A 144179-nucleotide genomic window follows, 5' to 3' on the forward strand; every position below is an offset into this window, starting at 1 on the left:
AAGAATTCAAGCATCAAACAACAAATCTGTTCTCTGTCGTTAGCTGGAGTTGAGCACAGTAACCAACTGCACTCCAAATGAGAGGTGTGCAGTTTTGATGACCAGATATGGTATGTGTTGCAAAGCAATAAACCTCCAATTTGTGAGAGAAGTTGTTAAGTGAGGGGAAGAGATGGAAAACGGTCGATATGGTTCGGCTCTGTGTCCCCACCCAAATCTCATCTTGAATTGTATTCCCCACGTGTCAAGGGAGGGAGGTGATTGAATTATGGGAACAGTTTCTCCAACATATTCTCATGACAGTGAGTGAGTTCTCACAAGATCTGATGGTTTTATAGGCATCTGGCATTTCCCCTGCTTGCACTTCTCTCTCTCACCACCATGTGAGAAAGGTCCTGGCTTCCTCTTTGCTTTCCACCATGATTGTAAGTTTCCTGAGGCCTCCTCAGCTATGTGGAACTATGAGTCAATTAAACCTCTTTTCTTTATAAATTACCCAGTCTCAGGCAGTTCTTTATAGCAGTATGAGAACATACTAACACAACAGTATTCAACCTTTAGTGGCTTTCTTAAGTCTAAGGGGAATGACCTCTGTGCGAATTTAGTGAGAAGTCTTGAGCCCTGGCCCAGGAGCTGGTGCAGCTCTTGCAGCGACTAAGGGACTAATTTCATATTCATTCTATGTTGATCTCTGCAGTGGTTGAAGACTGACAACTCTGGCAAGACCGAGCATCCATCTTTTGGTATCTGAAAATGGAGCAAAGAAAGAGAATCCTGAGCAGAAGGTGGAAACAGATAAAGTCTTAAAATATGCATGACTTGATCTGGTTACTCGTGGGAGGCACAGTGAGAAGGAGAGGAAGTGAAATGACATTTACCGAGAGGCAACTAGAATGTAAGGTCATGGAAGGAAGGCATTCTGCCTGTCTTGTTCACCAATGTGTTCCCAGCTCCTAGCATAGATCCTGACATGCAGTAGACACTCAATAAATATTTACAAAAGGAAGAAAGGACTGGCTGGGCACAGTGGCTCATGCCTGTAATCCCAGCATTTTGGAAGGCCGAGGTGAGTGGATCACCTGAGGTCAGGAGTTCGAGACTAGACTGGCCAAAACGGTGAAACCCTGTCTCTAATAAAAATACAAAAATTAGCCAGGCGTGGTGGCAGGTGTCTGCAATCCCAGCTACTTGGGAGGCTGAGGCAGGAGAATTGCTTGAGCCTGGGAGGCAGAGGTTGCAGTGAGTCAACACTGTTCCGCTGCACTCCAGCCTGGGCAACAGAATGAGACTTCATATTTAAAAAAAGGAAGGAAGGAAGGAAGGGAGAGAGGGAGGGAAGGAGGGAGGGAGGGAGGGACATGCCACAGGTCTCATTCCATAGTGGATAGTCAGTAAGTTTTTTTTTTTTTTGAGACAGACAGGGTCTCATTCTGTTGCCCAAACTCAAATACAGTGGCACAATCATGGCTCACTGCAGTCTTGACCTCTCATGCTCCAGTGATTCTCCCACCTCAGCCTCGCAAGTTGCTGGGACTACTGGCATGTGCCACCACATTCAGCTAATTTTTAAATATTTTGTAGAGACAGGTCTCCCTATGTTGCCCAGGCTGGTCTGGAACTCTTGGCCTCAAGCAATCCTCCCACTTTGGCCTCCCAAAGTGCTTGGATTACAGGTGTGAACCACCATGGCTGGGCTCAGTAAATATTTTTGAAAGACTCATTTAATTAATGAGAACCCACAGTATGCCAGGCATTGTTCATTGCTCATTCCATTTACAAATATTTTACTGAGTGAACTCCTATCATTTGCTAGATAATCTCTTGGACACTATATTCAAAAAAGAAATGAAACAGTTCCTGTCCTCAAGGAGCTCATAGTCTTGGGGAGAAACACACCAGCAATGGCAATGAACTATCTAATGACCACAGGCTGCATCAATGTGCAGGGAAACATAGAAGAGCATCCGAGTCTTTCTGGGAGAGCTGAAGCAGTCTACCAAGCGAGGCAGCCTTCAAACAACGGAGACTTAGGATGAGCAAGGGCCTTCTGGGCTTTCCAGGCAATGAGAATGGTGAGAGAGAACTGCAAAGAGGTCATATTTGCAGAAGCAGAGATTTCTGTGGGGCAAAGAAGGTGGGAGAAAGGAAAGAAACGAGGCTTAGGCCATCATAAAAAGCTTAGTCTTTCATTTGAAGCTGCTTGAACTCACCCTATAGAAAATAGGAAATAGGACGAGCTTTGTGGGCATGTGGCCTGTGCACGTAAGGCCCCTGCACTCGGAAGCGCCCCAGGCTTGGTTTAATGCTCCGCTGTCCACAGTCTTGAAATTCTTCGTAATTTTATCTTGGAACTTGCATTTCATTCACTTGTCATGGAGCATGAGCAGAGGAGATGTGTGCAATATGCATGTTCACTTTTTCTTGCCAATTCATTTAAATATGTTCATGAAGCCCCGTGGGCACAGAATTCCACTGTACCTACTATGTGTGGGAGTTTGGCAAGACTCAAAGCAAGTCCAAGGTATCAAGAAGTGAAATAGTGTAAAACAGTTGGATTAGTTTGCACAGCATTTCTGCCGTTGTGGTGGGAATGAAATACAATGGGCTAAAAATACAAATTGCATAACTTCAATGATTCCACATATGTGTTAAATGCTCTTATATTTTCACATAAAACTGGCATTGCCAGTAAAGGTTATATTAATAATTTATAATTCAAATTGTTCTTTACTTAGAACACTAAGTAATAAATAAAAAGAACTATGACAAGTTGAGACAGAAACTATGAAAAAACAATAATGTTTCTATTTCAGTCCAGCTAATGACACTTTTCCCTTGCTTTCTGAACATTTTGCTCTGGGCCCCACAAACTATGTAGCTGGCCTTGATGAGGCACCATTAAAAAATCCTGAGCAGGGAAGAGACAGGACATGACTATCATTTTGGGAAAATGACTGTCACCAGAGTGTGGACATTACAGCCGGGGGAGAACGAGATGACAAGGAGCAAGAGGACCAGTCCTTGTGGGCTGCACAAGCTGATGAGGTCTGTGCTGGAGCAGGGCAGAGTGGGTGGAGAATGGGACAGATGTGTGAGGAGTTAGCGTGCAGAGTCCTAGGGCTTGAGGATTTATGACAAGTGGGAGATAAGCAAGAGGAAGGAATACAGCTTGGCTCCCAGATTTCTGGCTTGAGTCACTGGTGATGCTCTTCACTGAGATACGGAGTAGGAGGAAAAGAGTTGGGGTATGTGAGGGAGGAAGGATGGGTTGACTGGGTCTGGGACATGGGGTAGACATATGTAGACATGGGGTAGAGAGGTAGACATGTGTCATGTTTGGGTGTGTGCAGTACCTCTCCCCATCCCCATTCTTCTGGTAACAGACCCCGCCTCCTCTGGCCTCAGGGGTGTGGCACTGACACCTAGGCTGGGCCCAGCATCGTACCTGGTGGTATGCACACACACACACACACACACACACACACACACACACACACCGTCACAGCTAGGGGTACAAGAAGTTGGCAGGTAGGTGTCTGAAGTCAGGATAATCAGAGTTCTTCCCTAGGATTTTTGAAGCCAAAGCCAGGAGATGTCCCTTTCCTCTCTTGGACCAGAAGTGAGCCTGCAGCTGCCAGCTGATATAGTTCTAGCAACCCTGAGACTCGGGTTTCAGAGAATAAAGACAGCATGGAGAGATGTGTTTGCATGAGTGGTGAAGAGAGAGACTGAGGGCTTTGACATCCTAGTTCCAGGAAGTTTCTGCCCTCACCTCTGCCCTTCCTGGTTACACAGTTCAAAGTATCCAGCCCCACTACCACCACCACTACCACCAGTAGCAGCACCCGCTCTTCTAGTTTTTTATGTTTTCCTTAAGCTAGTTGGAGTTAGGATCTGTCATTTGCAACTGAAAAAAATCCTGACTAATACAGAAACATAGATAGGTGCCTATGGAAGCAGGACATAGTAGATGTTATCATGCTCATGTCATAGAGAAGTGAACTGAGGTTCAGAAAGCTTAAGTACATTTAGGAAGTAACTTGCGCAAAGTCTCATGGCTAGCAAACTGCAATGCCAGGGCTTGAACGCAGGGCTAACTCCAAAGCTGATGATCCTCTATGATGCTACGCTTTCCCCTTAATCTGTTAATTATTCTTAGCACTCTTTTCTATAAACTCAGGGTTTCAAATTTAGGAATATTCATGCCGCTACTCCTTCGAGTTTCTTGCTTAATGACCAAAAGTGATGAGGGCCAGACCACGATTCCTCTGGAGTGTTTCCCAGGCTCTGACTACTCCCACTTTGAAAGTCATGGATAGCAAAGGGCCAAGTTACTAATGTTGCAGAATTTTAAAGTCAGCGACCTTGTGGCTCGGACATTATTTCCCTAAGCTTTATCTTGTTCTATGAGTTTAAATGGAAAGTCAAGGCTTAATCCCTACCAAGAGTCACAGAAGTGGTAACAAATTGAGCTGAAATCTCTGGAACTTGAGAACATCTCACTGTGTCCTTTTCTTGGACTTTTTCTCTGTATATCATTGTGTTCTCTTTTTTTTTCTATTTCATTTTTTCCTTTCTATTCCATTAACTCAAGCCTATTCTAAAGAGAATCTTTTCTAACTCATTCTAGGGAACTGCAACAGAGATCATTGTTCCCAAAACGGCATTTCCTCCTTTTTTATTCTCAACAATAGAACCCATTTTTTAAAATTTTATTTTGAGACAGCATGTCGCTCTGTTGCCCAGGTACAATTATGGCTCACTGCAGCCTTGACCTCCTGGGCTCAAGTGATCCTCCCACCTCAGGTTCCCAAATAGCTAGAACTACAGGCATGCATCACCACAGCTGGATAATTTTAAAAAAAAATTTTATTTTGAGACAGAGTTTCACTCTTGTTGCCCAGGCTGGAGAATAGTGGTGCAATCTCGGCTCACTGCAACCTCCATCTCCCAGGTTCAAGCGACTCTCCTGCCTCAGCCTCCTGAGTAGCTGGAATTATAGGCGCATGCCACCATGACCATCTAGTTTTTGTATTTCTAGTAGAGAAGGGGTTTCACCATGTTGGTCAGACTGGTCTCGAACTCCTGACTTTGTGATCCACCTGCCTCAGGCTCCCAAACTACTGGGATTACAGGTGTGAGCCACCATGCCTGGCCGCAATTAAAAAAAAAATTTTTTGTAGAAATGAGGTCTCACAATGTTGCCCAGACTGGTCTTGACACTGTGAGCTCAAGTGATCCTCCTGCCTCCACCTACCAAAGTGCTGGAATTGCAGAAGAAAGCCACAGTGCCCAGCCTACAACCCATTTTTACAACTTTATTTATTATTTTTGCATTGAGATATAACATAAAATTGGCCATTTTAAAGTGCATGATTTAATGGTTTTTAGCAGATTCATATGGTTATGTGATGATCACCACTAATTCCAGAAAATTTTATCACCCCAAAAAGAAACCCTATACCTGTTAGTAGTCACTCCCCATTCCCTCCTCACTCCAGCTCCTGGCAATGACTATCCTACTTTCTATCTATATGGGTTTGTCCATCCTGAACATTTCATATAGTAGTTGGAGTCGTATAATAGATGGCCTTTTGTGTCTGGCTTCTTTCAATTAGCATATTTTTTTCAAGGCTCATCCACATTGTGGCATGCATAAGTGCTTCATTCCTTTTTATCGTCAAACAATATTCCACTGCATGTGGATACTATAAACCACCTTTGATTTATCTATCAGTTGACGGACATCTGGGTTGTTTCCCACTTTTTGGCTACTACAATGCTGCTATGAACATTCATGTACAAGTTTTCATGCGGACAGATATTTTCAATTCTCTTGGGTATATACTAGGAAAGATCTGGTGAGTCCCAGATAACTTTACATTTAACGTTTTGGGGCACTGCCAAACTATTCTCCTCAGTGGCCACACCATTTTACATTCCCGCCAGCAACGTAGGCTAAGAACCCTTGATTCTTAGTTGGGCATACTGAGCCTGGAAGAAGGCTAACTTTACAGCTTCCCTTGTAGTTGTGTGTGGTCATAAGACTAAGCTCTGGCTTATGGAATGGGATGTTGCAGCAGAACTGCTGTATGCAATTTCTGGTGGAAATGTGTCCCTCTTTGTTGCTTTCTCCAACCTGCTGCTTGGAATGGTGACTTAATGACTGGAAAGCCAATAACCACCTTGGGCCATGGAGTGACTTTTGGAAGGGAAGCCAGAGCACAGGACAGAAGGCATCTGTGTCTGACGCTATGAAGGGGCACACTAGCCCAGGACTGATCACCTCTGGACTTCTTGAATACAGGAGAGAAATAAAATGTTATCATGTTTTGGACATTTTTTTTCTTACTAGATACAACCAAATCTAATCCTAATTGAAACAGTTACTGAATTCCTTCACTGACTGAGTAAATTTTTACTGAAAGTCAATGAAAAGCCAGGTTCTAGGCAACCTACAGAATGGGAGAAAATTTTTGCAATCTATCCATCTGACAAAGGGCTAATATCCAGAATCTACAAGGAACTTAAACAAATTTACAAGGAAAAAACACAACCCCATCAAAAAGTGGACCAAGGATATGAATAGACACTTTTCAAAAGAAGACATTTATGCAGCCAACAAACATATGAAAAAAAGCTCATCATCACTGGTCATTAGAGAAATGCAAATCAAAACCACAATGAGATACCATCTCATGCCAGTTAGAATGGCAATTATTAAAAAGTCAGGAAACAACAGATGCTGGTGAGGCTGTGGAGAAATAGGGACACTTTTACACTGTTGGTGGGAGTGAAAATTAGTTCAATCATTGTGGAAGACAGTGTGGTGATTCCTCAAGGATCTAGAACTAGAAATACCATTTGACCCAGCAATCCCATTACTGGGTGTATACCCAAAGGATTATAAATCATTCTATTATAAAGACACATGCACATGTATGTTTATTGCAGCACTATTTACAATAGCAAAGACTTGGAACTAACCCAAATGCCCATCAATGATAGACTGGATAAAGAAAATGTGGCACATATAGACCATGGAATACTATGCAGCCATAAAAAAGAATGAGTTCATGTTCTTTGCAGGAACATAGATGAAGCTGGAAACGATCATTCTCAGCAAACTAACACAGGAACAGAAAACCAAACATTGCATGTTCTCACTCATAAGTGGCGGTCGAACAATGAGAACACATGGACACACGGAAGGGAACATCACATATCGGGCTTATTGGGGGGTGGGGGACAAGGGAAGAGAGAGCATCAGGACAAATACTTAATGTATGTGTGGCTTAAAACCTAGATGACGGATTGATAGGTGCAGCAAACCACCATGGCACACATATAGCTATGTAACAAACCTGCACATTGCATCCCAGAACTTAAGGTAAAATAAAAATAAAAGTCAGTTTCTGAAATTGGTGCTAAAGCAATAAAGACACATGAGATAAGGGCCTTATAATTTAAGGGCTCACTGTTCAGTCCAGAGAGATAGTCACATTAAATAAATAAGACAATGGCATAAGTGCTAATAAGAGCATGTGCCAAGTCCCATATGTGGATGGAGGAAAGACGGATGAAATCAATTTTAAGGAATTTGGAGAAGGTCTTAGTTTAGCTACATGCCCCCACTAGGGGTTTCCAAATTCCCAACAGATATCATTCTTTGGGATTTGGGAACAAGAAATCAGATTTTCTGGAAAATCTCTGGAATTCTTAAATCATAAGCTATTCTTAACACACTTCTAACATCATTTACTATTTACTTATTACTATGACTATATACAAACTAATAAATAAGAACCAATAAATTTAGTAGTATTTATAAGGAACTGTTGCCTGTACTGAACATTCAAACACTGGGAATGATAGTGAACATTACTGGGTGGCATTTGGAATACATTTCTCCTAGCATGAGAGAAGCACTACACAGATTCTTTTTTTTTTTTTTTTTTTTTTTTTGAGACAGAGTCTCAGTCTGTGGCCAGGCTGGAGTGCAGTAGCATCATCTCAGCTCACTGCGACCTCCACTTCCCAAGTTCAAATGATTCTACTGCCTCAGCCTCCTGAACAGATGGGATTACAGATGCCCACCACCATGCCCAGCTAATTTTTGTATTTTTAGTAGAGACAGGGTTTCACCATGTTGGCCAGGCTGGTCTCAAATTCTTGATCTCATGTGATCCGCCCTCCTCGACCTCCCAAAGTGCTGGGATGACAGGTGTGAGCCACCGCACCCAGCCAAGGATGCATTTTTCTTCAAGAAACTTGTTATTTCTTGGAACACTGCTCAAAATATTTACATAAGGTATAACATATATATAAACCCACTAATATGTATTTTATTTGCTCTTGCAATGCCTTACCATAAGCAGTAGACAGGGCCACAAACACACAAACATGGCAACAGCTACAGGCAAGATTGACTGATTAGATAGTGGTTACCTCTTTCTACACACTCCCATCCTGTGCATCCCCTATCAGGACACTCATCCTAGAATGTTGACCTTAGCCTATGACTCCTTTACCATGTGCTCCCTGTATCCTGTACGTTGTCTCCTACCGGAACACTCCTGTCTTTAATCATCTGTCACTATTAGATGGGAATCTCCCCTGAAGGGCAGGAAGCCCATGTTTCTTTTACATTATTGAACCTGCAGTGCCTACCTTGGTGCTTGGAACAAAGTGCATCCTTCATTAATATGCATGGAATTGAATTTCATTGACCACAGAAGTGATATTTAAGCACAGCTTTAGAAGATAAATTTGTTGAAAGGCTCATGGTGGAAGGGCATTTGGGGCTGATGAAAACAATCTCTGCAAAGACACAGGCATGGGAAATAGTATATTTTCAAGGACTACAGGGAATTTTGTATGGCACATGTACAAAAGGTCATGGCAGAAGATGATGGCAGCACAGTCATCAAGCAGGGGCTTGTGTACCCTGCTAAGGAATGCAGCCATTATACTGTAGGCAGTGGGGAGCACCGAAGGAAGCGCTGGAAGAGGCTGGAGTAAGAACACATATTCCACAGGTTTGAATCCCACCTCTGAAATTAGCTAACGGTGGGTAAGTTCTTTAAGCTTTCTAGGCCTCAGTTTCCTCATCTTTAAACTGGGGATTATAATAGCAAATAACCAATGAGGTTTGGAATAAGATTTTAGGAGCTAATGCAGGTAAAATCCTTAGTATAGTACCTGGCACATAGTAATAGCTCAATAAGTATCTGTTTGCAATTATTGTTGTTCTCACCAAAGAGTTTAGAATAGAAGAGTGGCAGGATCAAATCTGTATCCTGAGTGAAAGTCAAAGGGCAGTCCCCACCATGAGATGAATACTTGACAAGTGACAAGCTTTCTTCTCCCCTTCACTGTTTTCCATGGTGATCGCTCAGACTTGAAGGACTCCAAACTTCCTCTCTGTTTCCATGGACTGGCTACAGGAGGGTAAAGCAAGTGAGAGGACAGTCGGTGATACAGAACCTGAGTCACGAGAGTTTTGGGTGGACAGAACAGGATTGAATGCTGCCATTCAACAAGCATTTGAAAAGCATTTGTTATGAGTCAGACACTACGTAGGCACCCAGGAGGTAAAAAGACAGGAGTCCTAGGGTCAGGTAGTCTGAAGCTTCCTACTGGGCAGGCTTCTTTCTTCTCTTTGGGGTGCAGTGGGCAGAGCCCTGGCATTTAGAATTCAGGCCCTGTTGCATCATTTGTTTGAGCCTCAGTTGTAACATTTATAGAATGGGTATGCTAATACTTATGCCTCACCTTCCTGTGCCCCAAGATGACTATTTTATGTCATCTCTCCTCTCTCCTCAAACCTTCCATACCATCTGACCATTACTGCTTTGAGCTGATGGCCTTGCTTCTTATCTCATTGAGGAAAATAAAAGCAACCAGACTAGAACGACTTCATTCCTCCCATTTAATCTATCAACCTACTGTCCCTGTATCACTTTGAACGTACTGTCCCTGCTTCTATCTAAGACCATCCCTATCTCTTGTGATTTTTTTTCTTTTTTTTTTTAAGAGTCTCGCTCTGTCACCCAGGCTGGAGTACAGTGGTGCCATCTCGGCTCACTGCAACTGCCATCTCCCAGGTTCAAGTGAGTCTCATGCCTCAGCCTCCTGAGTAGCTGGGACTACAGATGTTCGCCAGCATGCTAGGCTAATTTTTGTATTTTCAGGAGAAACGGGGTTTTACCATGGTGGTCTTGAACTCCTGGTCTCAAGTGATTGACTTGCCTCAGCCTCCCAAACCTATCACTTGTAATTTGGATTCCACTCCTTTCTGTGGAATCCAAATTACACATTAAGGGAGGCTTAAAAGCCTCCCTTTTTTTAGTCATCCCCTGCAGTTACTTCCCTTTCAACCATCCCTCTTTATTGAAAAACTTCTTGAAAGAATTGTCTTTGTTTGTATTCCCTCCGTTGCTCTTGAACAGACACCATCTCGCTTTCAAATAAAATTGCTCCTATCAAAGTCTCTTACCAAATTCACCAAATGACCTTCCTATTGGCAAATTTAAAGATCAATTTCTGGTCTTCATTCTTTCTTGATCTCTTAGCTGCATTTGACATTGTGGATCAATTCATTCTGGAAAGCCTTAGACCCTTGGCTTTTAGGATGGTAGTGCCTCTGAGTTTTCCATTCATAGGGCTTCTAGAGTGGTCTATCAGTCTTCTTATATTCCTCCTACTCTATTAGCTGCTGGATCTTGCTTGGGGCTCAGTCCACCAAGCTTTCCTCTTTCCTCTCTGTATTAAATTCCTAAGGAATCTCATCTACTCTTTTGGTTTAAATAACATTCTCATGTTGGTGAGCTCCTGGATTTATACTTTCAGCCCCAGTCTTCCCATAAACTCCAGAGTGGTATAAACAAGTATCCACATGACACCTCCAGTTGATTGTCTAATGGGCGTCTCAATCACATCAGCCTGAACTGCACTATTGATGCTGCCGCCACCACCAACCTGCTTCTCCCCAGGGTTTTCTATCTCAGTGAATTATAGGACCATTTACCCAATTGCTTTCTCCCTTTCTCTGACATCCTATATCCAGCATATCTTATTAGTTCTACTTTCAAAATATGTTCAGACTTCAACTACCCCCTACCGTTTCCATACCTTAGACTTTGACCTATACCTCTAAATCTCCTGCTTGAAGGATTGCAAGAGCCTCTTCAGAACCCAGAGATATTCTTTAAAAATGTGCATCAGATCCTGTCATTCAGCTGCTCATATTGACAGTGGCTTCCTGCCATATCAAGAACAACACTCAAAGTCCCTCCCATGGACTCAGCGTCCTCTATGAGCCAGTGCTCGGCATCTCTCCAGTCTCATCTCCTCCCATTCTTCCCTGCCTCACTGTACTTAAGCCACATTGGCCTTTCTGCTCCTCCACAAAGTGTGAGCACACCTCAGGGCCCTCACACTTGTTCTTTCCTTCGGGCTAGGCTTCCCTGATTCAATTCTCAGCTCAACCATTGCCCACCTCAAAGAATCCTTTCCGCTTCCCATGATCCTCTATTCCTTTACTAAATCTTATCATATGCTTACCAACTTGTATATTTGCTTCTTCTTATTTCCTCTATTAGAATATACACTCCATTAGGGCAAGGACTTCTGTTTGCTTCAGGCTATATCCTCAGCTTCTAGAGAAGAATCTGACACATAGTCGGTGCTACTTAGAAAATGATTAATGGAAAAGCAGCATTGTGCTATCAAATGAAATGAGATTCATGAAAACACTTTTTAAACTCTGGAGTATCAATCATGTGTAAGTTATAATAACATATTTTAATAAGTATTTATCAAGAAACTGCTTTTGTGCTAGGTAATGTACTATGCACTCCAATTACAGAAATAAATAAGACAAAGTTCCTGCCCATTCTAGCTGGAAGGTTGGAGGTGGAAACAAATAGAGGTTAAGTGTTATTCTGGAATTATCTTGGCAAGTGCTACTGAAGCACATTGAAGGAAAGGAAAATGTATTTTGCTTGGGGGGACAGGAGTAAATGAAGGGTTCATCAAAAAAGTCACATTAAACTGGGATTTGATGGTTGTGTTTGGGTTTGTCAGACAAGAGGCAGGAGAAAGGGCTTGACTGGCAGAGGAGAGAATCTCAATGCGTGTGCCCTACCATGCAGTTTGCTAAGCATCATCCCAAAACAGCTGCCTTATTCACGCCTGCCTTTCTCTCTTACTCCTGGAGCCCCAGGTATTCTCTGACCTAGCCGTCCTGGGTCCGTTTATGTGTCTCACTGTGTCCTTTTCCCCACTGGCTTTCAATGGGTCACAGGTTACAGCTCCATAGAATTCATCCTCTCTCCAGAGGTCACAACATCTCCAGACTGTCCATCTTTGTACTTCCTGTCACCAACTTCACAGCTGTCTAGGGATTTCAGAGACAGTGGGTGGATTTCTAAAATTCACCTTCATAATAGTTTAATAGGAACAGATACTCTTTAATGAAACACTTAAAAATGTTCATGTTGACATAAAAATTCCTCTTATGTAGTTTCTCACAGATTATCAGAGAAGAGGATATTTGCCTTCAGAATTCAAATGAGAATCAAACAAGTGAGAGAGAGTGCTTCACATCGAGCAGTCTATATTTACTACGTGAATGAATGATTGGATGAATTAACACGAGATAAACTAAAACCATTTACATATGTGTCGTATTTCCAGATCTAGTTTTGTTAACTTAGTTGTTTAGAATTTGGGATACATTTTCCCATAGAAACAATGCTGTAAATAGTTCTTAAGTGCCAAGAAATCCCACTAAGGCTGTTTAACCCATAATGTAGCAATAAAATGCAGAAAAGTAATGGCATAGCTTCAACAATTTTTGAATACTAGTATTTGAAGAAAACTAACTTTAATTAGATAAGGTAGTACACGAAAAATGCTGTGATTCCCAAGGGGGTGTCTGAGCCCTTTGAAGGGTTCTGGAGAGCACTCACTTCTTTTAATGTATATTTTCAAATTAAAATGTGCACTTTCTTTCCCTTGGTATAATACTATCCTTGTACTGTTCTTGCAATCAGGATGAAGGAAGAGCATGAATCTGGCCTTGAGGAAGAATATTTTAGTGAGAAGAGAGTCTGGGACACTGGATGAGGTAAAAATGAACTGAATGGCACTTGGTATAAAATAGAGGAAAAGGAAGAAAGATGGTTTGAGCCTGATTCTACCTATAGGGAAGACAGAGTATGGTGGAGGCAAGTAAGGATGGGGAAGAAAGAATATTGTGGAGGAAAAGATGGTAGATGGAGGCCATAAGATGGTTCAGGTCAGGTTGGCACTGGCCAGACCAAGGGAATAATGGTGTTGCAGTTTTCAAGTGATTAGGCAGCATGCTACTAGACTTTCAGTAATGCAGATTGGGTCTTGATATACCTAAGAGTCTTTGTGGAATGTAGAATTTGTATATTACCATATCCCCTCTGTTGATTTTGGTGATATACGTACTACTGCACGAGTCTTACTGATTTCTAATGAAGGAACGTCAGAAACCCTTGCCTTCCGTATAAAAAGATGTCAAGTTCCACTTGCCAGTCTTCCCCCAACCCACTACCTTCCTTCTCTTCTTCCTCTAGCGTTTACTGACCCACCCTGGACAGATCACTTATTTCTCTGGGTCTCATTTTCTTATCTCTAAACGACAACACTGAAAACTAGATAATCTATGTCTTCCAATTATGCCCAAATCAGATAGCTGTGGTTTCCAAAGTGGTTATTTCTGATTATCACAGATGAGTCAGTTTCCAGCTTTTCTCTTCTTTTCTTTGTTCCGTAGGATAGGCGACCTCTTTGCTCTCAGAGCTGTTTCAGGGGTGCTGAAATTTGTCTAGAGAAAGTAGTGTGGAAGTGTAGGTTTTTCCTTCCATTAAAAGAAAAAAATCGGCCAGGGGCGGTGGCTAACGCCTGTAATCCTAGCACTTTCGGAGGCCAAGGCAGGTGGATCACTTGAGGTTGGGAGTTAGAGATCAGCCTAGCCAACATGGTGAAACCCCGACTCTACTAAAAAATACAAAAATTAGCAGAGCGTGGTGGTGGGCGCCTGTAATCTCTGCTATTCAGGAGGCTGAGGCAGGAGAATTGCTGGAACCCGGGAGGCGGAGGTTGCAGTAAGCCGAGATCGTGCCATTGCACTCCAGCCCCGGCCGACAACAGCGAGACTCCGTCTCAAAAAAAAAAAAAAAGAAAGAAAAGAAAAGAAAAAAAAATCTGTTCGCTCCTTCAACTCAAAAGACTTTCTGGGTAGCCACAGGCAGATAAAACCTTATCTTTCCACCCTCTAGTTCCTCTTTTGGACTTCATATGCACTGACTGGACGGGCCTTCAGCGCAGAAAACAAACACCGGGAAAGTTCGCTCAGCTGCGGGACTAGAACCCGGAGTCAGCAGCTCCCCTCGAGGCTGCAAACACAGGCGGAAGCGTGAGTGCCACATTTCCGGTGTCCGGACCAGGGCGCACCACATTTCCGGTTTCACTGCCTTGCCCTCGCCACACTTCCTGTTGATCCGGCTCGGCCGGGGGGCTGGGCCGGGAGGAGGGCCCAGAGGAGGGCCGGCGGGCGGGCGGCGGCGGCCACTGGCCAGGCGTGGATGCGCGCTGGGCCGCCGCGGGCACGAAGTGTCCACCGCGTCGCCTGAGCCCGGAGCCTGGGAGCGTTCTCGGCTGCTGCATCTCCCGCCCTCTGTCCTTCCAGCCCGGCCCTCGCCTCAGACACACCGCACCATGCCCGCCGTGGATAAGCTCCTGCTAGAGGAGGCGTTGCAGGACAGCCCCCAGGTACCTCCCGCCGCTCCGGTGCCCCTCGCCCGCAGGGGTGAGACCGAGGAGGCCCCTCCAGCCCCAAGGTAGAGGCCGCATCCCCGGCCCGGCAGCCGCGGGAGTGCGCCCGGCCCCCCTTACGGCGCCTCCCCACGGGTTCCCTCGGGCTGATGAGGGGCGGGCCGGGCCCTGAGTCCTGAGCCGGTGCAGAGTTGGGGAACCCGGGAGAGCTCGCTGCGGCCCGAGTCCTGGTGTAGTGACCCGCCTCCAAACTCAGCTGCAACTGAGGCTGCGAGATCCAAACTTTTGACTCCATGAGTTCGTAGCTGAGTGCCTCAGGAGGTGGTTTACCCTATTGTGCCTTAGTTTTGTTATCTGTAAAATAGGAATAATAATTGTACCTGCCTTAGGTTGTTAGGAGAAGTCAATGAGAAATACCTGTAAAGTTGTCAGCAGGCAATGAATGAGTCAGTCTTATTACTGCTACTCCTAATGATGTGATGAGACCTGTGCCAGAATGAGAGGCAGAGAGCCTGGATCTCTTTCCCGGCGGTACCAGGCTGCCTCTTGTGGCACCGTTTTCCTATTAGTGAAGAGAAAAATACAATACCTGCCCCATTTGTCGCACAGGGGAACTTCATTAGCACACTCGAGATGAGAGTCAAGTCCTTTGAGCTCTGCAGATGAAAACTGGTGTGTAAATATAGCAAATGAGTGCAGAACGACATTGGTTCATAATTCGTGCACACCTTTCTCCAGGGGTCTTTTGTTCTCCTTTATTTAACATTTCCCCAGCTTCATACCTACTCTTCTGGTTCAGCATCCCGTGGTTATTTAAATAAGTGCCTTTATTTCCTAGTGTCTCAACTCTTGAACAAAACTTAGAATAGGATTAACCTGCTTTTCTTTCACACTTTCCCCTCTCTTTTGGAGTTACTTCTCTTTTTCTTCTGAGTCAGTAATACCTCCCAGAATGATCCTTGTATGGACTTACCTACATCAACAGTTCAGAATAAGTCCAAGGGGCTTGTATGCATAGTTGTCTTTTGTTCATTTCTTGTGATCCTCCTAGTGTAGGTAAGTAAGGAACTGTAAGCAAGCTGTGATTTTTTTTTAATTTTTAATTTTTGGTAAGTTTGAATCTATTGGACTGACTTTTTCAAGGCCCCTTTTATATAGCTATAGACTCCTGGCTTTTTTTTTTTTTTTTTGAAGTGGTGTCTCACCCTGCCACCCAGGCTGGAGTGCAATGGCACGATCTTGGTTCACTGCAACCCCCGCCTCCCCGGTTCCAAGAATTCTCCTGCCTCAGCCTCGTGAGTAGCTGGGATTACAGGCACCTGCCACCACGCCCAGCTCATTTTTTTTTTTTAGTAGAGATGGGATTTCACCATGTTGGCCAGGCTGGTCTCAAAGTCCTGACCTCCCAAAGTGCTGGGATTACAGTTGTGAGCCCCTGCACCCAGCCCCAACTCCTGACATTTTAATCAGACTAAAGCCCTTGGTAGAAGGCTTTTTGTCCATGCTCTTACCTATTTGGTATCTGAAGATAGCAATGTGAGATTTTAAATGATCACTTTGAACAAGGATCTGTTTACCTTGCCGTTGTGAGAACTGAAGTGCACAGAGATGTCCTGCTTTTCCAGCCTCACCAACTGATTATTTATGTTGTCCTCACCAACAGATCACATTCTAAATTTCCAGCTCTCACATAAAGAAATATACACTGTTTCTGAGTGGCTTAAAGGATTTGCCCAGCTGTGAGGAAGTAGGACTGGAGAACAAGTCAGGAGACCTGGGTTCTAATTCTGGCTCTCACGCTCACTTAGGATGTGATGTGAGCGAGTCTCTTCATCTCCACCCTGTGGCTGGCTCAGTTTTCTAATGCAGAACATCTACAGAATGAGAGACAGGGAGGGAGCAGGTGATCTTCAAGGTGCTGTCTTCATGGTTTATACCTTTGAACTTGTATGTGGCAGAGGAGGTTTAGAGGCATTATCATTCTTATTTAATATGTTCCTTTTAATATAGGAAGTTTATTTGTCATTGCTTTTGAGACTTGGCTGTCACCCTCAAGAGGGCTTTTGATGATGCTATTGTACAGAATGGAAACTGACTTTAAGAAGGCCTTTAATGATCATCAGAGCATATTTATGCAGTACTGTCTTATATGTGACCTGTGCCTCGTGTAGCTTTACTCCCAAGGTGACTCATAGACTTGGAACTGGAAGGGATCTAATCTATCCCCTTCATGGAATGTTTTATGCTTCATGGAAAGCATAAAAACAATGGCAAATGCCTGTCTCGTGGATTTTATGTGCCAGGGACTCTTCTAAATGATTTACATACATTAACTCACTTAATCCTCCCAATAGTCTTAAAGTACGTTCTCTATTTAAATAACTAAGGAGCAGAGAAGTAACTTGCTCACAATTATACACCATAAAGTGACAGAGCCAGGACTGGAACCCAGGCAGCTTGCCTGTAGTAGGGATACTGTTCAAGTTAGCCCAGCTCTCTGGGACTGGGCTTTTCTGTCATCAGTGATCTAAAATGTTTGACTAAACGGAAAAGATCCAAAGAAACCATCTATTGTGTGTTTTCTCTAGTTTCATGAACAGTAGTTTTCAGAGTTGCTTCAGTAATGTGATTGCACAGGATTAATTAAATGAACACCAAAGCTTTTGTAATTGAACTGGGTGACCCAGGAAGAGCTGAATCGCGGTTAACTGACCTTAGACACATCTATTCATGGACTCCTTTTTAGTTTGCAGTGCTGCACGATGTATTGTAAAACTAGTCTGTATGCATACACATGCATTATTTCTGCTTACCTCTGATATATGAGAAGCAGGACATTTTAGGGATTAAGACATTTGCCTCCATCGCTGTTTAGAAGCCTCTGCTCTTTTCCTGGCACAACTGGCCGTTGGGAATGTGATGATAAATACGTGTGCCTACTCTCGACTGGTTCACAGTTGTTCCAGAGACAGATAATGAGGCAACACTTCCAGTACAGTGTGAATACTGCTGTGATAGGAACACAAATGTAGCTTTGAGCTCCTGCAGCTTGCACTTCTTCAGGGGCTTATTCTCTTGGCCTGTAAGTATTACACTTTTGAGATAAGGTGAAGACAAAGCGCTGTTGCTTGCTTGCTTTGTGTTTTGTTTGTTTCTTTTGCAATTGGCGTAATTGAAACAAAGACATGAAAGATGGAGTTCTGAGGTTATGCAGTTGTGTGGTCCAGCTGGGAACAGCCCTCTCCAGCCAAATCAGGCCTTTCTTTCCTCAAACAAACTCTCTCAAAACATAACCTGGTGGTTTTGTATATCTTCATTGTGGAGGTGTTTTGTGCTGTTCCTCTTTTTGTTTATAACCTGTTTTTCCTTTCAATAGACTTGGTTTTTTTGTTTGTTTTTTGTTTTTTTGAGACAGGGTCTCACTTTGTTGCCCATACTGGGGTGCAGTGACATGATCGTGGCTCACTGCAGCCTCCACCTTCTGGGCTCAAGCAATCCTTCCACCTTAGCCCCCTGAGTAGCTAGGACTACAGGCACGCATCACCACACATGGCTAATTTTTAAATTTTTTATAGAGACAGATCCTTGCTATGTTGCCCAGAGTGGTCTTGAATTCCTGAGCTCAAGCGATCTTCCTGTCTTGGCTTCCCAAAATCCTGGTTCTTTTCACTAGGACATTTCTCTCCCTCCACCAAATTATGGAGATAAGAACTTTGTTTATAACCTGAAAATTTTCTTAATAGTACTGTTAAAATTGGGTCATTACACAATTACACACTATTTCTGAGAATGTCTAGGAGTGTTTTATTAGGTAAGACCCAGTTACTTTAAGGTAAAGGAGTGATAGGGAGCCAAGGCTGTATCCATAGGGTGCTTGGTTTTGTTTCTCTGGCCAAGCATACCCTTAAGAGTGTTGTGCAGTAGGAAATGGATGGAATTCAACTCCTGAATCTGTTACTGTTACCTTTGGCAAGTATGTCTCTGAGCTTGTGGTTGGAGGTATGTAAAATAAAAATAAAAGTAGCTATTGACTTGTTAGCAAGAGTAAATAACATATGTAAAGTGTCTCCATGGCGGCATCCCATAGTAACCCCATACATGATTGCTCTTGTTATCTTTATAAGGGAGCTATACCCGTGTCTTTTTGACCTTTCTGTGGGATTTTGAGCTACTGCTTTATCCTTGGTCTCATTCCTTCTTTATGTCTCAGAATATTTCTGTCGTTCCAAACCTGAGTGTGAGCAGACACAGTGTAGTGAATGTGGATAGCCAAACAGTGTCCAAGGTAGCTGGTTATCTTTTTTCCAGAGGTGATCACTGCCAAGTTAAATTAGAAAGGGAAGACCAGAGTTTTCCTGTCAGTTCTAATGGGCATCACAGTCACATGTCCAGTGAATAAAGAAAAAGGATGCTTGTGATGTAGTTCTCCGGCAGGTATTGTGGGTAGGAGCATGGTAATAGCATCCAGCCCCAGTCTGCCCCTGTCCTGCCTGCAGTCAGAGCTGTAGGCTGTGGACCAGAGGGCACATACTCGCTGCCGAGAGCCACCCTACTGGTGACTCAGTGCTGTGACCTGACCTGGGTTTACATCCCAGCCCTGCCACATTCCTACAGTGGGAGGTCGAACACATTTCTTAACCTTGATGAGCCTCAGTTTCATTATCTATAAAATGAAGTTAATGGAACCATGGTATCTACCTCACAGAGTTGCTACAAGAATTATATGAAGTCACAGATGTTTAGTGCCCAGCACAGCATCTGGCACATAGGTGGTACAGAGTAAGTGGGAGTTTTAGTTTCCTTTCTACCCTCTTTGTGGAGGATATTTATATAAGCCCTCTCTTTCCGTTTTTACCTCTTTTCTTCCAGTCTGTTTTTATTCCGAAGAGTATTAAAAGCAATAAACAGGATTTGGCTAAATGGACATCAGTACTATTTTTGAAAAAACTAGCTATAATCCAGTTATATCCCTTCTCATTCTCTTGATTTTTTTTAACCTACTGGCTGACATCCATTAGTAGATTATGAAATCCAGTGGGTCACAGCTACAATTTTTATTTACAAATGGAATAGACTAAAATAGGAAAAAGTCACAATGCATATGCATATTATTGATAAATGTTGTTTGGGAAACATTTGTTCAGGTCTTGATATATTTCATACTGTGGTTATGAATTTTTTTTTTTTTTTTTTTTTGAGATGGAGTCTTGCTCTGCTGCCCAGGCTGGAGTGTAGTAGCACCATCTTGGCTCACTGCAACCTCTACCTCCCAGGTTCAAGCGATTCTCCTGATTCAGCCTCCCAAGTAGCTGGGACTACAGGCACATGCCACCACATCAGCTAATTCTTTTTTTTATTTTTAGTAGAGACGAGGTTTCACCATGTTAGCCAGGATGGTCTCAATCTCCTGACCTCGTAATCCGCCTGCCTCGGCCTCCCAAAGTGGTGGGATTACAGGTGTGAGCTACCACTGCCAGCTGGTTATGAATTTTTATAAGTTCAAAGCGCTCTTGTAACACAAATCATACACTGTATGAGTTCTATGTTGTTTTTCTTTCACTGAGAGCCTTTTTAAACGTTATGTTACAGTTTCCTTATTCATCATTGCACTATGGTTCTTCTGTAGCTAAGCACTGGTACTGAAGACAGTATATCAGTCTTGGTGTTTTTAGCCCAGAAGACCTGGGCAAAGCAGGATAAGCATGCATTGCTATGAAGCACATCAGAGTTTGTGGAGCAGAGTCAGGAGTAGAGCATTGTGGGTGACACCGCCCATGGGCACTGAGGAAGGAGAACTGTCCAGACCCCAGACACAATTAGTGCCTGAAGAATATCTTAGTTTATAGTGTTATTACTCAGCTATTTCCTTTATATAATCCTTTACATATAGTCATATATTAGTATATAGAATTAGTGCCTGAAGTATAACTTACTGCTTACATATATCTAGCTTATATAATCATGCTTAATATTTATATCTAACATACTTAGTTCTATATAATCTTTATATAATCATATAGGTATTGTAGTCTGAGCTGTACTGACACATTTAGTGCTGATTTATATAATCCTTCCTTATAACCACATAGTAGTTTGTAGTAGGAGGAATGCCTAGAGCAGTCACAGAACAGAAGCAGTACATGGGAAAACAGCCAGACCAGGACAAGAACCAAAGACCCAGGCGGCGGCATCCCTGCCTTGAAAGGGCATACGCTGTATGGCAAGCTTGGAGCAAGAGCCTCTCCTCCTGATAAAGGAGTTGTAGTACCTTGCATCCAGTTTCTGTGGAAAGTAGGCGTCAGGCCTGAGATCCTGGAAGTAACCGAGGGAGAAGAACCCCTCTGGTGTGACCAGTCACGGCAGCTGTACACCCTGTCAGTCTTTTCTCACTTCTGTGCTAGCGCAAATCATCCTCCCATAAATATCGTAAGAGAAGAGCACAAGTCTCTCAGCTCCCACTGCATTGGCTTACAGTATCCTTCTATTAGAAATCCTTTGAAGTCTCCAACCCCAGATAAGAAGTGTTGTGCACAATACCTGTTGCACACAGCCCACCTCCTTGCCTTGGTGACCTAATGGGGTGGACTCCTTTTCTGTACACCACCCTCTACTACTGTGCATGGCACGATCCCCTACTGTGCACGGCCCACCTCTCTGCCCAGGTGGCATAATGGGGTGGCCCCCTCACTTGTGACTCACGCGATTGATTATGTATGCCCTATCACTAAGCCAATAGATGATGACCTCACTCACGACCCTGCCCCCTGCTTGTACCTAATAAATACAGATGCTTCTGGGCATTTGGGGCCCTCGCTGATCTCCGCTCACAGATTGCGTGGCCTCCCGAGTCCAGCTGCTCTTCACCAGTTCTTCAGTGTCCTGTCTCTTTACTTCTTGGATCCTGCACCTCAGCACAGCATAAGGGACACCCCATGACCCTGTGGGGCCCAACAGCCCTACAGAGCATGATGGTGGGAGGTAATCATCCCAATGCGTAGGTTCCCATTCTAGTTTTTTGAGGGTGCTTTGGGGTCAGTTACTGTTCTCTTCCCTGAAATATGTTAGAAAAAGAAAATAATGAGCCTTAGTGAGTTGTTTTTGGTGAAGTGCTTTGATATCACCTCAAAGGCATTCCTGAAATTTATTCTCCATCCTATGCCTAATGGGTTATATTTTGAAGTCGAGATCCAATTATTGCTAACATAGTATTTTAAATTCCCACTGTGCTGGACGCATTAACAAAAATCCCTAGAGTAGATCTGTCTCTGTGCACCTTGATTCTTGTTCGTACACCATCCAGTATGTGAATATTTCTTTAGTGCTTTCTGTATTCTAAGTGCTGTGTATGAAAAGGATAGGAAATACCTTTCAGCTCAGGACTTTGCTCGGCTGCTCTCAGAGCACTGAGGAGTTTGTCTTCCTGAAAACAGTAAACTAGCATTCTTGTTAAGTTGCTATTTGAGTTTTATGCCCAGAGCTGCTGCTGGTGGGCCCAAGGAATGTGAAGTTTTCTGGCTGTGAGTTTGAAAATTGGTTGAATGAAATATAGTTAAAAACAAGCAGGCCAGGCACGGTGGCTCATCCCTGTAATCCCAGCACTTTGAGAGGCTGAGGTGGGTGGATCACTTGAGGTCAGGAGTTTGAGACCAGCCTGGCCAATACAGTGAAAACCCATCTCTACTAAAAATACAAAAAATTAGCCAAGTGTGATGGCAGGTGCCTGTAATCCTAGCTACTGAGGAGGCTGAGGCAGGTGAATCTCTTGAACCCGGGAGGCAGAGGTTGCAGTGAGCCGAGATTGCGCTGTTGTACTCCAGCCTGGGCACCAAGAGCAAAATGCCATCTCAAAAAAAAAAAAAAGAGAGAGAAAGAAAAAAACAAGGAAATTGTACTACCATAAGAGGAAAGAATGACACACACTTGCGCTCCTGCAAGACATCCAAGATTACAGAAAACCAGACTGCTAGTTCCTGCTGGGATGATCACACTACAGCAGTGCTGGGTGACCACACCCCAGGTACACAGATAAGCCTGACCTGTGTTTATCTTATGAACCTGAAAGGAGAGGCTGCCCTTATAAACACTTTGTTTATTGGATGGATTTTACTGGTGCTTACGTAGGGGCTAAAGTCAGAACAGATTATAGCCCTTCAATCATAATCTTTTAGAAATTGCCTTTTCATTTCTGGCTTCAGTGCCCTGGCACTGTAGTCTAAAGGATTAGAAAGCGAGTTCTAAACCAAATTGTACAGGTATTATCAATAAAAGCACTCAAGAGAACCAACAGGTACCTTTCTTTTCCCCCCATTTTGGTTTCTACATGTGCTTCTGTGTGGATCTTCCTCTTCCTTTGTAACTTCTCCACTTAGAAATAAAATTGACCTTTTTTCTCCTTTTCTTCCAGACTCGCTCTTTACTGAGCGTGTTTGAAGAAGATGCTGGCACCCTCACAGATTATACCAACCAGCTGCTCCAGGCGATGCAGCGTGTCTATGGAGCCCAGGTATGCCACCACCCCTCACCTGGATCCCAAGAGTAGGCATTCTCTCCCTTCATCCTGAACTTCGCTCAGAGGTTGAGAAATTCGAGTCTGAAAAACATTACTGAAAATTTTGAAACAAAATCAGAATTGTTTTCTCACTACTTTTCACCTCAAAAAACTAAGGGCGTTCTGTTCTCATTGCTTAAGAGTGATTTTTCTGTAATTAGAATCGTTAGAGACTGACCACATAATTGCTTCTATTTTTTTTTTTTTTTTTTTGAAATTCAACCCAATGGGAAATATTTGAGTCTCTTCTTCCTACTTGTGAATGAGTGGGTCCAGTATTTTGAGGCATACTCTTTGTCTTTTTCATAAATAGGCAGTCTTAGATGTCAGTGTGGGAGGGTAGAGATGTTTTTTCAAACTGCTTCCTCTGAAAAGACTTGAGTCACAGTTCTGAAACTGTCGGGTGGCTTCTTTGTTTTGTGGAACAAATATCTCCGGCTTGCAAAATCATGGAAAATATATTGCTGACTTGCAAAAATGAATCTTTTTAATGTCAATAAGTGCCCTTGTATGTTGCTTTCTAAGAGAAGATTTATGAGTTACTTAAAAATAAAATGCTTTATGTTATAAAGCATTGAACACATCATAATATTATGGTAACTGATCATTTTCATTGTTGATTCCTTGCTAACTTAAATCTTACGTGTTAATGTTTTTCTCATTAATGATCCCTTAAAAAATATAGATTGGGGATCCCCAATTTTAAAATCCAAAATCCAAAATTCTCCAAAATCTGTAACTTTTTGAGTGCTGAGATGACACACAGAGGAAATGCTCATTGGAGCATTTTGGAGTTTTGGATTCAGGATGCTTGACTGATACAGCAAATATTTTAGAATCTGAAAAAAATCCTAAATCTTTCTGGTCCCAAGCATTGCAGATGGAGGATACTTAACCTATACTACATTCAGTGATATATAGCTCTTACTAATCATATATAGTCATTTCTTATAATAGCTCCACTACTCATATCACTGCTCATTGCTTTATTAGTCATCTCCCATTATATGGGAATAAGACTCAGTCCTTGCCATTGGGTAGCTTACAGTGGGTTGGGAGGCAGACAAAGCAATCACCAGAGAGGGGCTCGGAGAGGAGGGCCACCTAACCTAGTGGGGTTGTGCTGGGCACCCAAAAGAAAGGTGATTGTGAGGGGCGAGATTTATTGAATACTTAACAGTATCCAGGAAGTTTCAGGGGCTTTTATGTTGATTGTTTTATTTCAGTTCCCCTAACAACTCTGAGGTGGGTATTGGTATTATTATTATGCCCATTGTACTGGTCGGGAGACTTAAGGATTCTGAGGGTGAGTAACTTGTCCAGGTGCACCCATTTAATTCATGGCAGAGCCAATCAGCTGGAGCCAAGCTCAGACTCTTCACTCCTAAGCATGGGGGAGGTGGCAGTAGAAATGGAAAGAAGCAGCTGTACTTAGAGGTATTTAGGAGGTGGATTAGTGATTGATGGGGTGTGAAGGGGTCAGGTGGTAAAGAATGAATCAAGAATGATGTTCAGGTATTCAGCTGGAACAGCAGGGTGGATAGGTGGGAGAACACAGGAAGAGGAGCAGGGTGTATGTGAGTGGAGTGTGTGTGCATGCCTGTGAGTGCCTATCTGTTATGGGGATGCCCAACTGTAATTCTCTGTGGAAACACTGATTTGGAGGAGGCCGTAGGACATCGTAGTGGGTAAAGAGATCTTGTTGAAAGTTCAGATCCAGAGTATAGGGCTGGAGATATAGATAGGCAAACTACACAGTAACGTATAAGTGTAACTTATTAATTAGAACTAGCTTTGGGCCAGCCTGTAATCCCAGCACTTGAGAGGCCAAGACAGGAGGACTGTTTGAGGCCAGGAGTTTGAGACCAGCCTAGTTAGTATAGTGAGGCCCTGTCTCTACAAAAAAATTTTGTAAATACTAAAAAAGAACTAGTTTCTTTTTTTTTTTTTTTTTAAATTTTCAGAGATAGGGTCTACTCTGTCACCCAGGATGGAGTACAGTGGCATGATCATAGCTCACTGTAGCCCCCGACTCCTGGACTCAAGTAATGCTCCTGCCTCAGCCTCCTAAGTAGGAATACAGGTGCATACCACCACACCAAGCTAATTTTTTTCTTTTTAATTTTTGATAGAGATAGGGTCTCACTATGTTGCCCAGGCTTGTCTCAAACTCCTGGCCTCAAGTGATCTGCCTTAGCATTCTGAGTAGCTAGAACTAGTCTTAATGACCAAAAGAATTATGTGCTCATTTGTGATTTTATGTGTTTCGTTAAGACATTCAGAATTTAGAGACATGAGAACTAGGTCAGTTTTTTGTTTGAAGTCGTTTATTGATATTGTATGTTTTTTATTTTTCCCTAAATATTCTAAATTTAAGAAAACAGGAACGTTCTTACTGGGCTTATACCTGAAATTGCTTGCTATTCAGCAATTTGTATTTCGTCACTAAATGATTTGTCTCTTTTTTAAGGCTTAAAAACCCCAAGACGTAAGAGACTGTGTCTCTGCCACAGCGAGGTGTCTCTGTTCCGCCTTTGTGTCTGTCAGAATCATTTACTTGGGGATTTCCAAACACTGTCTCATGCATTTTTTTCTTTTGAGGCAGAAAATGACATTTTGCCAAAATTAAGTGGGTCTCTCATTCCTAGAGGCTGTAACCCAGCTTTTAATTCGCAGCACATGATCATCACGTGGGTTCTCCTACTGGCCAGAAACCCTTCCTCCTGCCTCAGCATTTCCTGCAGCAGAGGCTGGTGAAAATGTCCAGTTAGTGCTGCCAGATTCAAAGACAGTCAAGCAGTGATCGGCTGTGTTCAGATTGGCTGGGTCAGGGACACTTGGTTTTTCAGGTTTATTTGAAAGCTTAGGTGTTTTGTTTTTAATTGAAGAAAGAAATCTTTTCTGGTTCCCTTTTTGATCTGTTTTCTTATATGCATTTTAAAATGGTAGTACTTCTCTGTTTCCATTCAAGTTTTTTCCTCCTAAAGTTATGTTTTCTCAGTTTCATTGCACACTATTCCATAAATATTTTACACCTAGGCATGTTGAATTTGATTGATAAAGTTTTATAATTTCCTTTTTATAAACAGACTCTTAGCAAAATAGAGGTTTTCATTATCATATTTTCGCAACCAGACTTACGCTGCTGATAAATGATAAGTATTCATAAAAGATATTTTAATCAGACTACATGGTAAATTTCTGGATGCTGATATTGCAGTTGCCCTTCAGAGACCTTAGTTTTAGAAAGAGGAAGAAAAAGAAAAACCAGAGGAAAACTTCTATGAGCAGTTTTGCTGATTGTGGCTAGTTTGGGGAAATTTTAAATTTTATTTGGCTTAACCTCTAGAATGAACTATAGGCTCTAAGCTGTTTTCAGCATCTTACAGTCGTCCCTGGAGTCACATCTGGTCTCTTAGTTGTCAGATGTGCCTTTGCACATACTGGAAACTGAATAGTCCACTGTGGGTCCTTTGAAAGAAGCAGTATACATTTCCAATGCATTAACAGAAGAGCCCGGTTACTTAGAACACTCTGTTTTTCAAACTATTGGCTAAATAAGTTAAAAACTTCTGTTATGTCTAAATAGGTGCATATACATACATACTCAGTTAATTCTGCTCAAATTTTGAATTCAATACATTTGATATTTATTTTCATTCTGTATTTCAGCCATAATATTTTTTCTTTCCTAAAGGGGTTTAAAATTTTCTGATCTTTTAAAATGGATTTGTTAGGGGCTTACAGGAAATGTATTTAGGTCATCTTGCTTCTCCTCTCAGCTGTTGTACCGAGAACATGGGGGCGGGGGTAATAATGTTCCTGCCGGCAGGACAGGAAGGCTGGCCCCTGCAGTATTCATGAAACCTGGCAACCCTTGTAACCTGGCATTCTCTTTCACCAGATGACGAACCTTTGTAGTTGCTGCCTTCAGTCTGTGTGGGACTTTTTTGTTTTGTTTTAGCTTTTTTTTTTTTAAGTAAATTTTGGATAGTATTTTTTTGAAGTGAGAACCATGATTAAGACTCTCAATTTCCTTCAGCAAAACAGGTTTAATTTAATACAGTTACATGTCTGCAGTCATTGTTAACCAAAGATTTTGGAATCTGGAACTACTGACCCGGAAAACTGATCCTAAAACTCCTGATCCTAAAATCCTGAATTGGAGGTGGGAATAGTATTTTCTCAAATTGGAATAAAGACAGTAGGAGGGAATAGGAGAAAAGTATGCAGAATTTGTTATAAAGAAGAAATACTTTTCTTTAAAATGATGATATAGATAGCAAGCTAAACAAGTTAATGTACCAATTAGGAAACCAGGTGAGAGTACTGAGCGTCCGGGAGTGTGAGCTTGTCATGGGGGAGGGAGTCGGGGTCAGAGCTGCGTGTTTTAATGGTGAAAACAGTGGCCTTTATTTATTATACACATAAAAATGCCACACATTAGGCTGAACGTTCAGCTTTCACAAGAGGCAAGGTATTTGTATAGTATGTATTTACAGATGAGGAAGCCAAGACTCAAAGAGGTTAAGTAGCTTGTTTAAGGTTGCACAGCTGATGAATGGCAGAACCAGAATTTTAAACTCAGATTCAACTGCAAAGCCTGCACTCTCCCTTAACTATGTTTGCTTGCTCTTAGGACACGCTAGCCCCCATCAATGGCAGCAGAGGCCAAAGAAGTGTGAGCTTTTAGAGGCTCCTCTTGTCATTATAGAAGAACCACCCCTATATATCAGCCCACAGCTTTGTAATATGTTAGAGTCAGGACTCAGTTCCTTTTTGTATCCCAGAGTAACTTTCTTGGTTTCATGAGTTTTCTAATCTGTGTGTTTTAGCAGCCCTGAAAACCAGTCCATTGAGACTTACCTGACAGGGACTCAGTGGAGATGCAGGCGTAGCTTCAGGTTGGAGGGAACAGAGGGCTTGAGTGGCTCTTGGAAACGACTTCATGGAGCTAGGCCCTGTTTTTGGTCTGCACGTGGGGTCTGCACTTTTCCACATGCTGGCTTTCAGACGGCATGAAAGACTATTCTGGGCTAGGCTCATTCACTCAGGTACAGTAGTTACGTGTGCGACCTTGGACTTCACAAATCTGAGTTCCAGCCTTGGCTCAGCCGCTTGCTGTGTAACCTTGGCAGGTCAAGCCATCAGTTGATTGCCTGAGTTTCCTTATCAGCTAAACAGAAGCCATAGGAATACCCACCTCAGAGGGTTCTTATGAGTTAATTGTGTTTATACCTGTAAAATGCTAAGGTCAGTCCCTGATGACGGAGTGCTCTTGATATTAACAGAAGTGTCTTCTGTGTTACAATAATAATAGTTACGATGGCACTGTGCACCGGCACTGTTATTTGGGTCAGATAGATGTTTAATCCTCTCCTCCTTTCTTGAAGGAACAGCTGTATTTGCCGTCTTTGCCTCCTCGCCAGACATTTGATATTTGTTCTTCAAGCCACCTCAGTCTGGTCTTGGCCTCCGCCTTGCATGGGGCGCTGCTTAGTGCCTGGTTCACAGCCTCACCACTCTGCCCATGGGCAGCATCTGATTTTGTTAACGACAACCCCCTTGAGGCTGTCTCCCATGGTTCCTCTGACAAGCTCTCTTTTGGTCCGCTCCTGGTCTCTGCCCCTTGTTCTTGGTGGTTCTCTCCTGGTACCCTTTTGCTACGTATCCCTGAAGCCTTGGTGTCCTCCAGGATTCCTTTGGAATCCTTCTCTGGTGAGTCTCTGTTCTCTCCCTGGGCGAGATCACTTTAGCAACTGCCTGGCCATTTCTGAATCCTTTTCTAGCCCTTGCCACTTTCTGAACTCCGGGTCTTTATTCCAAACAACATTTGCCTATTGTTATGTGCAGTTAGCTTTAGCTCTTCCCTGGGCTATTGCAGTTCCTGTCTTCAGGAAGATGTCTTCCCCCTTTCATTCTTCCTCCACATCGCAGCTGGATTACTCACTTTAAACCTTCCCATCACCTCATCTTCACATGCCTTCATGGCTCTCTGTAACCACAAGGAAAAGGCCTAGAGGCCTCAGCAAGGCACACTGAGTCCTTCGTGAACTGCGTCTCAGCCTGCTCCTCTTGTCTTGTTGCTGGCTGTTGTAGGACATGCCAGACCCTTTGCACACTTTCCACTCTGCTATGCCACTCCTGCTGCCTGTTTCCTTATCAAACCCTTGCCCTGGCAGATGTCCTTCCTGGCCTCTGAGACTGACCGCAAGCCTGACAAAGTTCCTCTGACACCTTCTCTTCCCTCCTTCTCTCCTGGCCAAAGTGCCCTTGCCCTTCATCAGTGTGCCCAGATGCCTTGTGCACTTGCTGGTCAGAGTGCTTAAGATGTAGTGATGGGGTTTCCTTCTCCCTTTGTGGACTCTGAGCTCCCAGAGAGCAGATTGTCTTTGTTGCCAGTGCCCTACGCATGTCTGGCCCCATTCAGTGTTGGGTGGGTAGCAGTCTGGCCCTGTAGGTGTTGCATGAAGGACTGAATTTGGGACAGCTCCACCTAAAAGCAAGGACCTCTTAACTGCGTACTTTTTTGTCATTCCCAAATCCAATATCCCTTCCTCAGTTTCTTGGCTGCAGGCACCGTTCTCCATCTGGCCTTCCACATGGGCAGCACAGTTCTCTGCCTCCCCCGCCTTCCTCACTCACCGCACCCTGCTGTTTCTGCCTCGGGAACACCTCCGTGCCCTGCTCTGCACAGTCTGCCTCAGGCTCAGAACCTTGTTTATATAAACTTCTCCAAGTGGCCTCCTGGTCAGTCCCCCTCACCTGTCTTCTGTCTCCCTTCAGGGTTTCCTTCCCACCACCGCCACTCCTGGTTTTCTTCCACCCATGCCTGAGGTTGTCATGCTCCCATCGAGTTCCTGGGTGCTTCCCCATTGCCCCTGGAATAAAGTCCAGGTCCAGCAGGCATCCCCCCATGGCTGCCGTGCCATGCTTGAGACACTCCAGCCACATTCTTCGCACACCCCTGACTCCTCCCTGAGTGCATCCTGCCTCGAGAGCCTCCTGAACTAGTGCAGCCTGACTGCCAGCTTTGTCGTAAACTCTGAGTGCTGAATGTGACTTTCAACCTCTTGGCTCTAGGCCACATCTCCAGCCAAATAGTTGGTGTAGATCGATGTGGATTTCCTCTGCCCCACTCCCCAGCCTCTCCATTCATATTCACCATGGATGCTGCTGTGCACAGAGGCCCTTGGGTGGTCTCAGGTGACACTTGCAGTTAGTTTGCTCTCTGTGCCACAGAAAGATAAACATTCCTTTGCCAGAAGCCCAGTTTTCCTTTCGGGCTTGCTAGCCACTTGACTTTCTGCCTTGGTGACAACCCTGAAAGGTTCTGTTGAACGTGGGTGATGCTGTCTGTAAACCGTCCTCAGGGCATCCTTCCAGGGCTTCTCATGAAGCAGTGCATAGTGTTGATGGCAGCCAGAGTGCCCTCAGTGCCCTAAACAATGCTGGAGCTCCATTGAGAATTCCCATTTTAGGCCACCTCTTTTGCTCTTTTACCGCTGAAAAAGTATGGGGCTTAGGTTCATATCTGTGGACCCTACAAGTCCTGCCCACCTGAGTATTGAGTAGGTACAATTTTGGACTTTAGATTGGAATAGCATAATATTCAGAACATGGGCTTTCAATTTTGAGTCCAGCAGACCTCCGTTGAGTTGTTACCTGCCAGTCACTAGTCACGTGGCTTTACAAAGTTATTTATCCTTTCTGAAGCTTAGTCTCCTCATTTACGAAATGGAGATAATAATAGTATCTACTTGATGAGTACACTGTGAGGATTAAATGTGATAATATACAAAAAACATTTAACAGCAACATCAGGTACTTAGAACAGACTCAGCCAGTGTTAGCAGCTGTCTTTATTGATGTTATTACTAATATTTACTCTTCACTCGGGCTCCAGTTTTGCAAGTCCTGTTGCAGAGATATTTGTGCAGGCCTACCTCACGGGGCACAGGGTGTGGATTAATTAGCTGATGTTGGTAAAGCATTTCATACAACCTTTGTGTACAGTAGATTAAGTATGAGTAAGATTAAAGTTGATCTTGTTTAAAAGTCTTTGCACACAATGTGCTCTGTTCAGGCCAGGTGACAGGCCGTGTTTTAAGTATGTTACTTCCCAAATGTAGTTGGCCTTGCAGCCTGAAATACTACACATAGGAAAACATGCAGCCTTGCCTCTTCTCTTCTCTCTCCTCTCTTCTCTCTTCTCTTTTCGGAGTTTTGCTCTTGTTGCCCAGGCTGGTGCAATCTCGGGCTCACGGCAACCTCCACTTTCCGATTTCAAGCAATTCTCCTGCCTAAGCCTCCCGAGTAGCTGGAATTACAGGCGCCCACCATCACGCCCAGCTAATTTTTGTATTTTTAGTAGAGACAGGGTTTTACCATGTTGACCAGGCTAGTCTTGAACTCCTGACCTTGTGATCTGCCCACCTTGGCCTCCCAAAGTGGTAGGATTACAGACGTGAGCCACAGCACCTGGCCAATACAGAACGTTTTCAAATGGTATTTCTAGGAGAGACCAGGAAAGTCCGGTTGTTTGAAGTCGTTTTGGAAGGCAGCTGTTGTGTGTTGCACGCTGTGCCCCTTCTTCCCTGAGCTGAGGTGGAGCTGTATGGCTGTGTGGGTGGCACATGAGTATCCTTCCCTTGAGCTTTGGGTACAGCGTAATGCTGGCAGTTCCCCACAGGTCTCTCCATTACATTCAAAGCCCTTGCCAGTAGCTTTAAGGAAGAATTCGAATGGCCTGTGGCTCTGGCTTGTTTGGAAGGCCTGGAGGGTGGGTGTACGTGTTGACCAGTCTCTGAAGGAGGCATATATGGGGAAGTAACATGTTAGAGCTGACTAAAAGAAAAGGATGAATTAGAAGAGTAGAAGCTCCTGGGATCTGAAATAGTGTAGCTTACGAGAGCCTCGTGAGGAGGGTGTGGCAAAAGAACGGGTCTTCTGAGACGTCTGATGACAAAGCGGGATCAGCAATCCATGGCTCTTGGGCCCGCATCTTATTTTTGTAAATAAAGTTGTATCAGAATGAAGCCACATTTACTTGTTTACATGTTATTTCTGGTTTCTTCTGTGCTACAAAGCAGAGTTGAATAGTTGTGGCAAAGACCATATGGCCCACAAGCCAAAAATATTTACTCTCTGGCTCCTTACAGAAACAGTTTGCCCACCCTAGTGTAAAGCAGAGGCCTTCTCATCTCCTGCCTTGTAGTAGAACTTGGGATCTTAGTAGCGTGTAGGAGTGTGGATTTTAGAATCGGGCAGCTCCAGGTTCACATCCTAGCCGTGCCATTCAGCAGCTGTGTAGCCTTGCACAGGTGGCTTAAACTCCCAGTGCTTCAGCTTCTTCATCTATAAAATTGAGTTATTAATTAGAACCCGATTTACAGGGACATCAGATTAATTGAGGTAGCGCACAAAATGCATATAGCATAGGGTCCAGCATGAATTAAGCACTCTGTAAATGTTAGCTGCTGTTACTGTAATGATTCTGTGGGTCTCCAAATCATGTTCCACATGGTGCTGCCCTCAGGCGGATGCCAAGGTAACTTCAATGAATCCATCTGCTGCTAACTTGGAGAGGAGGAGCAAGAGATTTTTGGTTAGAGCTGAGTATCAGCCCAGTGAGTGCGGTAAGACCTTTGTTCCCGTGCACTGCTAAAGATGGTTGACAGGTCGTAGTCCCTGGCCAGTTGCTTCGTGTTTTATTTCATTTGTGATATTTCCTTATATGGTTAGGAAGGATTTTTCCCCTCACACCATGATTTCAGGTATTGTTTTAAACTTGGAATTTAGATGAATCTTCTAACCTTGTTCATTCATTCATTCATTCATCAAACGTTTGTTGAGTGCTTGCTGTGTGCTAAGAACTGTTGGACGTTCCTGTCTAAATGAAGGACATAGTGCTTGTGGATTTGTCTACTTGCTGCCTTCTTGACTATGTGGCTAGAAGACACATTTCTGGTTGGTTTGAAAGCGGTCAAATACCAGTAGGATGCCAAAGCCAGGCACTTTGGTTCTATTTGTCTGACTTTCTTCTGAGGAGAAAGCCACATTTCCTGGTCTATTAATGCCTGTTTCTTAGGGCAGAGCAGGAAGTCAGGGTTGGCCAGTTGTCTGCAAAGAGGTCCAAAAAAATTTGAATCTGCTGTATTCTGCCAAATAGGACTGGGAAAAATAAAATAAGCTCCTGCAGAGCTCAGGACTTAACCTTAAAGGAACAGCAACCCCAGGAGAATTAGCCAGTGGAGGCCAAGGCCAAGAAGATAGGCCAGTGTCCTCCCATCATCTGTGCCACGGTGGCTCTGCTCCTTAGGAATAAACCCTGACTCTTTTTTTTTTCTTTTTTATTGTATTTTAGGTTTTGGGGTACATGTGAAGAACATGCAAGATTGTTGCATAGGTACACACATGGCAGTGTGATTTGCTGCCTTCCTCCCCATCACCTATATCTGGCATTTCTCCCCATGCTTTCTCTCCCCAACTCACCACCCCCGCCTGTCCCTCCCCTGTTTCCCCCCGACAGACCCCAGTGTGTGATGCTCCCCTCCCTGTGTCCATGTGTTCTCATTGTTCAACACCTGCCTATGAGTGAAAACATGTGGTGTTTGATTTTCTGTTCTTGTGACAGTTTGCTGAGAATGATGGTTTCCAGGTTCATCCATGTCCCTACAAAGGACACGAACTCATCGTTTTTGGTGGCTGCTTAGTATTCCGCGGTGTATATGTGCCACATTTTCCCTGTCCAGTCTATCATCGATGGGCATTTGGGTTGGTTCCAGGTCTTTGAAACCCTTGACTCTTAAGCTTTAACTGAGCTTTAGAAATGTAAGGCAAAGTTTCTGGGCTGGCCACATCAGTGGTAGGAGCATAGTGATAGAAAACTGCTGTGTAGCCAGGGATTAGAGGAATAAATAAGAAGAGAAGAAAATGAGCAGTACTGGCTGGTGAAAATGGCACAAAACGGGCCTCCCAGAGCATCACAGCTCTTGAAGAGCAGGGCTTCCTCGGGTTTTCTGGGACATTTGGGTTTAGCTGTGCTTCTGTTACCATCCATCATTGCCAGCGAGTGTTCTAAGCCTGGTGGAATCTGACCTTGTCATACGCTACTTCAGTCCCCGCCGCCGTGCTTCCGGTATGTCTGAGCCTGGGCCCTGGAGACCTACACACCTTCCCACTGCCTCATTGCTAGCTTGGTCTTGCCTCCAAGCACACAGCCCCTGCTCCAGCCACTCTCCACTTCAGAGCTGTTCATATAGGCAGTGTACTTCTTCCCCTTTTTGGCCCCTCCTGGAAAGATGGTCTCCATGGCTGACTCCTAGTCTTTCTTCAGGAGCCTGCTTAAAACATCTGTTCCCTAGAGACTGTCTGTCAAAGTCTCCCAACACATCCAGTATTTTTCTTTTGCAGTTCTCATCATACTTGTAACTATTTTTTTGATGCCTGCTTCCCCAAAAAGCCCCATGAGGACAGGGACTGTGCCCTTGTTGAATGTCTGGCACGTTATAATTGCTCACTGTATTTATTTATGGACTGAATGACCAGAAGGAGCAGTCATTTGTAAAGGGTTAAAAAATAAACTAGCAAGTTTTAACCTGTGATTTGTTTTGGTCTTGTTTTCCAAATGTCTGAACAAAACATTTTATTATTTGACAGGTGTACACATATTCTTTTTTCTTTTTTTTTTTTTTTTTTTTTTTTTAGCTACATCTGCTGGAAAGGGATTTTTTTTCTTTTATAATTTTTTTTTAGAGACATGGTCTCACTCTGTCACCCAGGCTAGAATGCAGTGGCACAGTGATGGCTCACTGCAGCCTCAACCTCCTGGGCTCAAGGGATCCTCCTGCCTTAGCTTCCTAAGTAGCTGGGGCTACAAGTGCATGCCATCCTGCTTGGATAATTAAATTTTTTTTTTTTTTTTGCAGAGATGGAGTGTTGCTATGTTGCCCAGTGTGGTTTCAAACTCCTGGTCTCAAGTGATCTTCCTGCCTCAATCTCCCAAAGTACTAGGAATTTAGGCGTGCACCACTGGGCCCAGCCAATATTACTTTTTAAGGGATTCGCTGAGATGGAATTTTTCAGTGACTGTGTATGCATTGACTACTCTTACTTGCTTTTTCTCTTTTCTCCACAGAATGAGATGTGCCTGGCCACCCAACAGCTTTCTAAGCAACTGCTGGGATATGAAAAACAGGTAACTTGAAGTTTATGTGGCCTATGATGCCATGTTCAGGACTTTCTTAAGTGGAATTCTTTTAAAGAATTATCCAAAGGCATCCTTTAGAGACTTAAATTATTTTTTTTTCTTCATATTTTTGTCTTTTCTTTTCCCTCCCACTGATATATTGAAACCAGTGATTATCCCTCCGTCATTATGAGGTATTCTAATTAGTCTATAGAAGTAATTAACTGCCATTGAGGGTTCTGAGTCTCCAAGTGAATCACTATTAGCAATTCCAGGAAATAAACACTCAAATAAAAGTATCATTATGTTTGACAGAAAGGAATAGCCAGGGAGGGTCAGATGAGTGCACCCCATGGGCACAACAAAAGGGATAGCTCTGACTCCCTCTTCAGGTAACTTCTGACAGAATGGGCTCTTGGAGAAGAAAGGACACAGGTGTAGAGGGTCATGTTTTGCAGGTGATGCTTCATGCTGAATTCCCTGGCATTCACTTAACACCTGGTTCTTTTATTCTTTGCTCTTAGAACTTTGCCCTTGGCAAGGGTGATGAAGAAGTAATTTCAACACTCCACTATTTTTCCAAAGTGGTGGATGAGGTAAGATAGCAACATAGAAAATCTGTATTTGAGTCTTTCTTGAACTTTCTTTTGTTGTTATTTTGGCCCACTTTCCATTTTTAAATATCCACTTAAATATCTGAGAAGGTATCTCAACTTGTTGATCTTCCAAGGTTCCTTTCATAGGAGAGGTTGTATATTATGTTGTTTCTGGTTTAAGGGGAAAAGCTTCAATATATATGAAGAATAGACCAAAAAAAAAAAGATTTCTAAGAATTCAGTTTCCAAAGGAGAGTATATTAGTTTCTCGGGATTGCCATAATAAATTCCCATGAATAGGTAGCTTCAAGCAACAGAACTTTATCCCCCGCCAGTCAGTTTTCTGGAGGCTGGAAGGCTGAAGTCAGGGTGCTGGCAGGGCCACCCTCCCTCCATTGGCTCCAGGGAGAATCCTTTTGCATCTTTCGGTGGCTCCAGGTGTTCCTTGGCTGTGGCAGCATCACTCCAGCCTGGCCTTACATCCCCACTACCCTCCCAAGTTTTTCCTCTCCCGTGTCTTCTCTTCTTCTTCTTTTTTTTTTTTTAAAGACAGAGTTTCGCTCTGTCGCCAGGCGCCGGGCTGGAGTGCAGTGGCGTAATCTCGGCTCACTGCAACCTCCGCCTCCTGGGTTCAAGCAATTCTTCTGCCTCAGCCTCCCGGGTAGCTGGGACTACAGGCATGCACCACCACACCCAGCAATTTTTTTGTATTTTTAGTAGAGACGGGGTTTCACCATGTTGGCCAGGATGGTCTCGATCTCTTGACCTCGTAATCCACCCACCTCGCCTCCCAAAGTGCTGGGATTACAGGCTTGAGCCACTGCGCCCAGCCTGCAAAGACTCTTTTTTTCAAATATTGCCATGTTCTGGGTGGATATATCTTTTAGGGGAGGGGCACAGCTCAACCCACTACAAAGGGTTTGTTTTTTTTGTTATTTTTTTATTTTTTAATTTTTTTTAATTTTAATTTTAATTTTTTTTAAAGCCTACAGCACCCGGTATTCCCAGGTGGTCTCCCATCCAAGTACTAACCAGGCCCAACCCTGCTTAGCTTCCGAGATTTTGTTTTTTTTTTAAATTTTGTAGAGATGGTGTCTTGCTTTGTTGCCCAGGCTGGCCTCAGGGGATCCTCCCACCTAATCCTCCCAAAGTGCTGGGGTTACAGACATGAGCCACCGCCTACAAAGGGTTTAATACAACTGTTCTTATAGCTATATTGTATAGTACATTTGGAATATTCATAAGAAACAAAACAAAAACAACCAGGTGTTATAGAAAAATAAATTCTAATTGTAAAAAACATAAGAGCTCAGATGCTACTAGTGTTGGACAGAACTCTGCAAAATTAGGTAGATATAAGTAGTTGCATCTTTTAAGGAGTTTCTAATACTCAGAAAACCATAAAGAATAAACATAAAGGAATGTGCAGACGCCGTTTAACTCACCAGTTACTGATCTGCAGTGGATCCTGTCTTCGGTTTACAAAATGAGAAACTAACATTCATATAAAACTATACTGACTGCATTTTCATTTATTCAGCAAACCAGTTCAAGACATTATTTATTCAACAAACATTTATTGATGACCTCCTATTTAGCAAATGCTTTTCTAGGCACTGGGGATATAAAACGGATATAAAAGTGAACACGTCATATAGTTCTTACTGAGCTTTGTCCTCTACCCTACTAAAGAGTGAAAAAAAGACAAACTCTGTCTTTCTGTACTTTCAACACTCAGCATACTTCTGGTCACCAAAAAGCGTGGGTTTTCCCTACATCAAGCAATTCTGTGACACTAGCTGGCCGTCCTACAGTTTAACTTAATTCCGACGTATGTATCTGGAGATAGCCTCAGATCTCACCAGTTAAGGGCATGATCTCACCAGCCTGCCCCCTCCCCCACACTTCAGATGCCAGTTGCAAGTCTAGGCTTCTGGTACTTCTGACAAACCAGCTAAAATTGAGGGTTCCCACAACATCCCCCTGGGCTTTGATCATTTGCTAGAATGGCTCACAAATCAGGGAAACACTTAAATTTACCAGTTTATTATAAAGGATATTACAGAGGACACAGATGAACAGCCAGATGAAGCGATGTATAGGGCAAGGTACAGGGGAGGTGGCATGGAGCTTCCGTGCCCTCTGTGGGCACGTCACCCTCCTGGGCACTGCCAGGTGTTTAGTGACCTGGAAGCCGTCCAAACCCTGCAATTCAGGTATTTTTGTTGGCAGCTTCATCACACAGATGTGGTCAACCTCCAGCTCTCTCCCCTTCCTGGAAGATGGGGGTGGGGCTGAAAGCTCCAAGCTGGTAACCATGGCTTGGTGTTTCTGGTGACCAGCCCCTATCCAGGAGGCCACCAGGAGTTGCCTCATCAGAACAAAAGACACTCCCATCACCCAGGAAATTCCAAAGGATTAGGAGCTCTGTGTCAGAAACTGGGGTCAGAGACCAAATACTATAACAAAACATGCTCCTAGCACCCCTATTGCTCAGGAAATCACAAGGGTTTTAGGAGCTCTATGCCAAGAACTGGGGGCAAAGACCAAATATATATTTTTTATTATCTCATGATATCACATGCACTGCTGTGGCTCTCTCTCAGATGTGTTGAAATGGATAGAAGATGTAATTATAGAGGAGCAAAAGTTGATTTTTTGGAAGGTAAGGGGAAGAATTTTTTCTTAACAGTGGAAAGATAACCCAGGGCGAGAAGCAATAGACTGCACCCTGAGTCACGTGTTTCCTTGAGAAGAGAGTTGCTAAGTGGTTAGTTGTCGAAACCCCTAGAAGCAAGATTTCCAGTTTAAAATATTTACTCACAACCATCTTGTCATGGGCAGGAATGATGATTGTTTTAGTGGGGAGTGAATAGTTCCCAAAGGACGGAAGTGTGGTTTTTATAGGTAGTATTATGGCACCCTGGAAGGTTAGTTCTGTAAGGAGTTTTCAGACAAACCTATTGATGTAAAGACCCAGAGAGTGAAAGCAGTTAGCCCAGGCGGGGCCTAGATCTGCGAAAAGGAGAGTAGCTTTTGAGGCTGTTTTCTCTACCTGGGCCTAAATCAGGTTGAAAAAATTTTAAGACAAGTTATTTGACTCAGAAATTAAAGGAAAGTTCAACCAAAAGTAGAGACGTATGTGGCTCATATTTAATAGAATGCATTGGAATGAGATCTTCCATGTTGTAAGTTACGCAGAGATTTCCATGCATGGTGACTTCCCTAAAAGCCGAGTTTCGGGACCACTTCCTTTGAGTGCACCTGAGACAGGAGATCATCATAATTACAGAGTTCACTGACTGAATACCGAGCACGTATGCCAGGCACTCTGCTCTGAGTGCCTCCTGTTCATGTCACTTCCTTGTCCTCACATGTCTTAGCCATGCAAGGAAGATGCTATTGGCCCCATTTTCTATATGGCGATGCTAAAGTTGGGAGAGGTGGCCCATGCTCCTTCCATTCTCCTCTGCGAGGGTGCTGTGGTCAGCAGTGATTATCCTGTACAGCTCACAGCTCAAAAGCCCCACATTAAAAACTGATGACATAACCCCCTTAATCCTTGAGGAGAAAATGAGTAGCTGGGAAATTTGCCGTTTGTGAAATGCATAACCATTGGAAAGCCACTTAATCTTTCTGAGTTTTGGTTTCTCCATCTTATATGGCAGCAGAAAGTCTCACTTAGTTGAGCTGTTACATTGATTGAATTAAATAATGTCTATCAAAGCGTCAAGCACAGAGCCTGTTAACTGTTAATGAAAAACAGTACCTTTCTTATTGAAGTTATTCTGGAAAATAGTCAACACATTCTGTCCTGAAGGCATTTACTGGCATGGCTGTCTTCCTGTGTTACCCTTAGAATACAGCTGCCATGCTTCGACTCGGCTGAATGATAGGGAAAGCGTTAGCAGCTTGCTCCGTGTTCTCTTGCCTGGCAAATGGTTGACCTTAGGCAGGTCTTTCAGTGTTTAAGAGTGGCCTCTGAAGCCACAGCCCCAAAGGACCAGATCTGTTGGGAGATGCGTGTGCATAAGGTTGATGCATATGTGTGACTGCTGGCACTGCTAAAGGAGACTTTGCCACATGTTGAATCCAAAAATAATTGCTGGTGATTTCCCCTTAGTCACCCAGCAGGAATCCCAGAGTATCTGGAAGTGTGCAGTCTAGTGGGAGAATCCCTTCCACTGTATTCATTGCCAACGTCTAGATTCTCAAACATGTGAGCATCAAGGACAAATTCTGTATCCCAGGCTATGTAGTGGAAAGTAAACAAATCTTAGAGCCCAACAGCCCAGATTAAAAGTCCAGCCATGCTGTTTATTTGCCCTCTGGATTTGGAGAACTATTTGCCTGTCTGTGAAGTGGTGATGATAAATAATACCTAACTCACAGGAGGGGTGAGAACTACATAGTATAGAATATATAAAGCTGGCACACAAAAATACTCAAAGATGCCCTGATGGGACAATTTTTGTTTCTCCTAGATAATTTACAAAGATAGGATTTCTGAGTCCTTGAGGTAGAAGGGGAGAAAGAGTCAAGAGCTGTTAAAATCATCTGGTGAGGAGCATCGCATTCAAATACAGTCATCTTATTCTCAGAAAGGCTCTTTTCTAGACTAGAGGTCTGAAATCTAGCAGAGTTGTTTCGGTAGGGAGTATTCTTCTCCAGAGTCATTCCCAGGCCATAGCTGGCTGTGGTTTTCAGGCAAGTAGGTTCCCAGCAGGCCTGTTTTTCAGGTGTGGCTTCAGCCTCCCTGGAGAGAGAGAGCAGAGCAGCCTGGCGAGGTCCTGAGCCATGACCAGCACTGACAGCTGGCTGTGTTCTCTGGAGGCACATCCAAGTATTCCGATTCTCCAGTGGGGTGGGGCTGAGTGGGAACACAGAAGAAGCAGAGTCTGCCCAGTGAACAGGGTAACTGTGGGCCTAGCACTCTGTTAGCAAACTTCACTGGTGCCCTGGTCAGTCAGAAGCTTGCATTTCATTTTTCATGCTTCTAGGCCAGTATCATTTAGTGCTTTATGAAGGGTACTATTTGCTAAGGAAGTCATACTGAGCTGTGTAACCACACAGAAGTGTTCAGTGTGATTCCTTGGTGAAATGAGACTAAGTCGATAATCATAATGTATTTAATTTTCTTGAATAGCATTCTCTTTCTTTCAGCTTAACGTTCTCCATACAGAGCTGGCTAAACAGTTGGCAGACACAATGGTTCTACCTATTATACAATTCCGAGAAAAGGATCTCACAGGTAAAGTAACTGAGTTCAATGCCAGTTACCTTCAAAATACTGTGTACTGCACTTAATAATAATTCTTACTGCATTCCTTTCTTTAAATGTGTGGATTGCTGGGAAATGCCTTCTTTTTTTTTTTTTTGAACCGTTCAATTCAGCGAAATTTTACTGACTTCCCTCTATGTTGCCAGCTCACCTAAAGGAGATCACAGGTCAGTGAGAACACAGGTGTGGAAACAGATCATTGTGATGTCGTGTGATGAGGACAGCAGGACAGAGTTGCACATGGAGTAGAAACAGCACATAGAAAGGCAAAAGGCGTGGTCAACTTTTTTGGGGATAAGGTGCGAGGGAAGGCTTCCTGGAGAAGGTGATCTCTTAGCTAAGTTTTGAAAAATGATGTTAAGGCCGTGTTCTAGGTTAGGGGACATTTGTAAAGTCATGCTGTTCTTGAGGGAACAGTGAATACTTTGGAATGGAAAGTTGTGGGGGTTGGCGAGGGGAAGATGGGATGGGAACCCTGCTTTCTCTGTGCTAGACTCTGGGGATGCAGCTGTGAATGGACAGATGGGGACTGCTCTCCTGGAACTCTCAGTTAGTGAGTAAGGGAATCTGTGAGTCATGCAAGAACTTAGTTGTCCTTTTGAATTAATTTTGGCTCTTCAACTAAAATAAAGCAGGACCATTTTATATTTCTTAGAAATCAAGGTAGTCACAAAATACACAGAAAAAAAAAACGAATTAATCTTGAAAAACTTTCAAGATGTTAGAAAAGAGACTACAGATTTTCTAGTCCTGTTTTCTCTTCATTGAAAATATTTATTACTTAGAGTTTAAGAATTGCATTTTCTAGAACACTGATAAAAACAATTGCTGGCCCCCAAGAAGCATAAGCCTGAATGCTAAAAGATCTGCTCAGTGTGTTACTTCCTCTTTAAAAATATATCACCTTAAACTGTTTTTGTGGGAGGAGGGAAGAGTTTGCAGTAAATCTAAAGATAAGTCTTAAAGGTAGAGATTTTCTCCCCTTGCTTTGAAATCCCCTGTGATCGTGTCACCTGAGGCTAAGGGACAATGTTAGAACAGGCATAAACTCTACCCAAGGTCAGTTTGGCAGCACTAAAGCTTAATACCTAAAAAATTACAAGTAATACATCCATTTGCTTGCATAAAGGGAACCGTCGATTAAACAAAGCAGGAATTTTAGTGCTTTTTAGTGTTGCTCACCTATCATGGCGTGGGAAGCTGAAACATGCTTGATGCAGTCGTCATCTGCTGATTGATTATTCAGTCCTCATCGAAGGCCTTAGCGGGTGCATTTTTTGAAAAGTTTTCTCTAAATAAAATCATTAGAAGTGAGTGTGATGTCATTTTATTTTATTTTATTTATTTATTTATTTTTCTTTAAGTAGTTCACTGCTAGGGATGTCATTTTAAAAACAGACTTCAAGTCCGTTGGAAAGAAAATAATCATCTCCTAAGGCCTGTGTTGTCAGATTTATGCCTTTCAGGTTTGTCGATGGGAGGCAGAACTAGAATATTTAGAGTGCCCAATGGCATTAATGACAGTGGCCTCTGATAATCCAGAGTGACCCCAAACATGGATGAGTAGTATCTGCCCAGGATGGTGAGTTTTTGAGTGGAATAAAACTGCTCATTAGTAGTAAGAAGGAATCTTCTTAGTATCTTTGAAAAAAGTTAAATATCCTTTTCTGATGCCACCAGGACATCCTTTGAAGTATTTGGCCCCAGGTCATACCTCAGAAACAAATATATCAGACATAACATCAGAAGCAAATCAGAATCTGACCTCCCTTCTGCCTAGACAGTGGTGTTTTATCTTACATTTCTTGGCGTTTATTTACTCACCAACACAAGTACATAATCTGAATGAAGAGAACACAAGAGCTATTAAGGAAGCTACTTAAAATTGATCAGTAAAGAAACTTAAAACTTGACTCCAACAAGAAGTAAAAGATAGGAGAGAAAGAAAGGAAAATGCAAGCAGGGAAGGGCAGAAAGCAGCCTGATCTCAAAAGAGGATGAATAATGCAAAGAGAATTTAAAAGCCAGAGGCAAACGGAAAACCAGTATAACCAGCATAGATGTGAATGGCTTTGCTTTGTTACAAAATGAAAATGGGATTGTTTTAGAATTGTAGAAAGTGTTACTTTCTTGTCGGTATCAATCGTTGTGTTTTTAAGTTTCTAACCTTGGACAGTCATTGCTCTCAGTGCTCTTTTTGGATTTTTGGTCTTGGACTTTGTTCAGCCATCTTTGTGCATGGTGTCGTAGCACTCATTTGGAGTAGTGGTTATTGGTGCTGGCTTGTTGCAAGTACAGTATGCTAGATTGTGTCACACTTTTTATTAATACGCACACCCCATATTCCTTTGGCCAGGGGTGACTCCAGTAACTCAGATATTAAAATGTCAACATAGGAAGCTTCTAGGTTCTGGGTGTAGTCCTGACCTCATTCTGAAGAAAGATTATTAAGACACTCTATTTGGGGGCTGAGGCATCAGAACTTAAGTTGTTACTCTAGGTCTCCATGAAAAGTACCTGTCCACCATGGTGTCCAGCCCACCTCCCTCGCATGCCCTCTCCCACACAGACCCTGAGCACTATGTGGTGAGGTAGGGCTGCTTGGGCTATCAGGGTCACTGGGTGTGGGGCATGGTTGAAGCCGTAAGTTCCAATGAGACCAGGTCCAGCCTCTGGGCCAGGCCTGTGAGAGCAAGGACTGAGAGTGCAGAGCCTTCCTTTCCACACATATACTCTTATTTTCTGGGGAAAGTGCAGAGCTCTCGGTTGGCATGTTTTATTTTTCATTGCTCTAAGACAGTCCCTTTTCTCCTTTTCAGAAGTAAGCACTTTAAAGGATCTGTTTGGACTTGCTAGCAATGGTAGGCATCTGCTCCGTTCCTGGTGTGTGCTGTGTGGACTTACTGTGGCGGGGAGGAGACCCTGAATGAATGTTCTTGCCTTTCAACCCTGACCCTTCTGGGTGCTCAGATGTCTGTTTATTTTTAGAGCATGACCTCTCAATGGCAAAGTATAGCAGGCTGCCTAAGAAAAAGGAGAATGAGAAGGTAAGAATACATTACGTGTTGGTTTTCTCTTCATTTACATAAAGGCCTTCCATGTCTTCCTCTTGTGAATTGATGGCATAAAGGGGTGTCATAATTTTTTTTTTTTTTTTACTGTACGTGGACTTTTAAAATTATTCATTTTAAATCTCATAAGTAGACCTCCACTTCTTTATTCTGTCTTTTCAAACTGATTTATTAAACACCAGCTTAGAGCCATTGTAAGATTGTGGTCACACAGGGGTTTTAACTTCAGCCTGCTGCCATGCCTGACTCATTTATCACCCAGATCACTTGAACTCCTTATCCCTGGTGTTGACTCTGATTCTTTAACCCGTGCTTTTTAGGACTTTTGCTACTATAGATAATATGAACTATTTTCATGCATATAACTTTTTACTTTTTTTTTTTTTGAGACAGAGTCTCACTCTGTCACCCAGGCTGGAGTGCAGTGGCACGGTCTCTGCTCACTGCAACCTCTGCCTCCCGGGTTCAAGTGATTCTCCTGCCTCACCCTCCCAAGTAGCTGGGATTACAGACACCTGCCACCACACCAGCCTAATTCTTTGTATTTTTAGTAGAGAGGGGGTTTCACCATGTTGGTCAGGCTGGTTTCGAACTCCTAACTTCATGATCTGCCCACCTCGGCCTCCCAAAGTGCTGAGATTATAGGCGTGAGCCATTGCACCCGGCCACAACTTTTTACTTCTGTTACATGATTTCCTTGGGCTAAATTATTTCCTTGGCATACAGTCTTATGAGTGAACTAGAATGCCTGTGGCCTTCTTCAGTGCATGCTTCCATATTGTTTTCCTAAAGGACCGCAGGACTTTGCACTGTTACCAGGAGAGTACCGGCTTCACTGCACCCTCACGAGCACTGAGATGCTGTTACTTACATATTTTTAATTTGGGTTCTTTAAAGTTGAAGTGCAGCCTTATCTGTGTTTTATTATATTTGTCACAAAAATGGTTATAATGCATAAACACGTTTTGAATTGCACGCTTTTACAGAATAGTCGTGTACAGCAGACAACTTGAAGTTTTCCTTTCACCTTTTAACCAGGTGAAGACCGAAGTTGGAAAAGAGGTGGCCGCGGCCCGGCGGAAGCAGCACCTCTCCTCCCTTCAGTACTACTGTGCCCTCAATGCGCTGCAGTACAGAAAGCGGATGGCCATGATGGAGCCCATGATAGGCTTTGCCCACGGACAGGTAGGGGAGTCCCTTCCCTGCGGGCTGAAACCTAAGCCAGCTGTGGCTTTCTGCTGAGAGAGCACTCAGAAGAAACTGAAGTTTCATCATAGAAAGAATTGCAAATGCCCAACCTCCCTGGCAACTTTGTGGGATTCAGCACTTGGAGAGCATCCAGTTGAGCTGGGTCATCATCAGCTGGACATGCACTGGCCTCAAGTCAGACCATACGTTCAGGAAATGATGGCCTGGGGGTCAAGCCTCTCTTGGGGAGGAGCCTGTGTGGCCCCTTTTTCTAATCCAAATGAAAGTCAGGCTGGGTGCAGTTTTTCTAGAAGCAACTACTGCAGGGTTGGGATAGCTCGCCTGCCACCTAGGATTCCCTGCACTCCTTGCTGCTCTGTAGTAAGGCCCACCCTCTGCTGGCTTCTCAGGTGGACCTCTCCTAGGTGATCTCCAGCACCTTGGCATCTAGGTATGGGGAAACGTTGCCAGTGCTTTATGAGGTCTTCTGTATTTACTGGGTCTCTGTCTTCCAGTTTAATGATTAATATTTGTCTTAAGAGAAGCTCTACTTTAAGGATGAGGACTTGACTATGGTGGCACCATTGAGGTGGGGAAACAAGTGACCGTGAGCGTGAAAGTGACTGTGAGTGTGAGGCTGATAGCACCACCCCCTCACTTCTACCCTATCCTGCTTTGCCCCATTTTTGTTGACTCCAAAGCCACCCTTTGGCCTGTGAGGAAGGCACCCAGGAATCTTCTCTCAGTGGACAATCTAGGAACAGAAAGGGATGTGAGGAAGCAAAATGTTGATAAGAAAAAGTCACCAACTTAAAAATACCCAATATATGAACATCTAATACTTCTATAATACATTTTTAAGGCACATATAGTAAAAAAACAAAACATATCTCACATCAATGTCATTCGACAAAAAGGGGAATGAGAGAGGAGCTCTAACCCATTTCCTTTTTAGAGAAAAAAGTGCAGCTCACTGCCAGCACAGTACTCTCAGGGCAAACAGGAAATGGGTTGGGAAAATATCTGAGCTCAGTTCTTTCTTCTTAATCTAGTTGTTAGGTTGTTGAATGGTGAGTTCACTAAAGTCAGCCTGTGCCTTTGGAAGTATATTTAAAAACAGCAATAGAGTCTTTCTGTGTCATCAAAGTGAAGTAGCACTGGCCAGCTATGGGCATCAGTCTTCAGCAGACCTTGGGAGCCGTCCAGGTGCTAGTGATGGGCCCTTGTACACACAGGTGTGCAATCACTCACTGTTGCCATCCCCTCTCCTGCAGGCATATCGCAGCTGGCGGACAGCCTAGCTATGTTAGAGAATGCTAGGGCTCTCTTTGTTCTCTTTAGTTAACATTTTCTGTCCTGTGTGCCCTCCCTGGATTGGCCCCATCCCTCTGGGACTATAACCTTGCTCAGTCAGAGACCCAGGGTCAGGAAGGGTCTCAGATCTAGTGTCTCGGAAGGATGAGCAGCTGCAGTCCTGATTGGTCAGTGCTGTAGCACTTTCTTGGTTAGAGGGTGTCCTGCAAGGCCTATAGGACAAGCTTGATGCCAGCTGGTTTCATTCTTGTTCATGGCCAAGGACTTCCTCACTGCTCCCAGCCTGGACTCTAAGTGCTGCTGGCCACAGAGGGCGAAGAGGAGCTGTGGGTACCATAGCACACATGCAGCCTGGGCCTGGGGGAACAGCAGAGCACACTGTCATTATTAGGTGGCAGGAGCATCAGTGTTGAGAGCTGAGAATGGCGTCTTTCATTTTTCATATACAGATTTCAAGACACAAGACCAAGTAGGTAGGCCCTTTCCCTATGGATTTTTTTAAATGCAAATGAAAACAATAGGTCCTTCTCCTAGACAAGTTTGTTGACTGGCACCATGGAGTCATCTTTTGGATGTTTCAGAAGGATTAGCTCTCCTCCTGCCTCATCAGACCTTGGCAATCAGGGTTTACTGAGCACCGGCTTCTGTGAGCTGATGGTTCTGTGAACATAGCACTTCCTGCTGCTCACTAAGGCACATGTGGTGGAGGAGACTCACCAGGCTTCTCGGCACCACCCACCTTTGTGGAGGTGCGGGGACTCCATTCCTGCCTTCTCCAGCCCTTGTCAAACTGGTTTTCGATGAAGTCATGATTCACTTCATATCCCTACAAACTGAGGCTCTGTAATCTGTGTGCAGGTTTTTGAGAACAGAACAGTGACCTCCAGTGTCATATTGACAGGGGACAGGCTGTCATGCAGCTGTAGAGCCAGTGTCTTGTCCTTCCGTTCATCCATTCACCCACTGTTCTTAGGGATTATGTGAGCCCCTGGCCTAAGGAGCTTACAGAATAATAGAGGAGCTAAGACATGACCTAGGAGTCTAAATTCCAAAGGAGTTCAGGGAGGGGAAGGAGAGAGAGGCCGCCATGACATGGTGCTGTTAGAAATGCAGAGTAGTGATTTAACAGATGAGTGATATTAAAATGATTAATATTCATTTTGATATTTAACATTTCAGGGGTTCCAAATGACATTTCCAGTGTCAATATCTGTATGATTCAAAGATCATGGGGCCAGAACATCCCCCTGCATGTATCACCTGGGTTAGGATGACCGCAATCATCCGTGTTTAACTTGTGATAACTAAGCACATTGGAATACTTGCTTTCCCAGGGTGTCTGGGGAACAGAGGCAAGGCCGTCAGAACTATGCTGAGAAAACCTGCCAGCTTCCTCTGGGTCAGAGGTCAATTTTGGTGCCCATCATGCCAGGAAAGGTGGGCTTCCAGGTCAGAGAGATGAGCAGGGTTAATGTGAGAGAATACCGATGCTCACACTGAATGTTTTCTCTCTTTTTTCATCACCAAAGCTTGCAACTGCTACTGTTACCTCTCAATCATCAGACATATTACAATGGAGCAGTTCATATCTAATGGCCAGATTTTTAAAAGTCATGCCCATAGAAGGATGGAAGCTTGAGCTATTCAGGTTGGGATGCAGATGTCAGTAACGCACAGAAACATTCTGCCTCTCTCCCATACCCCTGCCCTTCGGGGTTTGTCAGGGACCAGACTTTCTGGGAAGTGAATATTAGACAGGAGTCACAGGGAGTAAGGAATCCCTTCCATTGGCACCCAAAAGCCAGCAGCGGTTTCATTTTCAAAGTGCATAGCGCTCAGGTGTCCTAGTGGCACTCTCCCCTGGGCAGAGAAAGCACCTGTCATAGAACATTGCACACGGGGGAGGAGGGGCCTCACTGTGTGGAGCACCCACCTGGTGCCTGGAGCCTTCTACCTCCTATACATACAGTAATCCTCTTGATTGTGGTGTCAGGGCAGGAAGTTTTTCCTCTGTCCAGTTTTCCCTCTGTAGCATCTCAACCGAGCTGCAGCCAGGTCGCCATCCATCCATCCAGCCTGTGTTCCGAGTTGCTCGTGGCCCAGTGAGCGCGCGTGGTCACTGGGGGGCCTGTGGGGTGGGGAAACTTCTCATACTGTGCTACAGGAAGTGCTTGTCAGTTTCTTGCTGGTACTGAGCTGAATAAGACCTAATCCTTGCCCTCAAGAAACTTTCTAGAATTCACACAAGAAAAAAGCTGCTGCTGCTAATATCAAAAATAATTATCACTAGGAGTTACTGAAACACTTGGTATGTACCAGGCACTTAACTTACATTATTCCTGATATTTGCAGCCATTCAACAAGATAGCCAGGCTTCCCCATCCCCATTTCACGAATGCACTTGGGATTTGGCCATAGCTCTCAGCCAACACTCTGGAGACTCAATGGAGATGCCGCCAGTGCTGCGTGCGAGGCAGGCCGGTCAGCCACGACGGCTGCCATCACACTGCCTGTCTCACCTTCAGTGAGTTCACTGATCACCTTCCCTGGATGCTTTTCAGAATATCATAATTATATCTTTCAGATTAACTTCTTTAAGAAGGGAGCGGAGATGTTTTCCAGACGCATGGACAGCTTTTTATCCTCTGTTGCAGACATGGTTCAAAGGTAATGCTGCACTCCAGCTGGGTCTTGTGTGTCTCTTGCCTTTCCTGCTGATATGCCATCTCTGGGAAGTCAGGGGGAGGGTTCTGACTGTCGAGCGTCGCTCAGAGCCTCTGTCCACTCCAGAAATGCTCAGTGCCCTCACCTTAGCTGCCAATATTCATAAATATCAGGGGCACACTGGTGGAGTTTTCTCAGGATCTCTTGCGGATATTGAAGTTTCACATGTTACAAGCCTGGGAGTCCAGCTGAGCTTTGCTGTGGTTTTAGAAGAGCTCTTGGCTTTCTTCTTTGAGAGTACATGGGAGTAGCAGATGGAAGTGCTGTCGCTTTTCAGGAAACTCTGACCAGCGCATTTATAATAGACAAGGGAGGCATAGTGCCTTCTAAAAATTAATTTTGAATACTGCATTTGCTTGTTTTAAGAAATGCAACATCACTCTGTTCAGTAGTTGAGTAACTGCCCCACTTACTGGAGGCTGTGGCTGCCCTGCCCCCCATCCCTCCCCAACTTCCATGACGGGGAGCTCTGAGGGGGCCTCCGGCCCTTGCAGTCTTAGGCTTAGTCTACCTGGAACACAGCGTGGGCTCCCTCAAGTGCTTGCCACGAGTTCTGGAGCATAGAAGAGCATAGAATAGGTCCACGCGTACGTGCATGCATGTGTGTGTGTGGTGTGCGTGTGTGTAATTGACAAATAGACAAAATGGAAATAATAGGAATTTTTTTTCATGTGGATACCTGAAGAGAAAGTTGCTCATGTTCTTGAAGACCTTGCATTTCATCATACCTCCTGAAGGCTAAACAAGGGAATTGATTTAGGTAGAAGTCTACCTTTAATGCTCCAAAAATAACCAGTCCCAAGTAAAACCAGTGCTGAGCATTGAGACAGATGCAAAGGGAGAGCTGAGAGCATATACCCCTTCCTGAAAGTCACTGAGCTGTTTTGCGCTGAATAATTGGCAGCAGTGAGTGACGTCACTTTGATTTATAATTATGCTAGAAACCAATTTGTGAAGTCCAATTGCAGTTTCTTGCCTTTTCCTTTATTTGGTTATTAGCCCCTTGGATGTTAGGAGGAAGTAGAAGATGAGAGCCTGTTAAATGGTCGCTTTATAAAAGTATCCTCTCCCTCATCTTTCACTGTCTCTTTCTCATCCTACTTTAAATCTCAGACTTCCTCAGCCTTCTTTGTTTTGGAAGAACCATCTTTGCCTCAATTTTTTTCACGCACCTAATTATTTTATTAACAGGTGGCACGACATTCATGCCCATGCGTGGGAAATGCCATGTTTCCTCTTTCTGCAGATCCTCGAGCCTGTGTCTTCCCTTCTTGTCAGTGTTTCCATGAGCTGTTACTACGCCAACCCAAGCACAGCCCCAGCCATCCCAAGAGAACCACAACCCGGGCGCTAAAGTCAGAGTCTGCGTCCAGGCTACATGGCCTTCTCTGTGCAGGCTGGGCTGGTTCTGCGAGTCACCCCCTCTCTGTCTGACAAGTTGTATTTAGTTGCAGGGGTGACAGGCAGCTGGTGGGGTTTCCAAACTGAACCTTGCAGCACTCGGTTCAAATAGCTAAAGCACTGTTTGAATGCTACTTTTCCTGTAATTGTTCATGTTGGTGAGTAAATATGACTGCTCTTCTCCAAACCAGGGCGGGTAGTCTTGCTGCCACATTGCTATAGCAGCCAGCCCGCCCAGGGAGGCTCAGAGCAGGATCTGGTGGTGGCACTGAAGCTGTGCAGCCCTTCCCCGGGAGATGGATGCCGCAGGCTCTGTGCTTTCAAGGTGCGGGCAGATTCAGAACCCAGTGGTAGGAATCCAGACAGCACGGCATGGTTTCTAGCCACGCCGCAGAGCTTTCTTTATTCCCTAACCCTACAGTCATACAGTTCTACCCTTCTGCAGCTCTTATCTACCTACCTACCTACCTGCCTGTCTATGAAACATGCTTTTTTTAGTTTTATCTTTGAAGAGAACCAATTGAAAGTTAGTCATCCCTGTTCCTTTGGTTTCTGGGAATCTTGAATCAGCTCCCAGTGTTTGAGCCTGAGTCTTTGTGGGGCCCAGAAGGGGAAGGCAGGGCAGCTGCTTAAAATCTCTTGGAGTTATACATAAGATGCCACCTTGGTGCACATGAGTGTCTTTCTGGGGACAGTATCTTTCTCTTGTGTCACATCTTCAAAGAGGTTTCTCATCCATAAAAGCTGACCCTAAGCTCTTGACAGACTCTTGGTCCCTCTTCCTTCTTCCCCGCTCCCCTTTCTCCTCCCGCCTCCTGTGTGCTGAGCTTGGTCTCCCGTTCCGTTCTCTCAGCCAGGGCAGTGACAAGCAGGTTAAGCTAATGAGGTTTGTCCTCCAGCTTGCCTGTCCTAAGGCCACCAGTGGTAGAGTCCCAAATCATCCCAGTCAAATGTCAGAAAAGCCAAAATTAGATTGACACTTGTGTCAAGCTGCATTAAAGAATAGGAGCAGTGGTTCACACCTGTGATCCCAACACTTTGGGAGGCCAAGATGGGTGTCACTTGAGGCCAGGAGTTCAAGACCAGCTGGCCATCATGATGAAACCCCTTCTCTTCTAAAAGTACAAAAATTAGCTGAGCATGGTAGTGAATGCCTGTAATCCCAGCTGTTTGAGAGGCTGAGGCATGGGAATCACATGAACCTGGGAGGTGGAGGTTGCAGTGAGCCAGGATCCCACCACTACACTCCAGTCTGGGTGGCAGAGTGAGACTCACCAAAAAAAAAAAAAAAAAAAGGAGGGGGCATATGGAATGTCCAAGCCCAATGTTGCTTAACTACAGAAGAGAGAATCTTGAAGTGCTCACATGGAGAAACACTGGCCCCCTATTTGCTTCTGTGATTGTCATAACTCCTGTAACACAGTGCAGAAGCAGAACACCTCCTCCGAATTGTACTTTCTCAGACAGATGGGCCCTGTTGGGCAGATCGTGTTCAGGATTTTGTAACCAAGACTGTCACTACTGGGTGGGATGGCCTGGTGAGGCCTAGCTTTGTGGGGGAAAAGGGAAGCCACCGTGTCCACACCTCAGCACATACGTCCATGAAAGTCAGGGGCTAATGTCCCAGAGCCACGCCATCTGCCCATGTCCCCCTGTGTGGGCAGCCCTTGGCCTGCTAGCCCGTGCAGCCTCGGCAGATCTGTGGCTGTTAAAGGAAAAGCATTGCCCATGGCTTTGTTGCTGCATCTTAGTACCACTTCCTGGTCATTTTCCTGTCTCCACCAACCCTGCCTAAACCAAGAGCAGGGGAGGCATGGCTGCCATTTCATTCCTTCCTTTATGGAACTTGCTTTGGCTGCCTGTGTGTGCAGCCCTGGAGGATGGGCTCGTCAAAATTTTTCTCCAAAAATTGGCATCAGCGGTGCTGAGCATGGATACCTCTGTCAGCAGCAAAACTGTTTAGCTGGGTTCAAGCACAGTTCAGTGGCATCCCTCGTGTTTTGTTTTAAAACAGCAGTCATATAAACTCATTTAGTACTGCAAAATTCAGTCCCTGTGATCTGTAGTTTTCAGGGCCCGAGGGTAGAGGGTTGTGGCCCTGTGGGAGGCTGGCAGCTCCATCTGTAAGGCTGGATGCTTTGCAGGGGTGGAGTGATGGCTGCCAGCAGCTTCTTAGTAGTGCTGGGTTGGCCAGCAATGAGTAACTGACCCAATACCTTCTGTCTTAAGCATTCAGGTAGAACTGGAAGCCGAGGTGGAAAAAATGCGGGTGTCTCAGCAAGAATTACTTTCTGTGGATGAATCTGTTTACACTCCAGACTCTGATGTGGCTGAACCACAGATCAACAGGAACCTCATCCAGAAGGCTGGTTACCTTAATCTTAGAAAGTAAGAATGCCACTGTCTGCCTCTTTTTCTGAAATCAGTTTTCCCTAAGAAGTGGCTGAAAAGCAGTCTTACGTGCCCCATTAAAGTCGGAGGGAGGTGGGCAGGCAAGACTGGGAAGAACTCCCATCACAGCAGCCCTCCTACTTGGAAGCAGGACCCGGTGCCAACTGCACTGAGATGGGGCTGGAAGCGAGTCCTGTAAGAGCTGGTGGTGTGGCCTCCGGGACACTGTGGCCACATGTGAAGATACCACTCTTAACTGTTGTCCTGGACCACTGACAGTTTTTATCCCCTCATGTACTTCCCCCACGCTGGCTGGCAGATGAGAGCCATGTGCTGGGGACCCAGCCAAGAGGCCAGAGGCAGGGTCAGGAGGCTTTTTGAGGCAGTTCGACTCATACTGATTGAGTCACACATTTACCACTCAGGTCTTTTAAGTGTCCATTTTGAGTGAAAGGGACGATCAGGTTTAAGGGCTTCTGTGAGCACAGAGGATGTTGTCATGGTGTGTTGTGAAAAGCACTGACTTTGGAATCAGACACTCCATCTGGGCTGAGCCTTGTTCTCTTCATCTGTAAAATGGAGCAGATGACTGCACCCACTTTATGAAGTCAGAAAGATTGAATGCAGTCATCCCTACCAGGCAGTGAGCACTCAGATGTCAGCTGTTGCCATTTGGGGAAATTAGGGCAGGAAACCCAGTGCCTTTGCACATAGTTGCTACGCAGTAAATACTGAGCCAAGTAAATGTATTTGATATCCCCCAGCGGAAGGTCTCTGGAGAGGAACTGCCAGCTGTTACCAGGCTGGAGCACCTCTAGGGTCTGTGAACTTGTGACAATCACAAGCTAAATGTCCCCTGTAGTTCTGCAGGTGTAGAAAACCCACCAGCTTCTGACGTTATTTGCCAGGAACTAGATTTTCCTTTTGTAAGCAGCCCACAAAACAAGAATGACCTCCAGCTGAAGCAAAACCCAATCTGTTGAGAACCTGCTCGGACTGTAGTGTGGGTGCTGTGGGCCAAGGCAACCCTGACTACATTCAGAGCAGCTCAGCCCCGTGTCTCAGAGAAATGATCCTCCAGGTGTTTAGTTCTTACTGGTGACGGACTCATTCTAGTTCCAGATCCTGGTTTAGCAGTCGGCATGTGGCTGCAGTGGGGAAGTCAGCCCTGGGACTGCTGTCTCCCTTGGAAGCAGAGCCCATGATGTCCCGGATCATTCCAGCTAAATTGTACCCTTCTGCTGCACTTGCCACTTGAATGGGCAGTTTTGCTTTAACAGTATAAAGAAACACATTATTTCTAAAATGCCACCAGTTCCCATAACAAGGTAGCAAGACTTGGAGGTGCTGCTCATGCTTTCTGGTAGTAATGGGCTTTTTAAAACGCAACTCACAGCAAAACAGGGCTGGTCACCACTACCTGGGAGAGGCTTTACTTCTTCACCCAAGGCGGGAATCTCATGTGTCAGCCCAGGGGAGCCGTGGCTGGAGGTTTGATCCAGGACCTGGACAACTGCTCAGTGATGGCTGTGGATTGCGAAGACCGGCGCTACTGCTTCCAGATCACCACACCCAATGGAAAATCGTATGTCTCACACGTTTTATTTGGGAGGAGAACAAGTGTAGTGATTCCACCCCTGCCAAGGGCCTCCAGGCTCATTCCTATGTGCCAGCCCTCCATGGGAGAGGCCCTGATCCGGGTATTGTTGACCTTTCAGGAGGATGACTTTATGCTCTCTTTAAACAAGCCCACGTGACCCATATGGGATCCAGCCTGCCTTATCCCATACCGGGATAAGTGAGGGTTTGTCTGTGGCTTTGGAGAAGAGATGACCTACATGTGTGAGACAGCAATAGAAGTAGTGCTTGCTAGCATAGATTCTCAGAGAGAGAGAGAAGGCTGTGGCTACTCCTAGCTTGTTGTAAAGAAGCATTTGTTTTTTTGAATTGTGGCAGAGAGGGCAACTGTATTGTAAGGACGACCTCCCTGAGAAGGCCATTTTTCCAGCAGAAGCAGGAGATGTGAGCAGTGCACTCCACTGCAGCAGTATCGGCTGCCATGCCATTCCCACATGCCCTGTGTACCCAAGGGGCCCCAAAGAGGTGATACTTAATCCGCAGCCTCATGGTCATTCACAGTAGATCCCATCCCAGTGGGATGCCCTCTCAGAGCAGTGGTTTTCAGACTGTGCTCCAAGGAGTTCAGAGTCCCACAGAGGGGCTTCAGGGCTCACCTGCCTGGGGAGAGGAGTGGCCCTGCCCTTCAGAGATGCTCTTCTCGCACTGCTTTCTATTAAGATTTTATCTGAACAGCAGGGGTTGGGGTGGGGACAGCATTGGGATGGTGTGAATGTCTCTTCTCCCAGCTTGGCAGAGCAGTTTTAGACCTCATCCCTCCTGCTTTGGTGATGGGAAATGACTTGGGAATGGAGATTCCTGGATGGAATTCATGGTCCTTTGCAGTTCCCTCCTTTGGGCCTCACTTTCCTCAGATGTAAAATAGGGATAAGATCTATGTTACCCCATCTGCCACAGACGGGAAGAACAAGGGAACTGGCAGATACAGTCTCTTTAAAGAGTTAAAGCCTCCACATAGGTAGGGCAGTATTACTGTTACCTTATTCACAGGTCTCCATACGCAGACTTTGCAATTCTGGGAAAGGAGTGAATAGGTTGCCAAGCCCTTCTGTGGGCATGGCTGGAGGAGTGGCTGGGTGCGGAGTCCTGGTCATCTTGGATCATTAGAGGAGGTCAGCAGAGGGATCTCAATGTAGAATCACAGATGGGCTAGAAGATCTGAGTCCCACCTTCTCATTTCATAGACGAAAATGCTGAGGCCCAGGGAAAGGACAGTGTTTGTCGAAGATCACATAGTGAATCAGGGCAGAGTCAGACCTACAACCCCATTTCCTTTTTTCTTTTTTTTTTTTTTTGAGATAGGGTGTTGCTCTGTCACCCAGGCTGGAGTGCAGTAGCACAATCACCACTCACTGCAGCCTCAACCTCCCAGGCTCAGTTGATCCTCCCACTTCAGCCTCCCTAGTAGCTAGGACTACAGGCACACCGCACCACTCCCAACTAATTTTTGTATTTTTTGCAGAGATGGGGTTTTGCCACGTTACCAGGCTGGTCTCGAACTCCTAGGCTCATGCCATCCTCTTGCCTTGCCCTTCCGAAGTGCTGGGACTGCAGGCAGGAGCCACTGCACCTGGCCCTGGAACCTGATTTTCTTTCCTTTTTATCATGCTGCCTTCATGGCCCTTTTCTTCCCACAGACCAGCTAAGTTCAGTTTATGTAGAATAATCCCCAGTCACTGAGATGGGGAAGCACTTAATTACTTAGATGCTTTTGTTTCAGGGGAATAATCCTCCAGGCTGAGAGCAGAAAGGAAAATGAAGAGGTAAAGATTTTGTTTGTTGTACCTCTTTCCTAGTGTAGTGGGTGACTTTGGGATTCAGCGTTCTTTTCTAATGTCCTCTGCAGTGGATATGTGCAATAAACAACATCTCCAGACAGATCTACCTGACCGACAACCCGGAGGTAATTAACAGCTGCCTGCATCTCAGCCCTTTTCTCAACCTGTAAGGTAAGCGTCCACCTCCCGGGACTGAGTGTGTCTTCCTGTGGATTTTTAGGCAGTCGCGATCAAGTTGAATCAGACCGCTCTTCAAGCAGTGACTCCCATTACAAGTTTTGGAAAAAAACAAGAAAGCTCATGCCCCAGGTAACTAAAGGACAAAGGAAAACTAGCTTTTGTGGAGCCAAATTATGGATTAGGAATATGAAATGAGTTGTTACTTAATTCACACAAACCCAGGCATGTTGTTCCGCCTGATTAACAGAAGCAGTAACAATGGCTGGGAGAGGTTAAATGATCTGCCCGTGTTCACACCACGTGTGAGGGGCAGAGCCAGGATTCAAGCCTGTCTGATGCCAGCATCCCTGTTCCTCCCACTGGGCCATGCCGCTGCTGTCCAAGCAAACAGGACTCGCGTGGAGGTCCTGCTAGTCAGGAGTTCTCCCCACATTTTCTATCAGCATCAACAAAGTAATGGAACCAGAGCAAAAATTTTTTTTAAATAAGGAAGAAAAATCACCTTTTATGTATCCATGTTATACCGCCCAGGCCTTATCTGAACATACAGTTTTATGTGTACATTTATTTTGTATTTTCACATGTTTTTTACTATTTCTACATTTTTCAGAATAGTTTCTTTGAGTAACTACGCCCTATTCCGCCATTTATTAACCACTGAATATTCAGGTTACCTCCCCTGCGTTTACTGTTATTGTTTACAGCAAACATTTTCATGCATACGGCTTTCCTTGTTTTGAATAACGCTTTAGGATTTATTCCAGGAATCCTACCTTTTGTCTTAATGGGAGTTTCCATCCAGTTAAATAGTAGAGGCCTGTATTTTCATACTAATGGAAGCCTGGCATTAAAGGGTAAATTAAAAGTATGACTATATTTGGTGTTCATCTTTTAGTGGCATGGTAGAAAGAACCCCATTACATTTTTTACAAATATTTAATAACCCCAGAAGGAAGTCATTAGAAAACTCAGTGGCTAAGTAACTTCCCAGGATCTGTGCAGTGTGGAGCCAGTATTCACACACCGGGCACAGGATACCTGAGAAGGAATGGAAGAAGGTACGGACAGAAAATAGGTTTGAGTCTGACTGGGAAGGCCTGGGTGCCCTGCTTAGGGAGTCAGGCAGTGGAGCAGAACCGGACGGTTTTGGAAAATGGGCACCAGTCAGAACCAGGGTGAGGAGACTGTTCTGCAGCACCTGGTAGGGTAAATTGGATACAGGTTGTGGGAAGAGGGGAGTACAAGATCCAGCAGGATGCTGATGTGGTAGTAGCTGTGAAGCAGAGCATGAGAACTTGAACATTAAAAAAAAAAAAAAGATGAGAAAGAGGCAACAAGTCTGGAAAACATTTTAGCACCATAACGTATGGATTTAACAGTTTATACAAGTCGCATGCTTTATTAAATGAACTCTAGGAAAACGCTCTATGAAAGGAAGTGGAACTGAAGATCCAGTCAGTGAAGGTTAATCCCATAGCTTTCTCCTGGGTAAATGTATCTGTCTTCTCTTTGTAAAGTTACAGAAATGTCTGATGTGCACAGTGGAGGGAACACTAGACCTGCAGTTGAGAGACATGAGTTCTAACGCTAGCTCTGCCTCGTGTTATACGTGGCTGGATGTCCCTGAGTTAAGTCAGGAAATGCTCTGGGCCTTTGTCTTCTCAGCCTGTGACATACAAGGAACTAGCTGACCTCCTAGGATCCTTACAGCTCTGATATGCCATCTTGCAAGGGTGTTGACGTATAGTTTAGGAGGATTAGTAATTGGTATGATAGGTTTCCTAAAAAGACAATTTCCAGCCAATATTTAAGTTTTCAGCAACTGATTTTTTTCTCCCCTATTCTAGAATAAGCAAATCACATTCTTAGACCAAAAGGACCCCACAGAAGGGACACAGAAGACTCCCTGGGAAAAAAAAAAAATGACACTAGCCAGCCAGCTGAATTAGCCCAGAGATTGGATGGGTGACAGATGTGGCTGACAGATGTGGCTGCCAGATGGCCCCAGAGCTGTGGGGGGAGGGATAGTATCTCTCTTAGGGTCAGCCTACTAAGAATAAAGCAATGTTTTGATGACTGGGGGAAAGAATCAGAGAAATTGTGTTCTTGGGAACAAACTGCCATTTACTTCTAAGCAAATATCATGTGTGGCCTTCCCTCATTCTGCAGTTACTATATATCTACTGTTCATTCATTTATCCAGCTACTCAACAAATATTTGAGTTGCCCAGGCCTGGCCTAGGTAAGGAAACAGAGAGATTACTGGGGAGAAAAGGCAGAAGGTAAGCACGTACTGAATTAAAACAGGCGAAGAAGCACTGCGACGTTAAGGAGACGAAGTGTTGTCATGGAGGGTGAAAAAGAGACCCGTGCAGGGCCTGGCTGTGAAGATAATATTCAAACTGCAAAGTAAAAGATAAGATGTGGCCACTCTTGCAAAGAGCCGTGGGGATTCTTGGTAGCAATTGTGGAGGAACAGGACAGAGAAGAGCTTAGCTTAGTGTGTCTGAGGAACTGAAAGGAGGCAGTGTAACAGGACAGTGTAGGCAGAGGGAGATCATGGGGCAGGATGAGTGGGGGTGGGAAGGAGGCAGGGGCCAATCATAAAGAGGCATGGGGGAGCTGTGGAAGGGCTCTCTGATGGAGACAGAGATACCCACTTTCCATTTTTCAAAGTTAGCTCTGGCTGCTCTGGAGAACACAGAACAGAGCAAGTCAGTAGCCAGTGAGGAGGCGTCCCAGCAGCCCAAGAGAAGATCATGGTGGTTTAGACCAGGATCATGGCAGAGATGAAAAGTAGATGGATTTGGAGTTACTCTGGAGGTAAAACCTATGGACTTTTGATGGATAAGCGTAGAAGGAAAGGACAGATCAAAGGATAACTCCAGTCAGGACTGAACACCTGGGCAAATGGCAAATGGTGTTTTTTAAAGAGAGGAAGAGTTCAGTTTTGGACATGTTAAGCATGAGAGGCCTGTGAAATATCCCAAATGAGTTGTCAAGCAGTCAACTGATGATACAGGTCTGGAGTGCAAAGAAAACGTCTGGGCTGGGTGTATGAACTGGGGACTCATTAGCACTGAACAGCAGTAGATGAGGTCTTCTAGGGAGAGGCAGGAGAGGGAGGGGAAAGCAGAGCCTACAACAGAATCCTCAAGAATTCAAGCATTTAGGGTAGAAAAGGAGCCTGCAAAAGCCATTGAGAAGGAACATCAAGAAAGGTGGGAAACTCTAAAATGTGGCACCAGCAGAAACCAAGAGAGGAGTTCCAGGAGAGGTCAGCTACATTAGATGCTTTAAGAAGTCAATTATGTTGACTGCAAAGTGTCCATTAGAGCTGGTGACATGGATATCACAGGTGAAACTGAACATCATGTCACTCCTATGTTCAAAGAGTCTTTGGTGACTCCCTATACTGTTGAGTCAAGTTCAAACCCTCCCTGACGGTATAAGGGCCCCACCCTATCTTGATTGTGTTATCTTCCCTTTGACTCTCTGGGGAGCCAAAATCTTGGACTCACTTTCTCCCCTTTAAGCTTTTACTCATGCCTTTCTCCAGCACTTAACCATTTATTATATTATAACCCTCTCTTAAAGACAGGGTCATACAGCAGATGTGACTCTCCCATTTGGGGTTACTGAAGCAGTGTGCCATCCTTGGGATGCACTCGACTGGCAGTGAGGAGACCCCTGTTTTTAATCTGTCTCACCCACCAGGTAACTGAGCGCCTTCAAAACTGCTCAGTTTTTCCAGAGGCCTCAGTTTCCTTTTCTGTTAACAATGGAGGTTAATAATGGAGGTCAAACCAAGTGGTCTCCAAGGGCTTGCCTTGCAGTGACCATCTACAAGCCTATGTACTGTTTCAATCCACATTCCAGTCAGGATAATAATTTGTCAAGTGGCTGTTGTAGTTTCATATACTACATTCAGTTATTGACATGTTTGAGAAACAGGAAAATACTGACATATCAAATGAACAAAAAGATCACTGAGAGCTTTTTATGGTCCAGGCAATGAAAGAAATCAAACTACATGGATATTCTTTGCCAGTCAAAGGAGTTTACAGCCTGGCTGGGGAGAAAATACTTCTAAAATGTTGAAAAGTTAAGTTACAGTATTCTGAGACTGGAGAAGAACATGTTGGTGCCTGGTTAATCTCTCCACAGAGAGCACAGTGCTTGATGGGCCACGATGTCAGCAGTGAGTGTGGGCACGGTGTGAAGTTCAGGAGGCACATAGGGCTGCAAGACTGGGCCTGTGACTAACTGAGAAGAATCAGAAGTTCAGAGGAGGGAGCAGGGTGCAGGCTGGCCTAGTGGATGAGGAAGAATTTGAGCTGAGGTGGGAGGGTTGGGTGAGCAGCAGAATTGGGATGAAGATGGAAATGAGGAAAAGCATATGGTACGTGTAGTACAGCTCTTGTGGAGGGTGCATTAAAGGAGTGGAAAGGGAAGCTTTTGGAAAATTATAGCCAGATTGTGATTAAATGCCAAGCCAGGACCTTTGGTTCATTAAGCTAACATTTTTGAGTGCCTACTATGTGCCAGGAATACATATGACATACCTATAGCGTAGGCCTTCCAAAACCTGCCTCATAGAGAGAAGGATACCAACAGAAAATTAGTAGCACAATGCAGGATGCTGTGCAGCAGTGAGAGCTGCTAGAAATGGGGCAATCTGAAGGTTTTTAGCCAAGGATATGAGGGAAGTTTGAAGAAGATTTATTCCCATAATGGATTAAGGGATTGACTTAAATCTTTTCGCCTTGTATTTTCATTTATAAAAGCCACCTTAGTCTTCAACAATTATTCACTTGATTATAAAAGCATAAGGTTAAGGGAACTGATTTTTTTCCCCTTCAGCCAGAACCTGAAAAATTCAGAGATGGAAAATGAAAATGACAAGATAGTTCCCAAAGCAACAGCCAGTATACCTGAAGCAGAGGAGCTGATCGCACCTGGAACGCCAATTCAATTTGATATTGTGCTTCCTGCTACAGAATTCCTTGATCAGAACAGAGGGAGCAGGTATGGGCTAGGAGAGGTTATCTCTGGGAGAATTTAAGGTCTCTTTTGTCCCCATCTACCACCAAAGACTTGATTGTTATTCCAACTTCCAGTTCAATTGTTAAGTGCCCTTCTAGCTGCAGCTATCACGTTTGTTCAACTCTGGCTCTCCCCCTAGGCGTACCAACCCTTTTGGTGAGACTGAGGATGAATCATTTCCAGAAGCAGAAGGTAAGTGACTAGTTTGGTGTGCTTATTCTTTCCCCTGCACAAAATGATAAGAGCCATTGAAATAAGATGTGAAATCATGTTTTAGAGCTACGATTTGGAATATGAATTGAAGATTTGTTGTTCTCTCTAAAAGTTTAGTAAGATATCTGCAATGGAGACAAGTCTTGGATAAAACTGAGGAGTAGCTGAAAGACCACCCACAGCTGTTTCACCGTTAGCTATAGCCTCTTAGTAGCATGGTTTTTGTAGCATAAAAATATTGTGAAATCTGAATCCAGTGTCACATTCGAATGCAGTCTTGGTGAATTGGAAATATGCTGTTTCATTTTAGAAAACCAAAAGCACAAATAACTAGTTCTTGAATTTGAAGATAACATAAATAAATGATATTTAGGTCTTTCAAATTCAAACTTTTGGTTTTTTACATTCTTATAATGTACTCAAGAACATATCCAATGACTGGACACGCTGGCTCACACCTGTAATCCCAGCACTTTTGGAGGCTGAGGCAGGTGGATCACCTGAGCCCAGGAGTTCAAGACCAGCATGGGCAACACAGTGAGACGATGTCTATACAAAAAAATAATAATTAGCCAAGTGTGGTGACGGGTGCCTGTAATCCTTGCTACTCAGGAGACTGAGACATGAGAATCGCTTGAACCTGGGTGGTGGAGGTTACAGTGAGCCGAAAACATGCCATTGTACTCCAGCCTAGGCGATAGAGTGAGACCCTGTCTCAAGAAAGAAAAGAAAAACTTTCTTTGATCTTCTAGTTAAGGTGGCTGGGAGTCAGTTTTGTCAAGTTCGGCACCACTGTCAGCAGCCAGTATTGACTTCCAAACATCACTGCCTTTCAGTGATGAAGTGATGAACCGCATGAGACCCAACATCAGATCTTATATCCTGCAAATAAATTTTCTGTTATAAGAGGACTTTATCAGTGAGACACAGTAATGAATTTTCTATTGTCTAGTGAGCACTCTTTTCAGAGAAAAGGTACAGTGTAGTCACCTAGCGTCTCAGCATTAGAAGGATGTTCATCTGGTACACCATCATCTCACTTTATAGATGAAGAAGAGCCTTTCTAGTCTAATGAAGTAGTTCCAAACTGACAAAATGTAGACAATAGAAAATGTGGAGCTTTGGCAATACTGGGCTTATAAAAATGGTATTGAGAAATTTTGGTAGAAAGTCCTCCAGAGAAAGCAGGCAGAACCAGCACATCTGACACCGGTGTGCAGATCAACAGCAGCAGGAAGTAAATGAGATCCTGAGGAGAAAATGCTGTCTTGCAGATTCTCTTTTGCAGCAGATGTTTATAGTTCGGTTTTTGGGATCAATGGCGGTTAAAACAGACAGCACTACTGAAGTGATTTATGAAGCGATGAGACAAGTATTGGCTGCTCGGGCTATTCATAACATCTTCCGCATGACAGAATCCCATCTGATGGTCACCAGTCAATCTTTGAGGTACATTAAGTTTCATTTTCAGACTTTATGGCTTCAGCTAATTCCCCTTTTAAGGCTGATTCATCCATCTGAAATGTTAGTGTTGGAATATTTGTTTGATTGGATTAAATGAAGAGACTACTTTTGCTTTTGCACCCACCACTTTCTACCTAAGATAGCCTGGAAAGCGCTCCTTTAGAGACAGCAATTGATATCTCCAAAAATTCAGTGGTGAGTGAATACTGTTGTTCACAAAGATGCCATCACACTAGACTTATTCTCTATATATCTCAGAGCTTGAAAACAGAAGGTTTTTGGTTTTTTGTTTTTTCATTTGAGAGTACTATTTATTTAAAAAAAAAAAACAGAAAAAGCTTAAAAATCTGCCTAAATAACTAGGCCATTATAGAGAGAGCAAGCCATATTAACTACATGATTTGGGATCTGGGTTTCAGGTAATATGATCTAGGTTTCAGATAGGACTGAAGTCCTGGTTATGAACATGGGCAATACTGTAGCCACAGGTAGCATCTGCAGCATAACTAGCCTGAATTGAAATGTGTTTTCAGGATTAAATATATATCAGATTTCTAAGATTTAGAATGTAAAACATCTCATTAATTTTTTAGGTTAGTCACATGTCTGGTAATATTTTAGATATACTGGATTAAGTAAAATTAATTTCATCTTTTACTTTTCCCTTAATGTGGCTGCTGGAAAAACTTCAATTACATATAAGGCATCCATTACATTTCTAAGGGACAGCACTGCTTTCAAGCCAGAATGTCTCAGTTTATTCCTGGCTTTGGCATTTCTTAGTTGTGTGACCTTAAGCAGGTGTTTTAGCCTCTGTACCTCAGTTTCTTCAGCTACAAAATGAAAATAAGTATTCACACCCTGTATTGTCATGAGGAATAAATGTGTTAATATATGTAAAACATTTACAACTGACTGGCACATGAAAAGTGTTCAGTGGACGTTAGCTTCAAAAAAGGAACTAGGACTATGGCAGAAATCAGGATATAGCTTCTATTCATTAAGCCCATCCTTTTTATTTGTTATGAACCCTATCTGGGAATTAAGTTCTTATTAATAAAACCTTATGTTTATTTAAAGCTTTTCCTTCAGTATGCCCTGGACCTTTTACAGAAATGGGTTCATGGTTCCTATAATCCTAACAGTCATGGAATATCACCAAAAAGATCAAAGGAAAATATATGTAAAAGTACTGTGAAAAACCACAGCGCATCAAAGTGAAAAGACAAGCTGAAGAATGGGAAAAGTATTCGCAAATCCTATCTATCTAATATGGATCCAGTACTCGAACCATACAAATAACTCATAAAATTCAACAGAAAGACAACCCAGTTTAAAAAATGGACCAAGAACTTGAAATAGACATTTCTCCAAAGATGATATACAAATGGCCAATAAGCACATGAAAAGCTGCTATGTGTCATTAGGGAAATGCAAAGCAAATCCAAAATGAGATATGCCACTCCACACCAAGATGGCGCTATACACACACACACACGTGTGTGTGTGTGTATAAATGTGTGTGTGTATATATATATACACACATATACACATATATACACACACACACGTATATATGCATATATATACATATATACACACATATATATACACATATACACACACACACATATACATTTTAATGGAAAATAAGCTTCTAGCAAGGATGTGAAGAAACTGGAACCCACTGCTGGTGGGAATATAAAATGGTTCAGCTGCTGTGAAAAAATAGTTTGGCAGGCTCCTGGGTAGTTACCCAAAAGAATTAAAAACAGGTGTTCAAACAAAAACTTACACACAAATGTTCATAGCAGTCATTTTCATGATACCCAAAAGGTGGAAATAATACAAATGCCCATCAGCAAATGAATGGATCAACAATATGTGATAGAGTTGAGCATTCCAAATCTGGAAATCTCAAATGCTCCAAAATCTGAAACCTTTTGAGTGCCAACATGATGCTCAAAGGAGATGCTCATTGGAGCATTTTGGATTTTGAGATGCTCATACTGGTAAACATGCAAATATTCTAAAATCTGGAAAAAACAGCAGAAATCCAAAACAATTTTAGACACAGGATACTCAATCTGTATATACATATGATGGTATTATTTGGCCTTAAAAAGAAACAGAGGACTGATACGTGCTACAACATGGATCAATGATGAAAACACTGTACTAAGTGAAAGAAGCCAGACACAAAAGGCAACATACTGTAGGGTTCTGTTTATATGAAATATCCAGAAAAGGCAAATCCATAGAGACAGAAGACAGACTAGAGATTGCCAGAGGATGGGAAGAGGAATGAGTAACTGCTTAATGGGGATGGAGTTTCCTCTGGGATGATGAAAATGTCCTGGGACTAGATAGTAGTAATGGCTGCACAAAGTTATGAAGACACTAAACATCATTTATGGTAAATCTGATGCTATGCATACGTCACCACAGTAAACATACCCCTGCAATGGAATAGGTTCTGATACCATATAGAGGTCACACAGAAAATCAGAAGATTTAAAAAGAGAAATTGATTCCCAGGGAAGATGGCCTAATAGGAACAGCTCTGGTCTGCAGCTCCCAGTGAGACCAAAGCAGAAGGTCAGTGATTTCTGCGTTTCCAACTGAGGTACCTGGCTCATCTCATTGGGACTGATTAAACAGTGAGTGCACCCCACAGAGGGTGAGCAGAAACAGCGTGGGGTATTGCCTCACCCGAGAAGCACAAGGGGTTGGAGAACTCCCTCCCCTAGCCAAGGGAAGCTATGAGTGAGGGATGGTGCTGTCCGGCACAGATACTACACTTTACCCACTGTCTTCGCAAGCTGCAGACCAGGAGATTCCGCTGGGTGCCTACACCACCAGGGCCCTGAGTTTCAAACACAAAACTGGGTGGCTGTTTGGGCAGAAACCAAGCTATCTATAGGAGTTTCTTTTCTACCCCAGTGATGCCTGGAATGCCAGCAAGATAGAAGTGTTCACTTCCCTGGAAAGGGGTCTGAAGCCAGGGAGCCAGCTGGTCTGGCTTAGCGGATCCCACCCCCACAGAGCCCAACAAGCTAAGATCCACTGGTTTGAAATTCTCGCTGCCAGCACAGCAGTCTGAAGTTGACCTGGGATACTCGAGCTTGGTGGGTTGAGGGGCGTCTGCCATTACTGAAGCTTAAGTAGGCAGTTTTCCCCTCACAGCATAGACAAAGCCACCTGGAAGTTTGGACTGGACTGAGCCTACCACAATGCCACAAAGCCACTGTAGCCAGACTGCCTCTCTAGATTCCTCCTCTCTGGGCAGGGCATCTCTGAAAGAAAGGCAGCAGCCCCAGTTAGGGGCCTATAGATAAAACTCCCATCTCCCTGGGACAGACAGAGCACCTAGGGGAAGGGGCAGAGTTTCAGCAGACTTAAATGATATCCCTGCCTGTTCTGAAGGGAGCAGCAGATCTCCCAGCACAGTGCTCAAGCTCTGCTAAAGTAAATAAGTGGAATCCGCCTCAAGTGGGTCCCTCACCCCTGTGCCTCCTGACTGGGTGACACCTCCCAGCAGGGTTCGACAGATACCCATACAGAAGAGCTCCAGCTGGCATCAGGTGGGTGCCCCTCTGGGATTCAGCTACCAGAGGAAGGAGCAGGCAGCAATCTTTGCTGTTCTGAAGCTTCCACTGGTGATACCTAGGCAAATGGTCTGGAGTGGACCTCCAGCAAACTCCAGCAGACCTGCAGAACAGGGGCTTGACTGAAGAAAAACTAACAAACAGAAAGCAGTGACATCAACATCAACCAAAAGGTCATTAGCATCAAAGATCTAAGGTAGATAAATCCACAAAGACACGGAAAAAGCTGCACAGAAATGCTTAAAATTTCAAAAAACAGAATGCCTCTTCTCTTCCAAATGACAGCTCCTCTCTAGCAAAGGCACAAAACTGGATGGAGAATAAGGCTGACGAATTGACAGAAGTAGGCTTCAGGAGGTGGGTGGTAATAAACTCCTGAGCTGAAGAAGCATGTTCTAATCCAATGCAAGGAAGCTAAGAACCTTGAAAAAAAGAGGAATTGCTAACTAGAATAACCAGTCTAGAGAAGAACATAAATGACACTGAAAAACACAGCATGAGAACTTCATGAAGCATACACAAGTATCAACAGCCAAATCAGCCAAGCAGAAGAAAGGATATCAGAGATTGAAGATCAACTTAATGAAATAAAGTGTAACGACAAGATTAGAGAAAAAAGAAAAAGGAACAAACAAACCCTCCAAGAAATACAGGACTATGTGAAAAGACCAAACCTATGTTTGATTGGTGTACCTGAAAGTAACAGGGAGAATGGAACCAAGTTGGAAAGCACTCTTCAGGATATTATCCAGGAGAACTTCCACAGCCTAGCAAGACAGGCCAGCATTCAAATTCAGGAAATACAGAGAGCACCACAAAGATACTCCCCGAGAAAAGCAACCCCAAGACACACAATCATCAGATTCACCAGGGTTGAAATGAAGGAAGAAAGGTTAAGGGCACCCAGAGAGAAAGGTCAGGTTTACCTACAAAGGGAAGCCCATCAGACTAACGTTGGCTCTCTGAAGAAACCCTACAAGCCAAAAGAGAGTGGGGGCCAACATTCTTAAAGAAAAGAATTTTCAACCCAGAATTTCATATCCAGCCAAACTAAGCTTCATAAGTGAAGGAGAAATTAAATCCTTTATGGACAAGCAAATGCTGAGGAATTCTGTCACCACCAGGGCTGCCTTACAAGAGCTCCTGAAAGAAGCACTAAATATGGAAAGGAAAAACCAGTACCAGCCACTGAAAAAACATACTAAAATGTAAAGACCATCAATACTATGAAGAAATTGCATCAACTAATAGGCAAAATAACTAGCTAGCATCATAATGACAGGATCAAATTCAGACATAACTATATTAACCTTAAATGTAAACAGGCTAAATGCCCCAATTAAAAGACACAGACTGGCAAACTGGATAAAGAGTCAAGATCCATTAGTGTGCTGTATTTGGAAGACCCATCTTGCATTCAAAAACACACAGTCTCAAAGTAAAGGAATACAGGAAGATTTACCAGGCAAATGTAAAGCCAAAAAAAAAAAAAAAAAAAAAGCAAGGGTTGCAATCCTAGGCTCTGATAAAAAAGACTTTAAACCAACAAAAACCAAAAAGAGACAAAGAAGGGCATTATATAATGGTGAAGGGATCAATGCAACAAGAAGAACTAACTGTCCTAAATACATATGCACCCAATATAGGAGGATCCAGATTCATAAAGCAAGTTCTTAGAGACCTACAAAGAGACTTAGACTTTCATATAATATTAGGGAGAGACTTTAACACCCCACTGTCAATATTAGACATGTCAATGAGACAAAATTAACAAGGGTATTGAGGACTTGAACTCAGCTCTGTACCAAGTGGACCTAATAGAACATCTATAGAACTCTCCACCCCAAATCAACAGAATATACATTCTTCTCAGCACCACACAGCACGTATTGTAAAATTGACCACATAATTGGAAGTAAAATACTCTTCAGCAAATGCAAATGAATGGAAATCATAACAAACAGTCTCTCAAACCACAGTACAATCAAATTAGAACTCAGGATTAAGAAACTCACTCAAAACCGCACAACTACATGGAAACTGAACAACCTGCTCCTGAATGACTTCTGGGTAAATAACGAAATTAAGGCAGAAATAATTAAGTTCTTTGAAACCAATGAGAACAAAGACAGCATACCAGAATCTCTGGGACACAGCTAAAGCAGTGTTTAGAGGGAAATTTTGTAACACTAAATGCCCACAGGAGAAAGCAGCAAAGATATAAAATTGACACCCTAACATCTCAATTAAAAGAGCTGGAGGGCTGGGTGTGGTGACTCACACCTGTAATGCTCGCACTTTGGGGGGCCAAGGTGGGTGGATCACCTGAGGTCAGGAATTCGAGACCAGCCTGGCCAACTTGATGAAACCTCATCTCTATTAAAAATACAAAAAATTAGCTGGGCTTGGTGGTGCCTGTAATCCCAGCTACTCAGGAGGCTGAAGCAGGAGAATCACTTGAACCCAAGAGGCGGAGATTGCAGTGAGCTGAGATTGCACCATTGCACTCCAGCCTGGGCAACAAGAGTGAAACTGTCTCAAAAAAATAAAGAACTAGAGAAGCAAGGGCAAACGAGTTCAAAAGCTAGCAGAAGACAAGAAATAACTAAGATCAGAGCAGAACTGAAGGAGATAGAGACACGAAAAACCCTTCAAAAAAATTAATGAATCCAGGAGCTGGTTTTTTTGAAAAGATTAACAAACTAGATCACTAGCTAGACTAATAAAGAAGAGATAATAATCAAATAGACACAATAAAAAATGATAAAGGGGATATCATCACTGATCCCACCGAAATACAAACTACCATCAGAGAATACTATAAACACCTCTACACAAATAAACTAGAAAATCTAGAAGGAATGGATGAATTCCTAGACCAAACACACCCTCCCAAGATTAAACTAGGAAGAAGTCAAATTCCTGAATAGATCAATAACAAGTTCTGAAATCGAGACAGGAATTAATAGCCTACCCATGAAAAACACCCCAGGACCAAATGGATTCACAGCGAAATTCTACCAGAGGTACAAAGAAGAGCTGGTATCATTCCTTCTAAAACTATTCCAGAAGAGCTGGTATCATTCCTTCTAAAACTATTCCAAACAATAGAAAAAGAGGGACACCTCCCTAACTCATTTTATGAGGCCAGCATCACCCTGATAACAAAACCTGGCAGACAACAAAAAAAGAAAATTTCAGGCCAATATCCATGATGATCATCAATGTGAAAAGTTCAATAAAATATTGGCAAACCAAATCCAGCAGCACATTAAAAAGCTTATCCACCACGATCAAATCAGCTTCATTCCTGTGATGCAAGGCGGGGTCAACATACACAAATCAATAAATGTAATCCACCACATAAACAGAATCAATGACAAAAACCACATGATTATCTCAATAGATGGAGAAAAGGCCTTTGATAAAATTCAACACCCCTTCATGCTAAAAACACTCAATAAACTAGGTACTGATGGAACATATCTCAAAATAATAAGAGCTATTGATGACAATCACACAGCCAGTATCATCCTGAATGGGCAAAAGCTGGAAGCATTCCCATTGAAAACTGGCAGAAGACAAGGATACCCTCTCTTACCACTCCTATTCAACACAGTATTGGAATTTTTGGCCAGGGCAGTCAGGCAAGAGAAAGAAAGAAAGGGTATTCAAATAGGAAGAGAGGAAGTCAAATTATCTCTGTTTGCAGATGACATGATTTTCTATTTAGAAGACCCTATTGTCTCAGCACAAGAACTCCTTAAGCTGGGAAGCAACTTCAGTAAAGTCTCAGGATACAAAATTAGTGTGCACAAATTACAAGCATTCCTATACACCATTAATAGCCAAATCATGAGTGAACTCCCATTCATAACTGCTACAAAGAGAATAAAATACCTAGGAATACAACTTAAAAGGGATGTGAAGGACCTCTTCAAAGATAACTACAAATCCCTGCTCAAGCAAATAAGAGGATAAAAACAAATGGAGAAATATTCCATGCTCATGGATAGAATCAATATTGTGAAAATGGCCATACTGCCCAAAGTAATTTATAGATTCAATGCTATCCCCATCAAGCTACCATTGACTTTCTTCACAGAATTAGGAAAAACTACTTTAAATTTCATATAAAACCAAAAAAGAGCCCATATAGCCGGGACAATCATAAGCAAATAGAACAAAGCTGGAGGCATCATGCTTGACTTCAAACTATACTACAAGGCTACAGTAACCAAAACAGCATGATACTGGAACCAAAACAGATCTATAGACCAGTGGAACAGAACAGAGGCCTCAGAAATATCACCACACATCTACAACTATCTGATCTTTGACAGACCTGACAAAAACAAGCAATGGTGAAAGGACTCCCTATTTAATAACTGGTGTTGGGAAAACTGGCCAGCCATATGCAGAAAACTGAAACTGGACCCCTTCCTTACAAACCTTATACAAAAATTAACTCAAGATGGATTAAAGACCTAAAAAACTAAAGAGCTTCTGCACAGCAAAACTGTCATCAGAGTGAACAGGGAACCTACAGAATGGGAGAAAATTTTTGCAATCTATCCATCTGACAAAGGGCTAATATCCAGAATCTATAAGGAACTTAAATTTACAAAAAAAAAACAACCCCATCAAAAAGTGGACAAAGGACATGAATAGACACTTTTAAAAAAAAGACATTTATGCGGCCAAAAAACATATGAAAAAAGCTCATCATCACTGGTCATTAGAGAAATGCAAATCAAAACCACAATGAGATACCATCTCACGCCAGTTAGAATGGTGATCATTAAAAAGTCAGGAAACAACAGCTGCTAGAGAGAATGTGGAGAAATAGGAATGCTTTTACACTGTTGCTGGGAGTGTAAATTAGCTCAATCATTGTGGAAGACAGTGTGGCGATTCCTCAAGAATCTAGAACTAGAAATACCCTTTGACCCATCAATCCCATTACTGGGTATATACCCAAAGGATTATAAATCATTCTACTATAAAGACAATACACATGTATGTTTATTGCCGCACTATTCACAATAGCAAAGACTTGGAACCAACCCAAATGCCCATCATTGAGAGACTGGATAAAGAAAATGTGGCACATATAGGCCATGGAATATACTATGCAGCCACAAAAAAGAATGAATTCATGTCCTTTGCAGGAACATGGATGAAGCTGGAAACCATCATTCTTAGCAAACTGACACAGGAACAGAAAACCAAACACCACATGTTCTCACTCATAAGTAGGAGTTGAACAATGAGAACATACGGGCACAGGGAGGGGAGCATCACACATCATGGGTGGGGGGGCACTAGGAGGGATAGCATTAAGAGACAATGTAGATAACAGGTTGATGGGTGCAGAAACCACCACGGCACGTGTATACCTATGTAACAAACCTGCACGTTCTGCACATGTATCCCAGTACTTAAAGCATAATAATAAAAGAAAAAAAGAGAAATCTAGGTTACCTGATTTAAACAGTAAACTTCTGAAAGTGACTCACAAAATATGCATATGTTAAGTTTTCACTTACAAAGGAATTTTACAAAATACCTATGAAAGTTTTTCCAACTTGAGGGAAACTGTTTACGATCTATATTCAAAAAATTATCAAATTCATACCCATTAATAGGGACATAAAGTAACATTTCTTAAGCTTTGTCTACTTAAATTCCTATACACATTTCTCATTAACTGTCATAACCACGTCTTGGAAGTGGGGGTTCTTACCACAGTTTTACAGATGAACCAGTTGTGAGAAGTCCAGGTGACTTGCACAAGATCAGGTGAGGAGCCAGGGTAGAACTCACCTCGAGTTTGTTGATTGTAAATCTTATGCTTTAATACAAACTGTATTAAAATACAAATGTATTTCAAACTGTAGCCTTTTAGGGAGGGGAGGGTAACAGTTTTACTGAGATGTAATTCACGTATCATACAATTTAAATGTACAATTCAATGGTTTCTAGTATATTCAGAGTTGCGTAACCATCACCACAATTATTTTAGAATTTTCATCACCTCAGAAAGAATACCCATTATCCCCTTGCAACCCACCCAGCCCTAGGCAACCACTAACCACTAAAATTCCCATCGTTATAGATTTGCCTGTTCTGGACATTTAACGCATAAATGGAGTTATAACCTTTTTTCCGCAAACAATATATTTTTGCTCTCACCTGTAAAATGTATAGTAATAATTTAAACATATATACCATGTTAATTATTCCAACACAAGTACAATACAGTAGAAATTTATGTCTACATATCTAAAATAGCAATAAATTCTCTCAGTTTTTTAGGATATATCAACCGGATTATTAGATGATGCTTAAAATACTGTTAAATATATTCTGAAGGCCGGACATGGGGGCTCACACCTGTAATCCCAGCACTTTGGGATGCTGAGGCAGGAACATCACCTGTGGTCAGGAGTTCGAGACCAGCCTGGTCAACATGGGGAAACCCCATCTCTACTAAAAATACAAAATTAGCCGGGTGTGGTAGTGCACACCTGTAATCCCAGCTACTCAGGAGGCCTGAGGCAGGAGGATCACTTGAACCTGGGAGACGGAGGTTGCAATGAGCCAAGATCGTGCCGCTGCACTCTGGCCTGTGTGTCGGAGCAGGACTGTCTCAAAATAAATAGTAAAAAATAAAAATATATATTCTGGAATACCTTCTTAAACATTATTCCTCTTATACCCAAACTGGTAAGAGTTTTGTCAAAATCCCTTCACTATTCTCTCACCCCTACCCCATCTTTTTAAGAATGTTAAATTTGGACTAAGTTGATCTAGCACTTCAGCGACATTAAAGCAGCCAATGGATGTTTGTTGAGAGGGAGGCTGTACAGAATATAATCCATACTATATAGCAGATCTATTCAGAATTACAATGCTGCCTTTTTGGGTAAGTTCCAGAATCCTGTGAAGTTAAATCTTCTACTTGCTATATAATCTTTCATTATAGATACCCTGAGCTTTAGCTACACAGGTTCCATAAAGGCAGAAAGGACATGTGGTCACACAGAGCTGTCTCGCCTCACCCTCAGTCAGGCTTCATCTCTCTCTCTTACTTGGGGGAATTTGTGTTATTTTATTCTGGACTTCTACAAACGCTTCTAGGAATATTAATCCAACATTTGTGATATAATGTATCTTTTAAAATTTCAGGTTGATAGATCCTCAGACTCAAGTATCAAGAGCCAATGTAAGTACCTCATTCAGGTTCATGTTAGTGATTATTCCTTAATTCACCTTTGTATCTACCTTAAACACAGCCTAGGCATTTAATAAAGGTCTTCTACTAATAGAATACTTTTTCTTACGACTTTTCTGGATCGTAAACTTGTCAGTTTTTAATTCTAATAGTTGTATGATCTGTTGCCTTTTTTTTTTTTTTCCAGTTTGAACTTACCAGTGTCACACAGTTTGCTGCTCATCAAGAAAACAAGAGACTGGTTGGTTTTGTCATCCGCGTTCCTGAATCCACCGGAGAAGAATCTCTGAGTACATACATTTTCGAAAGCAACTCAGAAGGCGAAAAGGTCTTTTTCATGTGAAGATATCTCAGTCCAAACAAGTCCATTTTATTTATTTTTTATTTATTTATTTAGGCCAGCAACTTAACATTCTTGGAGCATAAACAAGTCCATTTTTAAAAAGTCTTCTGGCATTACAGCCTTGGCTCTTTGGTTGATTATTCTGCATGTCTCCATCCAGGAGTTCAGATAATACCTCCTAAGAAGGCCCCACTGAAAGAAAACTAACTCGATTGAAATTTGTCTGTGGAAAATACCTACCAAACAGAATAGGGTGAATGAGGAAGAACCGTAATGGCAAGACATATTAGTCGGGATATAAGGAAGTGTTGAAAGCAGTTCCCCTCAAATTTGTTCTTTATAAAAAAAAATTAAGGCAAAAGCTACAATAGAGAATACTTTAGTCTCAGGGAGCAAACCAAGGAAGGAGATATCAGAAAAGTACAGATAAGCTGTTTGTTTAGTACGAAAAACTTTGACTACATCTGTGACTTAGAATTTCAGGTCAGGAGATTGAGACCATCCTGGCCAATATGGTGAAACCCTGTCTCTACTAAAAATACAAAAATTAGCTGGCCGTGGTGGCACATGCCTGTAATCCCAGCTACTCGGGAGGCCGAGGCAGGAAAATCGCTTGAACCAGGGAGTCAGAGGTTGCAGTGAGCCGAGATCGCGCCACTGCATTCCAGCCTGGTGACAGAGCAAGACTCCGTCTCAAAAAAAAAAAAAAAAAAAATTTGTCAGATTCTTATTTCAGTAAGTTATCTGTTTGCCACTATGTATATGAACATGTAGTGGCTAAATACATTTAAGAGAGAGAAAAAAAATTCCCATTTAGAATTTTAAACACTGGAATTACCTAAGTTTCACTTACCTGGAATATTTTTTGTATGGCATAAATTGGCAACAGAGGTCAGGACAGTTGGATGAAAATGCCCAGGCCCTATGTGATGGGCCTCCTGCAGCCAGGTCCTGTGTTTCCCATGTGAGTACAGTGACCTCACTGTACTCCCAAATCACATTTGTTCTAAAATTTTATCCTTTTCTACCTTTGCCAATCACCACTTTTTCTCTTTTGCAGATATGTTATGCTATTAATTTGGGAAAAGAAATTATTGAGGTTCAGAAGGTAAGATGCATTCTGGTGCTGGTTTAGTAGCTACTTAAAATACATCTGTGTACACATACTAAGAGTCTTTTCAAAAAGAAAGGTGATGTTCACTGGCAAGTGTGGCCAACTTCAGGATTTCCTTTTAAGTATTCTAACCACCAGACATTTTTGATCAACTGGTTCCATGTTCACTGGTAACACATGAGGACTTCTTATCACTGCTGGAGCTCCTGCTTGTCTGTTTTCTTGCTTATTAACTAGTTGGCTAGATTTCCTTTCTTTCAGATTAAGATGATAAGTACTCACCATAAGCTCTAAAGCCTTGCTCCTCAGAGTATGAACACAGGCCCCGTAGGCATTGACAGACATCACCTGGGGGCTGTTAAGAAATGAGGACTCTGAGACCTCCCTGTCTTTCAGCAGCTTCTGATCTTTTGTTCATTCAGCAAATTTCTGAGAGCCTAGTTTGTATAAGAAAAGCCTTGAAATTATAGTAGTGAACAAGACAGATATAGTCCCTGCCCCCAGGGGGCTTCTAGTTCAGCACTGTACAGAACTTTATGCAATAATAGAAATGATTAATATGTGCACAGTTTAATATGCAGATTGAATGTGGCTAGTGTGACTTGAGGAACTGGATTTTTAAATTTAATTTTAACTCAGATTTACATAGTAACATGTAGCTAGTAGCTACCATATTAGTGCAGTCTGTTGGAGAGCTCAGGATGACTTAAGGACTAAGGTCACATACATGAAATAATAGCAAGCATTGCAAGCCAATATTTAATGGTATAGGTCAAAAGTTGGCAAACTTTTCTATAATGGGCCTTTATGTTTTTGGCTATCTTCGCTGCAACAAATTCAGCTCTGCTATAATAAAACAAAAGTAGGCCAGGTGTGGTGGTTCATGCCTGTAACCCAGCACTTTGGGAGGCCGAGGTAGGCGGATCACCTGAAGTCGGGAGTTTGAGACCACTCTAACCAACATGGAGAAAACCTGTCTCTACTAAAAATACAAAATTAGCTGGGAACGGTGGCTCATGCCTGTAATCCCAGCACTTTGGGAGGCAGAGGCAGGAGGATCACTTGAGGTCAGGAGTTCGAGACCAGCCTGGCCAACATGGTGAAACCCCATCTCTACTGAAAATACAAAAATTAGCCAGGCATGGTGGCATGCATCTGTAGTCCAAGCTACTCAGGAGGCTGAGGCATGAGAATCGTTTAAACGTGGGAGGCAAAGGTTGCAGTGAGCTGAGATCACACCACTGCACTCCAGCCAGGGCGACAGAACGAGACTGTCTCCCCCTACCCCCCAAAAAAAGCAGCATGAACACTATGTAAATAAATGGGCACAGCTATTTTCCAATAAAAAACAAGTGGACAGCCAAATGACCACAGTTTGCCAATTTCTGGTATAGATTAAACGAGAAAAGAAAGGAGTTTAAAGATATAGAAGACAAAAGTTTTGTGAAGGAAATTCCTCTATGGAATCTTTGGGAAGATGGTATGAATTGACTATGTAAACAGTATTTTGGCTCAAAGGAAAACAGTCTAGATTCTAGAAGAAGTGACATACCTGAGTTAGAGAAGCAAGGAGACTCAGCTGAAGGCACACATACACAAGAGTCAAGAGGAATGAGACTAGATTACAGAACATGTTGAAAGCCAGGCCAAAGGGGTTTAAATTGCATCTTAAGCTTTTTCTTTTTTCCCTCTTAAACTCTCATAACTTCAGGATCCAGAAGCACTGGCTCAATTAATGCTGTCCATACCACTAACCAATGATGGCAAATATGTCCTGTTAAACAATCAACCAGATGACAATGATGGAAATCCAAGTGAACATAGAGGCGCAGAATCTGAAGCATAACTCACTTGCGCCTGTAGGGGAAGAGCAAACAGGAAGGAGAGCTACCTCCTAAGGGTTTTCAACTTCTCTGACATATAGGCACACTGACCTGATTTCGGAATGCGGACAGTCGTTTGTGGAATGTACTCTTGATGCCTTGATACTGAGACTTGGGAGGGAAGCTAAGAAATGGTTGACAGCGTTCCCACCCATCTACAAATGTTACTTTAGGTGCTTTGTGGTAAGTCTTTTTCTTAGATTGCACTAAGATTTCTTAGATTGTTCAGCACTCAGAACAAAAGTTTGAAAAATGCGTTGTTCATTTGAATGTCATCTCTTTTCAGTTTCCAGTATCCTTTTTTAAAAATGGCAAAAACCTAGATTTACAATTTGAGGAACACTAAATATTTCCTATTAATGTAATCTATTTTTGTATTTTACTTAATGAGCTTTAAGTGCCTATCTTTCTGAAAACTGCGTATTTATAATCCAGCTTATCCCATAATTGGACGTAATAGCATTTCTTTGTGCAGTTAGGTAATGAGCACTGCTTTGAGGCCCAAGCACTAGTAGAGATGTGAGATGCATGTCTAGTTTACATCATGCAATAAAAAGACGAATACCACTAAAGATGTTTGATTTTACAGTGGAGCCTTACTGAACCAGCATTCAGAAGTTTGTTTAAGGTCCTCCTAGGTATTTTCAGTGGTGGGTCACTGTGGACAGGGTGTAGCTCTACCAGTTCCTATTTCTGAGCCAGACCCTCCTCAAGGAAGGGACCAATTAATTTTAAAACTCACTTGAAGCACAGCTGGTCATGGGGCTTGGTATAAAGTTCCTATTTCCACCCTGATACTTCTGTCTCCTGGAACCCAGCCCACTCCCCTATCCCGCCTCCCTATGAAAGAAGTATAATGATTTTGAATCGGTACAGTGTGTTTAACTGTAACTAAGTTCAACAGACTATTATCTTTGTAATAAATTAACCTAGCAATAAAAAATTCTGTTTCTTTCTTTTGCTTGTTGTGGTTATTTTCTAGAACATCCCTGGACAAAAACTAAAGTCAGTTCTATAGCTTTAACATTTAATTTCCCAAAAACTAGGGCATAATGAAATTACAGAAGGGATATAGTATCAAAAAATACTTCTAGTCAACATGAGTAGAATGTGTGTTCCCATTGCCAAAATTTTTAAAGGTGTTGCTTTTTAAATGGTGGATTAATAAAACTTTTGCAATCCAAAGCTAACATCATAGGATCCATTTGAAATGTATAAACCATAAAAGACATAGTGAGCTAGTCTAAGCCAATATGAGATTATGCACCATAAAATTATTAATTGTTCACTAATGCCTTACAAATTTGTATGACATAACTGCTTTAGATCCACTGGTTCTCTGACAGACTGCAAAAACCACAGTTCCCTGAACTTTTTTTTTTCTTAAGACTTTTTTGGGAGAGCGATAGCAATCTCAAACCCTAAACAATTATTAGTTTGAAAACAAACACTATTAAGACTGCATGGCTTAAATAAGACACAAAGCACACACATCATTAAGGAAACATAAAAAGACTGAAATTCAGTTCATCAAAACTAACTTCATCAAAAACCACCACAGAGAATGAAAACACAGCGAAATCAAGGATACTAGCAAGCACACAAGCCCAACAAAAAATTAGCATCCAGAATATATAAAATACTCCTACAAGTAGAAAGATAAATTGAAAAAAAAAAGTCATGAAGGCATTTCATACATTAAAAAATACAAAGGGCTCATAAACAGAAACAGATGCCTTATAGTAATCAGAAAAGTACAACTTAAAGCCACAGAGACATTTTATATTCACCAGACTGCAAAAATTCAGCTGTTGATTGATTGATAGAAATGAAGCAATGGGGAATCTCATCTGCTGCTGAGATGAAGCAACAGTTTGGCATTCTGTCTAGTACACCTAAAAGTGCACCTGCCCTACTACCTAGCAGTTTTACTTTGGGTACACAGCCTAGAGAAACTCTAAACACATGGACCCAGGGACATGTTCAATAATGATTGCAGCATTGTTGTTTACAATATTCCAAATGTGAAAATAACCCAGATGTCATCAACAGAAGATAGCTGTATTCATGTAACAAAATGCTAGATAAACTACGGTCATATGCATCACTGTTGATGAACTTTAAAAATAATACTGAAAAGGTCATAAAAGCATATAATAAGATCCCATTTATATTTAGTTTAAAAACTGTGAAACACAACCATATTATCAATATTTAGGAAAATACAGGGAGATCGATCCAAGATGGCCGCTTAGGAGGAACTTGGGAATGCAGCTCTGAGAGAAAGCACAGAGGGTGAGTGGACGCCGTTATTTCCAGACTGATTTTTACTGCCCACAGACCAGGAGATTCACACGCAGAGGAGCCACACGGGTCGCCAGCGCCGCTGGTTTGAACGGCGCAGCCGCTGGGCCGGCACCCTGAGGCAACGGCTCACTGTACAGAGTGAGAGAGTCTGAGTCCCCTATAAGCCAGCAAGGGGAGCTGAAACGGGGAGCCAGGCCAGCGCCACGAATCTCAGAGCCGCGGCTTTAGCCAACGCAGTGGCTCCGGAGGCAGATCAGATGAGACGGTGTCCCCTCTTACCCAGCAAGAAGACCTGAAACAGGGAGTGAAGACAGGAGATTCCCGAGCAAAAAAAAAAAAAAAAAAAAAAAGCGCCACTGCAAACACAACTGAAACCGGGATGGTCCAGCTCTGTGGAGGAGGGGCGTTCTCCATAGGCACCCTGCTGTTCCCAGAGCAATCTACCAAGGCAACCCGCCACTACAGAGACTCCGTCACTACAGGGGCGGGCCAACATAGCGGAAGCAGTTCTAACTACACCTAGAAGTTCACACGGAAGCTGGGTGGAGCCCACAGCAGCTTAGCGAAGCCTCTGCAGCCTGAGTGTGACTAGGCTGCCACTTTGTGGGCAGGGAAAACAGCAACCTCACAGGGGAACATCATAAAACCGTAACTCCCTGGGACAGAACACCTGGGGAGAAGAGCAGGGGGTTTATGAGTTCTGCCACAGCAGACTTAAAATTACCAAAATCAGAAAGACAACAACTACAAAGTCAACAGGTGGATAAATCCACAAAGATGGGAAGAAACCAGCGCAAAAAGGATGAAAACACCCAAAACCAGAACACTTCTCCTACAAGGGATCACAACTCCTCACCAGCAAGGGAACAAGACTGGATGGAGAATGAGTGTGATGAAATGACAGAATCAGCTTTCAGAAAGTGGATAATAAGAAACTTCCGCGAGCTAAAAGAACATGTTCTAACCCAATGCAAAGAAACTAAGAACCTTGAAAAAAGACTTGACGAAACGCTAACAAGAATGGACAACTTAGAGAGGAATATGAGCGAATTGATGGAGCTGAAAAACATAACACGAGAACTTCGCGAAGCATGCACAAGTTTCAACAGCCGAATTGACCAAGCAGAAGAAAGGATATCAGAGGTCGAAGATCAACTCAATGAAATAAAACGAGAAGGCAAGATTAGAGAAAACAGGGTAAAAAGGAATGAACAAAGTCAAAGAGAAATATGGGACTATGTGAAAAGACCTAATCTACGTTTGATAGGTGTACCTGAATGTGACGAAGAGAATGCATCCAAGCTGGAAAATACTCTTCAGGATATTATCCAGGAAAACTTCCCCAACCTAACAAGGCAGGCCAAGATTCAAGTCCAGGAAATACAGAGAACACCACAAAGATACTCCTCTAGAAGAGCAACCCCAAGACACATAATCATCAGATTCACCAGGGTTGAAATGAAGGAGAAAATACTAAGGGCAGCCAGAGAGAAAGGTCGGGTTACCCACAAAGGGAAGCCCATCAGACTCACTGCAGATCTCTCAGCAGAAACCCTACAGGCCAGAAGAGAGTGGGGGCCGATATTCAACATCCTTAAGGAAAAGAACTTTCAACCCAGAATTTCGTATCCAGCCAAACTAAGCTTCATAAGTGAAGGAAAAATAAAATCCTTTGTGAACAAGCAAGAACTCAGAGAGTTCATCACCACCAGACCAGCTCTACAAGAGCTCCTGAAGGAGGCACTACACATAGAAAAGAACAACCAGTACCAGCCACTCCAAAAACACACGAAAAGGTAAAGAGCATCAACACAATGAAGAATCTGCATCAACCAAAGGGCAAAACAGCCACCTAGCACCAAAATGACAGGATCGAATTCACACATAACAATATTAACCCTAAATGTAAACGGACTAAATGCCCCAATCAAAAGACACAGACTGGCAAATTGGATAAAAAGCCAAAACCCATCAGTGTGCTGTATCCAGGAAACCCATCTCGCATGCAAGGATACACAAAGGCTCAAAATAAAGGGATGGAGGAAGATTTACCAAGCAAATGGAGAGCAAAAAAAAGCAGGAGTTGCAATTCTCATCTCTGATAAAATAGACTTTAAAGCAACAAAGATCAAAAGAGACAAAGAAGGACATTACATAATGGTACAAGGATCAATGCAGCAAGAAGAGCTAACGATCCTAAATATATATGCACCTAATACAGGAGCACCCAGATACATAAGACAAGTTCTTAAAGACTTACAAAGAGACTTAGACTCCCACACAATAATAGTGGGAGACTTCAACACACCATTGTCAATATTAGACAGATCAACGAGACAGAAAATTAATAAGGATATCCAGGACTTGAACTCAGACCTGGAACAAGCAAACCTAATAGACATTTACAGAACTCTCCACCCCAAATCCACAGAATATACATTCTTCTCAGCACCGCATCACACCTACTCTAAAATTGACCACATAATTGGAAGTAAATCACTCCTCAGCAAATGCAAAAGAACGGAAACCATAACAAACAGTCTCTCAGACCACAGTGCAATCAAGTTAGAACTCAGAATTGAGAAACCAACCCAGAACCGCACAGCCTTATGGAAAATGAACAACTTTCTCCTGAATGTTGACTGGATAAACAATGAAATGAAGGCAGAAATAAAGACGTTCTTCGAAACCAACGAGAATGAAGACACCACATACCAGAATCTCTGGGACACATTTAAAGCAGTCTCTAGAGGAAAATATATAGCAATAAGTGCCCACATGAGAAGAAAGGAGAGATCTAAAATTGACACCCTATCGTCAAAATTGAAAGAGCTAGAGGAGCAAGATCAAAAAAACTCAAAACCTAGCAGAAGACAAGAAATAACTAAGATCAAAGCAGAATTGAAGGAGATAGAGACACGAAAAACCCTTCAAATAATCAATAAATCCAGGAGCTGGTTTTTTGAAAAGATCAACAAAATAGACAGACCACTAGCCAGACTAATAAAAAAGAAAAGAGAGAATAACCAAATAGATGCAATAAAAAATGACAAAGGGGATATCACCACAGATGCCACAGAAATTCAAACCATCATCAGAGATTATTACAAACAACTCTATGCACATAAACTAGAAAACCTGGAGGAAATGGATAAATTCCTGGACAGCTGCCTCCTCCCAAGCCTAAACCAGGAAGAAGTCGAAACCCTGAATAGACCAATAACAAGGGCTGAAGTCGAGGCAGCAATTAAGAGCCTACCACCCAAAAAAAGCCCAGGTCCAGATGGGTTCACAGCAGAATTCTACCAGACATAGAAAGAGGAACTGATACCATTCCTACTGAAACTATTCCAAATAATCCAAAAAGAGGGAATCCTTCCCAAATCATTTTATGAGACCAACATCATCCTAATACCAAAACCTGGCAGAGACTCAACAAGAAAAGAAAACTACAGGCCAATATCCATGATGAACATAGATGCAAAAATCTTCGATAAAATACTGGCAAGCCGATTACAACAGCACATCAAAAAGCTTATCCACCATGATCAAGTAGGATTCATCCCGGGGATGCAAGGCTGGTTCAATATACGCAAGTCTATAAATGTAATTCACCACATAAACAGAACCAAAGACAAAAACCACATGATTATCTCAATCGATGCAGAGAAGGCCTTCGACCAAATTCAACAGCCCTTTATGCTAAAAACCCTCAATAAACTAGGTATCGACGGAACGTATCTCAAAATAATAAAAGCTATTTACGACAAACCGACAGCCAATATCATACTGAACGGGCAAAAACTGGAAGCATTCCCTTTGAAATCTGGCACTAGACAAGGATGCCCTCTCTCACCACTCCTATTCAATATAGTACTGGAAGTTCTAGCCAGAGCAATCAGGCAAGAAAAAGAAATAAAGGGTATTCAATTAGGAAAGGAGGAAGTCAAATTGTCTCTATTTGCAGTCGACATGATTGTATATCTAGAAGACCCCATCATCTCATCCCAAAATCTCCTGCAACTGATAAGCAACTTCAGCAAAGTCTCAGGATACAAAATCAACGTGCAAAAATCACAAGCATTCCTATACACCAATAACAGACTTAAAGAGAGCCAAATCAAGAATGAACTGCCATTCACAATTGCTACAAAGAGAATAAAATACCTAGGAATACAACTAACAAGTAATGTAAAGGACCTCTTCAAGGAGAACTACAAACCACTACTCAACGAAATAAGAGAGGACACAAACAGATGGAGAAACATTCCATGTTCATGGTTAGGAAGAATTAATATCGTGAAAATGGCCATACTGCCCAAAGTAATATACAGATTCAATGCTATCCCCATCAAGCTACCAATGACCTTCTTCACAGAACTGGAAAAAACCACCTTAAACTTCATATGGAACCAAAAGAGAGCCCGCATAGCCAAGTCAATTCTAAGCAAAAAGAACAAAGCGGGAGGCATCACACTACCAGACATCAAACTCTACTACAAGGCTACAGTAATCAAAACAGCATGGTACTGGTACCAAAACAGAGATATAGACCAATGGAACAGAACAGAGGCGTCGGAGGCAACACAACATATCTACAACCACCCAATCTTTGACAAACCTGATAAAAACAAGCAATGGGGAAAAGATTCCCTGTTCAATAAGTGGTGTTGGGAAAACTGGCTAGCCATATGCAGAAAGCAGAAACTCGACCCCTTCTTGACACCTTACACTAAAATTGACTCCAGATGGATTAAAGACTTAAACATAAGACCTAACACCATAAAATCACTAGAAGGAAACCTAGGCAAAACCATTCAGGACATAGGCGTAGGCAAGGACTTCATGACCAAAACACCAAAAGCATTGGCAACAAAAGCCAAAATAGACAAATGGGACCTAATCAAACTCCACAGCTTCTGCACGGCAAAAGAAACAGTCAATAGAGTGAATCGGCAACCAACAGAATGGAAAATAATTTTTGCAGCCTACCCGTCTGACAAAGGGCTGATATCCAGAATTTACAACGAGCTAAAAAAGATTTACAAGAAAAAAACAAACAAGCCCATTCAAAAGTGGGCGAAGGATATGAACAGATACTTTACAAAAGAAGACATACATGAGGCCAACAAGCATATGAAAAAATGCTCATCATCACTGGCCATTAGAGAAATGCAAATCAAAACTACATTGAGATACCATCTCACACCAGTTAGAATGGCGATCATTAAAAAATCTGGAGACAACAGATGCTGGAGAGGATGTGGAGAAATAGGAACACTTTTACACTGTTGGTGGGAGTGTAAATTAGTTCAACCATTGTGGAAAACAGTGTGGCGATTCCTCAAGGACCTAGAAATAGAAATTCCATTTGACCCAGCAATCCCATTACTGGGCATATATCCAAAGGATTATAAATCGTTCTACTATAAGGACACATGCACACGAATGTTCATAGCAGCACAGTTTACAATAGCAAAGACCTGGAACCAACCCAAATGCCCATCGATGATAGACTGGACAGGAAAAATGTGGCACATATACACCATGGAATATTATGCAGCCATTAAAAACGAGGAGTTCACGTCCTTTGTAGGGACATGGATGAACCTGGAAACCATCATTCTCAGCAAACTGACACAAGAACACAAAATCAAACACCACATGTTCTCACTCATAGGTGGGTGTTGAACAAGGAGAACACATGGACACAGGGAGGGGAGCACTATACACGGGGGTCTGTTGTGGGGGAGTCGGGGGGGACAGCGGGGGGGTGGGGAGTTGGGGAGGGATAGCATGGGGAGAAATGCCATATATGGGTGAAGGGGAGGAAGGCAGCAAATCACACTGCCACGTATGCACCTATGCAACAACCTTGCATGTTTTTCACATGTACCCCAAAACCTAAAATGCAATAAAAAAAAAAAGAAAATACAATCAGCTATAAAAACAAGGGAAGAGCAAGAGAATGGTTACCACCAAACCCCCATGTGGCTTCCTCAGGCAGAAACTGCAGGAGCTTCTAAAGTATTCTTAACTGACGTGGTAGCCTCACCAATTGCTATATTTTCATTCTTTAAATAGTATAATACATATTACATACCTTGCATGCATTGAATATTTTTAAATGATTTTAAAACTTAGAACTAAGAAGCAAGAAAATATAACCAACTGTCAAGAGAGAAAACATTTAATAGAAAAGAGACAAGAGATGGCCCAGATGTTGGTTTTATCAGGCTTACAAATAAAAATATCTATGAAAAAGGAAAAAAAAAAAAACTTAAAACTAGTGAGTGATTTGCCTGTTTTCTCCACTTACTGAAATGTGTATTAATACACATTAAAGCACTCTGAAACAGATTAACAAGAGCCATGTAAATGAAAGGTGAGAGGAGAGGAAATGGGACATGAAGCCAGCTATTCTTACCAATTCCCACTTCCCAAGTTGTTTTAGCCACATACCCATCACACCTTCTTTAGGGAAGGGCAGGGCCTTCCTCACATTGTCTACATCTACCTGAGCCACTTAACAAGAATAGTTCTTTAGAGACCCACTTAAAGTCAAACACAGACTTTATTTTCATTTTCAATCTTTCCACCTAAAAGAGTAGTAACACCTAATGCTTATATGCCAAGTATATTTTTACCTATGAGAGTACAAATAAGTAATATAGTAATAGCTAATGTTTATAGTATATACAATAGCAGCTAATATTTAGAGTAGTTACTGTTCCCTAAGATATAAAGTGCTTTACACAAATTAACTAAATCCTCAAACAACCTATGAGCTGCATACTGTCATTATCATCCCATCTTTTGTCCAAGGAAATGAAGCACAGAGATACTAAGTAATCTGTTTCTAAGCAGGAAATCAGGATTCAAATTGGTCTGGCTCCAGAGTCTATGCTTCTAACCACTCTGTGCTATATATAGGTGACCTCAAGAGACAACCAGATACAAAGTAATCTCCAAATGTTTCTCAATATATTAAGTTTTGACAATTTATTCAGTAGTAGAGCCAACCTAAAGTATAATATCCTTAATACTTTGCTACCTTTTGTACAGATTCTGAAAAGATTAAATAATTTAATAGTAATTGGATATAGACAGGTGCTTCCAGGTATAAAAGTTAACTCCTTCCCCCATTAAATGAGGACATTATTAAAGAATGCTTGGCTACATGCTACTCTTACCTACAGAATGTATTTATATTCCTTAGAGATAATCCAAGAATTATGTTATCAGATCTGCATCAACTGAATAAATTTCATCTACATTCCTGAGTATATCTCCACTAACGGCAAACAGAAGTATCAGGTAAACTGAGTGGTAAAGAGGAGCCAAACTACTGAAAAGAAAACACTTAGTTGCCCAACTTTTCTTATACACTATATATATGCTGACTTGTATTATAAACTGAACTCTAACTTTGCCATCACCATCTCTGAGTTTATTGCCTTTGCTTAATCTCTACAGATTTTCATTTTTTCTGGATTCCCTTTTCAAACTTCAAATCTTTGACAGCCTATTAAAGTATTCCTAACATCTAAAAACCTTTGTTAAAAAAATATGTGGCATTAGAACTTCTCTTAAAAAAAAAAAAAAAAAAAAAGGAGTACTGTCTTCTGAAACATCTGCAATGTGAAGCTGGAAAGAAAATCCCATTACTATTATTAGAATCAATTAAAGCCTTCCTTTTACATTTAGCAGACTCAGCATAAAAGAGTAACATGAAGTATGCAATATTTTCTCACTTTTCCCACAATCTTACAAATTTACTGTCTCAGAAGAAAAAAGGAACAGCAATCAGACTCTACCAAGAATGATTTCTGCAGTGTAGCATTTAAGAGGATTATATCGTGTCTCCAGTGTAATACTTTGAGGGTTCTGTGATTACTGTAGTCCTTGCTTATCTGAGAGGGATACATCAAGACCCCCAGTGCATGCCTGAAACTGCAGATAGTATCTAACTATATATATACTATGCTTTTTCCTATACACACATACCTATGATAAAGTTCGTAAGTTAGGTACAGTAAGAGATTAACAATAACTAGTGATGAAACAGAACTGTAACAAACACTGTCACCTATGTCACTGATAGAAGATTCATTCTTACCACAGATCTTAGTAACTCCACATAGTATTTTTTTTTCTTTCCTTATTGAGAACTTTCATGTTTTCACTTGAAGGATGCACTTTAAGACTTCTCTTACAGCATATCTGAACTGCCAGCATCACTACTCCTGTACTTTGGGGCCATTATTAAGTAAAATAAGGCTTACTTGAAGACAGACACTATTGATTTGACAACCTAGCTACCAAGTGACTCATGGGCAGGTGGCACATACAGCATGAAGATGCTGGACAAAGGGATGACCTACATCCCAGGCAGGATGGAGCAGGACAGCACGAGATTTCATCATGCTACCCAGAATAACTCACAAGTTGAAACGTACTGTTTCTGGAATTTTCCATTTAATATTTTCAGACCACAGGTGACCACAGGTAACTGAAACTAGAAAGTAAAACCCACATATAAGGGGAGACTACTGTATTGTTTTAACTCAACTCATGTTTGCAAATATCACTATAGTTATTACTAACATTAAACACTGCATACTGAAAATCCCTTTCCAGGATTAGGATTTAAAATAACTTCATATTGGTTCTTTTTATTGGAAAAAAGCTCTGGAAAGATCAAAAATGTATAAAGGAAAGAAAACACCTTTCTTTCACCGGAAATACATTGATTGAAAGCCAATTTTATACTTAAAATTTTTTGCCTATGTGCATTCATTTAAAAAAAAAAAGATTCCATACATTTCATTCAATTAAGGGGGACCCCAAAAAGGTTAATATTAAAAACTATTGGTTTACATTCAATTTTAACATAGACATCCAGGGGAAGGAAATTTTTGAAATTATGTTTATTAATGTTTTAGTATACACACTGTATTCTCTTAGAGTTGGGGAAGAGGGAAACCCCACTCAAGTGAGGTAACAAACTTGCCATCTTTTACAAAATTTAATTAGAACTGACAATGTTATGGTTAGTCCTTAATTCCTGAGAATTTGAATTATCATTAAGTTTTCTGTGAACTTACAACAAACGCTCACATTAATTTTTAAATTACAGTATGTCTGAAAAAATAAAATCAATGTTAATATGTTATCAAGAAAAACCATCATCCAAATGTACATATGAACTTAGGTGTGAATATACTGAAGCCCTGTTGCTCTGCAGTTTGAAACCATTTAAATACTTGTTTCCAAGATCTTATTTCAAAAATATGAACTTACAATGTATCCAGATTGCAGTGACATTATTTTGAACTAAAAGACAAATAACTGTCATTTTCTTCTCAATTGTAGGTATCCAGGGAGTCAGCATGTGAACTCTATCTAGTATTGATAAAATAATTAATTTACATGTGTAGGGATAATGAACAGAGAACATCTGATTCTCTTCTAGTAACAATTTCCATCCCTACTAAAGGGGATGATTTCAGGGAAGTTAGAGAAGAAAAACAGAGAAAACAATACTGTTGCTATGAAATGATGACAAATTTGACATAATCAAATGCAAGATCATTAATATAAACATTTATAATGAAAATATAAATTATTAATTATGCAGCATGCTTTAGGGCCATTTCTACAGTTATTATGAATTACAAATATTAAATGCCTTTAATCTATCCATTGTCCATAATCCTGTAAGCCATGTTTACATAATAAACAAAAAACATTTCCTACATATTCTGTCTCTTCTGACTTTTAACAGTTAAAGTATTTATTTGGGCTGGCAAGTTACCCTGACCCTAACCAGTAAGTACAAAGAGGGCATCATACACCCATTCTAAAAGCTGGAATCAAAGAATAATGTTAGAAGTACTTGCAGGATTTATCCAAAGAAATGTTTAGCAGACAAATGCAATAGAAAAAAATCAAGCATTTCCCAAAATGACATTTGCATTAGAAAGTCTTAAACTTTTATCTTCATTGTAAAGATATCATTTGATTATATTTTTTAAAGGCCATGATTAACCATTTAACTAATAACTTATATACCTTTACAAAAATAAAACAGCTTGCTGGGCACAAAATTTACTCAAAATCTTTCTGTACTTTTAAAATCAGTAAGTGATGTATGTTACTAGCGCTTTATTCTCACAGTGGTATTTTTTTAAATGCCTGAAACGCATAATTATTATTTAATCTGATGTCTTAAATCATACTTAATTAAAGAAAAAAAAAGTCTACGCAAACCATCACCAAGATTTTAATTCAATCTAATGTAGAAGAAACCTGAGTTTGGATGTAGAAATAATTCATTCAATTTTTTTCTGACATTGACATCATGCCTTCAACCAAAATAGAAGTGAAATTTCAAACAGGACTCTATGGCTTTATCTGAATTTTCTTTGAGTATTAAGTAAATCTTAAATTGAAAGCAGCTGTTGGAGGTTAAATGTTCTCAAAGCAATGTAAACTAGTTATAAAGTGTCTCATCAAAGACATCAGCAGCTCTTTTGAGTCACATGAAATTAACAATGAAAGAATGATCATCAGTTATACTGTACAGAGAGTACATAAAACACTTGTACCTCACCTCTAGTATCGAAGCCATCTTCATATATTCCTTTTATAAGAATATTGATATGTATTCTTCATTAATTTCAGGCTCATTCCTTTTGTTAAGCATGTATTTACCGGCTGTATATAGTATATGCATTGAATTTCCCATGACTTGAGATGACTATAGATCAAAGATCTATGCAAATACAAATTACAAACACTCACGTAGATTATAAGAAATCTGAGGTTTATAAACTTATAAATCTGGATTTGCCCTTTTTTAACTTCACTTCAAATAGAAACATCTTCTACCCTCAAGTCCAGGCAAAAATCCAATTTTAAAATCTCATTCTCAACCTTTTAAAGTAAAGCTTTTGGAAACAGAATGGACTTCACTTTAGAGCACTGCCTTTAAGAGTTGTAACATCTATTTTCCAGAGATGTGACCCAGGAAACAATTCATCAATAGTTTATCCATTCCACTGGCAAAAGTTTTAACACAATTCTGACGATTTCATCATGTGCTGTGCATGCCATCAGTATCATTTCACAACAGGATCAGCAGACCCAGTGCTGTCGGACAGGTCTCCATTGCTTGTTTTAGTTTCTTCTGGAAGCATGAGTGAAAATAATAACGGATATTTATGTTCATTTTTAAAAAAATAAAGAAATAAAATTTAGAAGAGCTATATTGCCAAATTTCAAATTAAGGTTGCATCCATCAAATGTTTCTCTAACATCACAAATTATATGTCATTTACACTTTAAATTTTTAAAAAATCTAGGCTAAGCACTGCAAAAGTTTCCACTGGTTTTTGATGGAGGAGTGGAGTTAAGGGAGCTCAGAAATGCATCGGGGTGGGGCTTCAAACCACATGGGCTCCTTTGTCCTGAGGAATCTTGATATTCCTGGTCTAAGGAAGGCCTGCACCAATTCCTCCAGCTGGGCCAAGAAAGCACCGTTATAGTACATTGTCATTCCTGGTAGGAACATGGCTGCAAACTCGCATATCCAAACTGTCCAAAATGAATAACTTTCCATTTTTATAACTTATTATAATAAATTATATGTAATGTATATTTCTTAAAATAATTTTAAATGAAGCAGCTTTTCACTGTTTTTGACAGAATGAATTCCCGGCTTTTTGTGCAAAATGTCATGTGCACATATTTGATTAACAAAGACTATTTGACTAATGTATTCAGCAACTACATCTCTGAGCAATCTTTAGCCGAAATAGTCTTAGAACAGTGATGTGAGTGATATTTAACAACTGGAACCCTGGAAAGTTCCTTAAGAGGAACAAGCCAAAGCAAGGAATCCCACTGCATGACCCTGAAGGGCTATATGTTTTCTTTAAATGATTTAGGCCGGAAAGCAAATGTCCAATCTACCTACAGAGTTTTCCCAGTCACCTGGGCTGGGGAAAAGGTTCTGGCATCATGAAACACATGAGCAGAACCAAGGCAATAACTGAGTTTCTTCGTAATTTAGGTTACATTGATTCAAATTCTTCCAAATGGCTTTGCTAATTTATCTTATCCTTGAAAATGAACACAAGGCAGTATGTACAAATTTTCATTTAATACTGAGTATCTTCCAGATTAATAGGCTGAAACAATTTTTTCAAGCACGTTTATTAATCTAGATTCAAAAAATGCCTGGATATGCACCTAATTAATATTAGTAAATTAAGTAATATTTAATTTATGCAACAATGTCAAGAAATAAGGCAGTTCATGTAAGTGCTCTACCCAAATGAGTCACCTCTACTGTATATAAAGAAAAAAAGATGTATTTTAAAAATTGACATAAGATTAACAAAAACATCTTGTTTTATGAAGAGCTTTATATCTTGATTTATGAAAACTTCATGAAACAAAGGAGAAAAACTTGACAAAAAGGAGACTGGTAATCATGAAAATTATAAAGGTCAACTAGTCACTATACCTAGTTTTGATCTTCAAAGCAAAGAGAAAAATGTACATTACATAATTTCCATGACAGAAAAAGGGAAACATCTGTTCCTCAGAGAAGATGATTATTCCTAAATTTCAAATCTGAGAGAAATATATCATGGGGACATTAAATATGAAACACTGAACAATGCGCTTACGCCTTAAAATGTATAGATTCCTTTCCACCAACCTACATAAAATACAATGGACAGAATCCTTTCCTTAATGATTGAAGTTCATTGAAATGAGTTATCAGTTATTATGGCTATATTGCCTGAGTCTCCAGGGCCTGATTATGAAAGAAGGCAGGATGCTATTACTACAACTAAATAGCTCCCATGATTTCATACTTCTTTCATCACCTGTCCCATCTCATTCAGTCAACATCTAGTCATCAGCAGCTCTGCCTTCAGCAACATTTAGCTGTCCTCCTCTAATTTGTTCCTTTGAATCTGATTTGAGCAATGAAAGAAAAACCAAACTTGTTAAAACTGTATTTAAATTAAAAGCAGATGATCCTGAATAAGGACTTAAAGGGTGAAATACCACAGAGTGAAATGCATGAACTATATAAATTCCTTTTCAAATTCACGTAAGATCTATACAGGCTTTACTTTTTTTAAAAGACTTATTGCTAGGTCTGTGTTATTTTCCAAAAGGACAAAGAAGCTAGAAGTCTAACCAGATTAAAAAGGTGCATTAGTGTCTATTACTAAAGACATGTATTGGTCTTTCCCAAGTTAAACCACTCACTAACCTTCCTTCTCTTTCTTTTCTTGGTTTTCTTCAGCCGCAGTCTTGTCTGCTCTGAAGAAAATTCTTGCACTGCTCAGTGAGAAATACAGCAATTCAAATTCCTAATTAAAAAATTTGAAATAAAAACCAAAAATATTATGGCAAAATACCAAAAATATTTACATTTTTATGCCTCTTTTTATTATTATTTTGAAAAACCCTAGTGGAAATCATAAATACAGAAACTGAAGTAAGTAACCCATCCATTTTTAAGATCTGAGTCAAATGGCTTCCAAATACCATTCATTTAAAAATATAATCTTTTTTGCTACTATTCATTTTACTTGTTAAAACACGGGGTTCTATGTGGCTTCTGTTTTTCAGACATTAAGAAGTCATGGATATTAAAAGGTAAGTGAAAGGAGAAGTGACTCAGGCTCCTCTACCTGTAGATAGACATCCAGTCGCTTCTGAGTGAGATTCATAGTTTGTAAGAGTTTTTCATCTTGACTGGTTGACTGCACATTCTGTTGCTTAGCAACTGCTCTTATCTCCTTCAGGTATTTCTCTCTAACAGACTGGAACCAGTGAAGTGAGTCAAACTCCCGGTACTGATCCAAAAGCTTTAGAATGTAAGCCACACCTGCAGGCATCAGCAAAACTACAGTTAAATTACAGTGAGTACAGAAGTTGTATTCTACTCCTTCACCAATAATTCCTACCGCTAAGCATTTTGAGTAATAATTCCTAACATTTTAAGTTCATCCCCTTTCAAGTTACATTTTACAACATAAATGAATGACAGGTTTAATAAGATGGCTTAATTCCTCCTTTAAAAACAATGTAGGAGTATAACAAACTAAAGACAAGTCAATTAAGAAAATAAATAAATAACATGGCCATATAAATCACCTGGAGAAACGATATAGTATAAGGGTAAAGATTAAAATCTTCCATGACTTGTGCCTGTAATTCCAATACTTTGGAAGGCTGAGGCTAGAGGACTGCTTGATCCCAGGAGTTCAAGACCAACCTAGGCAACACAGTGAGACTCTTGTCTCTAAAAAAAATTTTTTTTTTATATTAGCCAGATATGGTGATGCATGCCTGTAGTCCCAGCTACTCGGGAGGGTGAGGTGGGAGGATTGCTTGGGCCCAGAAGGTCAAAGCTGCAGTGAACCATGATTGCAACACTGCACTCCAGCCTGGCTGACAAAGCAAGACCCTGCCTCAAAAAGAAAGGAAAAAAACACTTTGCTAAAAAGATAGCCAGGCTGGGCATGGTGGCTCACACCTGTAATCCCAGCATTTGGGGAGGCCAAGGCGGGTGTATCACAATGAGAAGTTCAAGATCAGCCTGACCAACATGGTAAAACCTCGTCTCTACTCAAAATACAAAACTTAGCCAGGCGAGGTGCTGGGTGCCTGTAATCCCAGCTACTTGGGAGGCTGAGGCAGGAGAATCGCTTGAACCCAGGAGGCAGAGGTTGTGGTGAGCCAAGAGCGCACCATTACACTCCAGCCTGGGCGACAGAGCAAGACTCCGTCTCAAAAAACAAACAAACAAACAAAAAGATAGCCAATGAGGAAGCTACAAGGAAACCAGAGAAACTAAATATAAGATGTTAAAATGTACAACCCTAACAAAAACAAAGCCTAAACAAACTAGACAAGTGATCAGCAATAGTAAGAGGGCATTAAATAAGTTATAAATTATGGAAAACAAGTATTGTCAATCATGTATTCCAGCTAAAACCATAGTAAACAATGCTCATGAAAAACAAATATATAAAGAGCATACAGACCTATTCTCAAGCAAATGTTTCTAAGAATCCATTATAAGGTGAACATAAAATTAATGGAAAAACAATTCCATTAAGCTTACCCATGGCAAAGCCATCATCAGTAAAGGCAGCTCCAATTTTATTTTTTTTATTCAATTTTTCCTTGCAACTAATGGAATGCTCTACAAAGTTGAGGGTCTAAAAAGATGTAACAAGATGTCAGAGAAACAATTGTGCTAAGAAAATCTTCAGAATTCCTAAAACAGACATTTCAACCATTATAAATAGAATCTCTTCTAGGTATCTGTCCTTTTCATCTGAAACATTTGCTTCAGGTACTCTGTTGGTGAAGATACAACCTATACAAGTGTATTTTCATGACTCTCCTTTCCAAGCAAGTCCTTTAAATATGGGCACTCCCTCAATCACTACTTAGCCCAAGAACAGTGCCTTGTGTATCTCATTATAAAATATTATAGACATTTTACAGAGACGGACACTGAGGCTCAGGAGATTTATTATCTCACCCAAAGTCATATAGTAAGTGAACACTGGAGTTAGCAAAGTAGGCCCGCTTTACTTCAAAGCACAAGTACTCTTAAAAACACATGTAAGACAGTCCTTAACTTACACCTACCTAATTCATTCTAAAATACTATTTCTTTTCATGTTCTTAAGTGTGAAATCCTCAAAACAGTACTTCTCTTGAAAATTCAGCTGTTCCAAAATGACTTATCTAATCATATCTTTTATTCAACAAAGATTTACTGAAGCTTACAATATACCAGGCATCATTAAGTACTTACGATTAAACAAATGATTACTATCTGGAGTTCACAGTCTAGAGTAACACTGTTGGCAGGGACAGAAATGTGAATCTGTACCATCCAGTACATACAGTAAGCCAGTAATCACATGCAGCCACTAAACACTTGAAATGCGGCTAGTGTGACTGACAAACTAAATTTTTAATTTTTAAAAAAAGGATTTTTATTTTTGCTTGGCCTTATGGTGAATTTTTAATTTTATGAAATTTCAATTAATTTAAGTAGCCATATGTGACTACACATGGATAACACAGCTCTAGAAGAGTAAATGCAGAAGTGTTTAAAAAATAATTATGATATACATGTGCTAAGTACTATAATAGCCTATACTGGAAACAAAACCAAGTTCCATTTTTTTGACTGTGAAACTCATTCAGCAATTAATCACCTATTTGTGAAATTTTTATCTGTCATTAATTAAATCTTTTTTAGAAATCTCATTTATGCTTGTCTTTTTTCTGGAACTACACTACAAACTCAAGCACAAGAAGAGTATTCTATACTTCTTTGTAGTGTTCTTAATCCGCTTTGTTTCTAAATTCTGACAACTGCCTTGTAAAACTCCAGACTTTTGCCTAAGCTTACCAATGGGTTCAGTGCTGTCTACAATGATTTGAGTATACTGCCCTTCAAATTAAAAAAATATGGTAAGAACTCACCCCAAGTGAAATATAGTACCAAATAAGACACTTTCCCCCTCCAGTTTGACACTATCTTAAGATGAAAAGATGCTTATCAGATGAATATGAACATTTTTTTGCTATATCACAGTTAAAATACAATTATGATAGAAAATTTACAAAAAAATGTATAAAAGAAACAAAATTCATGGAAAAAAAGCTGCTTATGGGCTATTAGCTACTTTCAATAGATAATAATGATTTTAATACGTAAGAAGATGTGTTAACAACTCAGGCAGCAATATGAAAAGTCACCATTCCTGATCAAAATTAAATATAATAAAGAGCTTCATCTGCTGGGTGATATTTAGGTTTTAGAGCTATCTACTCATAATTTTTTTAAACCTTATAGAAACCTTTAGGCAAAAACAACCCTTACTACTAATATATACCTCTTAAACTCTTAACTCCATTTTCCCCAATGGAACAACTGTTTTTATAATGCAATTTTTGATAACTTGAACTATTTTTAGATACCAACTATAGAGTTAGAGCAAGAACACACTATATACTCTAAGAAGCATTAAAAATTTAGTCTAGATGTATTTACTACTGAATAGAGAGAATTTATATTCAAACAATATGCTTTAAGAATTATGTTAGAAAAAACTATAACAGCTAAAGTTAGTCTACATTAAGCACTTAAAATGATTATATATTAATAATTCTGCCCAAAGATTCCATGGCATATACTCATGTAATTTAAAATACACTTGAATTTCTCTGGTAATTATTTTAAAAAGTAAGAATCTATCTTAGGCCACTTGCGGTGGCTGACACCTGTAATCTTGGCACTTTGGGAGGCCGAGGCAAGAGGACTGGCTTGAGCCCAGGAGTTCAAAACCAGCCTGGGCCCATAGTGAGATCTCGTATCTTAAAAAAGAAAAAAAATTACAAAAATTAGTTAGGCATGGTGGTGTACACCTGTAGTCCCAGTTACTAGGGAGGCCGAGACAGGAGGCTTGCTTGAGCCCAGGAGGTCAATCCTGAGTAAACAATGATCACACCACTGCATTCCAGTCTGAGTGACAGAGCAAGACCATATCTCAGAAGAAAAAAAAAACTACTTTAACAATAAGTAAGTGTCCTTCAGCATAGCTAACAAGTAAAAATTCTATGTCACATTCACTGAGATTCCATTTAGTTTTACATATAACCAGGAAATTAATAATTAATAGTGTAGTCTGTATGTCTGTATGTCTGTATGCATTTCATGTTACAAAGAAACCAGATCTATTCGTTCATACTTTTTTAAAAAAATTCACGTTCTGGAAATACTCACCAGAGGGGGAACAATTATATAGAAATTTCGGAGATGTATATTCTTTGGCCTTCGAAATTCTGGAGCAAAAACATCTACAAGCATTTTGAAATATTCTGTGCCTTCAGCAGAGTTTCGTGTGTGATCACTGAGGACTGAATCCAAATGCCTACAAAGCAAAAAATTTTTTGGTTCCTTTCTCAAAAGAAGGTATGGCTTTGAAAAAATCCATCTCTCATTAGGTAAGAACATTCAAAAAGCAGGAAACACTGTAAGACACTTTCAAGAAAATTTTCTTGGAGTTCAGAATAAACTCACTTTCTTATGGACAGAAAACTGACCAACATTAGTAAATTTAGTCCCAAAAACAGACATAGTTCTGTATTTCTTCTTCCCAGAATAAGGCCTGTAGAACTACCCTTCATTGTAAATAATTTCCTCTTCCCCTTAAATCTCTAACATTTCTCCTACATCCCCTTACCTGAACTTAAACCTGGCTCTCTTTTCAAGAACTTAACCCTCTCAATCTTCAAAAACATCAGCTGCTTTTCTCCTGCATCCCTCATGTGCAGCTACCACCACTTTCAATATTATTCCTCTACCACTGGAAAGTAGAAAATCTTCCTTTGTGACTCACATAATCCAACTATATCTAACTACCCAAATACTCAACTACTTCTTCCTAATAGCAGACATCTACTAACCTTTTAACCACTGTCCTACAATTATGTAGAATCCCTGCTCCAGTACTTCATTGTCTATTTAGATAATCTATTCATTATCGTGACCCTACAATTCCTTGACTTCACCCATCATGACTTTTCCTTCACTTAATGTCAATCAGCCACTCCCCTGCACCAATCTGGATCTTGCAACTAGCTGTCAGCTTTACCCTAGAGATCTTAAAAGAAAATACATCCTACTCTCTGATTTCCTCACACTGCTTCAAAATATTTTTTTAAATGCTCAACTGTTTTAGAGTGAATAGCATCATTTAACATAAGGTAAAGGTCTGATTCTTTCCTTTGAGATATACACCATGAACTATTTAAACCATTTTCAGACACATGACTTCAAATGGCTTATTAACTTGGTACATGCCTTATGTAATCTGGCAAAGAGCTAAGCTATCTACAGACTATTCCAGAGCAAAGTTTCTGTGCTGGGGCTGGCTTTATTCGCATAGAAAGGCATGCATTTTCCAATATACTTTCATTTTTGTTTTATTTGTTAAAATTTCAAGCCTACCAAAAAGTTAAAATATAGTATAATGAGCACCTGTATACCCTTCAACTAGATTTACCACCTGTTAACATTTTGACATAACTGTTTCCTCTATTTTTCTGAAACACTTGAAAGTTGTGGACCTTTTATTACTTAGCCCATTAATGCTTTAGCATGAATCTATTAAGAACTAAAATATTTTTCTACAAAGCCGCAAAAAACTATTATATCCAAGAATAAAATACAGTATTAACTAATACACAATCCATGTTCAAATCTCCCCCGTTATTCCTCAAATGTCCTTTACAGCTATTTCTTTCCTTATCTTCGACAGATTAAGTATCACCCATTACATGTGGTTATCAGATCTTTTATTCTCCTAATAACGGTCTCCTTGTATTTTTTGTCCAGACCAAGTGTTTCATAATATGCCCACATTCTAAATTTCTCAGGTTACTTCCTCATAATAAATTCAGGATAAACATATCTGGCCAGAACACAAACTATGTATTTGCCATTACATTGGCCAAGGTGGAACGTATTTCTCCACTGTAAAGATAGTTTTCCCATTTGTAAGTAATAAGCAATTTTATGGGATGAATTTCTGAATGAATCCTGTTCTCTACAAACTTTCCACCTAATGTTTTAGAAACCATTGGGTATTCCTGCCTGATTTCAAGTATTACAGTGATGGTTACAATTTTCCCTCTAAATTTAACAAGCATTCTTTCATAAAGAAATGACTTTCACCGGGTGAGGTGGCTCACACCTGTAATCCCAAGCACTTTGGGAGACCAAGATGGGTGGATCATGAAGTCAGGAGTTCAAGACCAGCCTGGCCAAGAAACCCCATCTCTACTAAAACTACAAAAAATTAGCTAGGCATGGTGGCATGCACCTGTAATCCCAGCTATTCGGGAGGCTGAGGCTGAGGCAGAGAACTGCTTAAACCCGGGGAGGTGAAAGTTGCAGTGAGCCGAGATCGTGCCACTGGACTCCAGCCTGGGCGACAGAGTGAGACTCTGTCTCAAAAAAACAAAAAAAGAAATGACTTTCATTCCTCATCATTATGATCTTCTTATGATAATCCTTCTTATCATTATGACTCAATGATTCTTTTTTATTCAACAGATTTTTATCTATCATTATTCTTTTTGATCAAATTGTCTCCCCTTTGCTCAGGGGTGCCCTTTCATGACTGATTCAATAACCAGCTAGACGTATGAATAAAACACAGCTTTTTAAACATATTCTTAACAATCCTGCATGCCTCTCAAGTTTATGTTACAAAATCACTATGGACCCAAGTCTTGCACTGTCCAGTAAGATAGGCATAGGCTATTTAGTATATGTGCTGCCGAAGTGAGCACAGCATAGGCTATTTAAATTTAAATTAAGATAAAATTTAAACTTCAATTCCCCAGTCGCATCTGCCATATTTTAAGTGTTTACGAGCCATATAGGGTAGTAGCTACTGTACTGGACAGTGCTCTACAGATCACATACAAGGAAGAACTAGCATTCCAGAACACTGTTGGTGAAGAGAAATATTTTAAAAAGTAAAAAGAAAACAGGTGAAATGAATTTTATGATTGAGGTATTTGGCATTCCTCCTCTTATACTAAATCTTCAAGATTAGTTTATGTACTTTATACTTGAGCATATCTTTATGTACTTTATTAGTTATGTACTTTATACTTGAGCATATCTCAATTTGGACCAGCCCCGTTTTAGGTGCTCAAGAGCCATGCATGGCTAGTGGCTAAAATACTGGACAGCATGTTCTAGAAGCTGGAAAGAATACTGAAGTCTTAAAAATTATACTTCATGAACTGTGACCATAATTTTGTATAATAAAAACAGGGGCATATAAATGACATATTACCCTCTAGTCTTCTCTTCAGAATGTTTTTTATAAGCACACTATATCTCCAAATTTAGATTACCTTGCAGCTTTTAATGTTTCTTCTGCAAGACCTTCTTCTTTTACTAGTTCCTCAAAATTTACAATATCTTCAAGATCAGGAACGAATCTACATAAGAATTTGGGAAGGCATTTATTAAGTCAAGTAAAATATGTGCAATTGACACAGATAAGAAATAGCAGGACTCTAAACTTTCAACTATGTATTTGGAAACAACTGTGCATTTCAGTAATATTGTATCACCACTTTAGTTCCAAACTGAATTTTAGAGATGAATAATTATTTTAATCCTTAAAATCATGTAATCTTTACATGCATTCATAAACCATATTGATAAATTAACTATAACCTTAAGAGAAATATTTTCAGAAGTCTGCTACAGTCTCAAAATTTGAGAAAAATCTAAAATTAATAGTTTTCTTCCATATTTTATCGCAAAATATATCAAGAACAAAACACCTTATCTACAAAATCACTTGTAACATAGATTTAAAGGACATAGTTTTTAAAATGGTATAAACAAGGCAAAAATGATGTTTGCATCCATACCTAATGGCATTGCTGCTACAATGAAGACCACCAGATCTTATCATTCGTACATAGCCCATAGCATTACCTTAAAAACCACACAAAAAAATCAGATATTTATATAAATAACTAAATTCTAATAGTCAGGAATATAGTTACATACAGTAGTAAATTACAAGGTTTCCACTCCTAAGTACCAAAATATTTTGCTTTATTTTACTTCAGTTCATGTTCCATAAAAAGTAAAACTGTTACATATTTCTACACTTAAAATATAAACATATTTATATACATATATATTAAATATTTAAAAATAAATGTTACTTTCATTTGATAAACTAAAATCATTAAATGCTGACTACATTAAAATGGTCAAACTTAAAATTATAGTATCAATAGTTTCTCCACTCTCACATTGACAGTCAATCTTAATCTCTCTCTCTCTCTCTCTCTCTCTCTCTGACACATACACACACAGCTGGAAGTGATAGCCAGAAATCTTTATTTGATGCCTCTCAAATTTATAACTCTGGCCTAGACTCCTCCTCTGGTGAACTCTAGGTTTTTTATTCAATGCCTACACCTTTATATCTAATAAGAATTTTATATTTAATATGTCCAACTCAAACTCAAGATCTTTATCCCCAATGTTGCCTATCCCAGAAATAGGCAATTCTATCCTTTCAGTTGCTCAAGCCAAATGGCTTGAAGTCATCCCTGGCTCCTTCGTCTCACATTTTATAATCCAATTACTGGGCAAATTATGCTGACTCTGCCTTGAAAATGTAGCCAGGATCCACCCACTTTTCATTCACCCCCTTGACAAATATCCTCCTATGCCAATCCACCACCATCTCTTGGCTGGAGCACTGCAATATGTAATGGTCTCCTCATTTCCCTACTTCCACTTTTAGCATCCTGCCACACTCCCCAGTGTTGTACAGTATTTACAGAGCAGCTAGCAAATCTTTAAAAACTAAATTAAAGCGTATAATGCTTTCTTTTTTTTTTTTTTCTTTGAAACGGAGTCTCACTCTGTCACCTAGGATGGAGAGCAGTGGCATGATCTCAGGTCACAGCAACCTCCACCTGGGGGTTCAAGTGATTCTCCTGCCTCAGCCTCCTGCGTAGCTGGGATCACAGGTGTCCACCACCACTAGTCCACCTGGCTAATTTTTGTATTTTTAGTAGAGACAGGGTTTCACCATGTTGGCAGGCTGATCTCGAACTCCTAACCTCAAGTGATCCACCTGCCTCAGCCTCCCAAAGTGCTGGGATTACAGGCGTGAGCCACCATGCCTGGCCCCATATCATGCTTTTTCGGAAAACACTGTAATGCCTTTCCACCTCAGAATAAAATCCAAATTCTTTACGTGGTCAGTATAGCCCTGCATGATCTTGCCCCTTGCTGCTCTTCAGATAGCATGCCCTGCCATTTACATCTTTGCTTACTCCATTCCAACCCCTGACTATTTCTCAAAAATGTGAAGTGAGTCAGGGCTTTTGCACTTACTGTTGCCTCTGTCTGGTATACTCTTTCCCCAGATGCACATGGCTTACGCCTCAACCTTATTTAGGTCCCTGCTCAAATGTCACCTCCTGCTTTCCCTGAACATCACTGACTAGCAGTGCCCAGCCCTCTTCCATCTCCTTACCCAGCACTTATCACTGACATACTATGTATCTTTCTGTCTGCACGTTCCCCCACCTAGAGCGCAAAATCCATGAGTACAGCCTTTGTCTTCTTCACTGCTCCATCCCTAGAGCGAACACGTCCTGGCAAATAGTCAGAATTCAGTTTATAATGGAACTCACAAATTTTAACATGTTAAATTTTAACGTTAAAAATTTTTTAATGTGCATCTTTAAAAAAATCAAATGTCTAGTTTCATTGTTTTCCTCCAAACCATCAAACCAAAGTCTGATGAGCGAAATAGGAGAGCCTCGAATAGACCAGATATTAAGAGTTAAAAAAAAGCTCTGAAGCCAGGCCACCTGGGTTCAAATCTGGTTTCCCACATGTTAGCTAAGAGACCTACAAATTATTTAGGTCTCTAAATATCTCAGAGAGATATTTACCTCTCTGTATCTCAGTCTTTTCATCTGGTAAATTAAGCTCAATAAGGACAGAAACTTTGTTTACTGTCATAAATATCACCAGCACCTAGAAACATTTGTTGTTAATACTTTATAAATGTTGTGGTAAGGTTCATATGAGTTAAAACATATAAAGCACTAAGAACAGCCATGGCACACAGTAAGTGCTCAATAAATGTTAATTATTATTTCAGCAGGCAAGTTATTAGTCAAAAAGGCTTTCCATTTTGCTCCCAGATCCTTTACACCTTTTCTCAAGATATTTATCAGACTCAAAAGCACATTACAGTGGTTTATAAGCAGAGATAAGGAATTTATATTGGCCAAGCGTGGTGGGTCACATCTGTAATCCCAGCACTTTGGAAGGCCAAGGTGGGTGGATCATGAGGTCAGGAGATCAAGACCATCCTGGCCAAGATGGTGAAACCCTATCTCTACTAAAAATACAAAAATTAGCTGGGCATGGTGGCACACGCCTGTAGTCTCAGCTACTTGAGAGGCTGAGGTAGGAGAATCACTTAAACCCAGGAGGTGGAAGTTGCAGTGAGCGGTGATCAAGCCACTGCACTCCAGCCAGCCTGGGCGACAGAACGAGACTCCATCTCAAAAAAAAAAAAAAAAAAAAAGAATTTATATTTTCTATGAAGAGAATAAAGAGTAAAATAATGGATTCAAGCGAAAAGGATAATATTCCCCAACTGTGGACTACAACGTGGTGGTAACCAAGGTGACATTAGATGGCACACCAAAGAACACTTTAGTGATTATGTATTTAGGGGGAAAATGACTAGCACTCTAAGGCCCATGATTTAACAACTTTTATTTCTAAGGAAAAATTATACTTTCAAAAAATACAAAAACATGAAACAAGTAATAGTGCAGGTAGTATCCACAGGATGCAAAAATTCTGGGTATGTGAATAAATAAAACTTAAGCAACAGTGCTCTACAAGGACAGCTCTTAATCTGAGCTCCACAGACCCAAGCTTTAAGCATACAGACTGTAGCATATTATATACAAAATGGTGCAAGTATGTCATATAGGTATCAGTTCTAGGGGAATCATCCCAAAGTTTTCCTCAGATTCTCAAAAAAGGTTAAGAACTATTACTCCATAAGTTTGCTGTCTAATATTAAATGTCCTCTTGAAGAAAACAGTACTTATTTGACAATACTTCATATTGAATGGTTTACAATAAAACATTTACAAAGGCAAAATTCTCTAAGTTCTTATACTAAAACATAATAGAAATATCTAATATGCAAATCAATTAACTGATAAAACTTAACTAGCATTCAGTGACTTTACTCCAGAATGAAATGCTTATAACATATTTCCCACTGGTAAATTTAAAACTCCCTGAAAGCAAAGGGGTTGTTATTCCCAGCACCTAACAGAAAATGTGGTATAACAGTAAATGCTTGACAAATAAATAAATCAATCTCAAGAGGCAAAATTTTCCCAAAATATAGTCAATAAGATTTTACTAACTGCTTGGTGTTAATATAAACTGTCAAGAATATAAAACCCATTTGGACTTATAGCTAAATAACTCTGGTTTAAGTCGCACAAACACGACTTATTTCTTTCTCTAAGTTTCTCTTTTTTCATCTTTAAAACAATTACATGCCTATCTCACAGGGTTACTGTGAACATATAAAGATTATTAATGTATGTGAAAAGCTCAAATAAGTATAAAGTTTTGTTAAGCTATTATTATTTTGAAATGTAATTCTTGCTTTTAAATATAAAATACTATATATTAGAAGACAAGTTCTATATGCACAAGTAAAATGCTGTAACATAAAACTTAATAATTTTTCATGTAAATATTTTATACCTTCATATTTAGACTGTAACTTGTGGGAATGTTTTAGAAGCCCAAAACAGTGCCTTGGACAGAGTAGGTATCCAGTAGGTACTTACCAGTTTACAATTATTAATATGACCTTTGAGATAAGTTAGTTATTAAATAAGTTTTATTATAATTGAAGAGGTTTTATTTAAATGATTAGTCTACAGTCTATCAATTATTTCTGCAGCAACAGTCTAATCATACTTACAAATTTCGGGGTAAGAAAATTACCTGATTGGAATAAAGTTAAGCTCAGGAACTCACATGAGCTGTTTATTAGTGTGAAATAGTTAATATGCGAGACAGATTGTGGGGATCTGTACTTGATTTCCCAACACTTTTATCGTAACTTACCAATTTGGCTGATGAGTTGCCTGAATTGATCAAGGTAACTCTGTCCCTCAGGTGTTATTCCAAGTTTTCTGATGCCTCGATTGAATTTTTCTGCTCTATCAAAAGGATACTAGACAAAAAATTTTAAGGCTACTTTTAATAAAGATTTCCACAGCACAAAATCTCTCCCAAATAAACCATACCAATATTACTCTCCTTTCTAATTTTGTATTTCATTGTGCTTAAAAATATCACTCAAGATTAAGTTTTAAAAATTCGTAGAACAAAAACTACCAATGTTAAAGGTCAATATAATTTTTTTACTTTTGACATTAGCTAAAGGGACTAATAATCAATGCCACTAACCTAATTTCCCTACCACAATTATTCACGTCCTAACACACAACAACTGCAACAGACAGAAAAAAGAAACCACTTCCTCCCAGAAACATTTGTTCACAGATGTGTGACCAAGTTTCTGTGGGCTGAATAGGTATTAGGGACTTAGAAACATACTCCTTCCCAATGAACACACATCAGCTGGATTAATATTTCTAGTAACCATCACCAATTAAAAAACTACTTTTTAGTCTTGGTTATTAGGAGATTTTAAAAATTATTCATTTTGTAATAATAAGAAAGCAATTCTTACTTAATAGTATGAATATTAAATACTAGGAATTTCTGCTCCAATAAAAATGAGTTAATACAATTCTCTACCAATAAACGTAATCTGTAATTGTATTAGATTATTCTATGAGAAAGTAGTATTTTGCTACTCTGACATTGAAGAGAGCTACCAATCATTATACAAGAGAGCTGGAACTAGGTGAATCTTAAGAAAAGTAATAAAAATAGTTTCATATATGGCAAATCAAATATAGGACCCATCTAAGCCTGTTGGTTTTCTATCCACATGGCTATATGCTCCTGCTGCCATTTAAAGACAATTCAATAGACTCTTCATTTCGCTATGGGAAAATTCAGCCTAGAAGGTGAAAGGACAACAGCATTTTTTTTTGAAACAGAGTCTTGCTCTGTCGCCAAGGCTGGAGTGCACTGGCACAATCTCGGCTCACTGCAACCTCCACCTCCTAGGTTCAAGTGCTTCTTGTGCCTCAGTGATATAGTTTGACTTTGTCCCCATCCAAATCTCAACTAAATTGTAGTTCCCCATGTGTCCTGAGATGGACCAGTTAGAGATAACTGAACCATGGTGGTAGTTTTCCCTACCCTGTTCTAGTGATAGTTCTCACAAGATCTGATGGTTTTATAAGGGGCTTCCCCCTTCACTGGGCACTCATTCTCTCCCGTGTCACCCTGTGAAGATATACCTTCTTCCATGATTGTAAGTTTCTTGAGGCCTCCCCAGCCATGCAGAACTGAGTCAATTAAACCTCTTTCTGTTATAAATTACCCAGTCTCAGGTATTTCTTCAGAGCAGCATGAGAATGGTCAATACACTCAGCCTCCTGAGCAGCTAGGACTACGGCATGGGCCACCATGCCTGGCTAATCTTGGTATTTTTAGTAGAGATAAGTTTTGCCATGTTGCCCAGGCTGGTCTCAAACTCCTTGCCTTAAGTGATCCACCCACCTAAGGCCTCCCAAAGTGCTGGAATTACAGGAATGAGCTACTGTGCCCAGCTAACAACATTCATATAAATTATCAGCAGGAATATCAATTGTGCAGTATTTCTGGACTGCTAGGCAATATGTACCAGAATTTTAAATGTTCATATTCTTTGTCCTAGAAATTTCTCTTTAAGGAAGTTTTCAGAAACTTGCTATCTACAGAGATAGATGTGTAAAGATGTTACTTAGCACTGCTTCTAAGAGGGAAAATTAGAAAAGCCTAAATATTGGTCAACAGAAAAGGGTTAAATAAGGTTATGTAAGTTATGATATACACGGATGTATCCTATCAACTCTTAGAATGAAGCAGATCTGTATGTACTGACATGTGATGAGCACGGTGCAAAATGCTATATATATTACTTCATTTTAACTATCAATATATGTGTATAAATATATATGTTTATACACAAAGCTACCTGAAAGCCATCGCACTACATTTTTAGCAACTGCCTCCAGAAAATGGAATTGAAAGAAAAATGAAGGTGGATATTCAATTTATTCACTCTGTATTATTTAAATGTTTAAAAATAAGCATAAAATAAAGTATCATCTGGCTACATTGATCATTTAACTTTTTTCTTACCTTAAGCGTACAGATAATGCAGAGTAAGAAAATATAGGGAAAATAAAACTAAAACCCCAAGAGGTCTAAGTAATGCATTTTAGCATAAATAATTGCCATATACTCAATAGCTGAAACAAACACTTTAAAAAGAATAGGTAGCCTACCTTATGATCATTTTGGTCCTTAATTTCCCTGAAAAATCGAATATCTTTAATCAATCTGGATTTGATGTGTTCATCATACATAAATTGGCTAAATATATAGAACTTCTTTTTCAAAAACTGGTAGGTGAAATTAACCTATAAAATTAAAATTCAAAAAGTTAAAAAACAATATAAATATTCAAATCAATTCGTATCAGTTTTATTGTATAATAATTACCTATTTATACTACCTATAAAGTACTAATTATAAAGTCTATTCCATATTGGACCTGAAAATACCTAAAGTTTTTTATTGCTCAAATTCATAAAACTTTCAGCTCCTCTGACGTATTTTTACTAAAAAAGAAAAAAAAGAGAAAAAAGTGGAAAACATTCTCATGATAGGACGAAGAGCTATAGTGAGAATCACAAAACTAGACTGAAGACCTTAGTTTTTAAGCCATCGTCCAGTCATAAGTTTCTATGTTTCTCCATCAATAAGATTATTTATTGCTAATCTCCAGGTCTAGAGCGATAGTAAACATGATGCTCTCTGAACTTTCCTGAAGATACCACACATTTGATTATCTATCCATAAATATTTCTGATCACCTCTTATGCGCAAGGCAATGTGCCTTCTCCTATGCTACACATGGTCCTTGTCTTCACGAAGTTTATATTCTAGAACAGGTGACAAACATTTTAAACAAGTATTGTTAAATAAATTATTAAACCTCTACTGCAATAATTTCTAAAAATATTAAGTATGTGTGTGCTTTAAGAATAAATAACAAAAGGCCCTGACCTACACTCAGAAAATCCTAAGAAAGTGAGGTATGAGCTGAGATTAAAGTCAAAATAGCACAATAAAATTAATTCTAATCTACAGATGAAAATCGCATAAGATTAATTCCAACCTACAGATGAAAACCCTAAATTCATTTCCATCCCCACCCACTCTCAAGTATTACTAATGATTCTGACAAATTTGTACCCTTTTTACTCAGTATTCATTTACCCAATTATGGAAATGGATGATTTTCGAGAACTTATCTTGTACCTTAAACACTATACTACTCTTTGTTTTTTCTTTTGCTTTTTTTTTAATCTCCTTGGCAGTCTTTTTTTTTAATACCTTCCATTCTTAATAGTGGGTAACTATTCTGCCATCCTCTGATTTCTATGATCATTTCAACAACAGACATCATTAATCTACATTCATTGGTGTAATTAACTAATGAACATCTATATGCCTGTGATTACTGTGAAAGCAGGAAATGTTTTTCTCACACTAGTGCCCAGCACAGTGCCTGACACATAAAATACATTCATATCTGTTACATGAACATTTGATAGATGACAGAAGTCAACGAAGATCTTACTCTCAAAAGTTTAGAGTTTTATTTATCCTCAAAAGGTGCAAACATGATCATTACATGGATAACTCCTTATTTTCAATTTAAAATTGTATGTTTCACTTCTATATTGATAACCACTATAATGGAGCTCCAATCATATCATTGGCTCAAAATCTTCAATGCTTTCTCACTGTATACTAAAATGATCCCAAGTTAACTTTCCGTTTTCTCCCAGTTCCCTACTCCAAACATGTTTAATAATATTGTACTACTTAAGCATTCACAGTCTTCTCCCCTAAAGGAGAAATTAATTGTGCACTGAAAACTGCGTAAATTCAAAGACTTCTCTTTTTCTACAGAGGGAAAAACAGCATAAGAATTCAAATGACTCCTTCAAGTGAATGCCCATTTCTAAGAAGATTCAATGTATTTTTAGTCAGATTGGGTATCAAATAACTAGTAACCCCTGCACCAAAAAGGGCATAAATAACATTAAATAAATTACTATCAATTATTCACTTTCAAAAGTAAACATTCAGAAATCACAGAATCAACAGATAAACATATATTTATGTGTGCACACACATATATTAATGTGCTGATGTCCTCAAATATCTAATGCTATTTATAATGATGGCTCTGAGGTGGTAAGCTATCCTAAAGTGTCTTTTGTATCACAGCTCCCATCACATCCAACACACTTTTAGCACCAGATATTTTAATTATTGCCAACCAGAAAAAAAATGGAAATTCATGTGAAATATAAACTAGTAGTGTACATTTCCCAGAATATTCTCTGTGAAAACCATCTTCCAAACTATTAAACAGGGGTCTATTACCCACCCAACCCCCAAAGAAAAGTTCTTACGGTTGTATTCATAATTCCCGTGCCATGTGTTCGAATTGAATTAGCAATATGCCGAATATTAATAGTATTCAAATGCTTGTTATTGCTTGTTCGTTCAATAAAAATCTGCAATGAAACAAATTTATGCTTATAACAACACAACATATAGCAAACACTGGTCAAACAGTTATCCAAAGATAATTTTAGAATCTATTTCATTAAGGAGAATTTAATTGAAAATGTATTCAGGAAGACAGTAGAGGTGAGTATCCTTAATCAGAAAATCTGAAATCCAAAATGGTGCAATGAGCATTTTCTTTGAGTGTCATGTTGGTCATCGGAAAGTTTATGATCTGGAGCATTTCAGATTTTGAATTTTCAGATTAGGAATGCTGAACTGGTAAGTATTATACAAATGTTCCAAATTCCAAAAAAATTTGAAGTTCAAAACACGTCTTGTCCCAAACATTTCAAATAAAGGATACTCAAACTGTACAATCAAAGCAAAGAAATAAATAAGGTCCCTAAAACAATTATTTTTTGTTACCTTTAATTTTCACCCATGAGAATCAATTCCTTGCCCCTCAGCCTTCCCACTGTATATCCACTCACATTAAAAAAAATTTCTAAACCCTACTCACCTGATTGTTGAGATTATAGAGGTATCGGGACACAAATATATGAATGTTTCTCATAATTTCTAAAACATCAAGTCCCTATAACATAATCCACAGAAAAGTTTTATTATAATTCATTAAAATAATCAGTTAAACTTTATCTGCATAGTGACTTACTGATTATATTGTTTCTTAATATTTTTAAGTTATTTTGAAGAACTATATAAAAGGTATTACCAAAGGTTTAAAGACAATCAAGACTATCTCCTTAGGGAAACCTGGCTGCTTATTACTTTATCTTTTGCATAGACAGAAACAGTTAAGTTTAAATATTCAAAGATCCATGACCCACAGTCATCTCCCACCAGCTTTGAGAATATTTGTCTCTTCAACAATCTTCTCTACGTCTTTTTCCTACAAAGTAAACTAATGGCCAGATTTTAAAAGGTAGTCAGGATATGTTGTGACATTTATAAAATACATACTATTTTTCAGGTAGTTTGCAAGTTTCCTTATATGTAATTCTAAAATATGAGGTATAATTCTTCTAAATTTCACAAGTAACAAAAATGAAGTTTCGAAAATTCTCTGAGGCAAAACAGCTATGAAGCAGCAGGACCTTGGGATTTTAGAAAGTCTAATTCCAAATTGTTATGCTTCTTTTGATCACAACAGACCACTTTTAAAGTACAAGTTATCTATTAATCCTTCATTCTTCAGATATTACTCTAACACCCAATGGTACCATATAAATGGTTCCATAGCCTTTTCTAATTAGGGCTCAAAGTAGCATCACAATATCTTTTTAAGTTTTTATTATAACTTTTATCATATTCTAATCTAAAAGTTAGTTTACACATATTTTCCTCCCACTAAACTGTACATGAGCTGGGACTGTTTCCATTTATCTTTGTATTCCTAAATATAGTTCAGTGAATGAATGAAAGAATATATGATCTAATGCTAGAAATAATCCCTACATGCAGCAAGATAAAGGGAAAACTAGAATCCTCAAATTTTAGAACTGAATAAATGTTTTTTGGTAAATGTTATCTGGATCATCTTAGAAAGAACTCCATGCAAATTATCTGATAACATAAATTATTACATTCATGAGATACTGCCACACTGTACATTAACTAATTGAATTAACAAAGCTCAATGTTTTCCTATACTCCTCATTTTAAGAACAAACACATTTGTAAATTTAAATTTAACCATTTTTCCTAAGATATTAAATTTTATATACTATAACCAGGATTAGAATTCTTAACTGTGACTTTGATTGAACTTCTTAAAATTCTACAGAAGTCACCTCACTATCCTAGTGTGTTCCAAAAAGCTATATATATATATCAAATGCTCAAACAGAAGGCTGAATGTAAGCAGGATGCCAGTGGTAAATTCCTTCATAAAGCAATTTAGTAGCATCTAATTTTTTACTGTTGTCATGTATAAGATTTTATATGGCAAATTTCTTAAAAAATAAACACATACTAAATGAAGCAGAAAAAAAAAAAAGACTTCCTTAAAAAATACTGTTATGGTCGAGAGTCAGAGTATGCTAAAAAAAAAAAAACATTTTATACTATACCTGTTCCAAAGTCTGACTGGGAAGATGTGCCTCTGTCATAAACAGTCCATAACGCTGAGTAGCTAAGTTTCTCATCTCACTATAAGTGGCCCAGTCATGAAGGGCTACTGTTGTTAAATTGTAGAAAGTCTTGTCTAGGTAGTGAGTTACATAAGCTACAAAAAACAAAAACAAAACAAACAAAAAAAAAAAACCTCAATTTATGAAACAGTAGAAAAGAGAAATGAAACTAAAAAGGAAAAAAAAACTTGTCCTTGAACATCAGATTTGTTCCTCTAAAATAAGATATTAAGAAATACAAATGAGAAAAGAAACAAAAAGTAATTAAAGAATAATAATACTATAATATAAAATTTAAATATACCCTCAAAGTTTTGTTTCTTTAATAGTATGGCAAAAAAAAAAAAAAAAATAGAGAATATGACTCTAAGAAGGAAAGCAAAAGACTCACCCCGAATGTTAATGAAACGATTGAAAAACCGAATCGGATTCAGAGAGAAAAAAAGAGCCAGGTCTTTCATGCCAACTTTGAAAGGGTTGCGGTCATCCAGCTTTAAATGAGTATGCACAGAAAGTCGCAGATCCTTCTCTATTTCTTTGCATAATTTATCCAGCAAATGCTATTCACAAAAGATTGATACTTTAATTTTTCAAAATGATACTGCAATTGTATTGTTACCCTACATGTCTATGGTCCACTTTAAATCAAGAGGTTTTTTGGTTAGAAGCAGTTACCTAAATTCTAAGTTTTTATTTTCATTAATGCCTTAAGTTTAATATTCTTGAAAAGAAAATCTAAAACTAATGATTGATGGCGCCATTATAAAAAACATGAATATGCAACTTAAAGCATAAAATTTATGGAAACCAGCAACAAAGGAGGAAAGGTCATGAGGACATGCAAGACAGGAAAGAAAAAAACGCTTCCCTGTAATAACCATTGAAAAAATTACAAAATTCACTGTGCTAAAGGTAATAAAATTAATCATCTTTTCTGGTCTACCAAGGAGTTCTATGACTAGCCAGGCATGTATTTTATTTTCTAAATAAGAATATTTAATACAAGAAATTATAAAAAGTTTTTCACAATTTCATCAAACCCAAGTAGGATTATATTGTAAAATTTCCTCATTTTTAATTCCTCCCTCCTAATAAAAATATTGCTAAATGGAAATTTAATGTTAAAGATATCAGTGTTTATAATACATAATTCCTTAAAAAAAGGAGGAGCATGCATATTGGGTTCAAATTACTTTCATTACACACTAAGCCTTTTAAATAGACAATTTCCTTCTCTTAGGAGCTCTGTAAATAAAATTCAGTAAAATGTTAATAGTTAAGTTGCTTTAACTGGACCATCAGCAGGACTCAACATTCAAACCTATTTCACATTTGCATTCTTCTAATAAACAACTTTAAATTAAAGTATCTATTTACAAAAGTAAATCTAAAATTTCCTAATTCCTAGTCTGATTTCTAAATTAGGAATTACAGACCAATTAGCATAACAGTGATACTATAACTAAAAATAGTTCCTTGTTCTACCCAGCAGTATATAAATAATTTTAACTCACTGATAGTCTGCTTCAATCAAACATGTTTTTCAAACTACTATATTCCAAACGTGTTTTAAGCTTTTCAATCTCAAATATGATGTTACCTCATTTAAAATTTCCATAATTTCCTTGTCATAGCAATCCAGAAGTATCTCATAGGACGCTAAATGCCTTGCATGCATCATAGCAGGTACACAGTCGCGCAAAGCACTGAACATGTACTAAGAAGAAAATTAAAATGTACATGAATTTAGAAAAACCAAGTCTCTAATCTAAACAATATTACAGAAGTTAATTATCTTGAAAGGCAAAACCTCAATCTGAAGGAAAAATGATTTTTCACAACTGTCTTAACTAAGAAAAAGAACCTAAAGCATGTAATTTAACTAAATATACCGAAAAAGCACAATCACTAATCCTTTCCTATCTAGTGCATTCAAATATACTTATTTCCAAAAAGAAAGAAAAATTCAAATATTTTTTTCTCATTATAATTTGCTGATGAGTAAATGTCAGACTACTAAGACAAACTAAAATTAAGTGAAATGAAAATGATTAAGAACATGAAGAAATTAAATATATTAATGTTAACTTCATTTACAATAACATAAAATTTAACTACAGGCTATAAACACTGAATATGCAGTTTACAAAAGTCAATTATAAAATAGTTTATAAAGTGACTTTTAAAATGATGGGGTTATTCTTTATACTATTCTTTACTTACATGTAATCTGGCTGCATCAACAGCATTTTCATATACATCATCTAAATAAATTGGGAAGACAGCTCGATGCCAGTATAAAAAACAACAGTCACATTGTGTTTGGACTCTACAATGTAAAATAGTAATCAGTCACATCAAAACTGAAGAATCTCAAAACAATATGAAAGGAGCGACATCTACTACAAGAGTTGTATCTTACACATTTTGCATTCCTACATCACTTAACACAACATAATATAGAAAATTCACAAAAGAAATACTATCGAAATGAAACAAAGGTAACAAACACTCCAAGACCTCACGTTGTCAGAATTCTGCACATATGCTTTAGTTGTAAACCATACTTGAAAAATGATATGCATAATATTCCAATAGAAGAGTTTAAAATAAACTTATTTATTTATCATTTTTGGTTTTGGTAAATAAAAATAAATAAATTCATTTTCAATATTATTTGCTATGACTAGACTTAAATACTTGCATCACATGCTCCATTTTCCCTGACCCTAAGCTGGAAAGCAAAAGCTTTAAAAAAAAAAAAAAACTGTCACCAAACGAACAAAAAAAAACAAACCCCACACTTAACATGTCTATCATCTTTGCCAAGTGACTATTTCACACCTTAGAGGGCAACAGAATGATCATTAAATATCTTATAATGAAGAAGGTTCAATATTTCTTCCAAGAGCGGAAAATTAAATTCCACTAAAGAAAAATGTCAGCTTCTCAAAACAACAAAAAATAAGTTATGAATACTAAATGGAAATTGTGCTGTAACCTTAATTCAGCTGGAAATAAAAATTCAAAAGACCTATTTCCCTTCAAGAAACTTACTGCTTACTCAACAAAAAGAAAACAAGAAAACCAGACGTAGCTACAAAAATAAGCCTTCCAAAAACTAATTCAACAACATAATTCAAATTCATGTCTGAAAATAAAATTACAGAACACTACATATCATGGACCTCTAAGTCTCACACAAATAGATGAAGCTGTGTTATAAAGCAGCAATTTAAGTCCACTAAAGATACCCAACATAATAATCACAATATGCATCAGAGTCTGCCAGATGCTCTGAGGTTGCACTGCTATTTCTCATGTGAGGTTTTCTAGGGGCTACATGCTTCCTGTAAAAGCAAAGCTAAATAAATATGATCCTTAGTCACAGTCTCATTTCAGTCACGCTAAAGAAGTTACAGAAAGGAACTAATGCTCTATCTAGATTTTATTTCTTCTCTTGCTATGCTAAAAAGAAAATCAATGTTTCTATTAACCCTGTCTTTAGAGTACTACAGCATATCCCAGTCCTACTTACCGTTCTCTAAGTTCACTGATAAGATCCAGTTTTTTCATGACTACTTGAAGTGGAAAGAGTTCTTCATCTTTAAATGTTTTCTATCAGGGATGGGGAAAAGAAGAGAAGTTGCAGTCAAAGGTTTCTAGGGTCAATAACAAGGGAACTGTGAAATCTCAGATCTCATTTCTGTTCCATAATAGCAATACCCTTACCATCTGTGTGCCAACACTTAGTGCCAAAGAAACAATAAGTCGCCGTTGCTTTGTGCTTGGTCCATTTAGAGTGTTTTCAGCCAAAACCAGAGCAGAGAGCACATCAAGACGCTGTTCACTGTATTTTTTGTCAGAAATCACTCTTTTCTTAAAAACAGAACAGGAAAACTATTCATTTTGTTTCTGAGGCAGTAACAAAAGACTCAGAAGAAAAACGTCTTATCTTTTCCATGATTCAATTTAAGAGAGCATATACAAATATTTTCCCCATTGAGCTTCTAATAATATTTTATACTTTACTTATATAATGTGATCCCTTAGTACTCTCAGAAACAGCAAATGTATAAGGCATACTTTAATATTTCCATATTAATTTAATAAGAAATCATTTTTTTAAATGATGCATCAATTTCAAAAGTGCAAACAATGTCTTTTTTTAAGAAGCGTATTAATGTATTACATGCTGCAATTTCACAGAAAAGATAATGCCAATAACTCGAAGTAAAAACTGTAAAATATGGAGATAAATAACCAAGCATATTATGTTTGAAGGAATGGAGTAAACAGTTTAAACCAGAAAACATACAAAACTACAGAAGAACAAACAAAAAAGATAACATAATTATACTAAATACATAATTATTTGCATACCTTGGCCACAGAAATAGAATTAAGAGCCTGATGCTGAAGGTGCTGCGTTATATGTGAAACTGAATCAGCAACAACAATGCTTCTCCTGTAGAACATATGCTCTATTGCCTAAAAAGAATCAGAGATAATTTTGTAACAATCAAAACTTTTAGGCAAAATTATAGAAGAACTTTATGACCTTAGGATAGGAAAGGGATTTGTAAATGAGATACAAAAAAATCTTACAGGCCGGGCGCAGTGGCTCACACCTGTAATCCCAGCACTTTGGGAGGCTGAGGCGCACAGGTTACAAGGTCAGGAGTTCGAGACCAGCCTGGCTAACACAATGAAACCCTGTCTCTCCTAAAAAATAAAAAAATTAACTGGACATGGTGGCATGCACCTGTTATCCCAGCTACTTGGGAGGCTGAGGCAAGAGAATCACTTGAACCTGGAAGGCAGAGGTTGTGGTGAGCTGAGATGGCGCCACTTTATTCCAGCCTGGGCAACACAGCGAGACTCCATCTCAAAAAACAAAAAATCTTACAAAGTAAATATAGGGCTGATAAATTCAACTATACTAAAATTAAGAACTTCTGTTCACCAAAAGTCACTATAAAGAAAATAAAAACGCAAGCCGATGTATCACAAAATATCTACCAGGTACAAGGGAATAGTGTTCAGGATATAAGAAGACCAAAATGAATGAAAGATTTTGTTTTTTAAAGGCACACAATCCAATAAAAAAAAATGAAAAGACATGAACAGATTTTTCACAAAAGAAGAAACACAGTTAATAAATAGTTGAAAGGATATTTACCATCACTAACAATCAGGGGTTAAATACTAAAAATCATAATCAAAACCAATTATACTCACTAATTTACCAAAAAAAAAAAATGAAGTTCAATAATACTAGTGTTGGCCAATTGGAAATATAATTTTATTTCTAATGTAATTTTTTAATGTATTATGGGAGGCATATACATATATATATATATGTATATATATTCTGTATCTAGAGAGACAATGTGACATCATCTTGAAAAGCTGCACATATGCATAAGATACAATCTAGTAAACAACTTTTAGGTATATAATTCCTTAGAAAAACTCTTGCACAAGTACACCAAGAAACACATACAAGAATGGCAGCATTGTTTATGATACAAAACTGGAAATAACCCAGAGTCTATCCACAGGAAAGCTATACAACAATGAAAATGGATGCGCTACTCATCCTAACATTGATACACTCAAATACAAAATGCTGAGTAAAAAACACAACACTGAATAAAAAAGCCAATCAGAAAATACATAAAATACTACTCCACTAATATAAACTTCAAAAACATACATAACAATTAATGTTTTATAGATTCATCTGTATTTGGTAAGCTAACAAGAAAAACAAGGAAATAATAAATATTAAATTCAGGACAGTAGTTTCCTCTGAGGTGGACAGGTTGAGATGCAATTAGGAAGAGACACACAGAGTGCTCTGAAAATACTGGTAACATTCTATTTCTTAAGGGGGACAGTGGGTATTTAGGTGTTTATCATTATTTTTTAAACTATGCTTATGTATTACATATATATTCTAAGACACACATATGCTCTTCTATATTTATATTTCATAATAAATCTAACATATAATAATATATCTATTAACAAATAATATAAAGAAAAATAAATAGCCTTATGTTAACTAACTTCATATGCATGTAAACACTATAATGGATAATGTTAGATAAGTTTTTTTTGTTTGTTTGTTTGTTTTTTTGAGATGGAGTTTTACTCTTGTTGCCCAGGCTGGCATGCAATGGCGCGATCTTGGCTCACTGCAACTTACGCCTCCTGGGTTCAAGCGATTCTCCTGCCTCAGCCTCCTGAGTCGCTGGGATTACAGTCATGTGCCACCATGCCAGCTAATTTTGTATTTTGAGTAGAGATGGGGTTTCACTATGTTTATCAGGCTAGTCTCAAACTCCTGACCTCAGATGATCCACGCACCTCAGCCTCACATAGTGCCGGGATTACAGGTGTGAGCCACCATGCCTCGCGACAAGTATTTTTTTTTTTAACTCATGCAACGTTTTTAAAACTTCCATGAGTAAAACTTTACTAATAATATTAAAGCTAACTTTTCCAATTTCTTTCTTTTCTCATTACATTAACTTTTTTTTTTTACTAAGTCTGCACTGCACAGATTAGCTTTATTTAATAAAGCTTAAATACAATGACCACTCTTAAGTAGTTACTCAGAAATTTCTTTAAATGGCTAGTTCCTTTATTCAGCTGAGAGATAAGTACTTTCTTATAATTTTTTGTTCTCACATAATCATGTAGTCAAATCTTACAAGATTATCCAAATTTAAGCCCGGGTCATTTTTCAATTATGATGGCAAAGCATAATAATCTAAAACCTACCTTGAGAAGTTCAATGAGTCTGCACAATGCCTTAACTGAGGTTTTGGTCATTGGTTTTTGCATGGACATGTAGAGATTCATTGTGGTTTTAATAATGGTACTAATACTATATGCATATAAGAAGCCCTGTAAAGAAAAACATCGATTACAATCACAAGGAAAATTTTCTTCAAGATTTCATTATCTATGTAACAGATGCTATTCCTCAACTTACCAATAACTAATGTTTCTAAAGTTCATTTTAAAGCCAACTCTTAAGATTTGGAAACTCTTCCTCACAGAGACAGTGTTATACATGGTGGTTAAGTTTCAAAGCAGCCCTTAACCGTTTATTTATTCCGTACTGTCAAAATAATACCAGAAGTTTAGTACTGTCAAAATAATAGTGTATACTCGAAGTTTAAGAATCTATCCCTTAAAAAAGCTTTGAGTGAAACAATTTGGATGTTAGAAGGGTATCTATTCATCCTTATCTTACCTGCCAAGAAAGAGAATAAAGACTCCTATCTGTTGCCAATTAAGGCAAGAGCTGAGGACTCTAAGGAGTTACAAATTGAAATATAAAGAGAAAGAGACCTGCTCTGTAGTCAATACAGATATGCACAGAAATTTCTGAGTTCCAAGCCAACTCCCCCATTCCTCACACCTAGACCAATCCCCACAGTCCATCTGCTATCTTGTCCTTGCCTAGTTTGGTGCTAATTAGGCTTTCTCTCCTTCCAACCCAATGAGAACAGATTCTCCCCTCCCTTTCTATTCATGATGAAAGCCAGTCTTGTGAGGTGTTAAAAATCTTTTAATGGTATTAAACTCAGGAAAACAGTGGAATAAGAAAACAGGAAAAAAGGGATATTACTTCTCAAATATATTTTCATTTAAAAAAGGGACACACAGAAAGACAAAGATAATGATGGAGATTCTTTGGGTCTATAAAGGTCCCAAAAGAGACATACGTACAGTTTAGGAATTAACCTTAACTATGTTATTGTAGATACATTCAACGAGGTAGGTTAGAAGCTATATGCCAGTGTTCCTCAAACTTTTCCTCCTGTCCCACCACATGTGAAAGTATTCTCCCATCAGAAACAGCAGCTCACTAAAGGAATGATACTGAGCACAAAGTAGGAGTTCCTCTGAACCACTCACAAAGTTTCTCTGTGGCAAAGAGACATGCTAAATTAAGAAAATGAAAAAATCAAAGACAGGATAGCACCCTAAGAAAGGTGACAGTAAGTCCAAAGCTTGGCACATGCATGCAGAAAGAGCCACAAGTTTTACCTTGTTGGCTACAGGACTATTACATCAAACCCTACCCTAGTGTAGCCGCAGGAAAAATTAAAAAGCACAAATAAGGAAAGCAAAAATCTAACTTTAAGGCAGAAAAGGGAGGCTTCCCTTTGTTAGGGGGACTTGAATTCAGTACAGAACTCCAGGGCCCATATTACCTCATTCCCAGATAGCCATTAACTTGTGTTGAAATCTAAATTGTGGGGGAGAGGGTAGTCTGGACTCTATATCAGTTAATGATAGAATAAATAATTTAGACCAGCCTTCCCACTGAGAACAACTAGAAAATCTGGGCAAAACGGTTTTTAAAATGCCTCACAGGGTATCAAAGAGGATTCAAAAAAATAAGAAAATAAAAGGCCAAGATCTGGAAGAAGACAGAAACTTAGAGAAGTGAGCCTGGCATTCAGGATTGCTTTCTCTTAGAGCATCTGCCTTAAAGACAAAAGCCAAACATATCTTTCAATACCATCTCACAGGGAAGGGAGATTAAAAATAGGAGCTCGAGGCTCATCAAGGAGGTTAGCATCTAAGTTAGCATCCTGAAGGATTACCCACCAAAAAATAAGGGTGAATTCAACAACCACCACAGGATCAAAATCCTGCTTCAAATCATCTTGATCTCTGACTAGGTTGATGTAACCTGGGTTGCTAACTGTCCAAGACTAGCTTGTACAAAAGCAAATACAAATCCCTTCTGGAGGGAGAAAATATCCAGATCCTCAAATTACATCGACAGCTTTTCATATACAATGTGTGGCATTCTATAAAAAATAACCAGGTAGGCTGGACGTGGTGGCTCTCACCTGTAATCCCAGCACTTTGAGAAGCCAAGGCAGGAGGATCATGAGGTCAGGAGTTTGAGACCAGCCTGACCAACATGGTGAAACCCTGTCTCTACTAAAAATACAAAAATTAGCCAGGCGTGGTGGCACGTGCCTCTAATCCCAGCTACTCGGGAGGCTGAGGCAGGAGAATCACTTGAACCCGGGAGGCAGAGGTTGCAGTGAGCCAAAATCACACCACTGCACTCCAGCCTGGGCAACAGTGCAAAACTCCATCTCAAAAAAAGAAAAAAAAAAACCAGGTATATCAAGAGATAAGAGATGTACAAAAACAAAAGAAACAACAAATAAGAGAGATATCCAAATACTGAAATTATCAGACATGTGCTTCAAAATAATTAAGCTGAATGTGTTAAAGGAAATAAAACACAAAATCAAGTATCTCAGAAGAGAACTGTAAACTATAAAAAAGAAGCCAACTCAAAAGTAAAATTATTAAAATTTAAAACTCAGTAGATGAAGTTAACAGCAGATTAGAGATAGATGAAGAGAGAATTAGAACAGAGAAAATAGGAAAGAAGTAATGCTTGAACAGTTAATGGTAAAGAATATTCCATGCATTCAAGAAGCTCTATTGATCCCAAAGTAGCACAAACGCACAAAGAAAAACCACACCTAGGGGCATTGCAATAAAACTGCTCAACACCAAAAAGTAAGGAAAGATACATATTTTAAAAGCAACAAACCTACAGCTGACTTCTTAACAAAAACAAAGGAAACCAGAAAACAATAAAATGACACCTTTAAAAGGTAGAGGGAAAAAAAAACCCTACCAACCTAGAATTTTAATGCAAGAAAATGACTGAAATGAAGACATATTCAGACCAAAAATGATTACAATTCCTCAACAGAGACTTGTATTAATGAAATACTAGCGGGTATTCTCCAAGTACGAAGATGAAAATTAAGAGATATAGGAAGAGTAAAAAGCGACAGAACAGGTTGCTTTTACTCTAAATGTAAAAATGTTAAAATGTCTAGAGTAACCACTAAAAGAATAGTAAAATAACAAAGAATTAACAAACTAATAGGAGGAGAAATAAAACAAAAAATACACCAAAAGAAAACAAGAAAGGAGAAGAAAAAGGACACAGAACAAGTGAGACAAATACAAAGCAACTAGTCAGGTGGTAGTTTAAAACCAAATATATCAACAATGACATAGAGAAAAAACAGTACAATGAAAAAAAACGAAGATTATCAGATTGGAGAAAAAATATATGCTACTTACAGAAGACATGCATTAAATATAAGGAGCCAGAAAGGCCAAAAGTAAAAGGATCAAAAAAGATAATACCAAGTAGACATTAATTAAAAGAAAATGATTATAGTTAGTATCACACAAAAGAGACCTACAACAAAAAGCATCACTAGAGATAACAAGGGATGTTTCTTAACAAGAAAAGGTCCAATTTACTAGGAAGACAGAACATTACTAAACATTGTATACTTAGCCTCAAAATACATAAAACAAAACTAGGATAAACAGAACAAGGATAAACAGAAAAATCCACAACAATAGTGGGAGATTCTAACACGACTCTCAGTCACTGACATACACAGACAAAATCATTAATAAATATGACCTTCTTGTCATATACAAAATGCTACAACTGACAAATACAAATTATACATTCTTTTCAAGTGTACGTGAAATTTTACCAAAGCTGACCATAGGCTAGGCCATAAAGCAAATTTCAAAATGCTAAAATTATTTAATTATTGCTACAACTCAATAATAAAATAACTAGAAAATCCTCATATATTTCAAAATTAAGAAATCTTTCAAAAAACCCACAAAGAAGTTATAATGAAAATTTTAAAATAGTTTAAAATAAATAATAAAAATACAACATATCAACTTATAGGATACAGCTAAATAGTCGTTTTGAAGGAATGTAGAGCTTTAAATGGGTTGTTAGAAAATTTAAATTAATAAGTCACACAGATACCAACATAACCAAATCAATTTGTTTTAAAAACAAAAACATACTCTATCCTTTTTCAGTTTTTTCAAAGTTTAACTTCTGTAAGTCAGATTAACAACCAAAGATTCTCCAAAGTATTGTAAAATGCAACTACCTGTATAAAAACATTACATCTGTTGGTGAGATCTTCAGCAAATTTATCCATTCTCTGCTCTTTAGATAAAATAGATTCCATTTTCATCATCCATGAGCTCACAAAGACGTAATAAGACTGTACATCTCTAACAAAGGAAAAGATTGGGATTACTCAGCAAAGAAAATTTACTTCCATTTCTTGATATTGATTGGCATACGTTATTTCACTGCAGTAGCCATTTCATCTTTCTGGTTTTCAAAAGATAGGTATCATATAGACATATATAATTTACTCATTCAACAAATAGGCCAGGCACTGTTTCTGAGAACAAAACAGTGAAATCAGCAGCAAATAAAATGAATAAAAATCCCTGCCCTCGTGATGCTTACATTCTAGAAAGGAGAGTTGTATTATAAAGAAATCAGCAAGTAAATTTTTTTAATTAATTAAAAGATACATACTACAGGAGAAATAAAAGCAGGGAAAAAAGGATAAGGACTGGGGTGGAGGTATAATTTTACATAGAGTGATCAAAGTAGGCTCATTGAGTAGGTGATTTTGAGCCAAAGTTTGAAGCAAATGAACGAGTAATTCATGCAAATACACGAGAAGTGTACAAAAGTGAATGACAAACGCAAAATCCTAAGACATTTGGAAATGTGTCTGGCTTGTTCAGGTAACAACAAAAAAGTCAGTATACCTGGAGCACAGTGAGCAGAAGGATTAGATCAGCAAGATACAGAAGGAGGGGGTGGGGGAGTAGAAAGGTGGGGAGATGGGGAAGGGATTTGTGAAAGGCCTTGCAAGGAGTAGGGATTTTGACTCTGAGAAAGACAGAAAGCCACTAGAGGGACTAAGCAAAGTAACCTGATCTAACTTTGGTTTTAAGAGGATCTGATGAGTTGAAAATAAACTACAGAAGGGGCAATGGTAAAAGCAGGAAAACCACCTAGAAAGCTACTATAATGCAGAAGAAGGAAGATGACAGCTTGAACCAGAATAAGGACAGTGGAAGTGGTCAGAAATCTGAATATAAAAGCTAATAATTATTGAATGCTTACAACAGCTACTGTTCCAAGCACTTTACACACACACATACATACACAAATCACCTCTTTCAATCCTCACATTAACCTTATGAGGTAGGTACTACAACCTCCACACAGAAGAAACTGCTACACAGAGAAGTTAAGTAGGCACCAAGATCATAAGCTCAGACAAGATTCAAGCTCACAACCAAGAAGCTTTCCCATCCCAGAAGACTAGAGCAATGCAAAATGTAATTCGCTCAACTATTCAGGATGATTACAAATACTAAATTACTCCATCAATGTTTCCCAATTCAAGCTCATTCAAGATGGGAACCTCTTTACATTCACAAACTGTTTATACTTTTTCTTTAAAAAACTTAGTATGTGGTCAAGCGTGGTGGCTCACGCTTATAATCCCAACACTTTCAGAGGTCCAGGTGGGGCAGACTGCCTGAGGTCAGGAGTTCGTGACCTGCCTGGCCGACATGCGGAAACTTCAAAAATTAGCCCGGTATGGTGGCGCACGCCTGTAGTCCCAGCTACTCCAGAGGCCGAGGCAGGAGAATTGCTTAAACCCAGGAGGTAGAAGAGGTTGCAGTGAGCTGAGATCATGCCACTGCATTCCAGCCTGGGTGGCAGAGAGAGACCCTGTCTCAGAAAAATAAAATAAAAACTTAGTATGTAAAAATGGACAATTCTCCTTTATGGAATCCAACATTACCAACTCTTTTTTTTTTAATCTTTTTTAATTATACAGGATAAAGAAATGTCCTATTCTTACAGGTCAGAATCAGCTAGAGGATAGCTCTTCAGGGCAAGGGACTGAAGACACTCAATTAAGTTTAGAATTCCACACTGAAGTCAGTGGCTAGCCATATTGCTGGGCAATCTGTCAATCTGAAGAACTCAATCTAATGAGGGATCCTGTCAAAATCTCTAATTAATGTGACTTAGGGAGGGGAAACCCTAGCACAAAATCTGAGAAAAATGGTTTCTACAAAGCCATAATTCCATTAGACAAAAAACACAAATAGTTGTACTTTGTGGCTTTGCTTCAAATGGTGCTGAAACATATTGTTTGACTCACAAATGATTCCTTTTTTTAAAGTCTGATCCTTTTTTAAAAACAGAGAGCACAGTCCTAGAGCAATGCCTCCACTTTTGAGGAGGCAGTATGATTAAGACTCAGCAGGAATCCCATGTACAGGACAGAAAAGTCATGAGCAAGGACCAGAGAAAGAGACCTAGACTAGACTATGGAACTCTTGCTGATAAGCAACTACGTCAATAACACTATGAAGAAGGCAATAATACACAGTGAATGGTATTCAGCCAACTTTAGATAAGACTATAGGATAATGCAGAGGTTTATATGTCACTTCTGCCCATCACTCTGTGATCACATCCAGATGACAATTTTTATCTCTTATAAATATATAAAAATGAAATTGCTTCAAGTTTTAAAAAGTAAGTTAACTGACAAAAGAGTACAAAAATGGTCAAGTGTCCTATTGGATTGTCAGTTTCATTTCAAAGTACAAACAGGAAAAACACCAAGGTAAAAAAACCAAATCTCCAGGCCGGGCACAGTGATTCACACCTATAATACCAGCACTTTGGGAGACAGAGGCAGGCGGATCACCTTCGGGAGTTCAAGACCAGCCTGGTTTCTCCATGTTGGTCTCTACTAAAAATACAAAATTAGCCAGGTGTGGTGGCACATGTTTGTAATCCAAGCTACCCAGAAGGCTGAGGCAGGAGAATCGCTTGAACCCAGGAGGCGGAGGTTGCGGTGAGCTGAGATGGAGCCATTACACTCCAGCCTAGGCAGCAAGAGCGAAACTCTGTCTCAAAAAAAGAAAACAAAACAAACAAATCTCCTGCCCCAACATAAAGCATTAAACAGTGTCAATGCCTGCACGTCAACATAGGGGTCTGAAACAAAGATTCAGACCTCTATCCTCCAAAGGCAGTATTTTCCAGTGTTAAAATGGTTGTGAATCAAAAGCAAAATGCGGCAATCCACAAACCTTGGACTCTAGTCAAGGAGGCAGCTAGGACACTGGCCACTTGCGATCTGGTGTATAGTGTGGGGGCAGAAAACTCTTGCTCATTGCTCTCTATTGCTCCCTCTTTACTCATGTAAACTCTCAAGCCTGATCTTGGGACACCTCTTAGGCACCCCCTCAACTTCTCTAAAATGTCAGAACAAAGCCCATGCTGATCACAACATCATCACTCTCCTGAGTTTCACTTTAGTGGAGTGAATTTTAGGTTTCTTTGACATAATTGCAAAGAGACTGAAAAAGATAACTGTGCTCTTCAGCTCCATGGAGCTCTGTAGTAAAGAATTTAGAAACCAAATTTTATCATGCAAGAAGTCTTTGAAAGTCAATTTATTCAACTGTCCACCTAATAAGACTCACTTCCCACAGATCTTGTACTGACAGTCATCTATATTCTGCCCACACAGCTTTAGTGAAGGAGACTACATTACTTCAGAGCAGCCCACACAATGCTACCTGCTGCAGAGGCACTACAACAGGACTGGCACCGGTTTGAATGCCCTCTCTGACATGGACTTAGCTGTGTGACCTGGCAAAGTTCATTTCTCTAAACCTCATTTTCTTTATCTACAAGTTGGATAAAAATAGTTTAGAGTAGTAGTTAACAGCCTGGGATGCAGAGTTGGACTGCCTGCATCTGCCACCTACTACCTACTAGTTGTTTAAACTTGGGCAAGTTTAATCTCTTTGTAGGATTTTCTCATCTATAAAATGGCAATAATAACAGTATCTACATCATACAATTTTCTGATCATCTCCTTTAATGAGATGATCAGAAAATTGTTACATGCTTTACACAAGAAAATATATTTAAAGCCATTAGCATAATGCCTGCCACAGAGTTAGGAGATTCATAATGTTGGCAATTATTTTTATATTCTTATTTTTTATTACTATCTGTCATCTTCATCTTTTGGTTTTAGTTTAGCCTACTGGAGCCACAGAGATCGAATCTGTTCCCTTTTTATTCTGAATGCCCCTCAGATATTTAAAGAAACCCACTACATCATTCCACAGATTTCTCTTTTAAAGGCCAAACTCTACAGACACTAACAAAGAGAAGATAAACAAAAAGGCATGGTTCTCAGACCTTCTGACATCCTGATCAGCTTCATCTAGGGATGCTGCAGTTCATGACCTTCTCAAAACATGGCAACCACCAAACACCAGCTATGATCTGACCAATAAGAATTCCATGGAATATACCTGGGTTATTAAATAATCTGTACAACAAACTCCCATGACACACATTTACCTATGTAACAAGCCTGCACTTTACCCTAAACTTAAAAGTATAAAAATAAAAAATAAAAAATAAAATTTTAAAGAGGCCAGGTGTGGTGGCTCATGCCTGTAATCCCAGCACTTTGGGAGGCCGAGGTGGACAAATCACCTGAGGTCAGGAGTTCGAGACCAGCCTGGTCAACATAGTGAAATCCTGTCTCTGCTACAAATACAAAAATTAGCCAGGCATGGTGGTAGGCGCCTGTTGTATCCCAGCTACTCGGGAGGCTGAGGCAGAAGAATCACTTAGGGGAGGCAGAGGTTACAGTGAGCCAAGATCATACCACTGCACTCCCGCCTGGGAGACAGAGCAAGATATGGTCTCAAAAATAAATAAATATATAAATAAAAAGAATTCAATGGAACTACCAATTCCCATGACCTAGATACATGATGAATAACTCTCATCTGAAATGGATAGGACCAGAAGCATTTCAGATATTGGAATATTTGCATTATATACTTGCCAATTCAGCGTCCTTAATCCGAAATCCAAAATGCTCCAATAAGCGTTTCTGTTGGGCATTATGATGGTACTCAAAAAGTTTCCAATTCTGGGGCATTTCAGTTAGGGATACTCAACCTGTACTGTAATTAACTAGTTTCCACAACCTAGGTATTACAGATATTAATGTAATCTAAGTATGTATGGCATTTTGAGTAACTGCATCACACTGTTACAAAATACTAAGATTCTAAGAACTAAAATACTCACATTTTTCCCACTTACTGCTACTAAAATGGAAAAATAGATCTCTCTCTCGCTATCTTCTATTACTTAATTCAGCTCTTTAATCTAAATCTAAGCATTTGTTTTTATTCCTCTTCAACCCTTGATTTAGGATATCTAATAGAGCTCTGAAATGAATAGACCTGCCTAAACTGGTTGTGGTTTTCCATTTTAATCAGAGGACATGACAGTACTAAAAATGCTTTGAGGGCTCTCCTATATTCCAGACATGCTCTTCCTTCCCCCAATGTAGAGTAGTGACCCAACTTCCCTATGATAGTCAAAATCAACAGAAAGTAGATAAGTATCCCCATTACATCGTTAGCCATATCACAAACAAAAATCTGCCACCAGCATGGGGCCAGCGGCAGAATCCTTTATCATTTCACTCAAAATCTTTATCCAAGTTAACATGTGATTTTAGCCGTGTACTCAAGAAAGAATGTGCAATAAATTAATTGTTGAAGCTTGGTGATGGGAACATAGGGGCTCTTGATACTATTTTGTCTCCCTTCTGTATGTTTGAAAATTCACACAATAAGAGATAAACAAAAAATAATGTAAGTATCAGAAGAAACGAAGAGTTAAAAATATTCCTTTGGAGAGCAATACACGAAGGAATTGGGAAGAGGACAATTATCTTTCTCTTTAAGCTTCAGTACTTTTTGATGTTTTATATACATGCATATTTTATTTTCATAAAAATAAAAATAAAGGGGGGAAAAGGAAGCACATCAAGAAAAAGTCAACCCCTTCCAAAACCACCATGGACACACAATGTTTTTAATGTCGTCAAATGATATCTACTGCAATGAAATCAGAGACTTCACTTCATTTAAACAAAAAATATTTAACACAGATGATAAAAACTATGTACACATTTGTATCCATAAAGTATAATCTGTCTACATCTTAAATTGACTTTAAGCATAAAATATTTTTTACAAAAAACTTCTAGAAAACAAATCTCCTAGAGATTGCCTGACCCTTAATTAAGCACATTTAATCTCATAATTCAAATGGTACTATACATTTAGAGCCAGTATAAAATTTGAATACAGAGAATAAGTATTTTCATTATACTTGTTTGTAAAACCTACTTGGTAAGTGATTGAGCTTTCTGCTGTAGAAAAGTATCCCTGTGTATTTTAATGGCTTGAAGACTTTTTCTGTCTAGAAGTTTGGCAGCTGCTGGTATTTTCTGGATCAGAAAATTATCAGGAAACCAAATAATATTAGCAGTTAGAGTGATAGCTGGTACCTGAAACAGAAAAGGGAAAGGGGGAAAAAAATCATTAAATGCAGGCTAAACAATAAGTTGTTTAAAAGTTCTATAATACACATGGAAGACAATTCATTTAAAAAAAAATAACCACAAAAATACTTATTATTATATTATGAGACAAATATCTTTAACTGTGGCAGAGTTAAGGTATTTCTACATTTGGTGTTGAGCATGACAATTTTATTTGCTGGAATATTAAATAATATACACACAAAACACTCTCTCATGGATGTTCAGATAAACAAAAATGCAACAAGTAAATAGAAACTTGAATCTTTGTGTCCTTTAGTTTCATTCTACATAAGTTTAAAAAAAGTTGGTTGGGTTCTCATAGTCACTATCACTTGATGTTACACACAAACTAATCTTTCAATTTTGAAATCAGGTGCCACATGAAAATAGCAAAGACGGCTGGGTACAGTGGCTCATGCCTGTAATCCCAGACTCTGGGAGGCCGAGGCAGGCAGATCACAAGGTAAGGATATCGAGACTATTGTAGCCAACACGGTGAAACTCCATCTCTACTAAAAAATACAAAAAAAATTAGCCAGGCGTGATGGCACACGCCTGTAGTCCAAGCTACTCGGGAGGCTGAGGCAGGGGAATCACTTGAACCCGGGCAGCGGAGGATGAGCCGAGATTGTGCCACTGCACTACAGCCTGGGTGACAGAGAAAGACTCCGTCTTAAAAAAAGAAAAAGAAAACAGTAAAGACATAGAAAGAAATGTATTTTAAATTTTTTCTTATTCAGTAATGAAAATCAGTGGCAAAGAATAGGAAAAGAAAAAATGTAAAAAAAAAAAAAAAAGTAGTATTAGTAGCACCAAAAGAAAGTTAACGTACAGAAAAAAAAAATCTGAACACCCTCTACCAATATGTATTAATATGATGTGGAAATATGGTATATTTTCATTCACTAAGTTACTTATTTCTTGAATACTTGAATTTTATAAGTGAATAATATTAAATTATTTTTGTAAACAAGAATAAAATGCATTTTAAAATATCTAGTTTTTTCTGCAATCTTTTCAATCTACTCAAATTGAAAAATGAGTTTTAAGTTCTTACCTTCTTACAAATATCCAATAAAGACTTATAAAACTTTTTATCAATAGTTCGAAAAATCTGAAAGTGCAATACAAAGAGTCCACAAATTCCAACATATTTGTCTCTCTGGTCAATTTCAGAAGGTTCTCCTTACAAATCAATAACAAGAGAGAAAGTAGAACGAATACACTTCAATTATGCTTTTAAGGAAGTACAAATTTTATAAACCAAAACCAAAAATTGCAATTTACATTACCAAGTTTGGCTTCTATGTTTGCAAAAATTGACCGAATACTATGTGCAAATTCCTCAGCAAAAGTGCTATTTTTTGACACAGATACTCCTCCATTGAGAGAATCAAACTGTTGTTCTATACAGGCCTAGACAGGAAACATTTAAAGAGAAATTCAGACTCTCAATAATAAACTTCTAAATATTTAAATATAGTGTATGATAAACTTCTATATTCATCGTTTAAATTTTACTAAAACTAAAGCTCAGGTTCTTAATCTAATATTTAGATCTGTTTGAATGAAAAATATGTATGTATTTATATATTTGAGTACTAGTTATGTGAAAGTAATAAAATTGAACACAAATCTATAATCCTGTATGAAGAGATACACACGATGTTCAGACATGTATAAAAGATAAAGCATATTTTTTTATTTTACTTTGCACTTTTAAGAGTTTATGTTTTCTGTTTATAATTACTTTCCTAGCACTTTATTATAGAGTATATAGAAATGTCTCCTGGAAAAAGAATCAATAGCAAAAAAATTATCTTCTTAACCTACTGACCTGATATTTAAATTGATATGCAGTTGACTCTTGAATAACATAAGGTTAGGGGCACTGACCCCAATGTGGTCAAAACTCTTCATATAACTTCTGACTAGCCAAAAACTTAACCAGTAATAGCATACTGCTGACCAAAAGCCTTGTGGATAACATAAAACATGAGGTCAATTAACACACAAATACACTAGTATCTGCATATATTTTATGCATTCATGACATACATAACTTTTTCTTAAGTTTTCTTAATGTTTCTAGGCTATGCTGTTTGCCTGCAAGTTTCTTTCAAAATGTTGCTAACGTTCAAAAAATTTTCTAATATATTTATTGAAACAATCTGTGTATAAGAAGACCTGTGCACACTTCAAACCCATATTTTTCAAAGGGTCAATGGTAAACAAGAGTTGGAATCAATCGGTTAAAAACTGTGATCACGTAAAATATAAACTAAAGGTAACCTTGAAGTATATTATAAATGGAATATAATGCAATTTCCAGTGGAAACTGCTCAAAGCAGTACTGTCCAACAGAACTTTCTGTGATGATGAAAATATTCTACATCTGTGCTGTCTGATATGATGGCTAGCAATACCACATGTGGCTGTTAAGGACTTGAAATGTGGCCAGTGTGACTAAGAAAGTCAATTTTGCTTTTCATTTTAATTTATTTACATTTAAATAGCCACATGTAGTTAGAAGCTGCCATACTGGACTGTGTAACCCCAAATTATATTCCCTGAGCCTAGGAAGAATTAAACAAACTTGTTAAAGGTTGTCTTAAAAACCTAAACCTAGAGGTTAACAGCAAATGCAATACAAGAGCACCTCACAGAAACCACAGATTCAGTTCCCGATCAGTGCAATAAAGTGAGTGACACAAATTTTTTCATTTTCCAGTGCATATAAAAGTTATCTTTACATTATACTATAGTCTCTTAAGTATGCAACAGCATTATGTCTAAAAAAAGGTACATTAGTTTAAAAATACTTTATTGCTAAAAATGCTAATAACAACTGAGCCTTCAGTGAGCTATCATCTTTTTGCTGGCCAAGGGTCTTGCCTCAATGTTGATATGCTGTCATCAGGCTTTGCTGTTCCATTTATAGAGAAGAGGCAGAGCAGATTAACATAATCTTTAAGGGCCCTAAGATTTTCAGAATGGCAAATGGGCACTGGCTTTTCCTCTACTGAAGTTATAGATGGCATACAATATTCAACAGAAGGCTGTTACATCCACACTAATCTGTCGCTTAGTGTGGCCACTCCTATCAGTGATCTTTGCTAGATCTTCTGGACAACTTACCGTGGCTTTTACATGAGCCCTTGCTGCTTTTGCACTTTTATGTTATGGAGACGGCTTCTTTCCTTAAACCTCATGAACCAACCTATGCTAGATTCAAATTTTTCTTCTGCAGCTTCCTCACCTCTCTCAGCCTTCAGAGAAGTAAAAAGAGTTAGGGCCTTGCTCTGAATTAGGCTTTGGCTTAAACTAATATTGTGGCTGGTTTGATTTTCAATTCAATCCAACAAAACTTTCTCCATATGAGCAGTAATGCTGTTTCGCTTTCTTACCATATGTGTGAACTCACAGCACTTTTAATTTCCTTCAAAACTTTTCCTTTGCATTCACACATTGGCTAACTGTTAAGAGCAAGAGGCCTAACTTTTGGCCTATCTCTGCTTTTTTTCCCCCAATAAGACACAGTCTCGCTCTTGTCGCCCAGGCTGGAGTGCAGTGGCATGATCTCGGCTCACAGCAAACTCCACCTCCCAGGTTCAAGCAATTCTCCTGTCTCAGATTCCCGTGTAGCTGGGATTACAGGCGCCTGCCACCAAGCCTTGCTAATTTTTGTATTTTTAGTAGAGACAGGGTTTCACCACATTGGCCAGGCTGGTCTCAAACACTTGACCTCAGGTGATCTGCCCGCTCAGCCTCCCAAAGTGCTGGGATTACGGGCATAAGCCACCATGCCCAGCCCTATCTCTGCTTTTGATGTGACTTCCTCGCTAAGCTTAATCATGTCTAGCTTTTGATTAAGAGACATGAAACTCCTCTTTTTATTTGAACACTTAGAGGCCACTGTAGGGCTATTAATTGAACTCATTTCAATATGGTTGTGTCTCACGGATTAAAAAGGCATGAAGAGAGAGAAAGACAGGACAACCACCAGCCAGTTGATAAAGCAGTCAGAACAAACACAACATTTATCGATTAAATTCATAATCTTATGGGGCACTATTTTTGTAGCACCACACAGCAATTACAATAGTAATGTCAGAAACCACTGATCACCATAACAGCTATAATAATAAAGTTTAAAATATTGCAAGAATTACCAAAATGTGACACAGAGACAAAGTGAATACATGCTGTTGGAAAAATGATGACGAAAAGACTTGCTTGATGCAGGGTTGCCACAAAACTTTAATTTGTAGAAAATGCAATTACCTGGGAAGTGCAATAAAGTGAAATGCAATAAAACACGATATGCCTGTACCTAACCACTCAGACTAGATGTTAATCCTCAAGTATTTTTATCCATTTACATAATTTTTGTAAACTCTTACTCTAGATACAACTAATACACTATTAATTTGGTTTGCTACTAGATGCTGAAATATTTTAGTATTCTAGCAATAATTTTAAGCCAAAGCACTGTTTAAAGAAAAATATATTCAACAGTGTCTTACTATTGACACTGAGATGACACTCAGCTGTGTCATCTAATACGAGCCCAATTGTTACAGCCTGATACAGACCTACTTACCTGGAATATCATTCCATCCAGTAACTGCCCTTCTAGCTTCAGCAAGAACTTTTCAAATGGCTTTAGTTTTTCTTCTTGAATTCCAAATTTTGAAGGATTATGATGGACAGATTTCAGTAACCTTGTGGACAATGAAAAGAAAGATCTTAAATCTACCTAATAAATTCTTAAATTAAAAAACATTTTCCTGGAAGTAAAAATTTTATTACTTATATTTCTTGTTTGGCTCTACATTTGAAAACTTGAACAGAACAATCCTAATAGATTTTCTTATGCTTTTTGATATCATCTTAAATCAAAATGCCTCATACTCTGTATATACCAAATATTTAATAAGTATTTATAAAGTGAATAAAATAAACCACCATGGTCTTAAAAAAAATCAGTATATATAATAAAATAAAAGCAAGCTCAGGAAGGAAAAACTGTCACCTGAATAGAAGCCAAGGAAAAAAATAAATCTGAGTCCTAAGCTAGGCAAATTAACTTTCTACTACTATAAGAATTAGGATGCTTTATTCAAATGTATTATACTCACCCAAACAAACTCAAGTGAAATTAAAGAACGGTTACTGCATTCATGAAAACATTTCATATGAGCTCCTTCTAAATATCAATCCCCAGGTCTTTTAGAAAATCTGTATTATTTATATTTGTTTACTTTTTAATAACACTAACAAATACATTAACCAAAGTAAGAGAATATTTTAAAATATTTTAATTGGTGTACCTTTTGTACATAGTCCAGTGGTCTTTCAGTGTGATATGATTATCAATAATTTCATCCAGGGTGAGCAAAACTGTTAGCAGTTCTCCCAAGTGCTCATACATAGTCTGTCAAAAAACCTTTAATGATTATCATTTAGTCACTAGTTAGAAGTTAAGCCTCACATAGACTTTTAAAGTAAAATTATTTGGGTTAACTACTGAATTAGTAAAAGCAGTGGGTAAATCAGTTTATTAAGCTACAGGGTAGATCCTCAGAAAGGACTATTAGTCTTTTAGTCTTAAATAGAGAAAACTTTTCTCTTTTTAAGATGAACAAAATTTCATCCTTAATTGCAATACTGCAGATTTATTTCACTGTCCAAAGAGATCAATTAGAGAATCTGCATTAGGGCATTCCTGAGAAAAACTAAGTTGCACTGATAATGGTCAGTAACGCTGCCTCAACTTGACAGATAAAAAAGAACAAATGCAAACACACACACACACACACACCTTTAAGAGTGTTGCTGTGAGTGTCATACTATCCAACCATATATAGTAAAAAAATTACAGTTTTGCAGGTCAAGCTAAATGTCTTTTACCTGAAAATGAACTCCAGTTGTCTCTATAATTTTGGGTGCAATCCTGTAATAAAATAACAACCAAGTTAAAAAAAAAACAACTTTCCTTTTTGTCACAGTTTATTCTTATTTCAAATACACACAGGAGTAGATGATCTTGGAATGTTAATATTTACCTTTATTAATGCTCTAGTCATTTAAAATTTAAGAGCGTCATATCCACTTTTCCAAGAAGAGAACTACATTATGCATACTATTAGGGTGGTGCAAAAGTAACTGTGATATAAAAACAGGACTAATTTTTGCACCAACCTAATAGTATTATTTCCTATATCCCACTCGTGGATAGGGCTATGACCATAGGTGGCCTATGAGTAACCCTAACCATTTAAACCCAAAGGGTATATCTTGGGATGAAGGTAGAGAAATATTAAAAATGGTATTCATATCTTTCTAAACTATTAGAATTTCTCAATTACCAACTAGAATCTTTGTTATTCTATCCAAACTGGCCTTTAGGAACCAGCCCTCTCTTCAGCTGGGTTTGTTTCTGAATTCTCATCCCTACTGAAAAACAATGCAGGCTGGGTGCAGTGGCTCAGACCTGTAATCCCAGCACTTTGGGAGGCCAACGCAGGCGGATCATGAGGTCAGGAGTTCAAGACCTGCCTGACTGACATGGTAAAACCCTGTTTCCACTAAAAATACAAAAATTAGCCAGGTGTGGTGCCACGTGCCTATAATCACAGGTGCTCAGGAGGCTGAGGCAGGAGAATCGCTTAAACCTGGGAGGCAGAGGTTGCGGTGAGCCGAGATCGCGCCACTGCACTCCAGCCTGGGCAACAGAGCAAAACTCCGTCTCAAAGGAAAAAAGAAAAAAGAAAAGGAAAATAATGCATACTACTAGAATTATAATACCAAAGTCAAAAGCCAAAGAAAAACTCAATTCTATCTCCTAATTTGCTCAACAAATTTTAAACAGTACTTATAATATCCCTAATAAAGCACATATAGATATCCTACAAGACAGAATGCATATTTTAAAATTAAACACAAAATTCAAATAAATTTTATCCTTCTAGGGCAGGGGTAGAATGAGGAGGAATCTTCTTACAACTATCCATCAGGTACTACAGGGGGTGGCAGAGCTATACTCTCATTCTCTCCTGCCATGAGAGCTTCAGTGAAAAGACAGAACATAAAATAAATACCTAACTGAGGGGGAAAATGGAAGAATAAGAAACAGCTAACACTCCAGTAAAAGAATGTGCTGCTGATCATAAGAACAGTGTCAAAACTGCTAGGGACTCTTGCTATCTCTTCCAGGCCTCAGTTATCTCTTCTCATCATTAATAATCCCTAGACATAGAGCTAAACAAAGTTACTGTATTAAATAGTAAGTATGGAAAAAAATTTTGAAGTATAAAGAACTAATCAAATGTGAAATATTATTTTGTGGTAAGAACAGCAAGGGCTCTATGAAAATCTCATCATTTTTCTTGATTTAGAGTAATGGTCCAGCAGCAGCCAGGCAGTGCCACCTCCTCAGAGGCATGAGCACCAATTCCATGAGCCTTCTGCTCCAAGCACCCAGATTCTGGTAACCTCAATCTTTTCCCGTCTCTTCACTGGATGGGGAGGTGCTATCTGTTTCCTCTGGACAACGTCATCGTTCTCTTTTTCCTTTCAGCCCTACAACTCTGGTGTAACCATTTCTCCACATTAAATCCCCTCTTTCTTAATCTAAATAAATTTTACTATGTATATTTAAGGTATATTTTACTGGATATATTTAAGATCATTAGAACTACTCACAAAATTTCTTCAAATGTAGATTCCCTAGCTCCATCCTCAAGATTCTGTTATCTAAGAAGTCTCAAGTGACTCTAATCAGTCAGGCAACCATTCGTGTAAAGAGGAAAGGAATACAGCGAACACAGAACATGTACTAATTCCATATTAGCCTTCTTCTGTATGGTCAAATTTCTTTACGATTTTTCTTGTAGACACTCTCATTCAGACAGATAATGGGTTCATTCACCATGGTAGAAATTGCATCTTATTAACCTATGTATTATACACATCAAGTAGTGTTTGAAATGTCCTAAGTGTTCAAAGAATGCTGAATGAATGTACAAAAAACTATTTCAAGTCATTAATTTTAGAAAGAACATTTTCTGCATCTCTATTATAAAAGCAAAAATATTTCTAAAATCCATTACTTGTTACTGATATAGAGGGCAGCCAACTGGTGGACTACATTCATCACCACTTCATAGCACCTCGTAACAAAACAAGATAGTTCCTGAAATGACAAGGTGGGTATATATCACAAAGTTGCTTTTTAAATGTTACCATTTTTTACTGAATTTTATGGTAACAACTCTAACAAAAACAAAACAGTTTTCCAGTAAAGCCTCCAGTTAACCAAAAGTCAGACAAGTTCAAGAATCCTTCAAGCAAACAATACTTAACTCACCTCCTGCATCCCAGAGTCGTTCCTATCTCTGTTCCTACTGCATTTCATTCATACCACTATCTCAAGTCTAATGTTGCAGTTACTCATGTAACTCCTAATGATAGGTGCTGTCTCATTCCTTCTTTGAATATCCACTGCCTAGCATAGTGACTAACACTCAACTGCATCTCAATAAATTTCTAACCTACTACATGAATAAACATCTGAGTGAATAAAGGAGCTCAAAAGCTGTCAGTATAGAAAATACAACGATGGCAAGAAGGGGGTTCCAGAAGTCCTGTAGAATAACTTCAAACACTGATCTGAAAGCAGGCTTGGCAAACAGCAAGTGAATTGTCATATCACTTATCCTAGGGATATGTTTGTCATTAAATAATAATTAGTTCATATCTAACATATCCTAGAGTTTCTGAAAGCCCATTTTCAGAAGCTCTCAACTTTTAAACCTATAGAAACAGTGTGTATCTGAAATATTTAAAACTTAATTAAAACTATGCCTATCTAAATTTTAACTTCTATGAGAACAGGAATTTCTGTTGGAGGTGTACACTGCTACATCACCAGAACCAATAACAGTTTCTAGCATATACTAGACTCACAAAATATATTTGTTGAATGTTTAAAAATCGAATTTTTAGGCCAGGCATAGTGGCTCAAGCCTGTAATCCCAGCACTTTGGGAGGCTGAGGTGGGCGGATCATGAGGTCAGGAGTTCAAGACCAGACCAGCCAACACAGTGAAACCCCATCTCTTCTAAAAATACAAAAAATTATCCAGGCGTGTTGGCACATGCCTGTAATCCCAGCTACTTAGGAGGCTGAGGCAGGAGAATCGCTTGAACCCAGGAGGCAGAGGTTGCAGTGAGCTGACATCACGCCACTGCACTCCAGCCTGGGTAACAGGGCGACACTCTATTTCCAAAAAAAAAAAAAAGAATGGAATTTTTATGCAGCTGTGAGATCTAAAAATGATGTAAAGCATTTTTAAAAGTGAAAATAAATAATGCATTTTATTTTTAAATAGTTCTAATTTTACATGTCCTAACAAACTTCTAAAAGTTTAACAACAGAAAATGTCTTTAGACATAGAAATAGAATAAATTAAGCAATTAAAAAACAGGTATTGTCAGACTGCATTAAAAAAGCAAAATGCAGATATATGTAGTTTTAAATAAACCCAACTAAAACATGACACTGAAAGGTTGCCAGAATGGAAAAAGATAAATCAAGAAAATGTTAACTAAAACAGAGCCAGGGCAGCATTTATTATACTAGCAGACAAAACAGACTTGATTAGCATCAGTATAGTAAATTGCTATACATGTAAAATATATATACATAATCACATACACATAATTATGAACACAGCTAAGGAAGGTCACAAATGATGATAAAAGATTTAATTTACCAGGAATGATGAACAATTCTAAACTTGTACACACTGAATAAAATATCCCAAAAATGAAAAATGCAAAATTTCCATATTTACTGGGACCTTACAAACTACATTTTAGCTACCTTGATGGAAAAGAAGCCAGCAGCAGCCAGGCAGTGCCACCTCCTCAGAGGCATGGGCATCAGTTTCATGGGGCTTCTTCTCCAAGCCCCCAGATCCTGGAAATCCCAATCTTTTTCCTTTTAGTTCCCTGGATGTTTAGTTCTGTTTCCTTTGGACTACCTCACTATTTTCTTTGTCCTCCAACTCCTGGGTAACCAATTCTCTATACTGAATCCCCTCTCTTATTTAAATAAATTTTATTGTGTATATGTAAGGTATACAACATGTTATGGGACACATACTGATAATAAAAAGGTTACTAGTGAAGCACATGAACAAATCCATCATCTCACACAGTTAACCCATTTTTTTTGTGGCAAAAGCAGTTAAAATCTACTCACTCAGCATGAATCCCATATATGGTAGTATATATGTATATGTAATCCTCATGTTGTACATTAGATCTCTAGACTTATTCATCTTACATATTTGCTACTTTGTATCCTCCAAGCTACATCTTTTGAAATAGCTTGTATGGAGTTTTCTAGACAGGACCCTGAATAACACAGATCATAATATCAACAAAATTGCCTCAATTAGATCAAAAAGACCAAAAAAAAGTAGTAAAGATATAAAAGATTTGAACAGTACATGTTAACATGCCTGATTTGATGAAATATATCAAATCTTGTAAACAATCAGAACGGAGGTGGGACTATGAGTATTTTTTCCTTAGCTTCAATTTTTGCTTTTTTTTTCACATTGTACATGCATTATTTTTAAAATAAAGAGAGGAGGAAATAGAAGCTATTTTATTCATTTGATCAAGAGTAAACCAAAGGACCTACAATTACTAAAACTTGGCAGTGATGAAAAGCTATCTAAACTGAAACAAGCTGTTAGAAGCATCGAGGGCTACCACTTTAAAAACTTCATCATTGCTCATGTAACAGCTTAATCCTCTCCATTAACAAGTTTTCTTGATATAATTTATCTTTTCCAATGGGTACAAAGTTTAAATTATTTTGAAAGGCATGATGACAAGTTGCCCATAAAAGAAAATATACAAAGAAACTTATTTTGATAGTTTTTTTCCTCTAGATATACGTGGAAATCTTTTAGTTGTGATCTCCCCAACTATAATCCAATGCTAATCAAGTGTCTTATCCTCAAAGTACACATCTTTAGTATTTGAAGGTTTCAGAACTTTTTACCTGCTGGGTAATTTACTCAAACTTTTCAAAGTAAAAGCTCAGCAGAAAGTAAAAATCAGTTACCTGTAAGAATGAAATAAATCGCCCCATTTGAATTTGACAATCACCTTCCACCATGCTGGCATCCGTAGCTGTAAAAGGCAATATGAATAAGTGTATTTCATTTTTTAAATTTAAATTCAATCAATAGCAAAAAAGGAGAAAAAAGTGATTTTTTTTTCCATTGGGACATCTTTTACTCCGCATAGCATTGAAAACAGAATTTTTACACCAAAGAGAAAAATGAGGCAATCATTAATCACATAATTAAAAGTATCTGCTTCACTATTTAATGAATTCAAGGAAAATTCTCATCTAGCTACGGTACTTTGTAACATACAAAGGTATCACAAATTTGCTGCTGCTTCATCAGATTTTTTTACCTGTTTACCAAATAAACATACCAACAAAAAATACAAATGTTTATTTTCTCACACTAATATATAATCATAGTAGTCCTAAAATTGTCTGTTAACTTTTTGTTCATTATCAAAAAAGGCATCACATTACAATTTTGAATTTTAAACTTACCTCCTTCTCCATAAAACAAGAGACCATTGTAAAATTTAGTTTCAGCCTGTTTTTAAGAAAAAATTAAAATAATTTTAAAGGTTGTTTTGTTTTCAAATTCCTATGCTCTCTTAGATCTGTATATTTAGTAATAAACAGAGGACTACATTATTTACATACAAATTCATTTAAATTCAAAAACTGCTTATGAAGCAATTCATCTTTAGAGTAACAAAAATATTACTGATACTCAAAGCTGTATCTTGATTCCTTTAGCCTTTACTTCATCTTACCTGACCACTCTCACTGTCCAACATCCTCCCATTAGTTCATGGGAAATACAGAGCAACTACATGGCATCAAAAAGCGAGAGAATAAAATATGAAGTTTGCCAACTTCCACCAGAGTTTCATTGGTTCTTGGGTAAGGAAACACAAAACTAAATGCATATTAAAGACTGAAAGCTTTAAAAAAAAATCAGTTTTCTCTACATAGCCAGTATATATGGCAGGTAACACGGACTATAGAGGTTTGTAAACCTAGATTCAAACTGTTAACTACCAGAGATGTTAGGCAAGCGGCACTCTCTTTAAGCCTGTTTCCTCATCAATGTCTCACCTACCTCCTGGGGTTACTATAAGGATTATAGTGTTAGCCTGGTGTTTTGCACATACTATGTACTCAATGAACGGTAGTCAGTATTAGTATTACATTAAATAAATAATTCATTCAACATTCAATAAGTATTTATTGCACGCTGTATATATAAAAACATATACTTGTTTCTAAATTATCTGTTTTTAAAGTTTTAAGACAAGAATTCAAATAATTACCTCATATTTTAATTTCTTGATTTCACAACAAAGTGCAGCATAAACAGTGATGACTTTGTTTAAGACCTAGTTTCATGAGTAAAAACAAAATAAAAAGTAAATTGTAACATAACTAAAACCTTTTTAAAATACATTTTTAGATTTAGGATTCTGTACCTTGTTTTCAGTCTTTATGAGTTCCAAAAGAGAAGACTGTTCATAAGGCAAAAGCTATAGAAACAAAAGAAAAGAACATTTCTTTTTAATTTGAAAAATAACCGAAATTTTAAATACACAAATTGAGACTAGCTTTATTCTACTTAAACCTGTGTTAGATCCCGTACTCAACATTAGCACCATACCAACTACTGCATCCAAAACAATCTCATTAGACGACACATAAGGAAAGAAATGACCCAGTATGACCCAATCATGTTGCTATGACTCTAGTTGTCCTATAGAGCATAAGGTGGCTGATTATGAGTGCAGTATAAGAAAATGCAAGGTAGTAAGATAATACTAACATTATTAAACTCCATTAGTTATGATCATGGGAAACACCACTCATCATTTTTTAATTTTTTTTTCTTTTGAGACCGAGTCTCACTCTGTCACCCAGACTGGAGTGCAGTGGCACAATCTTGGCTCACTGCAACCTCCGCCTCCCAGGTTTTAAGCAATTCTCCACCTCAGCCTCCTGAGTAGCTGGGATTACAGGTGTGTGACACCACACCTAGCTAATTTTTTGTATTTTTAGTAGAGACAAGGTTTCACCATCTTGGCCAGGCTGGTCTTGAACTCCTGACCTCATGATCCACCCTCCTCGGCCTCCCAAAGTGATGGAATTACAGGTGTGAGCCACCGTGCCCAGCCCATTTTTGAATTTTCCACATAGTCACAAATTTAATAAGATTGTAGTTAAAGGGTCAAAATAAATTAAGAATAAAACAAGATAGAAAAAAATATCTTTTCTTATATAAATCTATGCTCAGAAACACTTAAAACAGTGTGTGGAGTTCACTCCCAAAGCCAGTTCAATTTTCACCTCTTCATGATCATCAACTATATGTGATCTCTGTATTAGGTGAAATCTTAGATCTCCTTCTGGTTACATACTAACATTAACTATTTATGCAAGTAAGTTATTATATACCCTTTCTCATTAGGTTGTAATTGTTGTTCACAGAGATTTTATCTGAGTTTGTGGTTTTTCCCAAAATACTAAGTAAAGAATCTTGTATAGTAAAAACAGTAAAATAACTGCCCAATAATAGAATTTAAACAGAGGTTCCAAAGAGGGCAACTGGGGAGACAGACTCTGTAAGATAACAAAATTGTAAAGATTAGAATGCTTCTGAAGGGGAAAATAAGAGACGATGTCATCCTTTTATAAAATCTGAGAGT

General features: G+C 39.6%; 2 protein-coding genes across 6 annotated transcripts in view; one reads left to right on the forward strand and one right to left on the reverse strand.

Annotated features, from left to right (window-relative positions):
- The first annotated feature begins 14593 nt into the window (after window positions 1-14593).
- On the forward strand, window positions 14594-78977 carry APPL2 (adaptor protein, phosphotyrosine interacting with PH domain and leucine zipper 2). Of its 3 annotated transcripts, none has more exons than XM_021675544.2 (21): window positions 14594-14808; window positions 23216-23314; window positions 35499-35558; window positions 36074-36145; window positions 41309-41396; window positions 44246-44287; window positions 44415-44473; window positions 45536-45682; window positions 49584-49666; window positions 53354-53512; window positions 54912-55100; window positions 56874-56916; window positions 57000-57056; window positions 57152-57240; window positions 61975-62139; window positions 62297-62349; window positions 63645-63819; window positions 74634-74670; window positions 74867-75007; window positions 76083-76130; window positions 77848-78977. In XM_021675544.2, exons 1-21 carry the CDS (start codon window positions 14755-14757, stop codon window positions 77980-77982), a joined length of 1995 nt encoding a protein of 664 aa, XP_021531219.1. In that variant the 5' UTR covers window positions 14594-14754; the 3' UTR covers window positions 77983-78977. The 3 variants fall into 3 exon arrangements, with proteins under 3 accessions (XP_021531219.1, XP_021531220.1, XP_021531221.1); XM_021675545.2 differs by having other exon boundaries at window positions 14653-14808; window positions 78061-78977; XM_021675546.2 differs by lacking the exon at window positions 14594-14808 and adding an exon at window positions 23037-23098.
- A 10260-nt stretch (window positions 78978-89237) lies between these two features.
- Window positions 89238-144179, reverse strand: part of WASHC4 (WASH complex subunit 4) — a 60857-nt gene continuing 5915 nt past the window's right edge. Inside the window, exons 3-33 of one of the 3 annotated variants that reach the window (XM_012469191.2) lie at window positions 142953-143006; window positions 142797-142862; window positions 141985-142030; window positions 141478-141545; window positions 138447-138529; window positions 136246-136288; window positions 135666-135769; window positions 134936-135056; window positions 131625-131748; window positions 131390-131517; window positions 130136-130296; window positions 123943-124069; window positions 119729-119854; window positions 117320-117427; window positions 116669-116815; window positions 116475-116554; window positions 115160-115265; window positions 114537-114653; window positions 113328-113496; window positions 112877-113031; window positions 111307-111381; window positions 110687-110791; window positions 108482-108616; window positions 106137-106245; window positions 101852-101918; window positions 101324-101410; window positions 98175-98322; window positions 95487-95583; window positions 94048-94244; window positions 93624-93723; window positions 89238-91517 (exon numbers count right to left, since the gene is read on the reverse strand). In XM_012469191.2, the coding sequence (XP_012324614.1) occupies window positions 91450-91517; window positions 93624-93723; window positions 94048-94244; window positions 95487-95583; window positions 98175-98322; window positions 101324-101410; window positions 101852-101918; window positions 106137-106245; window positions 108482-108616; window positions 110687-110791; window positions 111307-111381; window positions 112877-113031; window positions 113328-113496; window positions 114537-114653; window positions 115160-115265; window positions 116475-116554; window positions 116669-116815; window positions 117320-117427; window positions 119729-119854; window positions 123943-124069; window positions 130136-130296; window positions 131390-131517; window positions 131625-131748; window positions 134936-135056; window positions 135666-135769; window positions 136246-136288; window positions 138447-138529; window positions 141478-141545; window positions 141985-142030; window positions 142797-142862; window positions 142953-143006 (3321 nt within the window). In that variant the 3' untranslated portion in view covers window positions 89238-91449. Of the gene's footprint in view, window positions 91518-93623; window positions 93724-94047; window positions 94245-95486; window positions 95584-98174; window positions 98323-101323; window positions 101411-101851; window positions 101919-106136; window positions 106246-108481; window positions 108617-110686; window positions 110792-111306; window positions 111382-112876; window positions 113032-113327; window positions 113497-114536; window positions 114654-115159; window positions 115266-116474; window positions 116555-116668; window positions 116816-117319; window positions 117428-119728; window positions 119855-123942; window positions 124070-130135; window positions 130297-131389; window positions 131518-131624; window positions 131749-134935; window positions 135057-135665; window positions 135782-136245; window positions 136289-138446; window positions 138530-141477; window positions 141546-141984; window positions 142031-142796; window positions 142863-142952; window positions 143007-144179 lie in introns of those variants that run through there. The other 2 variants (XM_064379901.1, XM_012469193.2) reach the window with 2 other exon arrangements.

This window comes from Aotus nancymaae, unplaced genomic scaffold, assembly GCF_030222135.1.
Source record: "Aotus nancymaae isolate 86718 unplaced genomic scaffold, 86718_ANA_hifiasm-v0.15.2.pri h1tg000021l, whole genome shotgun sequence".
Lineage (NCBI taxonomy): Eukaryota > Metazoa > Chordata > Mammalia > Primates > Aotidae > Aotus > Aotus nancymaae.

Bases quoted from the DNA above. Each gene is read 5' to 3' on its own strand.
- APPL2 (XM_021675544.2), top strand. From the start codon at position 14,755: ATGCCCGCCGTGGATAAGCTCCTGCTAGAGGAGGCGTTGCAGGACAGC. The intron at 44,288-44,414 runs GTAGGCATCTGC...GTTTATTTTTAG, and splicing joins GTTTGGACTTGCTAGCAATG to AGCATGACCTCTCAATGGCA. The intron at 74,671-74,866 runs GTAAGTACCTCA...TTTTTTTTCCAG, and splicing joins CTCAAGTATCAAGAGCCAAT to TTTGAACTTACCAGTGTCAC.